At 37.4% G+C, this 132,613-nt stretch overlaps 2 protein-coding genes and 1 non-coding gene across 3 annotated transcripts; all 3 read right to left on the minus strand.

The window, feature by feature from the left end:
- Nucleotides 1–6,735: 6,735 nt before the first annotated feature.
- LOC133076030 (U6 spliceosomal RNA) lies at nucleotides 6,736–6,842 on the minus strand. Its single transcript, XR_009697452.1, has one exon. It is a non-coding gene; the product is annotated as a U6 spliceosomal RNA (small nuclear RNA).
- Nucleotides 6,843–17,462: 10,620 nt separating this feature from the next.
- Nucleotides 17,463–44,843, minus strand: DSG3 (desmoglein 3). Its single transcript, XM_061169094.1, has 16 exons — nucleotides 44,796–44,843; nucleotides 37,928–37,963; nucleotides 37,275–37,406; nucleotides 35,464–35,619; nucleotides 34,731–34,875; nucleotides 33,576–33,742; nucleotides 32,585–32,713; nucleotides 32,114–32,299; nucleotides 29,292–29,563; nucleotides 27,941–28,080; nucleotides 26,645–26,863; nucleotides 24,717–24,974; nucleotides 21,020–21,159; nucleotides 20,653–20,716; nucleotides 19,008–19,255; nucleotides 17,463–18,080 (listed from the first exon to the last, which is right to left on the minus strand). The coding sequence occupies exons 1-16, from the start codon at nucleotides 44,841–44,843 to the stop codon at nucleotides 17,463–17,465; spliced, it is 2,958 nt and encodes a 985-aa protein (XP_061025077.1).
- A 29,200-nt stretch (nucleotides 44,844–74,043) lies between these two features.
- DSG4 (desmoglein 4) lies at nucleotides 74,044–109,963 on the minus strand (the record flags this gene model as incomplete). The annotated part of the gene is given in 15 exon segments (XM_061169235.1): nucleotides 74,044–74,146; nucleotides 74,370–74,514; nucleotides 81,241–81,537; nucleotides 83,126–83,354; nucleotides 85,703–85,841; nucleotides 87,171–87,283; nucleotides 87,285–87,446; nucleotides 92,478–92,564; nucleotides 92,842–93,039; nucleotides 93,303–93,469; nucleotides 95,748–95,892; nucleotides 96,234–96,389; nucleotides 104,009–104,134; nucleotides 105,643–105,678; nucleotides 109,928–109,963. Coding segments are annotated over 15 exon segments (2,139 nt in total), but the record flags the coding sequence as incomplete, so codon positions are not given.
- Between the last annotated feature and the right edge of the window lie 22,650 nt (nucleotides 109,964–132,613).

Below are 132,613 nucleotides of genomic sequence, written 5' to 3' on the forward strand. Positions count from 1 at the left end.
TGCAGCCGAGGCCCGCGGCGGCCAGTGAGCCGGCCCGGCCGCCCGAGGCCGCCGGAAGGTCCAGCGCTTTGTAACTGTGCGCGAGGCCCAGGTGGCGCGGAGGAGAAAGACGAGTGACGCTCGGACCCGCGTCCTCACCGCGGCCGGGTGCGTGGGGCCCGCTCTCCGGGAGCGAAGGTTCTGGAGCAGGATTTCAGGTGGTTATCTCCGCGAAAGCTTCTCACCTCTTCCCCTGGCCCCTTCAGTGCTTCCCACAGGTTTGCCGCTTGTCTGGCTCAGGGAGAAGCGGTTATTAGAAGAATCACACATGATCCAAACGGACAGTTCTTCGACCCCTTGTTAACTAGCCTCGACTGGGAGAAAACTCTAGAGGGGTTCAGGGAAACATATACGCTTCGATATGATTTACAGAATCTCTTACACAAAGCGTCACTAGAGGTCAGAATCCTCTCTGCAATAGTTACTTAGCTGTGTGACCTGGACAACCTCTTTGTGCCTCAGTTTCCAGATCTGTCAAATGGGATTAATGGCATCCAACAAATAGGACTGTTGTGAAGATTAAATCAGAAAATCTATATGATGCGTTCTGTAGTGTCTAGCACATCCGGGTTCAACAAACGGTGGTGTTGTAATTATTTTTGCAAGTGTAAATATTAAGTTGGATTCTTCTTGAAAAAACAGAAACTCTAGAATCAGCAACAGATTAAGAAACTTCTAAGAAAGGCTAATTATTGACAATGAAGTATTGGAAGAGCCTATAAAAGTATAAAGGGTTGATTTGCTACTAGAACGAGACATTTGGCATCAGAGTTGGCCGAAATAGCAGAGTTCCTTTTGTGGTTAAAAGTGCCTTCCTCTCCCTCCCCCAGTATCTCCTACCCTTCTTTCCCCAGTTCTAATCTTGCCCCTTTTCCAGATCCAGTACAATGGCCATCTCTGCCTTAGTCCCTTTCTTCCTAAGCTGCCAGGGACCACTCCCTCTTTGAGTTGAGAACCACATCTTCCTCTCTTTAGGGAGTAAATGCAGAGTGACTTTTCTCATAGTGTTACTTAAGTATCAGTGGCTAAACTGAGGACTAAGTATCTAGGAGGAGTGTCTGCTTAGTTTCCCACTGTTTCCAGTGACTAGAACAGTGCTGAGTACCATCATGGACTCTCAATAAACGTTGGTTACGTAGCTGAGTCAGGAGGGAAGAATGTCTTCTAGTTTCCACTCCTTTCTCTTGAGTTAGGTGAGGGTGGTAGCACCCGTGGTGATAATTCTCATTCCCCATCACTGCTGGGAAAGTTACTAATTAAACAAGGCAGGCTTTACCAAAACACTCACAAATCATCCCTGGAAACTATACATAAGTCCTACCTAAAATTAGTGCTCTTGCAACTGACTCCTATAGGCAAGTATTTATGCCTCATTATCTAGCGTTTGATCTCTGTTTAGTAATGAAGATAATTGTAGCTTCCAGAATGAGAAAAGCTAATGCAAATTTTATTTCTGTTGGATTATTTACTCTCTCCTGGAGGCTGTCAAAGGCAGTTTCAGGAAAGTATTCCTCTATAAGATATTTATTGTAAGACTTTGAGAGATGTCAATACGTGTACAATCCAATGCCATAGTATGTCATTCTTGAATTAGTTCCTCTTTAAAAATTCTGAAACTTATGACTCAGTGAGTTGAAGGGACTTGTTGGAAGTCAGATCATACACAGCTAGTTCTCTAGCTCCTGACTTTTTTCTGCTGGCATGAGAGTCAATCTATTTCATAAATCTCTTTGCACAAGAACAAATGCCATTCCCAATGAAGTGCTGATTGCTTTAAAATAAACTGAAGTGTTAACAAGATGTGAAAGGTTTAACTTGCAGGTTTTCCCCTCTAAATTAGTTGAACATTATGGTAAATGTACTTTTAAGACACGTACTTATAATGCATCAGTTAAAAAACGTACTTTGTGCAAATAATTAGCTTTAACATCTAGATATATTCAAAATATCTATCTGGGTTTTGTTTCCCAGCATACTTTGTTTCACATGTACACACAGGTGATTAGCTTATTAGAATCATCTCTTAGTATTATCTAAAACAAAAATGTAAAAAAAAAAAAGGTTTCATAAAGACCAACAAAAACTGGTTATGATGGTCAAGAGGCTTTCTCATAGAATGTTGATTAATAAAGTGTATGTGGAACAGGGAATATAGCCAATATTTTATAATAACTATAAATGGAGCATAACCTTTAAAATTGTGAATCACTATATGGCACACCTGTAACTTGTATAATATTGTACATAAACTATATCTCAATTTAAAAAATGAAAAAAATAAAAGGTATGTGGATACAGGAAAAACTATGACATATATCTAGGTAAAGGGAGAAGGGCGAAAAGAGGAGGAGTTTATTTTCTGGTTTAGTTCCACTCATTTGTTCATTTATTCAACATTTAGTTTGTCTCTGTTCACCAAACATTTAATTTGCATTTTATTGTCAATACAAAGATAAGTAGTCCAAGAAACAAAAATAGATGCTTATGAAATAGTATAGCTATACCTAACATATAAACTGTTATAAGTGCAGTGGTAGAACTATTTGCATGGTATAAAGCAAACATAGGGAAGAGAGTACCTAACTCACGCTTTGGACCGTGATGTTGGGGTGGAGTGGTGTGGTGAGCTGATTCTTAAAGGATGAATAATTGTGAAGGAGACATTGAACCTGTCAGGACAGAGTAACTCAAAGCATAAAGGCTGTTGGTGAAGAGTCAGGGGTTTCAGATTTATCTGAGAAAAAAGCATTTTTTTTTCATAACGTTGACACAAACAGGAAAGTCAGAAGTACAGGCTATTTTGTGTGTGTGAAAATTGAATTTGAGATATTAGAGCAATATCCAATGAGAAAAGTCTAGCAAGTAGTTTGAAATGAGAATACATTTGCAGGTAGATTTAGGAGGCAGAAAGAGTCACCTAATTTTCTTTCTTTTCGACTATTCTTTCTCAATACATTTCTTATTGTCTGCCAACCTGTTAAGTGTTTATGCCTTTTGAGTTCTTTCCTTTCTATCTTTTCTTCTTACTTGGTACCTAGCATGACTCTGTAGCCACTCCCATTGTGCAGATCCATCACAACTTTCTCTTCTGAGCTTCGAACATGGGACATTACCATTTGGACATTTCATAGGGACATCAAACTACCATAATAATTTTGTAGGGATATCAAATTCAGCATACTGACAAAAAAGATTTCCCTATCCCTCTGTACCTCTCCAGCTCAAGCTTGCTACTTCCTCATATGCCTTGTCAACTTGGCCACCCAAGCCAGGAACCTGAGAGTCATCCTCAGTTCTCCTTTTTGCATTCTCTCCAATTACTGTACTTAACTTTCCTTTCATTCTCTGTGGCTGTGCTCAAAGTGACTCACACAACCTGCATAGCAGCAGTCACACTGTGGTTTATGGTTAGTTCATTCCTGTCTGCTGCTTCGATTGTTTTCCTTTCTCAAGATTGTTACTTCTTTAAGAGCAGAGGCCATATCATATTCATAGTGGGCACAGCCCCTCGTGTCCAGCACATATTAGATGATCAATAAAGATTTGTTAGACACATGCAGAGAACAAACGTACGGACACCAAGGGGGGAAAGTGGGGTGAGGTGGGGTGGTGGTGTGATGAATTGGGAGATTGGGATTGACATATATACACTAATATGTATAAAATAGATAACTAATAAGAACCTGCTGTATAAAAATAAATTAATTAAATTAAATTTTAAAAAAAGTTAAAACTACTTTACCTTAAGGGAAAAAAAAAAAAAAAAGATTTGTTGAACCAAGCCCACATGGAAGGAACTAATTACAAGTGGAAAAGGAGAGTTATAGGGGGAAGGTGTTTGAAATATCCACTCTGGATGGATTAATAGTGGATCTGGTCAGAAAATGTTGGTCTGGGATTGTGTGTGTGTGTGTGTGTGTGAGATGCACATGCATACATGTGCACATACACACACGCACGTGTGTTGGTGGGTGTTTGTTTGTTTCCCCCAATGATACTGCAGCCCAGGAGCTGGAGAGGAGTAGCGGATGGTGGGTGTGAGTCAGAGTTTCACAGTGGCCTGGCTGATAACTAAGAGGTCAAAGTGTCTGGGATATAGTATCTCCGGAGTTGAGTGTGGCAGGAAGGACATGGACAAGGCAAAGCTGGAGTTCAGGGTCAGGTTGAGAAGAGAGTGTATTACACTAGGGGTGGAGAAATGGGAGAGGATCGTCCTTCCCCTTTGCTCTGGAGAAGGAGTCATGGTCTTTTTCCACAGAGGCCAAGGCAAGAGGGACATCACAGACACTAGGTGTCAGGATGTTGAAATTTTCATGGATTCTCCAGTTAGCTGGACCAAAAGCTGCCTCTGCCTTAGGCAGTAAGAGAGGAGCACTGGCTGATTTGGGGGGTGGGGTCTCTAACAACAGGGTGGGAAAAGCTCTGCTGCCTTTCTGAGCTAGAACTTGCTGAGTAATAATCAAGCCCAGTAGACTGCCAGCCCCGTGGTCTAGCGCAAAGAAACCAGCTCATCCTTGGTGAACAGTCACCGCCAGCACCCTGCCTGATAAGAGAGCTGCACTCGGTGAGTCACAGGCTCTAGCTGAGCTGTTGCCCAGAGGCTCCTCCTCGTGAGTCAGTAGATGAGGACTGACTCCTCAGATGCAAGGTGCTGAACCAAAATGACTTAAGGAAATTGTCCACAGTGTTCACAGGCCAGAGAATTAGAGGAAGACACTACAGTTGCAAAATGAGATTTGGCTCAGCAAAGAAAACAAAATTGTCTATCCTTGGGTCTAAGTAGAGTGCTGAACCAACATCGTCAGAGATTTTTTTTCAAAATACGTCATACACTAGTTTTACAAGGTGATGAGACTATAATAATGCTGCACTGAGGTGTGTACAAAGCAACGATTGTCTAGAAAACCTCAGCAAGGTCTTCATGGCCCATCAGAATGCCTCTCCCTCCTACTGACTAAGGTCTGAAATCCTTTAGCTGAAGGTTCCCTTGGCTGATACATGCATATTCCTGGGAGGGTGGCATGCTAATCTCTTATCAGTTATTTACATCATAACATGACACCACAGATACACCAAGCATGCTCCACCTCAGAGCCCTTGTACTCTCTGTTCCTTTTCCTGAGAAGGTTCTGCTCCAGACATGTACAAGGTTTACTCACTCTTCACTTTTTTCCCCTCAAATATTACCTTATCAGTGAGATCTTCTCTGACCACCCATATAAAAATTATAATTGCTCCCACCCCCAGGGCTCCCCATCGCCCTTTCCTACTTCATTTTTCTTCTTGGCACATCACAATTTAAAAGACTGTGCATTTACCTATTTGTTATCTGTCACCATTCATTAGAATGTAAACTTCATGAGGGCTGGGGTTTTTCTCTATGAATTGCTATGTATTCAGCACCTAAACAGTGCCTGATCCATTGTAGGTCTTCAGTATATACTAGTGGAACATGTGAATGAAAGAATAGTGAATATATTGGGTTGGCCAAAAAGTGCCTTTGGTTTTTAAATAAAAATAAAACACGTTTTTCATTTTCACCAAGAACTTTATTGAACAATGTATTCACCCTTCTGCCATTTTTCAGGCAACTTCATAATTCCATCTTCCCAAAACTTCTTATCTTTTTGAGCAAAGAACTGTTCCAGGTGCTTTTTACAGCCTTCTAGGGAATTGAAATTTTTTCCATTAAGAGAATTTTGTAAAGGCTGAAATAAATGGAAATCCGAAGTTGCAATGTCTGGTGAATATGGCGGATGAATCAGAACTTCCCAGCCAAGCTGTAACAGTTTTTGCCTGGTCATCAAAGAAACATGCGGTCTTGAGTTACCCTGATGGAAGATTATGCGTTTTCTGTTGACTAATTCTAGACGCTTTTCATTGAGTGCTGCTTTCAGTTGGTGTAACTGGGAGCAGTACTTGTTGGAACTAATCTTTTGGTTTTCCGGAAGGAGCTCATAATAGAGGACTCCTTTCCAATCCCACCGTACACACAACATCACCTTCCTTGGATGAAGACCGGCCTTTGGTGTGGTTGGTGGTGGTTTATTTCACTTGCCCCACGATCTCTTCTGTTCCACATTATCGTGCAGTATCCACTTTTCCTTGCCCGTCACAATTTGTTTTAAAAATGGAATGTCTTCATCAGGTTTAAGTAGAGAATCACATGTGGAAATATGGTCGAGAAGGTTTTTTCGCTTAACTTACGTGGAACCCAAACATCAAAGCGATGAACATAACCAAGCTGGTGCAAATGATTTTCAGTGCTTGATTCGGATATTTTGAGTATGTTGGCTATCTCCCGCATGGTATAACGTTGATTTTCTCAATGTCTTGATTTGATCACTATCAACTTCAACTGGTCTACCCAACGGTAGAGCATCGTCCAGTGAGAAATCTCCAGCTCAAAACTTCGCAAAACACTTTTGACACATTCGATCAGTCACAGCACCTTCTCCATATACTGCACAAATCTTTTTTTGTGTTTTGATTGCGTTTTTACCTTTCTTGAAATAATAAAGCATAATATGCCAAAAATGTTGCTTTTTTTCTTCCACCTTCAATAATAAAATGGCTACACAAAAATTCACCAATTTTAATAAGTCTTTTTTTATTTTTTATTTTTTTAACGTCTTTATTGGAGTATAATTGCTTTACAATGGTGTGTTAGTTTCTGCCGTGTAACGAAGTGAATCAAAAAATATGGAACGCTTCACGAATTTGCGTGTCATCCTTGCGCAGGGGTCATGCTAATCTTCTCTGTATCGTTCCAATTTTAGTATATGTGCTGCCAAAGCGAGCACAAGTGTTTTTTTTAAATGCACGCTGATATGACAGCTGTCACATACAATCTAACAAAATTGTTTCAATGAAGTTAAAGACAACTAAGTGCTACTAGAGCCATCTTACGGAAAAAACCGAGCAAACCTTTTGGCCAACCCAATATTTTCAAGGTTATTTTGGAGGATAAGTGTGTGTATGTGTGTGTGTAAAATGAGGGTAAAGGGGAAAAGAGAAGAGAGCATTATATTCCTGGAAGGACATGAGTAAATTTCCCCAAACTGAGGTGTGGGTGTGCTGGGAGTCCTGCTTCACTGTGGACAAAATCCCCCTACCTCACAATTTTATCACAGATGGGCCTGCTAAGCCTTCCCAAACAGTGTAAAGTTTGAGGAGTTTAGAGGCCAGTGGAGAACATTTCTGTGTTCTTCCTCTTTTTCAAGACTCCCTTCCTTACAAGGGGAACAAAGTGCGAAACCAGAAACCATAAACAATATGGAAAATCCCTTTTCCCTCTGGAGGTGAACAAAGTTAGCATTCATTACAAGAGTGTGCCACTTGACAATGTTGATTTTATCTCTCCACCTACGTTTTCTGAAAAAAATTTCAGAATAAATCTCTAGCTTTGATTTCACCCTAGGGTTTGTTTATAGGAATTCTTGGAAAGATAAGGGAAGTAGCAGTGGCTGGGGAAGAGAGGAGGAGAGTTTGGTTGCTAATAGCAGCCCTGGACTGTGTGACAGGACTTGTGACAGGGCAGCACAAGAGTGTTTACTGAGAGTGTCAGACAGAAACCATCATGCTGACCCAAATGTGACTAATGAGCCTAGGGTGATCCACCAAAAAACCCCTCAGAAGACAGAAAAGAATACTGGTTTCTCGGCAGTTACTTCATTCATTTGCACGTAGACAAGTGACATTCTTGCATATCAAGAAAAAGTGAAATAGAAGCGATGCAATGGCTTTGGAGAGCAAAGGTGGAAGTAAAATACTGGCTTTAAAGACCTTTTCAAAATGATCTGATTGATCATTATAAATACTGTAGTAGAGAGAAGCAAAATTTCAAAAATAAATAACAATTTCCATGTTAAAGAAAAAACAAGGATTCAAAGAAATTAACTGATTTTAATTTACTTTCAAAACTAACGTTGGTGGTGGTTTTTAAAAAAACTTTTGTACCATGCAAGTCGATGCAGTAACTTATTAATTATCAAGTTCTGAAATTTGTGATTGATTTACTTGTTAAGATCATTAGAGCACATTTAAAGTTATTCAGTAATGATGTTACTTACTTGCATTTTTGACATCCCCCTTGGGTGGAGAAAGGGTTGATTCCAGCGGGGGAGGCAAACGGAGCCTGAGGGTGAACTTGTCCATGGGAGGGTGTGAGCTTGTGAATGTCATTTGTCACACATGTTACACAGAAGAAATATTGGGAACTATTACCCTGCTGAGAAAAGTTATGATATTGTTATTCTTGAATCCCAAATTTGATATTACGAATGCAAATTATTTCTATGTAACTTTGCTTTTATAGCATAAGCAATTGAAAATCTTTTAATATGATATATAATAATTTAATTAACTCAGTTACATCTGTACACACCCAGGAAATTGGAGAGTTGAAGCAGTCTTTCAGATATCATAAGAAAGAAAATCAAAATGTCCCTGGTATGTGAGCATTTCAGGAAAGTGTTCTTAAACCCGTTTTGCTTGAACTGTACTTTTTTTTTTTTTTTTTTTTTTTTTTTTGGCGGTGGACCTAGTTTGAGTTTCATCATCTCCTCTAGTTCCCATTCAGAGATTTTATTAGACAGAAATATGTTCAAACATTATCAAACCAGTTAAGCAAAACTTTGATACAAAAAAGGCAGTGGGAAAAAAATTGCTCCTGATATTTTTAGTTTTAACGATCATAGTAACACTTACCAGCTGGTCTGAGGACATTTGTGGTTAAAGATTTTTAAAAAATCATAGTGTTTATTATGAACATTACTATATGCCTTGAAAGCAGACCTCTTATTTTACAAGGGAATTGTCTGCTAATTTGCTATAACATTTTTTTAGGTGGACCTCTCTTAACTTCTACTGAAACAATGTCTGAATGATTCATACCTTTGGAGAGAGTCACACCCATTTCATGCAGAATCAGCTACAATAAAGGCAAGTCAGCCAACAAAGACTTCTTGTGACTAACTCTCCTGTGGGTATGAAAGAAGAAGAGAGTGTATCCTTATACTTCTTGCTTAACTTTAGGATTAGAACATTCATCTGAAGTAATCAGTAAATTTATGACAACTCAACAAGTTAAGCAGAGCAGTATTACAGGGAAAACCTGTTGAACAAAGAAAAATCCATGTGAAGGGTCATATGGAAGAATTGTTTTATGGTTCATAAAAGTGCCATTGTGAGTTTCCATTGTTTGGACCTTGGAATTTTCAGTAATTGGAATCTCAAGTCCATAGAGTATCGTTTATTGTTCTTTATAACTCGGATTTTCACTTTAGAAGTATGAATAAGCCATCTAAAACCAAAAAAAAATTTTTTAAATCAGAGGACAATTTTTATTCTAGGCTTCAGGAATAAAAAGATGATGGAATTTCTATGGAACATTTTATTTACTTTTATTTCTTAGAGACTAGATGCATTAGGTCAATTGGTCAGAATGTGAAACCTGAATCTCGGGTATGCTCCGTGGTCCTATATGGACAGATAGGTGCCACATATGTGATTTGACAGGAAAGTGTCTGTGCACTAAACACTCCACCTCCTGACCTATGACCTAATGATAATGAAATTTCGCTTTGTTTTTTGAGTCTGCAGATATTTAAGTATTAAAGGTATATACTCCAAGGAGGAGAATAAATCATTTTCTGTGATTTAGACTTTGCTGTGAATTAATTTATCAAACAATTAAAAAACTTATCAACTAGTTATGGTCAGATTTTTAAAGGAAGTAGGAAGTAGTGATTATGAAAACATTAAACATATCCTATTCTAGAAATAAGGTAATAAAATATGCAAAGGTAAAGACAATTTAACCTCCTTCTATTTTATGTTGGGTCAACTAGCTTTTGTAAATAAAACTTCTTTTCACCTGGCACCATAAATCCTATAGAAACTGGATGTAAAGTGTGGTCATTTTCTTGGTACAGTAATTACTGTTCTACCAGCATTCCCTAACATGCGTATCCTACTGGAGGTTGGGTCAGTAGCATCATTCCTTTTATGCTAATTTGGAAGTAACTATTTTTTTTGCCCAAAGCCACCTAGCTGCCCTATTTTACTTGGTGGAAATGACATAGTTAGAACTCTTAGGGTAAAAAAGCCTCCCATTCTGTCCTTTTCCAAGGGAGCTCAACTGAAATATTGCAGCCACCTGGTCAAATTCTCATTAGTTTGGCTACAAGTCACAGTTTGATTTGAATGAATTCATCTCTATTTGCTTGTGTATTCAGAGGAATTTCCAGTGCAGAGTAGAGTAGACAGGACAAGCTCTGTGGTTAAGGCAAAAAATCAGTGAAAAAGATATATTACAGTGGCAGTTTGGAATCACAAGAAGAGAATTGGCCTAGTTAATTCCTAACTCTACCTTTGATGGACAAGTTACTTTTCAAATTTTATTTATTTATTCATTTATTTTTGGCTGCATTGGGTCTTTGTTGCTGCACGCGGGCTTTCTCTAGTTGCGGTGAGTGGGTCTACTCTTCGTTGCGGTGCACAGGCTTCTCATTGCGGTGGCTTCTCCTGTTGCGGAGCACGGGCTCTAGGGCGCGCGGGCTTCAGTAGTTGTGGCCCACGGGCTTAGTTGCTCCGCGGCATGTGGGATCTTCCCGGACGAGGGCTCGAACCTGTGTCCCCTGCATTGGCAGGCGGATTCCTAACCACTGCGCCACCAGGGAAGCCCTGGACAAATTACTTTTCAGCCTGTTTGAGCATCCGTAAAACAGGACTTAGGATCAGATAATATAGATGTTTTGAGTTTGTATGGTTTCAGTAGTTTTGTATGTCACCACTCAACTTTTTGAGTTCATTTTAAAGATTGAAAAAATAGTAATAATTATTTTTATTTCAAATCTTTATGAGTGCTGTGTCCCAAGTGCATTCTTGTAACTTCTTTACAGAAACCTCATGAGGTAGGGAATGTTATTATCTCTATAACAATAGTCCAGAAAGGTGCAAAGAGGTGAAGTAACTTGCCAAAGACACACAGCTAGTAAGTGGTGAAGCTGGGATTTGAACTCAAGTACTTTGTCTCCAAAGCCTGAACTCTTAACCATTAACTTAAAACACACAATTGAAAAACAAAACAAAACAAAAATTTCAAGTTTATCTTTTGTTAGTCATTAAAATATAATATACAGTTATTTTTGATTGACTAACAGATGGAATGAAATTTAAAAATTTTCTCTTAGGTCCTCCAGTAGTAAGTTTTCATTTTATGCAAACTAGCAGGTTTTCTTTGCCTGACAGCTCACAGTTTCCTATCAAAATATTCAATAACACCTCCTGACTTGTTCTTTCAGCGGAGACATCCTTCCCTAGCTAGAGCTGGCAAAGGTGGCAATAGCATGCATTGGCTTGTTCTGGAGGCCCTGGGAGAGTGTTGCATAGAGAAGGTCTTGGATCATCCTGACAGCATATGCCTTTGTTGTTGGTTTGCAGTTCAAACGAATATTCAAAGACCAGCACAAAGAGGACAGTTCCAGGGTCCAAGAAAGTGTGTATAGAAAGAGTGGCTAGTTAGAAAATCAACTTAGATTTCAAACATTTGCAGCCATAAAATATCTTCTGAGGAAGAATCCATAGCAGTTTATAACAGTTGAGAGGAAAAGGGAAGATGAAGAAAAATATTGTCAAAATTTATTAGACTAAGGGTTTATTATACATTAAAATTTTTTTGACATACAAAAAGTTGTACATAATTAATGTATGCAACTTGATGAGTTTGGAGATAAGTATAAACCTATGAAACCATTACCACAATCTATACCATAAACCTATTTATCACCTTTAAAAGTTTCCTCCTACCCTTTTGTTTGTTACTATTATTTTGTGTGTGTGACAAGAACACTTGACATAAGACTTACCCTCTTAGCAAAATTTTAAGTATACAATACAGTATTTTTAAGTATAGGCTCTATGCTGTACATTAGTCTCTAGGACTTATTCATCAGTTACAACCGAAACTTTGTACCTTTGACTAATAGCTCCATTTCTTATTTCACATGTTTTTACTAATCAAAAGTTGTGGGTGTCAGCCCTGGATGAGAATAATTAAGAGTTTGGTCAAGCAAGGCCTCTTCATTGTGTCCTACCTAAAGAAATTTAGGTGGAAAATTTAGGTGATTCTTTTCTTTTTAATCATACATCTACAGAGTAGACTCCTTGTATTGTATATATATATATATATATATATATATATATATATATATATTTATAGAAACTTTGTTTCTGCAGTACCACTGAGCATCAGTGTCTGGTCCATGGGTTGGATGATGGAAAGACACTGCTTCAGCTATACCAAGCTACATAGTTACTGGAGGCAAATATGTATGCATATGTGTGCATATGTGTGTGTGTGTGTGTGTGTGTGTGTGTGTCTATGTTTCTCCTCCTAGTTAGGACCATACAATCTTATTATCAATACTAGTCAGTAGGACATGGGAAGCCATGACTAAGTTAATTTCACATTTTGTGTTTAAATACTCATTTTTGGCTTAGTAACAATGCCTCCTTGCAGGAGTTGAAACCATACCATTATGTCATTTAAATAAATCCAAGATTACCTGATTCTGTATTGCTTTATAATTAAGAAACTTCTTTGCAATCTTCTCTTGATTATGAAAGAATATAAATACTTCCTCTGACTTCTGAGGAAATGAGGACATGTTCTTTCAATATCAATGTTTGGCTTTTATCATAATTTGATGTTCTGTTTTCATACAAAATTTACTGTTGCTAATTTAATAAAAATTCAGCTCACAGAAAACATCAGAGATGTTCCGAGGCATAAAATTAAAAATACAGTGGTCCCATGTCTTTCGTGGGAATAAAACATTTGTTGTAGTTGTTAAAATGTGTTGTTTTTCACAAATCATGGAAACACTGAGGTGGAAGGAACCATTTAAAGTTATTATTTTAAAAAAACAAAACAAAAACCCAGTTCATAGATACAGAGAACAGACTGGTGGTTGCCAGAGGTAAGGGGTTGGGAGGTGGGCAAAATGGGTGAAGGGGATCAAAAGGTACAAACTTCCAGCTATAAAATACATAAGTCCTGGGGATGTAATGTACAGCAGGATCACTATAGTTAATAATATTGAACTGCATATTTGAAAGTTGCTAAAATCTTAAAAGTCCTCATTGGAAGAAAAGACATTTTTTTGTAACTATGTGTGGTGACAGATGTTAGCTAGACTTATTGTGGTGATCATTTTGCAATATATATAAATATCAAATAAAAAATTTTAAATATAAAGTTATTTTTTATATCTAGACACATGTCACATAACCTCTTCTAAATAGTGTGCTGTCAAAGTAAGTCTTCAGGAGCTTACCGGAAAAGAGATTCCATGACTTCCAGGTAGCTTGTTTCTGTTATTAAATGTGGAGGACAACTGCTCACTGTGGCCTGAAAAATAAACCCAAATATTTTTCAAAACAGCAGCAAATCATGTATTTGCATTCTTTCATCTATCCCTACCTTTTTATCTTTCTATCTCTATCTTTCAATTGTATATATGTATATGCCTACATTGTACTGCTTCTTTAATCTTTAGAATTATATCTAGATTTATAATCTTTTTATTGTATAATTTTCATTGTTTTCTTTCCAATTTTTCATGTTCTACTCAAGTCAGAGCTGAAAATAAACAGATTATTCCAAGAGAGTAATAAGTATTATTATTGCTGAATAATATAATTCAGCAATATAATAATATTATTATAATATAATAAATATTATATATTTATTATAATAAATATTTAAAAAGTATATTATAAATGCTATATATTTATGACTATAAATATATTGAAATATATTATAAATTATAATAATTATTATAATTAATAATTATAATAATACAATTAGATTTGTGTCACTTGCATGACTTTGAGGAAGTTACTTTGCTTCTCTGGGTCTCTGTTTTTGCGACTGTAATCTCAGGGCTACTGTAAGAAATAAATTAGAATATAACTCTCTTGGCCATCTGGTAGACCTCACCAATGTCATGTTTCTTCCTGCTCTGGTAACTGCATCCTTTGCACTTTTAGACCATCATTATCTTGAGTTTTAACTACAACTGCATTGTGCTTAGATTTTTTTTTTTTTTTTTTGCATTTGTAAAAAAGAAAAAAAGAGTCCATGTATAAAAGAAAAAGAAAGCAAAGACACCAACCTGGAATGGCCTATGTCTTGTCATGGAGGGAATTGTAGTGCACTCTGGATCAGGCAAAGCAGAAGAAATCTCAGTGTTCTTTGTGGAAAACGTGTTATTTCTGGCACCTGGAATTTAAATAATTGTCTTCTTTTCTCATCAGTTATCCCCCTTACATAAAAATGATCTCGGACTGTGCTGTTGAGCAAGTCTTAAATCATGTGATCACGGATTCAGAATTACTCTTTATAGACTCAGTAAAGGAGTTGAGAAAATACTGGATTGCTAATAACAAGAAGGAAAGATCCGTAATTTTTACTTAATTGCTAGTTGTTTCTTAATTGCTAGTTGCAGTGAAGCTAGTCAGTTGAATGTACTCCTTTACACTCTCACTTGGTTTCTGAAAATTAAGATAAGAGAAACTGATCTTGCTGTTTTTATTCGTTCAACTTTCTGTGAAGAAGAGGAACTGGTGATTTTTTTGGAATTTACCTGCATAGCTTTCATTTTCCTGAGATTGATTTGGAAGCCTGAGTTAAGCCATCCACTTTTCTTCACTCAACATTCACTCTAATCCAGTTTCTGTTCCCCATACCCCAGGTCCAGTTTGAATTGTCTGCATTTAAGAATGAGGAGGGTCAACCAAAGCAAGATCTGAGTTCTGAAGGGAGTTGTTTTGTGGCATCCCTTTAAAGGAAGACATAAAAATAATAGGTATTTACTGGGAGACAAACTCACCGCAGGGGCTGATGGCTGTCACCAAGGTCATGGTACATTTTTGTCACCATGTTAGGCTGGAAACCTTACCTTCTCTTTACTTCAACTTCTCTCTGAGTCTTCATAGAATGTCAGTTTTTTTTTGCCTGAGAGACCATTCCAAATTACCAAACAAATAATAAATGAGTTAAATCATCCAGTTAATAAGTCTGCACTGACCTCGTCCAGCACCTTATCCAGCACTATTTCTACCCCAAGAAGAGATCCTGAGTCCCCCAGTACTTCCTTCCTGCCTGGGAGGATGCAGAAAAAGTATCAGCTAGAAAAACAATGTAGAATACTGATAAAAATGCATGTGCAATCTCTTTTTTACATCATATTTCTTAACAGTTATTAACTGCAGAGAGTAGTTCAGCTTTTGCTAAATGGTTAAGGAAGTACTCATAAATTTGTTGCAAAACAGTTTTATTATAACAACGTTTGACTGTTAAAGTTTTAGTATATACTGTTTAAAAATTATAATACATTAAGTCAAAAGACAGTTTTTAAAAAGTTTTTCTGTTGAAAACAATTTTTATTTTTAGTGAAAAAATACAGATACATTTTTGCTTTGAATTTCATTTACATGGCAAATCAATTTTAGGTCCTTCTAGACAAGATTGATCTATTTTTATTTTAAAACTCCTTTAATTTCAATTTTTTCCCTTATTAGTCTTTACTACTATGGCATAGTTTCCTCTGCAGTTTGACAACGAAGCAAAATTCCCATTTCATAAGTTGGATTTTAAGAGGCAATGTTAAAATACTTTGAGGATTTTAATTTCAGGATCCTGAAAACACATTTGAACTTGGAACAAGGGTTATTCTGATTATTAATTTAATTCTCATGCATAAACAGGAGTCACAAGTCAACTCTGTGTTCTAGATCCCAGAGCAAGACCCCTCTGTTGAGAAGAGGCCCCAGTGGTAATAGCAAGGTGACTTCCTCAGGACCTGGCAGGCTGCTCCAAAGGGTCTAGCTCCCCTCACTTCAAGATGGGCACCGGGCAAACCTTGTTGCCACAGCTGCCTAGTCTTGGAAGAACAGATTGTCTGTGCTTCTCGGGCTGTCTTAGCACATGCCTTCCTGGTGGTCATGGCACCAGGGAGAGGGAAGAATGCTAGATGTAAGGATATTTAGGGGGTTTCTTCCCCCCCGCCCAGGAACCCTCAGGACTGTACCCTTCCGGGTTAAAAAACAAACACTTTATTACTTTGCATTCCGTCTAAAAAACAAATATAGGTTTTGAATATGGCAAAAACCAGAAAAGAGTATTTTATATACAATTAGAGATAATAGAGCATAGAACCAGACAATGACCTTGTAAAGACTCAGTTAAGGACAAAAATGTTGATAAGAGGTAGGGTGCTCTCTATGGGCTAAAGGCTGAAGACTTTGAATGATCAGAAATGATTTGAAGAACTGCATTGCCATCAGGATAATACCCCTGAAATGACATATTCTAAGCCGTCACTTACCTAACATTGTTATGCTCAAGAATTAAATTGCGGTAGCAGCTTAATTTAAAAGGAGTGAGGCTTAATAAAATAGAGTTACTGATAATTCCTTTCTGTATCCTTTTTTGACCAGAAACACTGTGTATAATACACATTCACAGATTTCACTATGTGTTATTCTAGTCAGAGGCCTCTTTTGCTTATGAGAAAAGCCATGTTTTGTATTCCCATGAAGTCTGTAGACACGGTTAACATGATAAACATCACTATAAGTGATATGTAAGTTACAGCTACCTACTGACATTTAAAAAATAAAGAGTAATTTTCAAAGACTATTAACACAGGATTACTGTTACTGAGAAGTGTGTAGGGAGGAGCTTAATGTAAAATATTTTCTTTAGGTAGATCCTTTCAAGGTGATTTAAAAAAACACAAAATATTTACACCATACTAAACTTTCCTAAGTTTTCTATGATACTTCTATTTCAAAATTGTCTTATTGTGAGAATATAAGGAATATAGATGCAGCGAGTTTAATGCATAAACCAATACCATTAGCTTGAGCAAAAGATGTACCCAGGGTCTCCCAGCACCAAGAAGATAGCAAAAATTCAATTGCAACTACTTCCTTTTTTCCCAAGCAGCTCAAAATGCTTTAGCAAAGACCTTATGACATATCATTATTAATGATATAAGAAAAGGTGAAAGATTCAACAACTGGGGCTCTTGACTCCAAGCACTTTATCCACTAAAACACATGGCATTTGAAGTTTAAAAATTATTAGGAAAATTTCCCACTGAATATGATCTCAAGATTTTTTGTAAAACATTAAGATTTACTAGGCCTTGAATAGTATTTGAGAAGTAAGAGTGACTACACATCCAGTTTGGGGATATAAACTAGACAATTTAGACTGTAATCATGATCAGTTTATGAGAGTAGCAAATAAGTGCCAAATCAGACCAGTACTGTGAGATTTGCTATGCTATTTTGAATAATTTGGTTCAAATATCCATATTTGGCCAGTATATAATTCCAGTTCATTCTGGTCACATCAGAAGGGAACAAGGATCTTCTGTACAGATTTTACTACCCGACCCTTGTAGCTCTGCCAGACCATGTAGGTTGCCAGGAACACTGGAAATGGGACAAATCACTCTTTCCCTCACTATTACATTTGGTGTGAGAAGTGGATCAAAGACTGCAGTGGAAGTCTGCACGTGGGAACCAGAAGCTGAGCAAGTCTCCGTTACCAAATAGCTACCATGCTGCAAAGGGTCACGGATGGAAATGGCTGGCTGGAGGACAGAGCCAGAAGCAGACAAAACAGATGCTCCCTGGCTGCCTGACAAAGTCTGGTACCTAACAGATTCTGACTGCTGGACTTGTACGGATTGGCCACGGGATTCAATCCCAGAACCGCTCTCTTTGGTGAGTAGCTGAGAGTTTTTGGCTTCATCATCCATCCCAAGGCTTATCTCTGCAAGTTTTTTAAATTTGGGACTGAGTGAGTCCAAGCAGCTGTCATCAAACTCATCAGCAATAAAACTGCAACAACCCAGGGAGCCGATGGGAGAACCAGGGGCACCCATTCCTTCGTTATCATAGATCAGCAAGCAATCGTTTGCTTCCTGGCCATCATCTTCCTCGGCACAGGCAAATGCTTTCTAAAGGTGGAGAAAAGTGGGAAAAAATGAATCATAAGAGACACTCAGTGGAAGAATGTAATATTATACCATTCTTAGAACTCAAGGTTTGATCAAGAACGCGTGATTTAGGTAATCCATAGAAGTAAGGGCATCCTCTGTATCAGCAATCTTGTGAGAGCCTGACCCGTAAATAGGGCCCATGCCACACCTCGGAATATTCCAAGAATCCTCATCCTAAACAAGCCCTTCCTGCCAGTCTCTCCTCACACGCAGTGTCAGCCTTCATCTGCTCTACCAGGCTAGATGCCAGCACTTGCCAGTCCTGATACCGAAACTGTAGGTGAGATCTGTTCTAAAGATGCACCAACCAAGGGGCAAGCAACCTGCCTCCCAAAGTCCTCTCTGTTCTTGCACCCTTGTCCCATTTTGATTCTATGCTTCCTGACACTTCACCTAATCTTGGACCACAGCCCTTGTTCCCCCTTTTATGTTTGGGTCATTAATTCAATGGTTCTTCAACATTTTTGGACATGGACTCCTTGACAATGTGAAGAATACTATAACCCTCTCAGAAAAATGTTTGCAGATGTATTCTGACATACTTCATGGTATTGGAAATAGAAAATAAGCTGCTTTGTATTCCTAAAGAGGATGCTGCTGATCTGAAAAGCAAAAGGTTTTGCTTTCTGTTGTCATTCCGGTTGGAGGAATGAGGTGTCATATTCTCTCATCTTATGTCTACCGGCCCCTTCTTCCTTTTGACCAGTAGCCGGATTTTGGCAGCCATCTTAGGTTATCTGTATTATTTTACAAGGAGCCTCTACTTTTTTTTCTTGTATTTCACCAAGCTGCAAACAAACGAACTGTAAAACTGAAGTAGAGTCAAGTAGAAAGATCTCTAATGTAAACAAGATAACAAAGCCACAAAGTTTTCCACCAAATTACCTGAGAAAGGTAGGAGTCTAGGAAGTTCATGTTTATTGCCCCTTCACCATAGTCCATGTTGGTTCCTTCCATGGAATGCCTTGTTCTCATTGTTCCGGACTGTCCTGTGGAATAGTTGCTAAGTCCAGCGGCTGTTCTGAATTCTGCAGCGGCTCCAGATCCTGCAGCTGCTCCAGGGTTGGTGGTCACTTCCATTCCCAAAGCTCCTTCCACCACCGTCCCTCCAGCGTATGTATTTGTACAAACTTCTAAAAACAGGAGAAAATTCGATAACATCTCATGCTGTGATTTGTTTTGTTTTGTTTTGTTTTGTTTTTTTCCTGGTCTTTGATATCCGTGAGCAGTTGCCAAGTAAAGCAAGTATGTGGGAGAAAATACAATTTTATGACTCGAGGTGATAAGAACATCCCGCAGTCTGTTATGTGAGAGTAACAGAGGAGGTGAGGACATAACAGAGGATATTAGCAGATGAAATAGTTCTGAAAACATGCTAATTGAAAAAATATACAAAGGAAATAGATTTTCAGTGACAACGGCCAGAAATGGAAAAGTAAAAACAGAATATTCAGCACACAGCAATGGAAAGCTTCTAATGCAATGCTTGTTTGTTTTCAGGAAAAAAGAAATTGTAATTAAGCTGTCATATTGGCTCAATATGGAAACCAAAGAGGAAACATACATAATGTAATCATGCAAATTAGCAGATGTTAATTTGGTGTCTTGGTGCTTAATGAAAATTTAATAAGCTGTGACTATTTTGCCTGTTACTTTTACATTACATTTTCATGGAAAGCTATTTTTTCTAGAAAATTCTGAATATAGTTTTTGCTATGTAATTATAATGGGAGAAGCAGGTAAGGATTAAGGATTAAGGTAGCTGATAAAGACAGTTACATTTTTGGGGGAGATCTTATGCGGATTTTTCAGGCTGGACATTTAAAAACAATCTATTGCTAAGCATGGAATTAAGAAAAAATTGAATATTAGGCATTAGGTCTTATGGTTCTAGTTTACACCTTAGTTGTAGCATTGAGATAAGATGAATAAAATAGTCATTTGGTAAACCAAAGAAATAAATAATTTCACCTATATGACAAATAAGCGATCCTTGTCCCATAATGATTAAATATAAGAATTGGTAATTGAACTCAAATCAGGATCCTGTTAGTTCTGGGGAAGGAAGAAGGGCAACAAGACCTAGGATGTGCACACATGAGGCTTTAACTGCAACTATTACTAATGTTGATAGGCAAAGTTGGCTGGTGAGTACATAGTGTTTGTTATATTTTCCTTTACATTTTTCTATATGTGTGAAATCTTTGCTTATTAAAAAATTAATAATTTAACCCCCTGAGAGCTCTACTTCAGTTTATTAAAGTTTGGAAAAGTATAACAAATCTTCAGCTAGTAAAAAATGGTGACATCAGTGGACAAATGAACTTATTGAAGCCAGAGCTAGGTCACAGAATTGACTGATATACTAACAGTAAACCATTTCATTGAAACCCTATTTCAGGGGTGACATCTCTCAGTATGTGCACAAATACGCAAATTATTAAGAAAAGAATTTAGAACATTTCTTATTTTTCAATATTTCTTATTTAACCCATTATTGCTTTCAAAAATAAATTTTATGTTCACTTACCAGAATTTTCCGTGAAATCAACTCCATTGGCAATTATAGGTGGCACATAGATATTTGCGATTTCCTACAAACCATATGCAAAAAATAAATACATTTAAAAATTATCCAGATTTCACCAATATAAGTAAGATATGCAAATGGAGACATTACAAGAATTCCAAATTCTTCCAGGAGTAACCATTTTTATGATTTGACATCTGAAGAGCTAAGATCCTAAAAGGCTCCATTCATTTTAGTACTGACTCTCATGAGTCCTTGAGGGTCAGGAGTATCATTTTTATACCCCATTACCTCTTTTTCTATATGAATATAAATCGAATTTTGTTCTGTATGATTGAAATAAATGTTTTACGAAGTGTATCCTCACCTTGTCTTCAGGTTGGGCTCCTTCAATTCCCCACGGACGAATTGTTCCTTCTGAACCATCAGGCACTGGGTTGAATCCACCGGTCACTCCCCCGATAGGACCGGTCCCACAGTAACAGGTCAGCAGCAGCAGGAGGGCCACTAGTATATAGGAAAACAAAATATCAGCACATTTGAATCACTTGGAAACAATTTGACATGGCAATTGTCAGAAACATTACAAAGAAAATACAATATTTTTTAACGCTTATGGATAATCTAATAGAAAGCAAAATTAGTTTCTACAAAATAAAATTTGGTAAATTAAGCATACTAAAATTTCGCATGATTATGAAACTAAAGGAGACAGATAAGATTATTCTTGAGACACGTATATTGTTTTCTTAAAATAGGCACTGTTTGATGAATGATAAAGGTGGCCATTCAGTTCCTCAATCATTTTCCGTCATATATATTTTTTTAATATTGCATTTATTTGTACATGTTGAGGCTATGTATATGGTGTCAAGTGAATACACACCTGAAGAGTCAAGATTTTAGGTAGGCATTATAGTGATTTGGTAATCTGGTCTCTAATGATCTCTTAGAAAATAGCCATTAACTTGCAAACTCCCTCAGCAACTAGAGTGATGATCTAATATCATTGCACTCTTAATTGTGACTTAGGAATTCTTAGCTTGGAGGGGCCTTCCTGCCTGGGTAATAACCATTCTTTCTGTGTGTATCAGTCACATCTTAGCAATAAAGATTAACATCATTCTCAGGCTAATGGGCCAAGAAAGAAAGGAGGCACTTCTCAGTCTAGGTAGTCAGTGACCACACCTCCACCTTTGGCCTGCTGAGGCCACCTGAATCCTAATGTTTGAATTCTGTTCACTTACTGGCAGCTTAGTGAGAGATTTAAGAGTATATAGCCTCTGGAGTCAGACTTCTAGGGTTTGAGTTTTGGTTCCACCATACACCAGCTGGACAAATTATGTCATCTTTTCTTGCCTGCATTAACTGATCCAAAGAATGGGAGAATATATAGTATCTACCTCATAGATTGCTGTGAGGATTAAATGAGATAATATAGATAAAGGATGGTACTGAGTGCCATGAGGACTTGCCAGTATTGTTTGGATGGGCTACATCAGTTGTACAAATTAGGTCAGTTTTATATATTTTATATATACATAAATGAAAAAAATTAGGCCAAGTATATAAAATAAAATAAGTTGGACGTAATACATTTTCTCAAAATTTAACATAATGTTCACATAAGTGATACTTCTAAAGGTTTTCTTTACTTATTGTCATTCTTAATTCTATGACTTTGTTAAATGTGTGGGAAGGGTTGAATATTATAAATGGACAAATTAGTTTTGAAAAGTGATGAATATATATCTGTATGGTCAGTATTTTTAGGTGGCCATAATAGTCTTTTAGAAATCTTGTTTATCATTGTGTGTGCAATATGTATTATGTTTTTACATATGCATCCAGAGAAAGTTCTGTCCTGCCCAAAATTCAAGATACGACATTTTGCAAATGGTGATATTTCACATGAAGCAAATGTGATTGTGGGAATAATGGAGTATATTACCTCTGACTGTCATCCTGAGCCACAGCTACTGTACAGCCATCCTGTACAGTAGCCTAGAGGATATATGCATACCTCAAAATTCAGCATTTCAAAATCAGACTTATCATTGCCACCCTACTTATCTGTGCTTCCTCTGATATTTTCAATTTCATTTAATGGTTTCAGTAGCAGCCAAATTCAGTGGTGCATCTGGACTTCTGTTCCACTCTTCCCATCCATTTGTCTCCAGATCCTCTCCATGTACCCGCATCGTGCCTTGCACATCAATTCTTTCCTTTCCAGTCTTATGCCATGGCTCAAAACCTGGCCTCCATCATCCCTTGTGAACTATTACAATAACCTCCTAACTGTTCTTTCCTTTTTAATTTACAGTACACACTGTGCCAATGTTATCTTTCTAAAATACAAATATGATCGTGTTAGTCTTTTATTCAAATACTCTCAGCAACTCTCCTTTCCATGTGTGTGTAAGCTCTTTCAAACTAGTCCCAAAGCGTTCTCCAGTTTCAACTCCTTCACTCTCCACAATTTCCCCTTGCTTTAGCCTCCCAAGGCTGTGTGCTTCCTAAAACCTGCCAAGCATTTTCTGGCTTTGGCTCATGCTGTTACCCTTTGGAAACACCTTTCCCTCTTTTTGTACTTGCTATATCCTACTCATTTTCCAAGGCTCAAATGGACGATTCCCCTGAGTCTGTGAAACCTCTGCAATATTCCTTAGTGTTCACTTTTATTTTATATTATATTATTAAATATATTACAGCTTTATCATGGTATATGTTTTCCATAGAGTTAGACATGCATAAATCTACTATTACATGAAAACCAGAATCAAGTTCCCTTTCTTGGAAGGTACCATAAAGACTCATATATAGGTACTTGAAAAATTTTTGGTTTTGAAATTGACTAATCATGACATTGGAAAACTGAAACTCTGAGTGTCAGTTTCAGCTATTAAATGAAATGATGCATGATAACTTTAGAATAGTAAACACTTAAGGGGAAAGAGGAAGGAGAATATATGGCATGTGTAGGAGGCCACTAAATGTATGGATAGCAATTTATTTCTTTTTTTAAAAGAGATCTGAATAAATATGGCAAATATTAATGTCTGTTAAGTCTGAGTGATGGTTATATGTTATATGATTATATGAGTGCAAATATTAATACCTGTTAAGTCTGAGTTGTGGTTATATTTGTGCTTGTCACGGCAATTTTCTGTTCTTCTTTGTGGCTTAAAAATATCTCATAGATTTAAAAAAATTAAATTAAGAGGTTGAATAATCTTTTTAACTCTAAAAGTCTATGGTTCTATAATAAATTAGGGAAGTGACTGTGAATTTATCAAGGATTTCTTTCATTTATACTATAAGAATTTGACATGAAGTTCTTTTAAATAGAGACTTGTTACATTCAAAATACTAATTGATTCACACGATTTTAAGTGTAACTTTTTGAAACCTACCTATTAAAAAAAATAAATTTTAGTTTTATTGAAAAATAATACATGTATGTAATTTCCCTCAATGTGTTCAATAAACTTAATATATTAAGTATGAGAGCCTTACAGGAGTATATTTTCAGGTAGAAAGCTATTCTGAGGAAATTCTAGATTAAGCAATAACTTCTCAGAGTCTGTGATATATTTATGTGCATTGTAAAGCTCAAGGCTTATGATATATATTTTCCCTAAATTTATTTGGTCAGGGTTCTATTTTATTTTAGAATTTCATGAGATTTGTATACGGAAAAGACATTGTAGAAAGTGCCACACTCATGGATAAAGTCATTATTTTGACCATGAACATCATGGCCAGTGTGTAGACTATTCATGCTTCATTTTTTTCCTTCTTGAATCTCTCATGCTGTTTTCTGTATGTCTAACATATACGACTTGCTTTTCCGTATTATAAATACAGATTGTTGGCAGGTGACGTGTTAGCTTTAAACATTTCTGATTTTTCCTGAAAATGCCATTTCTGATTCTTCCTGAAAATGCCATTTTCCCCCAGCTTTGCCTGTAAAACAACTGCGGAGATGCATTGTCCATGCAGCGGGAAGGCCTCTGCATGTGCTGACACCCAGTGCAAGCAGGATGATGCTGCGGCATACTCACACAGCAGCAGCAAAAGACCGAGGAGTAGCAGGCCGATGGCGGCAGACCCCAGCCTACCAGGCCTCTCTTCAGTAGGCTGCTCAGGGGTTTCGGTCGTGATCGGAACTCTACAGGTGCCACTGTTGTCACACTGACAGACTTCCAGAACCAAGCTCTTCGGGGTCTCGCACCACATGCCCTTGCTGTCCGTGATGACCGGGGAGATTCTGTACGTACCGGGAGATACCTGCTGTGTGCTTCGTAGGATTGCAGAGGTGGCTGAAGGGAAACAACCAAACAAATCAGCAGTAGGACAAGGCGTATCTTGCTCCTTGCTCTGAAAACTATGGTGTTTTTTTTTCTTTTTGGTGAACAGAACCAGAGTTGCCATAGACATCACTGTCACAAATAGCAGGGTGAGGCTTGAGCAGATATGAGGGCTATCGGAGATCAGTGGGTGTATGGGGTTATACTGCCTCCTTGTCCTCCTGTCTGCCCCAGGTGGGCCCATTATTCTCCCCCGTGAAAACTCAGTCCTATCTTGATTTTCCCCCAAAAGAGGAGGGGAGATGGGCATCATTTAAATCCCAGGCCTCCTTCTTCTGGGACTTAACCACTCTTCTGTACGTCTGCACCAACCCCTGGACCCTGGTGTAGACCTCTGAATGTATCCCTTCCGCCTCACTCCAGGCTTTTGTGCCTGACTTATCAAGACTGAGTTTCTGCTTTGGCTGCTGCTACTTCAGCTGCTCTTGTCGTTCCTCAACCCATGAGCCTAATGCCAGTTGTATGGGACTCCCTGTGGTGAAGGCCTGTTGCTTCTCTGACTCAAGAGCAATGATCGTTCTCCATTCTTCATTGCTATGCTCTCCCTTCTTAAGTGGGCTCCAGCAGCAGCTCTCATAAGCTGTAGGGTTGTATCCCTTGAATCATTCTTGACCCCATCATGCCCCTTGACATGGTGCCCGATCCACCTCGTCCAACCACTGCTACCTTGCCCACCCTCACCCACACAGGTGTGTCTAGTGCCAGGTCCTGTCTCTCTATGATGTTTCTTTTGTAGCCTTTTCGCTGGACATGTGTCTGGTAAACCCATTTGGCTACATGCACAATTTGGAGCTAGATCCCTACACCAGGATCAGTAAGACCCCACGAAAGAAGGCCACGGAGAACAAGATGCCTTTGGTGACTCTAGCAATGGCAGATCCCTATGACTAGGGTACCACAGAGTAAGCACATTCATGAAAGGAAGCAAGATTAGTTCAGAAAAGAGCTAGAGACAAGTGAGTTCATTTACAAAGGATTTGAAGTGGCCTGCTGGTCATTATAAAATCCTAAAAGGGAGAAGATTCTTATTGTCTAATGGCTTTTTCTGTGAGACTCCTGGAAAACAGAGGAAATGTGAAATTAGCATGATAAATGTTAGGAGAAAAGGAAGGATGGATTAGCTCTTGCCCATTGGCTAATAGGTTTACAAATTTCAGTCCACCATGCTCTCAAGATTCCTGACTAGTGACCGACTAGTGACAGCCTTGAGCAGGCTGACACCTCCAGTGCTTTATGTCTGTTGACAGCCTGCAGACATGAAGGCTGTATTTAGAAACCTAAACAGCTCTGCAATAAAATAGGTGCCTGACTATAATCTTATTTTTACTTTTTTGGGGTGCTGTGGAGGTACAGATAAAAAATTAAAAATATAAAGCTATCCAAAAATTGGAGTCCACATGAAAAGCAGAAAATATTAAATAGTGCTAATATTATATTATATCATCCCTTTTCTTTCCTGAAGAGAGAAGAAATTCATGCGGCTAGGACCTCATCTTCATTACAAAGGATTTTAAAAACTACTCTTGGAAAGGAACTGCTCCCAAATGAACTCTCTCTTAACCTTCTGGAAATATAAAGAAGTAGCAACTTTCATTTGTGGAAGCAGCTTTACAAGTACTCACCATCAAGTGTTGTGATCTCCCACAGTTCTGTAGTTTTCTCCTTCTGCAAAAATGTGTAGGGGCCAGTATATTCACCCTTGCCCATTAATATAATTTTGACAACCACGGAAGGTGATGAACTACAGATTGTTTCCTTTTCCAGGACAATTATTGGACAATCTTCATTAAAATAAGGTATTTGGACATGTATGGTGCCTGTAGAAGTTTTACCTGTTATTTCTATAAGAATAACATTTTAGAGTTAGAGAAATATACAGAACAAGTTGTACAAAAAATAACTAAATAAATAAACCTTTAAAATTTCTCTCACATGCAGCCAGATTAGTGTATCTACTCATGAGAAATTGTACTCGTTATTCCCACAAGTAAAAAGATGTCACCCAATTTCCACACCTTGTTGAGAGCAAATTTAAATTTATCAACTTGGCAGATGTCTTGATTAGAAGCATGGCTATTAATTTAATATGCTTGGAACCAAGACCTATAAGGTGATAAATTCACTGATTATGAATGAAATCAACATAAAAATAATAGTTTTCTTAAACGTATCCTACTGCACGAGCCCAGACTGTATGAAATATTTTTGCTTCTAAAGCTTGAGGCAGAGTATTTGGAATAAACTATGATTTATTTTTATTACCCAAAATATAAAGTTTATTGAAGAAAAATTTTTTAATGTTGACTGTCAAAAACAATAAAATAAAAATCTCTCAGTGGTGGGATTATGAATTATTTCTGTTGTTTCCCTTAGTGCTTTTTTCTGTTTTCCCAGATAATATGATTTTGGGTGTTTATTCTTTTGTTTTATTTTTATGTTTGCTGATCGCCTTGAGCATAAATTAATTTTACACTTAGGGAAACACACATAGTCAGTGAATATTATTTTTAAAACATTTCAAAAGATTTTTATTGTTCAATGATATAAGTGCTTGAGGTCTCTATAAGTAACTCACTCTGTGTGTAAGTAACTCACAAAGGCGCCTCACATTTGAGCTGAGCTTCCCTGATAGGCTTTCTGTCTCAATCTTTATCCACCTTCTCAAACCCAGAAATTCCTGCCCCAACAGCAAACAACAGGACCAAACACAGAATTCACTGGTCCAACAAACTCCAGTGAGAGGCTGGGATGCTCAGTCTTCTCCTGGATTTAGCCACCTCAAACTTGAGACCCAGAGTCCCTAAGATAATTAACTTCATCTAATGATAAAGGTAATATGTTAATAATCACAGTCATCTATTCATCAAGAAATGCCAGTTGGAGTAACATTTCTCTAAAAATGAAATATTTTTTCTTACCATCAATGGCCAGAACCTCAGCTGTGATTGTCTTGTTAACCATGAAAGTAGCATCCCAATTAATGCTTTTGACAAATTCGATTTGAGCAGTTTTTGAACCAATAATTAGCAAATCACCATAATTATATCCCAAGGTGTATCTGTTTTGTAATAGAAAACAAGAATAGGTTTTTTTTTCAAACATGGAATGTTACCTATTTAATGAAAATGACTCATTAGTATTTAATATATTTATACTTAATATAAGACTATGAAACATACTTTTATAAAAGCAGCAGAAGCTTAACATATTAGCACAGACAAGCAGTATTTCATAATCCTTAAGTATATGTTAGCCTGGTTTTTCAATTTTCTGCTCTGCTCAGTAAAATAACTGTGTCCTTGTTCTTTTTTTTAATGAAGATTATTATTACTGTTTTATTATTAAATTTCTTTTTGGCTGCGTTGTGTCTTTGTTGCTGCATGGGCTTTCTCTAGTTGCGGCGAGCGGGGGCTAATCTTTGTTGTGGTGCGTGGGCTTCTCATTGCGGTGGCTTCTCTTGTGGAGCACAGGCTCTAGGTGCGTGGGCTTCAGTAGTTGCAGCACGTGGGCTCAGTAATTGTGGCACATGGGCCCTAGGGCGTGCAGAATACAATAGTTGTGGTACATGGGCTCAGTATTTGTGGCGCATGGGCTTTGTTGCTCTGTGGCATGTGGGATCTTCCCCGACCAGGGATCGAACCCATGTCCTCTGCATTGGCAGGCAGATTCTTAACCACTGCCCCACCACGGAAGTCCCTGTGTCCTTGTTCTTTATACTGCAGCAGCTACTTTGCATGGTACTCTACTATTTTAGGCATATGTGTCTTGTATGTGCTGTTCTATCTGACTGCACCACGGTCTTCTGGTGAAATTCTACTCTTTTTTAAGGCTCAACTGAAAGTCTCCATGAAACTTTTTCCTGATCTCTCTAGACAGGCTAAGTCATTCTTTTCTTAGTTTCCACTTTAACTTATGCTTATGCTACCTTTGCTCATAGCATGCCTCTTCTTGAGTTATATGGTTCCTTGAGTTGGCTGCCTTTGTATCTCTTTGTATCCTTGGCTCAGAATAGTTTAAATGTTATTTTGTAATAGTTTATAAATTAAAACTAGTCAAGGTAAACAACAAGTTCCTACTGTATAGCACAGGGAATTATGTTCAATATCCTGTGATAAACCATTATGGAAAAGAATATGAAAAAGATTATATATGTATAACTGAGTCGCTTTGCTGTACAGCAGAAATTAATACAACATTGTAAATCAACTAAACTTCAATAAAATAAAAAAAAAATTCAAGGAATAATAAAATATTAAAATAAAATCTCACCTGACATTTAAGGCAGCTTTGCCAGTGTCTTCATCAATGGCTTGATATGATCCCACGGTATAACTGGTCAGGTTTATACTGCTTATGCCTTTTGGGATAATAAATGTCTTGAAAGGAGGACGGAATATAATTCCTTCCCTCACATTTATTACTTGGATTATGAGTTGGATTGGCTGGACTCCATGTTGAGAGATTATTGATTTGTGAAATTCAGCTTTGTTTGTGACGATGACATTAAGTTTCCAAGTTTGTAGTTGTTCATAATCTAGAGACTAGAGTAAAAATAAAATTAGAAGGAAAGAGGCATCACAAAAATATCTGGAAAGAGGACAAGAGAGCTCTATGCTACGTGCTATGAATGAATCCTTTATTTCTATACAGCGAAACGGTTTCACAGATCATTGCAATGCTGTGATGAGAATCCTTTAGAATTTGTAACTCATGAAACCTCAGTTTGGTAACAGATACTTACGAAGCAGAGTACTTCTTTTTAGACTAACAAAACACCTTTACAGTTTCTTCAGGCTGTGTGGTACAGTGGAAAGAATCACAAATCTTCTATGGTAACGTGGTTTGAACCCTGACTCTGCTACTTAATAGCTATGTGACTCAGGGCACAATATTTACTATCTCTGATCCTCAACTTTTTGCTTCTGGTAACCCTGACTCTGCTACTTAATAGCTATGTGACTCAGGGCACAATATTTACTATCTCTGATCCTCAACTTTTTGCTTCTGGTAAAACACTGTTACCTCATCAGATTGTTGTAAGGACTGAACTAATTAAGGCCCATAATACATTCCTGTAAATGGCAGCTACATCCATTCACAGAATAGTTATTGGATTCCTGTGCAATAATATCCTTTCTGGCTTTAAAAATTCCCTGTTGGCAAAGATAAATTACCTTAATAAACTTGGTTGGCAAATAGGCCTCTGCAAAGCGGTGAGTGGGTGGCCCACCAACTCTTCATAGAACCATTTTCAGATAGTCCTGTGTGTTACCTATTTGTTTGACCCTGTTATTGAGGTGGCCCAAATCAAGGCCTGAGGTATCCCAGGATAGCTTTTTCCATTCACTAGTCAATTTTTTAAGGGTGATGGGATACGGAAATGTTCATTTTGGTTACATTTGTGTATAACTGAAAATAATTAAGGTATGAGATCCAGATTTGAGTTTTAACTTTGCAATGACTGGTTTTGTGGGATCAAGTGTTTCCTAGTGGAGAAGAAGAGAACGATGCTTAAATAGGTCATTATAATATAAGGGGTAATTGACAAAAGAGATTACAGAGTCTATGTGTGAAAGCGAGTGAAGACTTGTACTTGAGAAAGTCAGGAAAGGTTTCCGAGAGGTTTTCATGTGAGCAGAGTGATTCAGGGTGAGGAGGAGTTATTCAGGCAGAGTGAAAGCACTTGCAAATGCCAGAGTTACAGAAGGTGATAGGGAGATGGCTGCTGAGAGGCCTTGGATGCAATTCTGACGGGGTTGAAGGTCATCTCAAAGGCCAGCAGGTGGTCATCACCCTGGCTGCATATTAAGAGTCCCCTGAGGAGCCTTTAAGAGCCGGTTGCTGCCTGGCCTTCCCTGCAGACCAACTGAACCAGTAGTTCCTAACTTGCCACAGGCTGGGAGAAGCTGCAGGTGATTCACATGGACAATCTTGATTGAGGGCCATTTTCACAGCCAATGGAGAACAAGGAAAGTTTTTAAAGAGGAGAGTAACTGGTCCAAATTGGCTTTAAGAAAAATGTGATTGAAGGAGAATGATGGGAAGTATACACAGGAGGTAGGTACGTCAATCAGGAGGGGAGGGGGCAAGGCTGAGAAGAGCACAGGCTGTGAGAAGGAAGACCAGGGCTAGACTTTAAGGACAGTTTCTAGGGCAGAATTTGATGTCTGGCTCTAGGTGGTGAGAAAATGCCACGATTGAAGGATAAGGCCCAGGTTTCTAGTTTGGGAGACTGGATGACACCAACACAGAAGACTGGGAATATCTCATTCCTAGGCATTGTTGGGAGTTTATAACAAAACCCTTGCAACTGAGGATGGCTGTAACCCACTCTGAAAAGCAGAGTAATAGCAACCGCTTATGTGGCTTCCAACAATCTAGAATTCCAGGGATCTCCCTGTTAAGGAATATTATGGATCTGTCATTCTACTGGAGTCACAGAATTAAAGAGAGAAGCTCCCATATAGTCCAATGTTCTATGGCAAGGAATGTCATAGAATAGTGGTAATATTCTTCTAGTCTATACAATATCCAGGCATAAATAGCCTTATGTTATTTCAGATGAAGGGTCTATTGTAGCCAAGCCTGTTAAATGGAAGTGTTAGTCAATTACTTATTTTTTATTTTGCAGATTTAGTTTTTACATTTCCATTTTCTAGAAAAAGTCGCATTTTTTTTCCCTCTGAGGACCGTAGCTAATCCATTTAAAGTAAGTTGACAAATTCACAAGCAACTATTCCATGTATTCTTGTCTGTTCCCGAGTTTAAGTCGGGCAGTGCGTTTTACTTTCTTGTGCATAAAACAGGCACGCCGATAAATATATGTATATTAGTGTGTTTGTGTTTCTATAGAAAGTGTGATAGCTTGGAAGGAAACAAATCAACATGTTAAGAGAATTTCCTTAGGTAATGGGGCTATGTGTGTCTTCAAAATTCTATCTACTTTTATGTGTTTTTTACGTTTTCTATAAAGAAGTGGTATTATTATTCATAAGTGAATAAAGTTTATTTATAACAGTTTTGGTTAAAATATAATAATAGTTTTGGTTATTACAGAACATTTTTCCCACTGAAGAGAAGTCAGACCTTACCTTAACCACCTTCAAGATGCCTTCGTTAGTTATGGGATCAGTTTGTATTTCAAACCAGTTCCCATCATTTCCAGAGGTAAAGGAATACACTGCAAACCAATTATCTGTGAACTCTTCGTCCAAATCTATTACTTGAAATCGAAGCAAGTCAGAACTTAAAGTGTTTTCCTCGATACTTGCTGAATACTAAAAAACAAACAAACAAACAAACAAAAAAACAAAATTTAAGACTCACTGGCAGGCTTTATCTAAATGAATCATATTCATTCTGAATGGCATTAGTCATTAATTCTCTAATTATGTATTGCCTCCTTGCTGTTTACTGAATTCTCATATTTTACAATAGCTTATTTTAAAAGAAAAGTGCAGAGAGCTCAAATAAAAGCCAGCAAGCAGGCAAATCCTGGATTAGGATGGCAAGGTATAACATAAAAAAATATATAATTATTTTTCAAGGAATGAAAGGCACACCTGCAATTTTCTGAACATTGGGATATTATCGTTGACATCTTTCACTTTAATGTTACATTCACATTGTGTTGCTAGTCCTTCTCCATCTCTGTCTGCACCATGCACAACCAGATTATAGCTGCTAACTTGCTAAATTTGGAGAAAAAATAAAGAAAAATGATTAATCTCTAGTGCCAGAGATACGAATGACAACTCCTTGCTTCCTATGGGAAGGAGGTGAAAATATTCAAGTTCATGGTTCATTCTCTAGAAGGACCACACGCACCGTTCATCGTCCATCATAGAGGAGGTATGTGGGGCTCTGGATGGTTGGGTGGAAGTCTTTATGAGGCTAGTACAGGTTTTCTCTGAGCTTCTTAGGGCAGGATAGTACACTTGGAGCAAAAATAGACAATGAGGATGGTGGGATGTTTATCAGAGGGAAACTCACTTACAGAGCTTCCCTGCTGGTCTGTTTGGAAAATCACTTGTATAAAAGTTATACAGAGTCTGATGGGGTAGCATGCATTGATGGAGATGTGGTGGTAGGACAATGGAGCAGAGAGAGGAAGGGGATTCTTTAGTATTCCGGAAGTAGGGGTAAATTTGAAAGAAGTCAGGAGAAAAAGCATGACACCAGAGAAGGCTTTACTCCAGATAGAAATTTCTCCCTCCATCTAAGAAATTTCCTTCTCCTCCATCATATGAGGGATTAACCCCAGTTCAGTCTCTGTCGTGCATGCAATGCCTTCCCTCACTCCCCCGCTTTAACTCCCACGGGTATGCTGACACTTGTTTCCTTAGGTACAATTGATTGCGCAGGTCACAAGTACACATCCCACCCCAGCAGAATCACACTAGGATGCAAGGAGTTTCCCTAGATTGGGCCAAGTGAGTCCTGGGAACCTCTATTCCTTCCTCCTTTTATTCTCAGGTAGAAAGGAGTCACCTCTCTTAGCATTCTTACAACCGAATCCTGAGTTATTGAACGCTCCCCAGTGCCTTGCTTTACCTCTCGATCAAGTGAATTGGTCAAAGTGTGGACTTCCCCGGTGTGTCTGCTTAGGAGGAACATGGGTGTGCCTGCAGGTTCCTGAGAGATAATTTTGAAGGCAATTTTAGAGTTCAAGTTGTTCGGTTCATCTGCATCTGTGGCATTCAGGGTCATCACCAGTGAGTCTAGGAATACGGAAGAAGTTTATTAAGGAATATGTAAAGATTGACACTATGTTCACATGAAATGTTCAGCACAATTTCAAACTGATCTTTGTCTTTTAAGATCTTAAAACTAGAGGGCTTCCCTGGTGGCACAGTGGTTGGGAATATGCCTGCCAATGCAGGGGACATGGGTTCGAGCCCTGGTCCGGGAAGATCCCACCTGCCGCGGTGCAACGAAGTCTGTGCGCCACAACTACTGAGCCTGCGCTCTAGAGCCCACACGCCACAACTACTGAAGCCCACGCTCCTAGAACCCGTGCTCCGCAAGAGAGAAGGCACCACAAGGAGAAGCCCACGCACTGCAAGCTGCTCTCCGCAACTAGAGAAAGCCAGTGCGCAGCAACAAAGACCCAACGCGGCCAAAATTAAATAAATAAATAAATAAAATAAATCTATTTAAAAAATTTAAAAAAAAATCTTAAAACTCTCTGTGTGCTAAAAAAAATTACATGTCACTTGCAATATCTCTTACTGTCTCAATCAGGTGAGCTGCGCTGCCTTCCGGTAAAAATCCTCCACTTCTCACTAAGCCTTGGTTGGTTGTGTTGAGGTTGGGACTATTTTCTCTTTATTTTTTCCGTTGCTGGATGGCCTTATAATTCTCCCTTCCCCCCCATTATCCAAGTAATGAGTATATCTCTGTCCCTTATAATCTAAAAAAGCCCAGCTGATGCATCCAGGTTGCCTAAAGCCACCTCCTTAGCTTTGTGACTAGGATAAGCTTTGACTTGATAACACAATCACAATTTGGAAATATAGTACACTGGCAGTGAACAAGTAGCTCAACCACAAATATTAGAAAGGAAGACTCAGGTTATCTTGACGAATTTTTCTTCAAAACTATTGATGAAACTAAGAGAATAAACTAGCTTGTAAAAATGATGTACTATAGTGACACTTGTATCTGAAAAAAAAAAATTAAAAATGGTAGTTACTGCAAAAGACTTACTCGAAGCACTCCTTTCTTCAATTTCACCCATGAACATACTTTTTGAGAACACTGGAACATTGTCATTTATATCTAAAATTTTGACTGTTAGTATAAGCGGTTTCTCTACATCTTCTCCCAGGACATTGAGAGCACGACAGGTAATCTAGAAAAGGAGGGGAAATGTTAATTAACATTCTACAAACTTTAGTTTGCCTACTATTAAAACTTGTAGAGATAAGGCCTCTCCTGGCATGTACAGTGCTTTTGTGCAAAGAGGAATAGTATTTCCCCAGAGAGGAGACAAAGCAGGAAAAAGTGCCGACTCTGGGCGTACCAGTTGGGCAAATTGCCCCTTCCTGCAGGCTGGTACGTGTCTCCTGGCAGCATGAAGCTCTTGGCAAGCAGCGTGCTGGAGTTGAGCGCTCATGCACCCTCCTGGGGTATTCCTTCAGGGGCACAACCATAAGGGGAGGCTCTTTGTTTTATTTTATTTTTTAATTTTTTGGCCATGCCGCGCGGCATGCAGGATCTTAGTTCCTCAACCAGGGATCGAACCTGTGCCCCCTGCAGAGGAAGCGCAGAGTCTTAACCGCTGGATTGCCAGGGAAGTCCAGGGGAGGCTCTTTGTAGAGGGACTAATATTGTTATTTGTTGGTGGATGGATTCATGCACTGATCTCTCTTCTAAATTAACCTTCTAAAGCCACTGTGCACGAGGGGAAGGGTGGCCGATATCGAGGACACAAACTTACCTGGAAGCTTGGGGTTTCCTCACGATCAACTATGGTTGTTATGTTAATTTCTCCAGTGTTTCTGTTAACAATGAAGATTCCAAAAGGGGGCTGATCAATTCCTATTCCAGAAATGTGGTAGGTAATATCCTGGTTTGCTTGGAAATCTGAAGTAATCTGTAGCCCAAAATACCCAAAATGTTAAGGCGATCATCACTCAGGCCTATTCCTTCCCCTCCTCTCCTCCATACTCTCAAGTCAATCTATTCATTTTATTCACTTTCTTGACACTGTGCTGTTTACTTTTTTGCCTTGATAGATAGTTGCAATGTGAAATAAATTCAAATTTTTGCTTCTGTTGACCACTATGGACCAATGTGTCGTTAATCATTCTGGCTTTAGAATATTTGCCCGGATTGTGGTCACCATGGTGATGTTAAAAGGTTGAGAGAAAGTCAAGGACACTTAATATTGACAAGGCTACTTCTGAATGCTCCTTTCCTTCGCAGCTAACATTAAAAAAACAAAAAAGACATTTATTTTAGTTTAAAAAGGAGGAGCTGAAGAAAAAAAGGGAAAGGGATTATGTAGTAAGTGTTAATATTAGAATGCATTGCTTTTATTATTATTTTTTAAACTTTTTAATAGGGAAAACTTCAAATATATTATAAAGTTAGAAGAGTATAATGAACCTGATATATCTCATCACCCAGCTTCAACAATTCTGAATACATGGCCAATCCAATGTTGACTCTCAACCATCTTTAATTATCTTATTGCTGTGTATTGGTATGGTATGATTTCAAATCCACTTTAAAAAAAAAATCTAAGAATAAAGTTGTTTTGTTCTAAGAGTGAAGTTGCTTACGTTGAGGAAGCTGTGTCAGGATGTCATCATGGACATCCGTGGCTGTCAATAAACATTCAGTAGCTCAGCTATTGGGGAGCAATGTTGGGAGCTTATTGATACGAACATGTGGAGCAGCCATTATGGCTGAGGGACATTTAAGCTTTAAATATCAGGAGATTATGAGGACCTCCTGAGAGCGTTCAGTCTGGGCAAGGCAACTCTTTGCTGATCTAAATAGCTCTCTTGAAGACCTTGGGGCATTATTAGCTCCTGCCCGGGCAAGGCAGCTCTTTGCCTGGCAGTGGTGAAAACCACGATCTTGCTTGCCAGTACCACCGCCTCTGTTCCCTAGTAACGTGCTCTAGTGATAAGGGACTTGTGCTTTTGCACTGGACATCAGCTTGCGGTTGACTAAACTGACTCTCCCAAGAACCAACTCGTAGAAAAGTACAACTCAACTACATTTGTACTCTATTCCTTTAACCTCTCCCTTGCCTGGAACAATAGTGTGATTAATCTACTTGTGGTTAGGAGTACGGTATTTACTGGTTTATTGGGAGACATTATCTTATATGTTATTGGCTTGTGAAATTATTATAACTCCTGCAGTGAACCCGTGTTAAATAAATTACTGGTAAAAATCTTATTCTCGGAGCATAATTTGCTGCCCCAAACAAAGCACTTTCCATATAATTTTTCTATTTGTTTGCTAGAATCTGAATCCAAAAAGATGTATCCATTGAAATTGATTGAAATGTCTCTTAATTATGTTTTATTACTCTAGAAGCTATAGCTCCTTCATCTTTCTCTCTTTTAAATTGTTATTACTATTATTACTGTGTTTTTTGTTTTGTTGAAGATACCAGGTTATTTGTTCTGTGGACTCCTCAGTCTGCATTTTGCTAATTGGAATTGCCATATTATTTTAATTTACATCTAGTACATTTATTCTGAAAACATTACTTCTGCTCATAATACTTACTGTGGCAATTGGATTTTTTTTCGAGTTGTCTTCTTCTTCTCTGCAGGGTCTTGCAAATTTCACCCATTCACGTTTGTATCTCCTTTTGCCTTGTTGTACCGCTGTCTCATATTCTCCATGTTGCCCTCTTGTCTTATGTAAAAAGGGATTCCATTTTATTATGCACATTGTTGGAAATTTTTGCTTTGAGTATTAATTATAGACACCTAGGTTGAGGAGCCTCCTATGTTTCAAGATCTCTAAGACTGTTAAATATCTAATTTTCTCTCCCTCACACTGTCAAGCAAAGAAGAAACATTAAATAACTAGAATAGCTACAGAGCTATATGATTTTTAATATTAGCATTTAATCATATTTTATATTTTCTATATATATTCCACAACATCTAACTATTCTGTGCATAAAAGACAGGTTTAATGAAAACCTGTTGATTTATTTAAGATAAGAAGAATGTATGAGATAAGTTACAATAATGACACTTATTCTTGCTAGTATTTAAATATTATTAGGTTAGCCATTAGAATTTTAATTATATTTTCACAATTAAATTATTAAATAATTTAAAACATTAAATATTTATTTTTCCTGAGTACAATTTTAATTTTTTAACTAAACTATTATTTTAATTACAAAAAACTTTTTCATACTTTACCTCTATTCTCAATTCTCCATGAACCAAAAGGACCACCTGTAGGCATTTAAATAAAGTCAAATTAAATGTGAATTCTTCAAATAAGTAATTACATAAGATAATAATCCTGGTTTTTACATTCTGCTGTTCATATTGTAGTTTGTTTCTATTTCAAAAGAAGTAGATTTGGAGACGCAGTATTCAAAGGGCAAAATCCTTCCAAAAAAAAGAAAATACTCTTCGTATAAACAAGTTCTTTCAGTTCTTTAATCTGACTACAGCATTTCAATGATACACAGGAGAATCTATTGGACTTTTCAAAATTCTAACAGTTGTTGCAGCAACCAGACTTTTCTTACCTGGCTGCTCTATAAACACTTCCCGGGAGCTATGGAAGCTATTGCTTTGGGAAACAATGGTGAGCATCATTGTGATAAGCTTCAGAAAGTGCCATAGGAGATTATTAAAAGCCATGACCTACGCTACTGACTTGTACAAAGGCAATGCTGTATTAGTTAGTTGCAATTGCAGGGTAAGGCATTTTCTTAGTCATATAAGAGTGGAGAGAGTGGAAAGGAACTAGTCTAATTTAGAGAATGAAACGTAAAAGATCGGGATATGCTATTTCAATCACTAGTGTTGTTTTCTGTGGGACATGGATCTGCGCATCTCTGCCTTACTACTTCAATTTAAATTTGAGCTTATTATTCATACTGATCTGAAAAAAACTAAAAATAAAGATAAAATGAAGCCAGGTGGGCCAGGGTCTTCACTTTCTCAAGAGCATACAGGACCTTCATCTGTGTCATTTTCCCCCTGGAATGCATTCTTCTTTCCCTTCACACACTTAAATATTACTCATCCTTTAAGATCATTTCAAGTTCCAACAGTCTCCATGAAACTGTCCTTACTGATGTCTCCTTTTCTGAGTTTGTACAACACATATTCTATAACATGCAGTTTTGCTCGTAATGGTTTACCATGATTCATCATTTCTTATGGCTTCATGTGCATTGTGATATCGAGCCAAGAGAATTGCAAACTTCCCAAATCATTGCTTCTGTATTATTTTTCTTCTTGCAATTCGTACAATACCTGTCCCTCAGCAGATGTTTAACCACTATTTTGTGACTCACTGATTACCTAATCTGAAGAGAATCTGGTAGGGAAAAGATTGTGAAAAATAAATCAGAAGAAAAAAATGATTATTTTTTTGTGTCAGTTGCTATTCATAGAGCTTTATGTTTACTATCTCACTTAGTATGGTAGTCATCTGAAGGAGATTCTTTTATTGTAATCCTTATTTCATGGATGAAGAAATGGAGACATGAGAGAATGAGTACTTTGCCTCAACTAACAGCCCCAGGAGAGCCAGGATTTGAACCCCTGCAGCCTGACTCTAAAGCGTGCACATCACCACTACACTAGATTCTAACCAAAGTCAATGTAAATAAATAGAAAAAAACTAGTCATAGAAAGAAAGTTATATGATAGTCAGTTTAGATTCTTCCGGGCAAAGGCTGCAGTTATTCCTGAAACAATGTAGATTTATTACATTGTTTATTTTGGAAGGTTATAATAAAGAGGCAGGTCCCAGTCTGAACCAAAGGAATAATCATACCAGACATAGAATGCCAGGACCCTTCCATTCTAAAAATTTCAGTAAAATCTTTATTTCAAAGGGTGTTTGTTAAAATTGTCATGAAAAAGAACCATTACTGTGGTTCTAACAGGTCTCAAAATGATTTTACAGCTTTGTTGCTCTTTATTAAACAATATCATGAGTTACTTGGGAGAAAAGACCAGAGCAATGTAGTCATTGTACTACTTTCTCAGTTCATAAGAACAACGCAGCCACATGTGAGAGGAGGGATGGACCAGGCACAATCTCTTTTACAGGAAAACCAGAAAGAGTCATCCAGAAAATATGAATCATGTTTGTACTAGCCCCATGGAGAATGATTCTTCTAGTAGACATTAAGACATGATTTCTGTTTTCCTGGGAAGCAAAGGCAGGACAAACCCTAAACTATGGAAAATGAGCATTGCAGACAGGTGTTTCTTATTTGTTCAATCATTCCATTGAATCAGAGCCCCTAGAGAAGTTACTCAGCCAAACCTTTACTGTTTCCCATCCTCTGTTTTAAAGTCAGACCAACAAGAATGTTCTCCAATTTTAGGGAATATTGTGAAAATGGGATTATTTTTGTATTTCTAGGAATATGGGGCACTTCTGAATAATGCAGTGTTCTTTATATATGTATCGAGACATATAATCATAGGCTTACATTATTTTGAATAGTGTTTTTAAAAAACTTTCCTATTTTAGTTAATTAATACTTTTATGTGGCTACTTAGATGTTTTAGTTACTTTGTTCATATACGTATTTTGAATATGTAATAAATATTTCAATAGTTTCTTGACAATGTAAATCAACTAAGTTTTCTTTTTTTGTGGCCTAGAGTCTAGGAAATACCAATGTGGAGAAAACACTCCGTATCTTGAGAATTTCTTTGCTTTTCTTTCTTCCCTTTGTTTCCTGGTTATTTTTATAATTTTGACTACATGATTTTTAAAGCATTGATATGGTCTAAATACCTTGGCATACGTAAGAATTAGAAATATTTTATTAAAAGCAAATGAGATTATTAAGTTAAAAAGCGTATGACATAAAGTGATTTGATATTCACATGCCCTATTTGCTAATTAAAATGTATGTAGTTATATCATTAAGATTCCTATTGAGTATGGTAGGTCCACAATAAATATATTTTGAGGATATGGGTGACTGGATTTTTAAATATCATATATAATAACAATTGCTTTTTACTGAGCTGGCCAAGGTTTTGTTTAGAGTAATCTGTTACTTTAGTGTGGGGAAGGACAGACTGTTAGACTGTGGATTGGATCCACGGAGCTAGTCCTAGCCAGGCTAGGGCATGGCCACTCTTCTCAGAATGGGATAAGAGTGGATCACAACCACTCCCCTCTGGGAAATTTGTAGAATGAATTGGGTAATTCAAAGAAATCATTACAAATTATAAACTTGATTTTTTTAAATTATTAATTATTTTTGGAAAAATTCATGAAATATATATACATAGGTTGGTGATATTTTTATAATTGGTTAAGTACAATGATTATTTATGTGTCAGATCATAGAGGTCATTCAATACATGTTTGAATAAATTTCATATGTACAATTCAGAAGAAATGAGTGATTTATATTTTATGATACCTCATAGCTTTATATATATATATAGACTTTTTAAAATTAAAATTTAAAAACCTGAAAGTATTTTAATAAGCTTTGTATCAATCAAGGCAAATTCTTTAATTTAAAAAAAATGATATATGTTTAATTACTTAAAAATTAATTTAGGACGGTTCAATTTTTAATAACTGATGTTTAGAGTAAGCTCAATTTAGAAAGTTAAGCCTTGTATCATGATAGAGGTGATAAGAAAAACAAATACCCATGGCTGTTTTCAAGAGCTCATTTTAAAGACTGTGTAGGATGCAGTCAAATGTAGCAATAGAAAATTGGACACTGGATCCTGAATCCCTGAATTAAAATCCCAGTCTCACCATGTATCAGCTGAATAACTTAGGAACATTACTTAATTTTTCAGTTTCCTCATCTGTAAAATAGAAATAATAATTCTACTTACTTTATAGGTTTGTTGTGAGGATTAAATGAATTAACACCTCTAAAGCATAGAGATGATCCCTAGCCTACAGTAACTGCTTAATAAGTGTTAATTACTTCTGTCTAGACTTTTAAAAAAAGGTGTAAAAGAGCCACTGTGATATTAAGTGACCTTTTATTATTATTATTCATGTCAAGGCACATAAGGACTTCCTCTTTCTTGAGCATCAGAAAAAGACAAGAACCAGCGCTCCACCGTACAATTGTGTAGGTTGCTCCTTTCACAACTCCAGGGGGCACTGTTCACATTGTAGTTTATGTGAATGAACTTCCTGGCATTGTGCAGTGTACAGCCTGGCCAACTGTGCAGTGGCCATGCAAGAAAAATGTGCATATTATACAAATTCAATTATTCATAGTATAATTATGGATAGTAGCCAATTGCCTATGTAATTCTTGTGATGAACTTCCCAAAGCAAGCCCTCACCTTAGGCTATCAGAATGACTCTTAACAGGAAAGGTAGAGACAAAGGCTAAGAGGTTTATGAGAAACGTCATGGACACTGAGTGTTCTAAGTGAAAACCGGTTTCGGGTATTAAGTAAGTGGGAGCGGTAATAGGTGGAAGTAATGACATCTTTCCTAAGTTTTGCTCAAGTCAGGCAGGGCTGGATGGAATTTCTTGGCAAGGTTATTCTGATTTTAGAATCTTAACTTTTGGAGAGGATCAGGAGGAAATTTATTTTCATATATTTATTAGTACTGGAAATTGGATTGCTTCATCAATCAAAATTCATCTTTATTACTAAAATATTACAAATAATAGGAATTAGAGTCTTACAAAGCACTTTATGTTTTCCACAGCACTTTCCTATGCACATAGCTCCTTTATTCTTACTGTGGTCACTCTCATTAGTCAGGGGGATATGATTATTCTTATTTGACAGCTGAGGAAGCAAGGCCTGGAGTGAGTCAGTGGTACAGGCATAGATTGAAGTCTGTGACTTAGCTTTCATATATTACCTCTCTAGGCAACACTTGTATGGTCATAGGTTGGTGGCATTAACTCAAAACCTCCAAACAGGTCTTCCAACTTTCAGACCCCACCCTTTAATAACAAAAGATGTGCGTTCCCACTCCACAGTGCTTTTAAAAGCATTGTTTTTTCCCATCACCAAGCTATTTCGAAACTCTGGGTGGCTCCCCACTTCTAAAAGGGTTTCATTACCCTTCACAGAACGCACTTTTCAGTCTGACCCTCATCTGCTTTTCTAACTTCATGTCCAGATTCTCCAATGTAGACTATCATTCCAGCCAAATCAGTGTGTCCATTGCATTTAGGCAAGTGCCGTAATTGCACCTGCCTTTGCATGTGCTGGGCTGACAACCGAAGATATCTCCCTGTGGCCCATCTATACTTACCAAAAAGCAGCTCAAATCTCATCTGGTCCATGGAGCCTTGTTTGCCTACCCCACCTCTGACTGACACTGCCTTCCACTAATAGCATTAAGAGTAGACCAGCACTATCCAGTTGAAATATAATAACCACAAATGTGAGCTGCATATATAACTTTAAATTTTCTATTATTCATATTAAAAAGGTGAAATTAATTTTATTAATATATTTTAAACTAATATATCCAAAATACTGCCATTTCAATATGTAATCAACATAAAAATTATTAATGATAAATTTTACATTTTTTTTTCATACTGAATCTTCAAAACATGGTGTATGCTTTATACTTAACAGCACATTTCAATACAGATCAACCACATTTCAAGTGGTTGATAGCCACATGTGGCTACTGGCTACCATATTGGAAAGAGCAGGTCCAGACCTCTCAGTTTAACAATTATGTATGAAGTTATATTGTTGCTTAAATAGCTTGTGTGTTTGTGTATGTGTGCCTGTAAAATTTTCCTGAGGGGAGCAAAATGTTCTAACCTCTCATAGCTTCTTCCATGACTAACATTATAGAGGCACCATGAGGGGAAGTTATAGTTGAGAGAGGCCGCATTCAATCATTCATTTATCCATTCTTCAAACAATTGTGCATTCACTGTAAGACAGATATTATGGTGGGCATTGGGGATACAAAGATGAATAAAACTGTCATAATAGAAACAGACTCAAACAGAAGGGTGCGATACCAATTTTTCTGCTTGACCATTGCCATGAGAGGGAAGGATGGGAAACTGGCTCACAGGCAGTCTATTCTAATTTTAAACATATTTAATTTTTAGAACGTTCTTCCTTGAGAACTATCTCCCTATAACTTCTTGAAGTTCAATTATCTCAGTTTTTTTAGATGAGGAAATGAGGTAAACTGATGTGTAGGCCAACCCAACTTATTATTGCTAAAATGAGGAATCAGTATTAGGAATTTAAAAAATATTCATTATGGCGTATTTCACTATTTTGATATCTTTGTGTAACTGATAATATTGTGACAAGTTTTCTTCTTTACTAAAATAACACATTTAAGGAAAAAACTAGTCTGTAATATCCAGGTTAGTGCTTTGCTCTCCAGATTCCACTTCTCTTTTATGTAATATTATATAAAACTTTCCCAATCCACAAAAGTATTACTCTTCTGAAAAACTGGCTTATAAAATATTCTGTCTTCTTTTGTACCCAAAGGTTGGCTGTCTTTTGCACATAAAGGCTAAACATAAAACACTGTTTTCTTAATAACCCTCCCAACTTCTCTAGAGTCAAACATTGCTTTGATTTTAATTCCATGGTCTTTGACTACTTAAAAACAGGTCAGGAATCAAGACCAGGCATGTACAATTCTTAGCCATATGCTTAAGAGATATAAAACCTTGGAAAATAGACCTCGTTCTCTTTTATGTGTTTTAGTTTGTGTATTAGAATAAAAGCATGAATAAAAAGATGAATAAAAGCATTACTTTGAAGAAAGTGAAGGTGTTGTGGAAAATAGACTTGAGACCAGGATTATTTAATTCTTTAGTTAATTATTTACCTAAAGAAATCCTAAATAGCAACTTTCAAATTCATTTCTATCTGGCTTATTTTCTTATGTGAAAATACAACCTTAAAAAAAACAACAAAAGGGGGAAATTGGTAATCTTTACAATTTCATTTTAAAATGTTTATTTCCACTGAACTCTTTTTAGAATTTATAATAGGGATTCAGCAGTCAAATATAGCATTCTCTAACAAGGAAGGAAACAGGGAAAGTTTGCAATTATTAGAAAAAAATAGGACTTACCATTAAAATGGTCAGAGCCCCTGTGGTTCTGAAAAGCAACCAAGCCATTGTCTCTGATTTCCTTGGTGAACGAATCCAAGGGAGCTGCTGCTTTAGTCCTTCCAACCGCCTGCATGCGACGTCTGAGGAAAGCCCTCTCAGCGTCTCTGCTGTCTTCAGGACAGCAGGAGTCTTCAGGAGTCTGCAGATGGCCTGTTCTGCAGCTCCTCCCCACCCTAAACCAGAAACGCTTGCATCACTTTTGCTCCCAGGTAAAAACTTAGACACACCTCAATTCCTGAAGCAATGAAATCCTCTGTTGGAAGCTGAAAGAAAAGTTCGCAGGCTAAAAACCAGTTTTAATAGGATGGTACCAGATGATAAATTAATCATGGTGTGGAAGTGAAAAAGTTAACCTTGACTACACTGAAAAAGGATCTAGTTGGCTGCTTCTCATGGTGCCAATTAAAACTGAAAAATAAAACAAAACCTACAAAATTCCCCCAAATCTAACTTGTGGAAGAGCATTTATTTTTAGCCTGAGTGTATGTGAGTAGATTTAAAGTTAAGCAAAATATATTTTAGGTGTTAAGCAATAATATATTTTATTGAAAGAAACTACAAATCTGAAGAAGAAAACCGTCACATCAAGCAGTTATTAATACAGGTTTTGAATGAAAACAACTGGAAATAAAATTGGACTAAACACCTATGGTGCCTTGGATATTTGAAATATATAAGCTGTGCATTGCAAAATCAGATCCCTGATAATACTCAGATGACATCTTTCTATTGTATTTCTTTTCATTTATAAGTTTTTTAAAAAAGTAATTTGCCTAGTGATGTAGGTTAACTCTGTGCACTTTTAATTACATTTCCTCTAGAGCAGATACCTTGCTCACTGCTGTTTACTTGTGCACTTCTAAACTCCTGGACTCCAACTAAAGTTATGGGATGGGGAAAAGCTACTAAAGCACCTTTTTAGTTTGCTTATAACACTAGAGTTAAGAGCACTCTTAGCATTCCAGAATATTTTTTAAAATGTTTGGTAGAAAAACAATATTATAAGTATTTGTGCATCAGGTTTTGGAAGCTTTTTAGTACCAGGGAAACCATTTAATCAGAGTATTTTAGACAGAAAGGATTTTATAGTCTAGGAGTTGGAAAAAAACACCTTATAGGTAAAAATCTTGTGGGATTTTTTTTTTTTTAATTGTGGTAAAATATACATAACAAAATTTACTCTTTTAATTATTTTTAAGTTTCAGATGAGTGGCATTAAGTATGTTCACTAGTCTGTGACTGGACTAGTTAACAAATGTAAGGGGATAGAAGCTGGGATGAGCTTTATTGAACTTATTAGTGATTTGTATAATGCAGAATTCAGCAATTGAAGTGTTGGTTGCTTCTCAATTTAGTATCTGAATTTGTTTAACATTGGTGAGAGTTTTGGGTTTATATGTATGTATACTGGGGCTTTTTTCTTATAGCATAATGAAAAATACATACATATGGGCAAAGACTAGAATGAACCACCTTAATATACTAGAACTTATTTTTTTTTTTTTTAAACTTTGGGTTTATTTATTTATGGCTGTGTTGGGTCTTCGTTTCTGTGCGAGTTGCGGCAAGCGGGGGCCACTCTTCATCGCGGTGCGCGGGCCTCTCACTATCGTGGCCTCTCTTGTGGCGGAGCACAAGCTCCAGACGCGCAGGCTCAGTAGTTGTGGCTCACGGGCCTAGTTGCTCCGCGGCATGTGGGATCTTCCCAGACCAGGGCTCGAACCCGTGTCCCCTGCATTGGCAGGCAGATTCTCAACCACTGCGTCACCAGGGAAGCCCGAACTTATTTTTTGAATGAAGTGATTATGGATGTATTTTATTTCTTCATTATGGTTGTATATATTTTCTTATTTCTGGTAATGAGAATATATTAGTTTTATCATTAAAAAAGAAACTTCTTTAAAAATAATGTGAGTACAGAAAGCTTTTATGAATAACATTCTAAATTTTGGGGCAGGGAAAAAGAGAAAAACATAATGAGCTTTCAATGCCTTCCTTCTCCATAATTTAATATCTTGCAATTTCTTCAAAGCATTATTGTGCTAAAGACAAAAGAAATTTAAAAAAATGATAGCAGTGAATTATGATAGTCCTAGGAATACCCATAAGTTGTATTGTGGACTAAATTCTAGATATGACTCAATTTTTTTTTCTGATTTACCTTTCCTAAAACTCCAGTTCTTTGACAATTATATAAATATTTATTTATTTATTTATTTGGCTGCACTGGGTCTTAGTTGTGGCACGTGGGATCTTTGTTGTTGCATGTGGGCTCTTAGTTGTGGCATGAGGAATCTAGTTCCCTGACCAGAGATCAAACTTGAGCCCCCTGCATTGGGAGCGGGGAGTATTAACCACTGGACCACCAGGGAAGTCCCTTCTTTGACAATTTTAATTAATTAGACTTAAAAATGTTGATTATCACTTCACTCTTTCCTCACCTGAACACAGGTTAAGGACTTAACTGGTATTTCATTTTTGTATTTTGAAATACCATCTAAGGATTCTTGGTTGGGTGGTGTAAATAGGGTATGGGCACCGTTATAGGAGAGTAATGTACCAGACTTGGCCTGATTCAGGCTAGCTCCATTTACTTGTCCCTGTTAAGGAAGGTTGTAGAAAGCAAGGATGGATCCCATTGTCCATTCTGTAGGCAGACAGGACTCCCCTAATCTTCTTTCTATGTGCTCTTGACAGTGTTTTAAGCCAACACTTCTTTTTCTTTGCAGGATTGGGAACCTCAGTAATAAAGGTAATAAAGGTAATAAAGGTAATAAAGCATCCTTGTGTTGGGGCCACATTTACATGGTGATAGGAAGGTGGCCTGGAGGTTACTCCTGATGGGGAGTGCATTTGCATTGTGCCTTCTGGACTAAGCAGTGTTTTCACTTGCTATTTTTGTTGATGTTTATGTTTGTGAAAAGGAAAGAAGGGAGGATTTTCCAATAGTTTTTGTTGAGTGGTTATGTTATTACTCTCCAGATAATGGCTTTGGAAACATAAGCCCAACTTGAAACTGGCTTTTACTCAAGAAGTTGAAATAAAAATGAGGATCATAACAATAATAATCATAATCATTAAAAAGGAGCTTCATTGTATGTGTGTATTGTGCTTCATTTGATGCATCATATTAAAAATATAAGAATTGGACAATAGATACAATACATCGTAGGTTTAAGAAGAGACCATTCTTCAATCTGCTGGAAACTGAACCATGGCATAAGAAGTGAAGCAATAAAAATGAGTGTTTATTTAAGAGGCAGTGGCTTCAGAGGTTTCCATGATGTTTCTAATGCTCATTGTCTACAGTAGTTCTATTATTCACCAAGTAGAGGATGTTAATAAGACTGCTTTCACTGGCAAGCCTTCACTGGTTTTTGTTTGTTCTGACTGGAAACATGTATATAATATATCTTATATGTCAGACATCACTACTTCTTGATATTTAATTGCTCTTGAATGTCCACAAATGCATTAATTAAGGTATGAGTTCCACAAATCATGCATTAACAAAATGATACATACATCCTGAAATGGCCTGCCAACGTAGTGATCCATCACTTTTTGTTATTCAAGATGATGGAAATCATACACTTCTTTCATTAGGATCATCACTTGAAGGCATCCAGAAATGTCAGAGAATGTAATAATTGTGCATTTGCAGAGAACAGTCTGCAACTTTAAAAATCAGTGAAAATAGAGCTATTGATCTAATTTTCTATTAGATAGTATGCAACGTGGTCACCATGGTTCTGTAATTCCTGGAATTCTTTCTTTCAAAAGATTTGTGCAATTTTTTTTATCATATATTGATTCAAGCCCAAATTTCGGAAGGGTAAATATGGGTGAATGCACATTTAAAAATTTTTTACTTATGCCGTGGATTAGGGTCAACATCTTTTGGCTTTGTTTAGTCTGATTAGGCAATTGCTTATTTGTGGGAATATTTTTATAGGGTAATAAAGAGTGTGAACAGAGGAATTTTCCAAATGAGCCTCATGTTCACTTCAACAATGTGCCTCTTTAGGAAACTTTTCTTTGGTTCTTGTGGTTGGTTGGAGATAAACTTGACCAGGTGGAATCTACTTACAAAATCTATTTTGAATCCATCTAGTTCCCTCCTTCTCTGGGCATCCACACTCACCAGATTCCTGGCATCTCTCAGGCAGCCTAGGCAATGGGCCTAGGACTGAGCTCCTGTTCCCTTCTCATCTCTCACCCAATCCTCCTCTCACTCAGCAACCTGACTGCTATTTTTGAAAGGATCGTGGCTTCCAACGTACTTGGAACAGAATCAAAACTGCCTGTTGTGGCTTCCAGGGAACTGCCTGGTCCATTACCTGTGTTCCTCTCCAGCCACTTCACACACTCCTTCCTTCTCACATGCACCTTCTGTTGTTCTTCAAAAACCACCAGCTCTTTCCTGCCTCGGGTCTTCACTCAGTTTCTCTCCTGCCTGGTTGGCTTCTTCTCATTCATCAGTTGGTAGCTTATGAGACCTTCTCAGAGGGATCCTTTCTTCCTACTCCCTAACGTGGGCACTCTCATCCCCATTATTTTATCTGTCATCCCAATTTGCTGTCTGTATAGGGCTTAGTACCATGTGTCCACTGTTATTTCTTAGTTGGAGTGCTTATATTGCCTTTCTCCACTTGACTGTGCACTCTATCCAGGAGGTATCATGTCTATTTCATTTAGTACCTTATTCCCAGCAATTTGCAGGGTGATTAAACGAACATATCTTTAAAAATTTTGTGCAAGTATATCTGCTGGATCAAAGGGCACATGTTGTACAGTTTTTAATAGGTCATCATCCCAGAAGGCTATACCAGTTTACATTCCCACTGATAGTGTAAGAAATTGTCCTTCCTCCCTCCCCTCCCCCAGGCATAATGTTTATTATAGGTAATTCTTTTCTGCTTCTTTTATGAGAAAATAGTACTTGTATAAAAAATATATTTTAGCTCTACCAAGAGATTTAAATGTGCATTTAAATGCTAATAATTTATCAGATTATAAGAAATGGAAATAAAGTTAAGATTCTGAGTATAGCAATCTAAGAAACTGGACCCAGACTAAGTAACTTCTGGATCGTGGTTAGATCCAAAAGACCTGGCATCCCTCCTGGATCTAACCTCATCCTGGCCTTTTCACCATCTCAGGTGATATAATAATAAGATTTGAGACAGAGGAACCAAGATGGCGGAGTAGAAGGAGGTGCTCTCACTCCCTCTTGCAAGCACACCAGAATCACAACTAGCTGCTGGACAATCATCGACAGGAAGACACCGGAACTCACCAAAAAAGATACCCCACATCCAAAGACAAAGGAGAAGCCACAATGAGATGGTAGGAGGGGCGCAATCACAGTAAAATCAAATCCCATAACTGCTGGGTGGGTGACGCACAGACTGGAGAACACTTATACCACAGAAGTCCACCCACTGGAGTGAAGGTTCTGAGCCCCACATCAGGCTTCCCAACCTGGGGGTCCGGCAACGGGAGGAGGAATTCCAAGAGAATCAGACTTGGAAGCCTAGAGGGAATTGATTGCAGGACTTCGACAGGACTTGGGGGAAACAGGCTCCACACTTGGAGGGCACACACAAAATAGTGTGCACATCAGGACCCATGGGAAGGAGCAGTGACCCCAGGGGAGACTGAACCAGACCTATCTGCTAGTGTTGGAGGGTCTCCTGCAGAGGTTGGCGGTGGCTGTGGCTCACCGTGGGGACAAGGACACTGGCAGCAGAAGTTCTGGGAAGTAGTCCTTGGCATGAGCCCTCCCAGAGTCTGTCATTAGCCCCAACAAAGAGCCCAGGTAGGCTCCAGTGTTGGGTTGCCTCAGGCCAAACAAACAACAGGGAGGGAACCCAGCCCCAACCATCAACAGTCAAGCAGATTAAAGTTTTACTGAGCTCTGCCCACTAAAGCAACAGTCAGCTCTACCCACCACCAGTCCCTCCCATCAGGAAACTTCCACAAGCCTCTTAGATATCCTCATGCACCAGAAGGCAGACAGCAGAAGCAAGAAGAACTACAATCCTGAAGGCTGTGGAACAAAAACCACATTCACAGAAAGATAGACAAGATGAAAAGGCAGAGGGCTATGTACCAGATGAAGGAACAAGATAAAACCCCAGAAAAACAACTAAATGAAGTGGAGATAGGCAACCTTCTAAAAAAAAATTCAGAATAATGATAGTGAAGATGATCCAGGATCTTGGAAAAAGAATGGAGGGAAAGATTGAGAAGATGTAAGAAATGTTTAACAAAGACCTAGAAGAATTAAAGAACAAACAAACAGAGATGAACAATACAATAACTGAAATGAAAAATACACTAGAAGGAATCAATAGCAGAATAACTGAGGCAGAAGAACGGATAAGTGACCTGGAAGACAGAATGGTGGAATTCACTGCTGTGGAACAGAATAAAGAAAAAAGAATGAAAAGAAATGAAGACAGCCTAAGAGACCTCTGGGACAACATTAAATGCAACAACATTCGCATTATAGGGGTCCCAGAAGAAGAGAGAGAGAAAGGACCAGAGAAAATATTTAAGAGATTATAGCTGAAAACTTCCCAAACATGGGAAAGGAAATAGCCACCCAAGTCCAGGAAGCGCAGCGAGTCCCATACAGGATAAACCCAAGGAGAAACATGCTGAGACACATAGTAATCAAATTGCGAAAAATTAAAGACAAAGAAAAATTATTGAAAGCAGCAAGGGAAAAACAACAAGTAACATACAAGGGAACTCCCATAAGGTTAACAGCTGATTTCTCAGCAGAAACTCTACAAGCCAGAAGGGAGTGGCATGATATACTTAAAATGATGGAAGGGAAGAACCTACAACCAAGAGTACTCTATCTGGCAAGGATCTCATTCAGATTCGATGGAGAAATCAAAAACTTTACAGACAAGCAAAGGCTAAGAGAATTCAGCACCACCAAACCAGCTCTACAACAAATGCTAAAGGAACTTCTCTAAGTGGGAAACACAAGAGAAGAAAAGGACCTACAAAAACAAACCCAAAACAATTAAGAAAATGGTTATAGGAACATACATATTGATAATTACCTTAAACGTGAATGGATTAAATGGTCCAACCAAAAGACACATGCTCGCTGAATGGATACAAAAAAAAAGACCCATATATATGCTGTCTACAGGAGACCTACTTCAGACCTAGGGACACATACAGACTGAAAGTGAGGGGATGGAAAAAGATATTCCATGCAAATGGAAATCAAAAGAAAGCTGGAGTAGCTATACTCATATCAGATAAAATAGACTTTAAAATAAAGAATGTTACAAGAGACAAGGAAGGACACTGCATAATGATCAAGGGATCAATCCAAGAAGAAGATATAACAATTATAAATATATATGCACCCAACATAGGAGTACCTCAACACATAAGGCCACTGCTAACAGCTATAAAATAGGAAATCGACAGTAACACAATAATAGTGGGGGACTTTAACACCTCACTTACACCAAGGGACAGATCATCCAAAATGAAAATAAATAAGGAAACAGAAGCTTTAAATGACACAATAGACCAGATAGATTTAATTGATATTTATGGGACATTCCATCCCAAAACAGCAGATTACACTTTCTCCTCAAGTGCGCACAGAACATTCTCCAGGATAGATCGCATCTTGGGTCACAAATCAAGCCTCAGTAAATTAAAAAAAATTGAAATCAGATCAAGCATCTTTTCTGACCACAACGCTATGAGATTAGAAATGAATTACAGGGAAAGAAAGTAAGAAACACAACACATGGAGGCTAAACAATACGTTACTAAATAACCAAGAGATCACTGAAGAAATCAAAGAGGAAATCAAAAAATACCTAGAGACAAATGACAATGAAAACACGATGATCCAAAACCTATGGGATGCAGTAAAAGCAGTTCTACCACCCTACCTCAAGTAACAAGAAAAATCTCAAATAAACAATCTAACCTTACACCTAAAGGAACGAGAGAAAGAAGAACAAACAAAACCCAAAGTTAGCAGAAGGAAAGAAATCATAAAGATCAGAGCAGAAGTAAATGAAATAGAAACAAAGAAAACAATAGCAAAGATCAATAAAACTAAAAGCTGGTTCTTTGAGAACATAAACAAAATTGATAAACCATTAGTCAGACTCATCAAGAAAAAGAGGGAGAGGACTCAAATCAATAAAATTAGAAATGAAACAGAAGTCTCAACAAACACTGCAGAAATACAAAGCATCTTAAGAGACTACTACAAGCAACTCTATGCCAATAAAATGGACAACCTGGAAGAAATGGACAAATTCTTAGAAAGGTATAACCTTCCAAGACTGAACCAGGAAGAAACAGAAAATATGAACAGACCAACCACAAGCACTGAAATTGAAACTGTGATTAAAAATCTTCCAACAAACAAAAGTCCAGGACCAGATGGCTTCACAGGTGAATTCTAGCAAACATTTAGAGAAGAGTTAACACCCATCCTTCTCAAACTCTTCTAAAAAATTGCAGAGGAAGGAACACTCCCAGACTCATTCTATGAGGCCACCATCACCCTGATACCAAAACCAGACAAAGATACTACAAAAAAAGAATTTGAAGAAGAAAAACCATATGATCGGACTTCCCTGTTGGCGCAGTGGTTAAGAATCCACCTGCCAATGCAGGGGACACGGGCTCGAGCCCTGGTCCGGGAAGATCCCACATGCCGCGTAGCAAAGAAGCCCGTGCGCCACAATGATTGAGCCTGTGCTCTAGAGCCCACGAGCCACAACTACTGAAGTCCGCGTGCCTAGAGCCCATGCTCTGCAACAAGAGAAGTCACAACAATGAGAAGTCCGTGCACCGCAACGAAAGAGTAGCCCCTGCTCGACGCAACCAGAGAAAACCCGCATGCAGCAATGAAGATCCAATGCAGCCAAAAAGAAATAAATAAACAGATTTATAAAAAAAAAAAAGAAAAAGAAAAACCATGTGATCATCTGAATAGATGCAGAAAAAGCTTTTGACAAAATTCAACACCCATTTATGATAAAAACTCCCCAGAGTGTGGGCATAGAGGGAACCTACCTCAACATAATAAAGGCCATATATGACAAACCCACAGCAAACATCAATCTCAATGGTGAAAAACAGAAAGCGTTTCCTCTAAGATCAGGAACAAGACAAGGATGTCCACTCTCACCACTATTATTCAACATAGTTTTGGAAGTCCTAGCCACGGCAATCAGAGAAGAAAAAGAAATAAAAGGAATACAAATTGGAAAAGAAGAAGTAAAACTGTCACTGTTTGCAGATGACATGATACTGTACATAGAGAATCCAAAAGATGCCACCAGAAAACTACTAGAGCTAATCAATGAATTTGGTAAAGTTGCAGGATACAAAATTAATGCACAGAAAGCTCTTGCATTCCTATACACTAATGATGCAAAATCTGAAAGAGAAATTAAGGAAACACTCCCATTTACCACTGCAACAAAAAGAATAAAATACCTAGGAATAAACCTACCTAGGGAGACAAAAGACCTTTATGCAGAAAACTATAAGACAGTAATGAAAGAAATTAAAGATGATACCAACAGATGGAGAGATATACCATGTTCTTGGATTGGAAGAATCAATATTGTGAAAATGACTATACTACACAAAGCAATCTACAGATTCAATGCAATCCCTATGAAATTGCCAATGGCATTTTTTACGGAACTAGAACAAAAAATCTTAAAATTTGTATGGAGACACAAAAGACCCCGAATAGCCAAGGCAGTCTTGAGGGAAAAAAACGGAGCTGGAGGAATCAGACTCCCTGACTTCAGACTATACTACAAAGCTACAGTAATCAAGACAATATGGTACTGGCACAAAAACAGAAACATAGATCAGTGGAAAAAGATAGAAAGCCCAGAGATAAACCCACGCACCTATGGTCAACTAATCTATGAAAAAGGAGGCAAGGATATACAATGGAGAAAAGACAGTCTCTTCAATAAGTGGTGCTGGGAAAACTGGACAGCTACATGTAAAAGAATGAAATTAGAACACTCCCTAACACCATACACAAAAATAAACTCAAAATGGATTCGAGACCTAAATGTAAGACCGGACACTATAAAACTCTTAGAGGAAACCATAGAAAGAACACTCTTTGACATAAATCACAGCAAGATCTTTTTTGATCCACCTCCTAGAGTAATGGAAATAAAAACCAAAATAATGAAATGAGACCTAATGAAACTTAAAAGTTTTTGCACAGCAAAGGAATCTTCAAACAAGACGAAAAGACAACCCTCAGAATGGGAGAAAATATTTGCAAACGAATCAATGGACAAAAGATTAATCTCCAAAATATATAAACAGCTCATGCAGCTCAATACTAAAAAAACGAACAACCTAATCCAAAAATGGGCAGAAGACCTAAATAGACATTTCTCCAAAGAAGACATACAGATGGCCAAGAAGCACATGAAAAGCTGCTCAACATCACTAATTATTAGAGAAATGCAAATCAAAAGTACAATGAGGTATCACCTCACACCAGTTAGAATGGGCATCATCAGAAAATGTACAAACAACAAATGCTGGAGAGGGTGTGGTGAAAAGGGAACCCTCTTGCACTGTTGGTGGGAATGTAAATTGATACAGCCACTATGGAGAACAGTATGGAGGTTCCTTAAAAAACTAAAAATAGAATTACCATATGACCCAGCAATCCCACTACTGGGCATATACCCAGAGAAAACCATAATTCAAAAAGACACATGCACCCCAATGTTCACTGCAGCACTATTTACAATAGCCAGGTCATGGAAGCAACCTAGGTGCCCATCGACAGACGAATGGATAAAGAAGATGTGGTACAATGGACTATTACTCAGCCATATAAAGGAACGAAATTGAATCATTTGTTGAAACGTGGATGGATCTAGAGACTGTCATACAGAGTGAAGTAAGTCAGAAAGAGAAAAACTAGTATTGTATATTAACACATGTATGTGGAACCTAGAAAAATGGTACAGATGAGCCGGTTTGCAAGGCAGAAGTTGAGACACAGATGTAGAGAACAAACGTATGGACACCAAGGGGGGAAAACCGCGGCGGGGTGGGGATGGTGGTGTGCTGAATTGGGCGATTGGGATTGACATGTATACACTGATGTGTATAAAATTTATGACTAATAAGAACCTGCTGTATAAAACAAAACAAAACAATACAAAACAAAAAAACCTAATACTAAACTTTCTTTGGGTTATTTGCCTGGAAATATGTTAATATAAATGTTTCAGACATTACATGAAATTCCTAAAAATCTTATATGTTCTGGTATAATGTTATAAGTCATAATTCTAGTTATTACTTTAAAATGTATATCTCAGAAATAACTAAATTTCCTTGTCAACTGCATTATTATGAACTTTCATCAAATCTTTAACCATGGTCATTTTTAAGTCTTTTGTCATTTACAGACAGTTCTGGGTGTACTCTAATGCTTTTGCAAAAATGTTCCTATAAAAGGGTTTCATCTTCAAGGAATTCATGGAAAAGACTCTGACAAGTACAGGTTTCTGGTAACTGACTGTACTGCTGAACTGAATGAATAAGCATTTTCAGAACGCTAATGGAAAACTGATGAATTCACAAAAGTGCTAACAAAAGATCAAGGTGAAAAAATAATTAATTACATGGGACTGAGTGAACTGATGAGGATGATTATAATTTTTGTGACTTTCTGTTTGAATAAAAAAAAATGTTAAAGAAAACAGACTCATTACGTTGGTTAGTAAATGACATGTCAAACTTGAAAACAGTGAAAAAAAAAAAGATTTGAAAAGATAAGACAATCAAATATGCAAAGTCAAATATTAATTTCCTATACTCTCTAGTTCTTTTTACATCCCTTTATTTGTATATATATATTCCTTTTGACGATAAAGAGCACATTTCACAGAAGTCCTTGAATATTTTTAAGTATTATGGGAGCCATGACTTATGTTTTCAAATTGTACCAGTATTATTATAGGTAATTCTTAAGGAAAGAAAACAAAACTTTTTTATAATTAAAAAAATTTAAATCTCAACCCACCACTCCACCCATGGGAAGAAAACCACATACCATGAGGCGTGGCTGCCAGTGGAATGGATACACTGCATCGTACACAACAGCATCTATGCTCCCTGGTCTGCCTTAGACGCCAATCTGTAGACGGGATCTGAAAACAGCATGGAACATTTTAAAAACTGATCTCCAAGGATTACAGGAGTATTTGTGGTTAAGAACTCCTAGCTCTAGCATGGAAAGGAAGGATGCTTCTGAAAAATGAGCCGTCTGTCATTCTTTATTCTGCTGGGTCAGAGACTGATGTGTTTAATCTTTTCTACCAAAGACTCATGTGTTACTGGCTTTTTACGTGAGGCATCATACGCTGATACTTTTATGATTAGTAAGTTGCAAGTAAGTCTCAAACCTGTAAAACTTGCACAACTTATTGTCCTGGGCATTTTACCATTGGGGTCCTAACTAGGAGCTACAAAGCCTCCTGAAAAGATTAATGAGAGGAAACAAATTTCAAGTGTATTTTGTTTCTTTTGTTTTTCAGGGGCACAGTAACTCCTGTATCATGTGGATCTGTTTTGTATTCACACAGTACTTAAGAAGGCACTGAACTTCCCGTTCAAACATATGAACCTGTTTCTTCTACAGTTTTGGACATGTCTAGTTGGCCTTCCTTTGAATAAACACCCTTATTCTATTTGCTGACATTAAGAAGATGATCAGAATCCATTACCTACCTGAATAGGGAATAAATCCATGTCTTACAGCAAAATGTTGTTTAGCTTATAGAATTTTGTTCTATATTATTTCACATTAACTTTTTTGAACATCATTTCAATTTACTTTTCTTTATTGAAACTTCTGAAGATCCCTATGGATTCATTTAGGCTGAACGTTTCTCAAAGCACATCTTTACAGTATGATTTTATTTTTTTTGATCCAGTGCCGGCACAGCTGCAACATATTTGGTCTTTTTCTGGAAGGATACACCTAAAGAGAGATGAAAGGTAGAGAAAACTCCACCTCTAGTCTCCCTTTTTCGCACAGCATGTTCATGAGTCAGTTTGGGCTTCATTTTTGATGCCTTAGACACACGACTAATTTTATGGATATTTGCGCATGTTGATTAACTTGTTCAACGTGCTGACTTAATGTTAATCTTCAATTCTCCATGTGAAGTCAGGATTGACAAATTCTCAAAACACCTTTTTATTCCTTTACACTTTGAAGTGATGCAGTTTATACTAATTTGGGTAAGTCAGCCTGCGTTTTAAGGAAGTGTTTTGAGCTTATGAAATTTATCTCCAGTTACTCCAAATTTCACTATATGGAGCTCCTCAGTGGTCAGTTGGTCTGTTGAGGTTTTCCATTTTGGGGGCTACATTTTGATAATTTATATTTGGCAAGGAAATTATCCATATCTTCTAGAGTTTTCAAATTTATTATCACACATTTGCATGTAGCACTTTTCTTAGAAATTTTAAGGTGGATTTTTATATAATAAATCAGTAACGTTTTTGCCTAGTAATAATAGTCTAGAAAGTGACATGAGAAAAAGAATTCATTCATAGTCTCAGGTAAAAACAGTAAAATATTTGGAAGTAATTTTCTTAAGCATGGTTAGAAGACTATTAATGAAGGACGTGAAATAAGATCTAAGAAAATAGAAAGATATTGTGTTCCTGGATGAAATGAATTACTATGTCAGTTCCTCAAAGACAAATTCTCAATGCAGTCTCAGACTTGATCCATAGCCTATGTGAAGGACGAAGGTGGAGGATAAAAATATTTTAAAGTCTGTTTGGAAGATAAATATGCCCCCAGCAGCTATAGTAAGTCACCTGCATACGAATGAGTTCCGTTCCGAGAGCACGTTCATAAGTCCAACAAAGTTAGCCTAGGTACCCAACTAACAGAATCAGCTATGTAGTACTGTACTGTAATAGGTTTATAATACTTCTCACATAAATAATACATTAAAAAACCACAAAAAATAAACATTTTTAATTTTACAGTACAGTACCTTGAAAAGTACAATAGTACAGGACAACAGCTGGCATACAGGGGCTGGCATCAAGTGAACAGGCAAGAAGAGTTACTGACTGGAGGAGGGAGAGGAGGTGGGAGACGGTAGAGCTGAAGGATCAACAGCAATAGGAGATGGAGGGCAAGCTGCAATTTCACTCATACCTGACGTGGATGGAATGCACGTTCACATCTTTGAAAGTTCACAACTTGAAGGTTCGCATGTATGGGGCTTACTGTAATTAAAAATGATTAAGAAGAATATTGTGGGGAAACTGGACAGCTACATGGAAAAGAATGAAATCAGAACATTTCCTCATACCATATACAAAAAAAAACCCAAAAAACTCAAAATGGATTAAAGACCTAAATGTAAGACCAGAAACTGTAAAGCTCCTAGAAGAAAACATAGGCAGAACACTCTTGGACATAAATCGTAGCAATATTTTTTTGGATCTGTCTCCTAAAGCAAAGGAAATAAAATAAAAAAATACACAAATGGGACCTAATTAGACTTAAAAGCTTTTGCACAGCAAAGAAAACCATTAATAAAACAAAAACACAACCTACTGAATGGGAGAAAATATTTGCTAATGATATGACTGATAAGGGGTTAATATCTAAAAAATATAACAGCTCATACAACTCAACATCAAAAAAGCAAACAACTCAATTGAAAAATGGGCAGAAGACCTGAACAGACATTTTTACAAAGAGAACAGGCAGATGGCCAACAGGCACATGAAAAGATGCTCAACATCACTAATAATCATGGAAATGCAAATCAAAACTATAACGAGATATTACCTCACAGCTGTCAGAATGGCTGTCATCAAAAAGAACACAAATAACAAATGTTGGCGAGGATGTGGAGAAAAGGGAACCTGCATACACTGTTGATGGGAATGTAAATTGGTACAGTCACTGTGGAAAACAGTGTGGAGGTTTCTCAAAAAACTAAAAATAGAACTACTATATGACCCAGAAATTCTACTCCTGGGTATTTGTCTGAAAAAACCCAAAAACACTACTTCAAAAAGATACATGCACCCTGATGGTCATAGCAGCATTATTTACAATTGCCAACATATGGAAGCAACCCAAGTGTCCATTAACAGATGAATGGACAAAGAAGAGTGGTATATATATATATATATATATATAATATATATTATATATATATATATATATATAATAGAATACTACTGAGCCATAAAAAAGAATGAAAATTTGCCATTTGCAACAACATGGATGGACTTGGGGGTATTTTTTTAAAATAAATTTATTTATTTTATTTATTTTTTATTTTTTTGGCTGTATTGGGTCTCTGTTGCTGCGTGCGGGCTTTCTCTAGTTGCGGCGAGTGGGAGCTACTCTTCCTTGCGGTGCCCAGGCTTCTCATTGCGGTGGCTTCTCTTATTGCAGAGCGTGGGCGCTAGGCGTGCAGGCTCAGTAGTTGTGGTACACGGGCTTAGTTGCTCCATAGCATGTGGCGTCTTCCTGGACCAGGGTTCCAACCCGTGTCCCCTGCATTGGTGGGCGAATTCTTAACCACTGCACCAGCAGGGAAGCCCGGGCTTGGGGTATCATGCGAAATGAAATAAGTCAGACAGAGAAGACAAATACTGTATGATATCACCTATATGTGGAATCTAGACACTACAACAAACTAGTGAATATAATGAAATAGACTCACACTTGTGGTTACCAGTGGGGAGAGGGAAGGGGGGAGGGGCAACATAGGGGTAGGGGATTAAGAGGTACGAACTACTAGGTTTAAAATAAGCTACAAGGATATATTGTACAACACGGGGAATAGAGCCAATGTTTTGTAATAACTATAAATGTAGTATAACCTTTAAAAATTGTGAATTACTACTGTACATTGGTAACATATAATATTGTACATCAACTATACTTCATTTAAAATATATATATATATTAGATATTAAACTGGCTAATTGGCAATACCCTTCAATGTCAAAAGACAAAGCAGTTGGCTTGTGAAGCTGCCTCCAGCTGTGCTCAGTTGGTCACAGACTGTCACAGGAGGAGGTGGGCTGGGAGGTGCAGAACCGAAAGCAGAATCAGCCCAATTCCTTCCCTTCAGCAAGGTTTACTCTCCACAAATTTAGCACCACAGAGGCACTGAAAAGACACATGTGAAATACAAGTCTGAGCGTTTGCTTTCCTTGCTTAAATCCTTCAGTGTCTCCTCAACTCCTGCAAGATAAACTGCCAGCCCTTTACCGTGGACACAAGGTTTTCCATGATTTGTTCCAATGGATATCTAGGTCTCATGGCCACCATTTCCCACATGTACGTGATGCTCTTTATGCCTGTGTCACACCAGGCTACACACTGCTGGTGGTTGCCCCACCCCCATTCCACCACCTTCTCCTCACCACCTTGCTACATGCTTCCCTAACAATGAGCTGAGGATTCATCTTCTCCAGATACCATCTCTGATCTCCCAAACTAGCCTGTGCTCTGGGTCTGCATGTCCAAACGTAGCACATAGGTAGAGATTTCTTAAAGATTATCCTGGAATGTTTGCTTAAGAGTTGATCCCTCTTACTAGTCTGTAGCATCCCCAAGGGTGGGACTGTGTCTTGTTCCTCTTTGTAGCCCCAGTGCCTCGCCTTTTCATGCCAGATACTCAATAAATATTTTTGAAATGAAATGAAGTCAGTGGATTGAAAGTGTGAACAAAATGTGGGTTAGGAATCATGCCGCTGAGTGGTCCACTGAAAGAACAGATCTGGGAATCCTGGAAGAAAGTCAAAGATCAGGGTCAGAGCTACCAGGTCAGACTGTAGGATGTGGGCATCTTTCAGTAACTGGAAAAGTTCTTGTTGTGCTAGCACTCAGAAATCCAACTCAGGTCTAAGGGAGAAGCAGTCAGAATAAAAGTCAAGAGTTTGGCATTTAGGACTCGTATGAGAAAAACAACAACGACAAAAATGGGAATGGAGTACAAATTAGGAACAAGAATCACAACAGGCAACTAGTCAGTTTAACAAGCTCCAAACCAGGGAATGACTGTCTATCCTAGAACAAGGATTATCTCTGCTCTGTCTTGTGCAGGCTTCCTGGTGGGGTCAGAGATCAGGTTGGGCCAGTGTGACTGGTTCCATAGTGTGGCAGCCTCCTTGGGGCTAGTGAGCACAGCACTGGCTCCTGTTTGCCTTTCAGGGTGCACCCCTCTTCCAGTCTGCTGTCTGGATGCAGCTTGCTCTCTCCATTCCTGATTCCTAGTCCCTCTCCCTCCCTCTCAACACTTTTCTTCCTGCTGCTTCAGGAGGAAAGCCGCCCTCACCACCTCCATCCATTCTGTCTTTTCTTTCTATTAGTTTTCCCTTTTCCACACTACCTCTGGGCAGAATGTAGATCTGAAATTTGTATTACTCTTTTTATCAGAGGAAATTTTACGTTCTGTATTTTCACTAGAAAATGTAAATGCCCCCTCTTCCAAAGTTTTTTTCACTCTTAAAGAAGATCCAACTAATAAAATTGCTTGGTATTCATTTAGACTTAATTAAAACCTATTCTGCTAGAACTTGAAGAAAAGCAAGCTACTGTGTGTATGGGGTGGGGAGGGGATTGAGCGTGTGGGAGTGGATGCACTAAGTCTGATGCCCCCTCTCGAGTCCCTTAAGAAGGGCAGCACACAGAAAGGGGTGGGGTAACACAAAATCTCAAGTAATTCTGAAGTTTCTTTCAGAAAACTTATCCCTCAGGGAACAACAGTTCATTTCTCTCCATGAAGCTTCATTCCTAATTTTCTCAGTTGATCATAAAATATCCTGGAAATTGCATACCTGGGGTTTTACTCCCAAAGGGGATCCTCCGAAACTGGTTTCTTCTTGAACAAAATGCCTGGAATGCCTCAGATCATTCTCATTTTAGGAAAGACTTGATATAGCAAGAGCAGATGAGATCTGGGCAATTTCATACACAGAGACATATGTTGTCCAAGAAACTCACATTTTGAAGGGGATGCTTGTGAAGCCCAGAGAAGTATGGGACTTGCCTATCACTGCATGGTTTGTCTATTGTGGAGACTGGGCACCAGTCCCATCCCCAGTGTCCAGGTTAGGATGACAAGTCACTACTGGGCAGGAATTATGGGCATATGTCTCGTCATCTACAAAGTGAAAGCTATTTCATACTCCAGAAGTTGAAGATCAAAGCAAAGAGAGTCAGAAGTGGGGTTTGCTACGTTCAATTTAAATGAATGAAGATAGGCTATACTTACAACCTACATGGAGCCTCCCTTTCCTCCATATACATAAACGGTCTTCCCTTAGTAACAATTATAATAGGCCTTTGGTAAATGAGGATCACTGCGTACTAATTTTTACAAACTCTTCTATAGTCCTCCAGGGATTTGATAACTTTCTTATTTTCCCAATGCTCTCCAGGAAGAGGTATTCTGTATAAAAGATTTACCTATTGCTTATCTTCATATGATGTGGATAATATTAAAGGCACTGAATTATCTCTTACCTGTACAGCTTTTGCTCTGCTCCAAGAGACACTGTCCTCTGTCACTCTAACTTCCCATTCCTATCACTAAAGGCCTTCCTATTCCTCTTTCAACTTATTCCTAAAATTCAAGCATTTGAGACTCTGAGGAAACTTAAGATGATCTAGTCTAGTGGTGTTCAAACTTTTTTAACCATGGTCAAAAATATAGTTATGTCAACAACCAATACACACATATACAAACGCATACTCTTACTATTTGTGATATACTCTGCTATTTCCTTTTCTTTTATGTTCTATCTAATTCCATTAAAAATATTTCCCTATATAGGCTTGCTAAATTGACTTCATGACTCATTACTGGGGGGTGTGACCCACAGTATAAAAACATTGATTTAATCCAATTCTCTAATTTCACAAATAAGCAAAGTACGGTGAAGAAACTTAAGTGACTTGTCCAAGAATTGAACCCAAATATGAATAGAATTCTCAGTCTAGTTATGCAGAGCTGCAAGCCTTGGAACGTAGACATTTAATAATATCTCTTCATGATTTTTCTTTTAGAAGCATAGATCCTCCCATAATCTACAGCTACTAGAAGAGACAATTTTGATAACAATGTTAAGAATTGATTGAATAAGGGTAATTCAATCAAGTATATTTTCCATGTATATGGAATATATTTATTTATTTATTTATTTATTTTTCAGATTATAGAAGTTAATTTTTTAAAATTTAATTTTATTTATTTATTTTTATACAGCAGGTTCTTATTAGTTATTTATTTAACACATATCAGTGTATATATGTCAATCCCAATCTCCCAGTTCATCCCTCCCCGACTTTCACCCCTTGATGTCCATAAGTTTGTTCTCTACATCTGTGTCTCTATTTCTGCCTTGCAAACTGGTTCATCTGTACCATTTTTCCAGATTCCACATATATGTGTTAATATGCAATACTTGTTTTTCTCTTTCTGGCTTACTTCACTCCGTATGACAATCTCTAGGTCCATCCGCATCTCTGCAAATGGCACAATTTCGTTCCTTTTTATGGCTGAGTAATATTCCATTGTATATATGTACCACATCTTCTTTATCTATTCCTCTGTCAACGGACATTTAGGTTGCTTCCATGTTCTGGCTATTGTAAATAGTGCTGCAATGAACATCGGGGTGCATTTCAAATTCTGGTTTTCTCCGGATATATGCCTAGGAGTGGGATTGCTGGGTCATATGGTAATTCTATTTTTAGTTTTTTACGGAACCTCCATACTGTTCTCCATAGTGGCTGTATCAATTTACATTCCCACCAACAGTGCAACAGGGTTCCCTTTTCTCCACACCCTCTCCGGCACTTATTGTTTGTAGATTTTCTGATGATGCCCATTCTAACTGGTGTGAGGTGATACCTCATTGTAGTTTTGATTTGCATTTCTCTAATAATTAGTGATGTTGCGCAGCTTTTCATGTGCCTTTTGGTGATCTTGAGACATGAAGATGAATGAGACAGTGGTAGAGTCTTGGATCAAGGTGTATCCATAGGCATGGAAAGAAATGAACTAATTCAATTCATGCTATGAAAGATTTTAGATGACTAACTGGTCATATGAGATTGACAGATATTTAATGGATGCCCATAAGGGTGACTGTATTTTCTAAAACTCAACTTAGTCTAACAAGAATGAGTACATAAGGGAATAACAGATAGATGATTTTAAGTTAAGACTGAAAGAGCTGGTGATCAGAGTGAACCCATCCTGGAAAACCAGGAGGTATGGTTACTACTAATTATTGTACCCGACACTTAAAATCAACAGTTGTTCCAGATTTCAAAACTCCTTATAAAGCAATTTTCATTTTGCGCAGATTTTCCAGTTGACAACGTGATGGATGTTTTCTAAGTAATCACTGTCTATCATGGAGTTTAGTGGTTTTAATTTCAGGTATCATTTCTCAGCCCTTTTTTCCTGCTAAGCTACATGTTTTTCTGTCTTAGCTGAGGATGCTTCACAAGTACTTTGCCAAAACATGCAGTGAGCTGCACACACCCTTACCTTCAGAAAAAGGACATCCCTTTCGATTCTAGGGAAACCATAATTGCTAAGCCAGTGGAATTTTCTGTGGTCTTTTCTCCCCTTCCTTCTTCTCTCTCTAGGGGAGGGAAAAGTGTAGAGGGAGGAGTCTGGTGTCCTCCTTACCTGCTGCTGGGTACTCCTTTCTGAGGTAGCCTGTGTTGCAGGGCAGAAAGGAACTGTTGACTTGGAGAGAGACTGGGAGAGGCCAGAGTTAATGGAGGGTAGGTGTCCTGTTCCCTCTTGTTCTGGTATAGAATAGCTCCTCTTTCAGATTCTCATCCTTGCTTCCTCTCAGCAGAAAATGAGGCTCCCCTGAGCCTCCCATCAGAAAATCTGAAGATTGAGAGAGGAAGGCATTAACTCCCTAAAATAGTTGATTACCAGAATATGGTAAAGGATTTAACTTTTTCTTTTTTCATTTCTTTAGGTAATCAGTTGTTTTTCACTGATAAATTTTATGAAATTGGAATGGGTGGAAAAGTGTTAAGGTTCTAGTTAACTGTTTTAGTGCTTGCTGTGTGATTTGGTCCAAAAGTACTAGTCGATGTTGGTAGTTAGTTGGAAGCATCTTGATTCTAACCATTCTGTGAAGATTATACTCTGTATGAATAGATAACAGCCATCAGCAGCAGTTAATGAATCTTGTTAGCTTGTGATATTTGTTTGGGGTTTGCACTCCAGCTTGTAATTGTTGTGAAAAGGATGAGTGTATAAGCCAAATTTCCCTCACGGGTCCAGGTCTTCCGTCCTCTCCATTCAAGAGTTGAACATTTAATCTTAATTTTTCAGTGTCATTTGTCACAGTATCTTCTCTCCTCCCACTATCTCAGTGCAGGTGAAGCAGAAGATGTAAATTCTCTAAATTAAGGGAGGCTGGGTGAGGGGTGGAAACATTGGTTTCAAACTGTGGAAATGTAAAATAACAAGGAACAGGCTAGAACTTGATTGAAATCCACCAATTGTGAAAGATTAGTCAGGGTTTAATGTATTCTGGACACTGTAAAAATCTCAAAGTTTTTGAAATTAAGACCGCATGTAAGTAATAAGTGCCATCCCAGGATGGGATTTACCATCATCATGTCAGACCATGTCCTATTTTTGCTGGGAATCATTTTTCCCTCTAAAGCACATATTTAAATCTAAGGATTCTTTCTGTTGGATGGTTAACCTAGTTCTATCAGTGACCCCACAGGTGGCACCTGGGTGTGCCAGTGTGGCATTGTGGTTCAGACTTTCTCATGACTTTTTGGGGGGAGAGATGCTTTTCAGGGCTTAAACTGTTAGATGATAATTTGGTATTTTAAAAGAAAATTATAGCTCAATACTTTGGTTCTAGGATTATACCTACATAGATCAGGGCTGAACACATTATACAAAGACAGCAGAGCCTGTATTGTCTTCAGTCTAAAAACTGAGTAAGTTTTAAGGCCATCAAAAGTAACCTGTGACAACTTAAGCCTTGATAGCATGGGATATCTATCTAAATATTCCTCTAGAGTGCTGGCATCCTTACAAATGAATATAAGCTTCATAGTAATAGGAAACATCTATTGGATACTCGGACTCAATCTCAGAACTGGAAGGGAAACTGGAACTCCAGAAATGTAAAAAATATAGCTATGATTATTGCACTGTAGTGTATAAGGTGTTTTCACTAACATCCTGGACTACCTTGTTAATAATGTGTTGTAATATACAGATTCTTAAATATGTGCATAGTCTTTGACCCAGAAATTTCAATTCAAAAGGAAATAATGCAAAGTGCATGCAAAGCTATACACACAAAGATATTAATCACGTCATTATTTACAATATAAAAGAAGTGGAAGAAACCTCAATGTTCATTCATGGAATGAAATATCCCCTAAAATACTTTTAAAGAATTTTAAATGTAAAAAGTAGGCACAAACTTTTGTATATAATAATCTCAACTTTAAAATTATATGCAATGAATAAGGTTGTAGAGAAAGGGTGTAGAGACTAAGTACTAACTACAGATTTGGTTTTCTTAGACATTACCTGTCAGCCAAAGGGTAGAGCTATGATAGCATTAACTGAAAGGAAAACTATCATGGTGTGAGCAGTAGATGTCTCTGGGTAATGGAACATGATTTCCATTTTCTTTTTATTTATTTATTTTTCAATTTTATTTAATTTATTTTTTTAAACAGCAGGTTCTTATTAGTCATCAATTTTATACACATCAGTGTATACATGTCAATCCCAATCGCCCAATTCATCACACCACCACCCCCACCACCCCCGCCATTTTCCACCCTTGGTGTCCATACGTTTGTTCTCTACATCTGTGTCTCAATTTCTACCCTGCAAACCGGTCATCTGTACCATTTTTCTAGGTTCCACATATATGCGTTAATATACAATATTTGTTTTTCTCTTTCTGACTTACTTCACTCTGTATGACAGTCTCTAGATCCATCCACGTCTCTACAAATGACCCAATTTCGTTCCTTTTTATGGCTGAGTAATATTCCATTGTATATATGTCCCACATCTTCTTTATCCATTCGTCTGTCGATGGGCATTTAGGTTGCTTCCATGACCTCGTTATTGTAAATAGTGCTGCAAGGAACATTGGGGTGCATGTCTTTATGAATTATGGTTTTCTCTGGGTATATGCCCAGTAGTGGGATTGCTGGATCATATGGTAATTCTAGTTTTAGTTTTTTAAGGAACTTCCATACTGTTCTGCATAGTGGCTGTATCAATTTACATTCCCACCAACAGTGCAAGAGGGTTCCCTTTTCACCACACCCTCTCCAGCATTTGTTGTTTGTAGATTTTCTGATGATGCCCATTTTAACTGGTGTGATGTGATACCTCATTACAGTTTTGATTTGCATTTCTCTAATAATTAGTGATGTTGAGCAGCTTTTCACGTGCTTCTTGGCCATCTGTATGCCTTCTTTGGACATTTGGAGAAATGTCTATTTAGGTCTTCAGTCCATTTTTGGATTGGGTTGTTTGTTTTTTTAATATTGAGCTGCATGAGCTGTTTATATATTTGGGAGATTAATTCTTTGTCTGTTGATTCGTTTGCAAATATTTTCTCCCATTCTGAGGGTTGTCTTTTAGTCTTGTTTGTAGTTTCCTATGCTGTGCAAAAGCTTTTAAGTTTCATTAAGTCCCATTTGTTTATTTTTGTTTTTATTTCCATTACCCTAGGAGGTGGATCAAAAAAGATCTTGCTGTGATTTATGTCAAAGAGTGTTCTTTCTATGTTTTCCTCTAAGAGTTTTATAGTATCTGGTCTTACATTTAAGTCTCAAATCCATTTTGAGTTTATTTTTGTGTATAGTGTTAGGGAGTGTTCTAATTTCATTCTTTTACATGTAGCTGTCCAGTTTTCCCAGCACCACTTATTGAAGAGACTATCTTTTCTCTATTGTATATCCTTGCCTCCTTTGTCATAGATTAGTTGACCATAGGTGTGTGGGTTTATCTCTGGGTTTCTATCCTGTTCCATTGATCTATATTTCTGTTTTTGTGCCAGTACCATATTGTCTTGATTACTTTAGCTTTGTAGTATATTCTGAAGTCAGGGAGTCTGATTCCTCCAGCTCTGTTTTTTTCCCTCAAGACTGCTTTGGCTATTCAGGGTCTTTTGTGTCTCCATACAAATTTTAAGGTTTTTTGTTCTAGTTCTGTAAAAAATGCCACTGGTAGTTTGATAGGGATTGCACTGAACCTGTAGATTGCTTTGTGTAGTATAGTCATTTTCACAATATTGATTCTTCCAATCCAAGAACATGGTATATCTCTCCAACTGTTAGTATCATCTTTAATTACTTTCATCAGTGTCTTATAGTTTTCTGCATACAGGTGTTTTGTCTCCCTAGGTGGGTTTATTGCTAGGTATTTTATTCTTTTTGTTGCAATGGTAAATGGGAGTGTTTCCTTAATTTCTGTTTCAGATTTTTCATCATTAGTGTATAGGAATGCAAAGAATTTCTGTGCATTAATTTTGTATCCTGCAACTTTACCAAATTCATTGATTAGCTCTAGTAGTTTTCCGGTGGCATCTTTAGGATTCTCCATGTAGAGTATCAGGTCATCCGCAAACAGTGACAGTTTTACTTCTTCTTTTCCAATTTGTATTCCTTTTATTTCTTTTTCTTCTCTGATTGCCGTGGCTAGGACTTCCAGAACTATGTTGAATAATAGTGGTGAGAGTGGGCATCCTTGTCTTGTTCCTGATCTTAGAGGAAATGCTTTCAGTTTTCTACCAGTGAGAATGATGTTTGCTGTGGATTTGTCGTATATGGCCTTTATTATGTTGAGGTAGTTTCCCTCTATGTCCACTCTCTGGAGAGTTTTTGTCATAAATCAGTGTTGAATTTTGTCAAAAGCTTTTTCTGCATCTATTCAGATGATCATATGGTTTTTATTCTTCAATTTGTTAATGTGGTGTATCACATTGACTGATTTGTGTATATTAAAGAATCCTTGCATCCCTGGGATAAACCCCACTTGATCATGGTGTATGATCCTTTTAATGTGTTGTTGGATTCTGTTTGCTAGTATTTGGTTGAGGATTTTTGCATCTATATTCACCAGTGATATTGGTCTGTAATTTTCTTTTTTTGTAGTGTCTTTGCCTGGTTTTGGTATCAGGGTGATGGTGGCCACATAGAATGAGTTTGGGAGTGTTCTTTCCTCTGCAATTTTTTGGAAGAGTTTGAGAAGGATGGATGTTAACTCTTCTCTAAATGTTTGCTAGAATTCACCTGTGAAGCCATCTGGTCCTGGACTTTTGTTTGTTGGAAGATTTTTAATCACAGTTTCAATTTCATTACTTGTGATTGGTCTGTTCCTATTTTCTGTTTCTTCCTGGTTCAGTCTTGGAAGGTTATACCTTTCTAAGAATTTGTCCATTTCTTCCAGGTTGTCCATTTTATTGGCATAGAGTTGCTTGTAGTAGTCTCTTAGGATGCTTTGTATTTCTGTGGTGTCTGTTGAAACTTCTCCTTTTTCATTTCTAATTTTATTGATTTGAGTCCTCTCCCTCTTTTTCTTGATGAGTCTGGCTAATGGTTTATCAATTTTATTTATCTTCTCAAAGAACCAGCTTTTAGTTTTATTGATCTTTGCTATTGTTTTCTTTGTTTCTATTTCATTTATTTCTGCTCTGATCTTTATGATTTCTTTCCTTCTGCTAACTTTGGGTTTTGTTTGTTCTTCTTCCTGTAGTTCCTTTAGGTGTAAGGTTAGATTGTTTATTTGAGATTTTTCTTGTTTCTTGAGGTAGGCTTGTATAGCTATAAACTTCCCTCTTAGAATTGCTTTTGCTTCATCCCATAGGTTTTGGATCGTCATGTTTTCATTGTCATTTGTCTCTAGGTATTTTTTGATTTCCTCTTTGATTTCTTCAGTGATCTCTTGGTTATTTAGTAACGTATTGTTTAGCCTCCATGTGTTTGTGTTTTTTACGTTTTTTCGCCTGTAATTCGTTTCTAATCTCATAGTGTTGTGGTCAGAAAAGATGCTTGACCTGATTTCAATTTTCTTAAATTTACTGAGGCTTGATTTGTGACCCAAGATGTGATCTATCCTGGAGAATGTTCTGTGCGCACTTGAGAAGAATGTGTAATCTGCTGTTTTTGGATGGAATGTCCTATAAATATCAGTTAAATCTGTCTGGTCTATTGTGTCATTTAAAGCTTGTGTTCCTTATCAATTTTCTGTTTGGATGATCTGTCAATTGGTGTAAGTGAGGTTTTAATGTCCCCAACTATTACTGTGTTACTGTCAATTTCCTCTTTTAGAGCTGTTAGCAGTTGCCTTAGGTATTGAGGTGTTTCTATGTTGGGTGCATCTTGGATTGACCCCTTGATCATTATGTAGTGTCCTTCCTTGTCTCTTGTAACATTCTTTATTTTAAAGCCTATTTTATCTGATATGAGTATTGCTACTCCAGCTTTCTTTTGATTTCCATTTGCATGGAATATTTTTTTCCATCCCCTCACTTTCAGTCTGTGTGTGTCTCTAGGTCTGAAGTGGGTCTCTTGTAGACAGCATATATATGGGTCTTGTTTTTGTATCCATTTAGTGAGCCTGTTTCTTTTGGTTGGAGCATTTAATCCATTCACGTTTAAGGTAATTATCAATATGGATGTTCCTATTACCATTTTCTTAATTGTTTTCAGTTTGCTTTTGTAGGTCTTTTCCTTCTCTTGTGTTTCCTGCCTAGAGAAGTTCCTTTAGCATTTGTTGTAGAGCTGGTTTTGTGGTGCTGAATTCTCTTAGCTTCTGCTTCTCGGTAAAGCTTTTGATTTCCCCATAGAATCTGAATGAGATCCTTGCCAGGTAGAGTACTCTTGGTTGTAGGTTCTTCCCTTTCATCACTTTAATTATGTTATGCCACTCCCTCTGGCTTGTAGAGTTTTTGCTGAGAAATCAGCTGTTAACCTGGCATAAAGGATCAACCTTAAGTACTGAAAAATTTTTATGTTATTTGTTATTTGTCGTTTTTCCTTTGTATGTTATTTGTCGTTTTTCCCTTGCTGCTTTCAATAATTTTTCTTTGTCTTTATTTTTTGGCAGTTTGATTACTATGTGTCTCAGCATGTTTCTCCTTGGGTTTATCTTGCATGGGACTCTCTGTGCTTCCTGCACTTGGGTGGCTATTTCCTTTCACGTTAGGGAAGTTTTTGACTACAATCTCTTCAAATATTTTCTCGGGTCCTTTCTCTCTCTCTTCTCCTTCTGGGACCCCAATAATGCAAATGTTGTTGCATTTAATGTTGTCCCAGAGGTCTCTTAGGCTGTCTTCATTTCTTTTCATTCTTTTTTCTTTGTTCTGTTCTGCAGAAGTGAATTCCACCATTCTATCTTCCAGGTCACTTATCCATTCTTCTGCCACAGTTATTATGCTATTGATTCCCTCTAGTGTATTTTTCATTTCAGTTATTGTATTATTCATCTCTGTTTGTTTGTTCTTTAATTCTTCTAGGTCTTTGTTAAACATTTCTTGCATCTTCTCGAGCTTTGCGTCCATTGTTTTTCCGAGGTCCTGGATCATCTTCACTAACATTATTCTGAATTCTTTTTCTGGAAGGTTGCCTATCTCCACTTCATTTCGTTGTTTTTCTGGCGTTTTATCTTGTTCCTTCATCTGGTACATAGCCCTCTGCCTTTTCTTCTTGTCTATCTTTCTGTGAATGTGGTTTTTGTTCCACAGGCTTCAAGATTGTAGTTCTTCTTGCTTCTGCTGTCTGTCCTCTGGTTAATGAGACTATCTAAGAGGCTTGTCTCTTTTTATGTTTTTATATTTTCTAAATTTTCTACAGTAAGCACACATTAATTTTATACTAGGAATATAATCAGTGGTGCACCAATAGCAAAAAAAGTCTTAAAATCCTAACACTGACTTTTTTGTTGATTTCATTTGTATTCCTTGTAAAAGTAGGAAGCATATTTTTCTTGCGGTGAAAGCCTGGGTCTTAGTGTCCATGTTCTGCTCTTTCAGCAGATGGTCTTCCAGGGAGGGTCATCCAGTTTTAAGGGCATTTACTGGCTTGGTGTTTTTAGGTTAGAGTGCCATCTTTGGGACATAGCTGGCATAACTGGTTGCCACTATTTGCTGATGATGTGAAATGCACAATTCAAATATGATTTTGTGACGTGGACAATTAAGTATTTAGTTAGCCCAGGGATCAGGACGTGTAGATGAAACTCAAAGCAGTCCCTCACTGCTTTGTTTCATTGAAAGAACTTCCTCTGATCTCCTCACCAACAGCCTCATCCTCCTCCTATCTACTCCAGAGCAAACTTCACAAGTGATTTTGAAGTCACTGTTCTCCTGGTTCTTTTTTTTTTTTTTTTTTTTTTGGTTACTGAGCTTATATATAAGAAATAGAGGAAATAGTTTTGAAAGAAAATAAAAACTATCAATCAGTCAATGGTTATAATGAAAAGTATTTACCAGCAGTCTCAAATTTCCAGAAGTTTTGACTTTTTTCTGAAGTATTTATCCTGTGTAAAATATCACACTAGAAAAAGCAAAGCATTAGATTAATGCTATTTTTGAAGGGCTCAAAGTTATTCATTTATACATTCAATTTAATTTTATTTTTAATCAAATTTCCATCAAGTTTGCTATTTTTTCTAAACTTGAGTGTATCAGAAGTGCCAAGATAATTTAAAAAAATAAAAGGTAATGGGTGGCGACTGCACTTAGCAGATATCAAAACATACCAAAAACAATGTAGTACATCTGTAACAATAGTCAGAATTATCAGCATACTTAATAATATGTTAGTGTAATAAAGGAGAGACTAGAAATGTATCTAAGCATATATGGTAATTTATAATAATCATTTAATGGTTCATTCTTTTATTCAATCAACATATTTATTGATTGTCAGAATCTGCATAAATGATGGGTATACATCAGGTAATCATAATTCTTACTAGATTGTTAAAAATTTAAGAATTGTTTAAATCAATTATTATTAAGTTTGTACTTAAGCAAGTCCTATCAAGAACTGTTGGTGGCAGGCGCTCGCCCGGCTAAGCCTGCGTGGGGCCGCCTAGGTAGCTCCCAGCTCCACAGGCGGCCTCCGGGTCCCGACCGCCGAGCCCACGGCCCTAGGCAAAGACAAGGGCTCAACCGAGGCTCGGCGGCTGGCACGGCTGTCGGGTTAGGTCACGGTGGAGTCTGATTTTTGCGATGCTTCCCTTCGCTGTTAGCTGTTGAGGAAGTGTCCATCCCTGTGTCCCAGATGAAGAGCCATTTGTGAGTACCAGCATCTGTGCTACCAATGTGAGACCTAGTTGGTCCATTCATTGATTGCTCAGTTGAGCACTCAATTCATTCATTTTGCCAATCAAGACTTCTGGACGGAATCTGCCTCACCTGTTTCTTTCCAAAGAAAGCACGGTAAAGGCTTCAGCCGTAAGTTGCCTCTTTCTCTGTGCCCGGAGACCACCCTCACCGTTTCCCTGTGCAGCCCTGCATGGTGTGGGGCCCTCTCCTCTCCAGAACTGCACAGAGCAAGGCACTGGAAATACAACAAACAAGCAGCCACTGACGGTGCCTTCACAGAGCTGATAATTTTGGTGGGAGAAAACTAAGGAAGAAGCAAAATTTGTGGCCCTGAACCAAGATGGTGGAGTAGAAGGACGTGCTCTCACTCCCTCTTGTGAGAGCACCAGAATCACAACTAGCTGCTGGACAATCATTGACAGGAAGACACTGGAACTCACCAAAAAAGATACCCCACAACCAAAGACAAAGGAGAAGCCACAATAAGACAGTAGGAGGGGCACAATCACAATAAAATCAAATCCCATAACTGTTGGGTGGGTGACTCAGAGACTGGAGAAAACATATAACACAAAAGTCCACCCACTGGAGTGAAGGTTCTGAGCCCCATGTCAGGCTTCCCAACCTGGGGGTCTAGCAACGGGAGGAGGAATTCCTAGAGAATCAGACTTTGAAGCCTAGTGTGAGTTGATTGCAAGACTTCAACAGGACTGGGGGAAACAGAGACTCCACTCTTGGAGGGCACACACAAGGTAGTGTGTGCATCGGGACCCAGGGGAAGGAGCAGTGACCCCAGGGGAGACTGAACCAGACTTACCTGCTAGTGTTGGAGGGTCCCCTGCAGAGGCGGGAGGTGGCTGTGGCTCACCGTGGGGACAAGGACACTGGCAGCAGAAGTTCTGGGAAGTAGTCCTTGGCATGAGCCCTCCCAGAGTCTGCCATTAGCCCCACCAAAGAGCCCAGGTAGGCTCCAGTGTTGGGTTGCCTCAGACCAAACAACCAACAGGGAGGGAACCCAGCCCCAACAATCAGCAGTCAAGCGGATTAAAGTTTACTGAGCTCTGTGCACCAAAGCAACAGTCAGCTCTACCCACCACCAGTCCCTCCCATCAGGAAACTTGCACAAGCCTCTTAGATAGCCTCGTCCACCAGAGGGCAGACAGCAGAAGCAAGAAGAACTACAATCCTGAAGCCTGTGGAACAAAAACCACATTCACAGAAAGACAGACAAGATGAAATGGCAGAGGGCTATGTACCAGATGAAGGAACAAGATAAAACCCCAGAAAAACAACTAAATGAAGTGGAGATAGGCAACCTTCCAGAAAAAGAATTCAGAATAATGATAGTGAAGATGATCCAGGACCTCGGAAAAACAATGGACACAAAGCTCGAGAAGATGCAAGAAATGTTTAAAAAAGACCTAGAAGAATTAAAGAATAAACAAACAGAGATGAATAGTACAATAACTGAAATGAAAACTACACTAGAAGGAATCAATAGCAGAATAACTGAGGCAGAAGAACGGATAAGTGACCTGGAAGATAGAATGGTGGAATTCACTGCTTCAGAACAGAATAAAGAAAAAAGAATGAAAAGAAATGAAGACAGCCTAAGAGACCTCCGGGACAACATTAAACACAACAACATTCGCATTATAGGGGTCCCAGAAGGAAAAGAGAGAGAGAAAGGACCTGAGAAAATATTTGAAGAGATTATAGTCAAAAACTTCCCTAACATGGGAAAGGAAATAGCCACCCAAGTCCAGGAAGCGCAGTGAGTCCCATACAAGATAAACCCAAGGAGAAACACGCTGAGACACACAGTAATTAAATTGCCAAAAATTAAAGACAAAGAAAAGTTATTGAAAGCAGCAAGGGAAAAACAACGAGTAACATACAAGGGAATTCCCATAAGGATAACAGCTGATTTCTCAGCAGAAACTCTACAAGCCAGAAGGCAGTGGCATGATATACTTAAAGTGATGAAAGGGAAGAAGCTACAACCAAGAGTACTCTACCCAGCAAGGATCTCATTCAGATTCGAAGCAGAAAACAAAAGCTTTACAGACAAGCAAAAGCTAAGAGAATTCAGCACCACCAAACTAGCTCTACAACAAATGCTTAAGGAACTTCCCTAAGTGGGAAACAAAAGAGAGGAAAAGGACCTACAAAAAAAACCCCAAAACAATTAAGAAAATGGTCATAGGAACATACATATCGATAATTACCTTAAACATGAATGGATTAAATGGTCCAACCAAAAGACACAGGCTTGCTGAATGCACACAAAAAGAAGACCCATATATATGCTGTCAACAAGAGACCCACTTCAGACCTAGGGACACATACAGACTGAAAGTGAGGGGATGGAAAAAGATACTCCATGCAAATGGAAATCAAAAGAAAGCTGGAGTAGTAATACTGATATCAGATAAAATGGACTTAAAGAATGTTACAAGAGACAAGGAAGGACACTACATAATGATCAAGGGATAAATCCAAGAAGAAGATATAACAATTATAGATATATATGCACCCAACATAGGAGCACCTCAATACATAAGGCAACTGCTAACAGCTATAAAAGAGGAAATCGACAGTAACACAATACTAGTGGGGGACCTTAACACCTCACGTACACCAATGGAGAGATCTTCCAAACAGAAAATTAATAAAGAAACACACGCTTTAAATGACGCAATAGACGAGATAGATTTAATTGATATTTAAAGGACATTCCATCCAAAAAGAGCAGATTACACTTTCTTCTCAAGTGCGCACGGAACATTCTCCAGGGTAGATCACATCTTGGGTCACAAATCAAGCCTCAGTAAATTTAAGAAAATTGAAATCAGATCAAGCGTCTTTTCTGACCACAATGCTATGAGATTAGAAATCAATTACAGCGAAAAAAACGTAAAAAACACAAACACATGAAGGCTAAACAATACGTTACTAAAAAACCAAGAGATCACTGAAGAAATCAAAGAGGAAATCAAAAAATACCTAGAGACAAATGACAATGAAAACATGACGATCCAAAACCTATGGGATGAAGCAAAAGCAATTCTAAGAGGGAAGTTTATAGCTATACAAGCCTACCTCAAGAAACAAGAAAAATCTCAAATAAACAATCTAACCTTACACCTAAAGGAACTACAGGAAGAAGAACAAACAAAACCCAAAGTTAGCAGAAGGAAAGAAATCATAAAGATCAGAGCAGAAATAAATGAAATAGAAACAAAGAAAACAATAGCAAATATCAAAAAAACTAAAAGCTGGTTCTTTGAGAAGATAAACAAAATTGATAAACCATTAGCCAGATTCATCAAGAAAAAGAGGGAGAGGACTCAAATCAATAAGATTAGATATGAAAAAGGAGAAGTTACAACAGACACCGCAGAAATACAAAGCATCCTAAGAGACTACTACAAGCAACTCTATGCCAATAAAATGGACAACCTGGAAGAAACGGACAAATTCTTAGAAAGGTATAACCTTCCAAGACTGAACCAGGAAGAAATAGAAAATATGAACAGACCAATCACAAGCACTGAAATTGAAACTGTGATTAAAAATCTTCCAACAAACAAAAGCCCAGGACCAGATGGCTTCACAGGCGAATTCTAGCAAACATTTAGAGAAGAGCTAACACCTATCCTTCTCAAAGTCTTCCAAAATATAGCAGAGAGAGGAACACTCCCAAACTCATTCCACGAGGCCACCATCACCCTGATACCAATACCAGACAAAGATGTCACAAAGAAAGAAAACTACAGGCCAATATCACTGATGAACATAGATGCAAAACTCCTCAACAAAATACTAGCAAACAGAATCCAACAGCACATTAAAAGGATCATACACCATGATCAAGTGGGGTTTATTCCAGGAATGCAAGGATTCTCCAACATACGCAAATCAGTCAATGTGATACACCATATTAACAAATTGAAGGAGAAAAACCATACGATCATCTCAGTAGATGCAGAGAAAGCTTTGGACAAAATTCAACACCCATTTATGATAAAAACCCTCCAGAAAGTAAGCATAGAGGGAACTTACCTCAACATAATAAAGGTCATATATGACAAACCCACAGCAAACATCATTCTCAATGGTGAAAAACTGAAACCGTTTCCCCTAAGATCAGGAACAAGACAAGGTTGCCCACTCTCACCACTATTATTCAACATAGTTTTGGAAGTTTTAGCCACAGCAATCAGAGAAGAAAACTAAATAAAAGGAATCCAAATTGGAAAAGAAGAAGTAAAGCTGTCACTGTTTGCAGATGACACGATACTCTACCTAGAGAATCCTAAAGATGCTACCAGAAAACTACTAGAGCTAATCAATGAATTTGGTAAAGTTGCAGGATACAAAATTAATGCACAGAAATCTCTTGCTTTCCTATACACTAATGATGAAAAATCTGAAAGTGAAATTAAGAAAACACTCCCATTTACCATTGCAACAAAAAGAATAAAATATCTAGGAATAAACCTACCTAAGGAGACAAAAGACCTGTATGCAGAAAATTATAAGACACTGATGAAAGAAATTAAAGATGATACAAACAGATGGAGTGATATACCATGTTCTTGGATTGGAAGAATCAACATTGTGGAAATGACTATACTACCCAAAGCAATCTACAGACTCAGTGCAATCCCTATCAAACTACCACTGGCATTTTTCACAGAACTAGAACAAAAAATTTCACAATTTGTATGGAAACACAAAAGACCCCGAATAGCCAAAGCAATCTTGAGAAAGAAAAACGGAGCTGGAAGAATCAGGCTCCCTGACTTCAGACTATACTACAAAGGTACAGTAATCACGACAGTACGCTACTGGCACAAAAACAGAAATATAGATCAATGGAGCAGGATAGAAAGCCCAGAGATAAACCCATGCACATATGGTCACCTTATCTTTGATAAAGGGGGCAAGAATATACAGTGGAGAAAAGACAGCCTCTTCAATAAATGGTGTTGGCAAAACTGGACAGCTACATATAAAAGAATGAAATTAGAACACTCCCTAACACCATACACAAAAATAAACCTGAAATGGATTAAAGACCTAAATGTAAGGCCAGACACTATCAAACTCTTAGAGGAAAACATAGGCAGAACACTGTATGACATAAATCACAGCAAGATCCTTTTTGGCCCACCTCCTAGAGAAATGGAAATAAAAACAAAAAAACAAATGGGACCTAATGAAACTTTAAAGCTTTTGCGCAGCAAAGGAAACCATAAACAAAACAAAAAGACAACCCTCAGAATGGGTGAAAGTATTTGCAAATGAAGCAACTGACAAAGGATTAATCTCCAAAATTTACAGGCAGCTCATGCAGGTCAATATCAAAAAAAACAAACAACCCAATCCAAAAATGGGCAGAAGACCTAAATAAACATTTCTCCAAAGAAGATATCCAGATTGCCAACAAACACATGAAAGAATGCTCAACATCATTAATCATTAGAGAAATGCAAATCAAAACTACAATGAGATATCATCTCACACTGGTCAGAAAGGCCATCATCAAAAAATCTACAAAGAATAAATGCTGGAGAGGGTGTGGAGAATAGGGGACCCTCTTGCACTGTTGGTGGGAATGTAAATTGATGCAGCCACTATGGAGAAGAGTATGGAGGTTCCTTAAAAAACTAAAAATAGAACTATCATACGACCCAGCAATCCCACTACTGGGCATATACCCTGAGAAAACCATAATTCAAAAAGAGTCATGTACCACAATGGTCATTGCAGCTCTATTTACAATAGCCAGGACCTGGAAGCAACCTAAGTGTCCATCAACAGATGAATGGATAAAGAAGATGTGGCACATATATACAATTGAATATTACTCAGCCATAAAAAGAAATGAAATTGAGTTATTTGTAGTGAGGTGATGGACCTAGAGTCAGTTATACAGAGTGAAGTAAGTCAGAAAGAGAAAAACAAATACCGTATGCTAACACATATATATGGAATCTAAAAAAAATAAAAAATAAAATGTCATGAAGGACCTAAGGGCAAGACGGGAATAAAGACACAGACTTACTAGAGAATGGACTTGAGGATACGGGGAGGGGGAAGGGTAAGCTGGGACAAAGTGAGAGGGTGGTATGGACATATATACACTACCAAATGTAAAATAGATAGCTAGTGGGAAGCAGCCACATAACACAGGGAAATCAGCTCGGTGCTTTGTGACCACCTAGAGGGGTGGGATAGGGAGGGTGGGGGGGAGGGAGACGCAAGAGGGAAGAGATATGGGGATATGTGTATATGTATAACTGATTCACTTTGTTATAAAGCAGAAACTAACACACCACTGTAAAGGAATTATAGTCCAATAAAGGTGCTAAAAAAAAACAAAAGAAAAGCATGCTAATGTACTTAGAGTCTGTCATACAGAGTGAAGTAAGTCAGAAAGAGAAAAACAAATACCATATGCTAACACATATATATGGAATCTAAAAAAGAAAAAAATGGTTCTGAAGAACTCAGGTGCAGGACAGGAATAAAGACGCAGATGTAGAGAATGGACTTGAGGACATGGGGAGGGGGAGGGGTAAGCTGTGACAAAGTGAGAGAGTGGCATGGACATATATACACTACCAAACGTAAAATAGATAGCTAGTGGGAAGCAGCCGCATAGCACAGGGAGATCAGCTCGGTGCTTTGTGACCACCTAGAGGGGTGGGATAGGGAGGGTGGGAGGGAGGGAGAGGCAAGAGGGAAGAGATATGGGAACATATGTATATGTATAACTGATTCACTTTGTTATAAAGCAGAAACTAACACACCATTGTAAAGCAATTATACTCCAATAAAGATGTTAAAAAAAATAAAGAAATGGCCAAACTGAACATAGCCATTCCAGTGAACCTGGTTACATTCTTATTTTGAAGAACTGCTGAAAAGAGGGATTTAATCCAGTACTTACGAAGCAGTAGTAAGAGGCCCAGTGCAATCATGCCAATCCCTGTTGGTCCGAGACCAACATTTGAACCCCCAGTTTGGTCATCAGTGACAGACACACTGGTAACGGAGCTGCCGTCCCCAGTGCTGATGCCCGTGGTACCCGGGTACAAGCACATGTGGTCGGTGTCACAGTCGCAAGCCTTTAACTCCACGATCTGCGGCAATTTGCATGCTCTGTTAAAACTGTCCTATAGTAGGATTGGGATCTCGTAATATAAGGGATATAAAGGCTGCTCAGCTGTCAGGATTGCAGAGGTAGCTGAGAAGGAAGAGAAGGGAGAGAAAATAAAAATTTCTTGTGGGTAACCCTTCCTAATACCCAAGACTAACTTAGGGCCTGATTTTTTTTCATGCTCCTTCAATCATAGAGTACATTGTATTTTTTTAAATTAATGCTTATGATGCTTATTTCCAGAGTATAATATTATATCCTATTATACTTTAGCATATAATATGCACTCAATGAATATTTGTCCAGTGAATGAAGAATATTGAGCTGAAAGGAAATATTGGAAGTCTTCTATTTGGGATTGTAGTTTACAAATACCTTTCTGAAGACTGTTGTTATCTCTTATTCAAAACTGTTGTCCTATTATTTAAAATTATTCCAATAACTATTATTTTCCTAATTCTTTGTGCTATGATTACCTATTGATTTTTATAGAAACTATTGCTTAAAACATAGGTTGAAATTTGCTTATCAACCCGAGGAGGGTTTAGAGGTGATTTACTCCTAAATCATGAATAGTAATTGATTAATCCTTAACAGTCAATTATTATTATTATTATTATTATTATTATTATTATTATGGGTTATTACTTTCAGTTAGTTATGTGATAAGCTGGCTAGGTCTACCAAAATGTGACCTGTGGTCAAAATAAGAGTCAAATAAGGCATGGCCACAACCTGTTAGGTGGGATTTTATTCTTTTTTTTTTTTGAATTTTATTTTATTTATTTTTTTATACAGCAGGTTCTTATTAGTTATCCATTTTATACATATTAGTGTATATATGTCAATCCCAATCTCCCAATTCAAGGTGGGATTTTATTCTGTTCTTCAACACCAACATGTAAATAGGACCTGAGAATATTCTTTCCAATGTGACTATATTTTTTACAGGCAAATGCATAATATCATTTAAATACCTTTACAAACCTTCGTGCTGAACATTTTTTCTTATGTTTTTACTCATAGTATCTAGGATCTGAATGAGGGAAAAGTGGTTAGCAATTATTTAGAATAGCATATTGGGCTTTGTAGGGAAAGGTGAATTCAGAGTTGTCTTGATTTTAATGGAATTACTTAGCTTTTTAAAATATTAAAGTGGTTTTGTGGGAAAGGGCTAGAAAACAGGTGACTTAATTTCCTCCAAGTCCTTAATGGTGGCATTTTTTTCTGGCATCATTTTAAGATGAATGGAGAAGCTTGGTGGCCTCAGAAAGGTGGGTTTTTCCACTTACCTTGGACTCTGTAGTCTGACCCCCATCTTACCACCCTACCTCCTGAAGTTTCCTGTTTCCCCAAATGAATATGTGATTAGGGAGCTATTGTAGCCCAAATGAGGTTCCCTCATAATGTTTCATTTTCTATTATACATTTAACATCTCAGGAAAAAGAACCCAAGGTATATAGTGTTATGTTGCCTGAAATTTATTCTCAATTTTTATCGATGTGAGGCCTTCATTTTAAAGTAGCAACAGTTGGTACAAACACACATACTATTATGGGCTCTTTACACTCTTGGTGGAAATAGAGTTAGAAAGTATTGTTACATGACTTGAATTATTTGGTAATTATTTTTGCTTTTGGTCTTAAAGTATGAGCAACTTTGCATTCTGCTTACCACTTATTGATCTGATATCCCAACTGTCCGCTGTCCCTGGGGGTTCATCAACAACACAGAAGGTAAAGGGAGACCCATAAGAGTGATCGTTAATGTCTGTTGCAGAGATAAGGATGGAGGGAGAGGCAAGGCAGATGGTTTCCGTCTCAGCAACAATGACTGGGCAGTAATCATTGATATCAGGAACTTCGATACATATGGTTCCCGTGGCTGTTTTCCCAGAGCCATCTGAAACAGCAAAACATATCGGGTGTTGGGATAAATGATGTCAGGGAGAAAATTCTTTCTCATATCCCATGATGATGCCACAGCATAGAGGAATAGTATGACTGATTGCTGAGATGGTGAGTGATAGGTTCCTGCCTGCTTCAATCTCCTGAAGATATTCTGCTTAGATGAATAAACAATGGCCCTTGTTTTTAGGCTTCTGTGGATCCATTTTGATGTATTTTTCTTTTTATTTACTTGAAATGACTAATTTTTTATTGTAGTTTTTGAAGATTTTCACATATGACCCGTGTACAAACACTGGCTCTGGTCAACCTGGCTAGAATTCATTTTAGGAACAGGCCCTCTAGAATACTGATAGTAAATAAGACTATAATATTTATATAACTCACCCAGATGTTAAAAGTGACACTCATAGGATGAAGATTAGAATGTATGGACTGTAATTGTTTGGGCATTACCATGGTTTCTCTTTCAATCTTATACTGCCCATTTATCTTTCTTTGTTTGGCTACTGTAAATCTCAGATATAAACTTAATGCAAACCTACAATATCTATCTTCTATTAGGTATGTATCTAGGACGTCTATTTTCTCCCTTCTTTCCTGGTTACTGATCTTTTTCTGTTGTTTTGTTATGTAGTAGCTGGTTTCCCAGACATTGCTCTGGAGAATCATTAACTATCACTAAATAAACAAATTCCTGTTGCTACTCACCAAGAGGAATGTTTAATAGATTTTCCCAGGTGAGAAGCAGCTCAATTACAAGTTAATTCAGTGCATCTGCACTTAACGACTTTTAATTTGGATCTTATATTTGGAATAACCTTGTGCTTTCTTGGTCTTTATTTAATTAATTAATTAATTAATTAATTAATTTTTTCCATATTTGAAAATAACATTTATTGCATAATTTACTAGCAGGTAATAAGGGCATAAGTACATTTGGGATATTAAGGTATTCCTTATGCTTGAATAAGTCTGATTATTGGTAAGTGAGCTACAAATAAAGTAGAGCATTATGTTTAAAGCTGTTGGAAATCGGAGCAAATTGAAACAAAAATAGATACAATCTTCCCATCACTCAGTTTTAAGGAAAACATGACCTATGATCGGCCTTTCCTTCTACAATTACATTACATAGCAGGAAACTCTCAATCTTTTGAATCATCCTTTTTTAGAGAAGCTTATGAACTCCTCCCTATCACAGATACTTCTGACCCCTATGTTCTTCCAAGATTTCTTTTTTTATGCACTCTTTTTTCTGCATTTGTTTTTGCCTTTTTTAGCAGCTTAAGGTGACTCAACTTACTTCACTTTCTGTCTCTGATCCATCCTCAAACATTATTCAATTTTTTATTTTTTAACATCTTTATTGGATATAATTGCTTAAGTGCTTATAACACAATGGTGTGTTAGTTTCTGCTTTATAACAAAGTGAATCAGCTATACATATACATATACCCCCATATCTCTTCCCTCTTGCATCTCCCTCCCTCCCACCCTCCCTATTCCACCCCTCTAGGTGGTCACAAAGCACCGAACTGATCTCCCTGTGCTATGCGGCTGCTTCCCACTAGCTATCGGTTTTACATTTGGTAGTGTATATATGTACATGCCACTCTCTCACTTTGTCCCAGCTTACCCTTCCCCCTCCCCGTGTCCTCAAGTCCATTCTCTAGTAGGTCTGCGTCTTAATTCCCGTCCTGCCCCTAGGTTCTTCATGACCTTTTTTTTTTTTTTTTTTTAGATTCCATATATATGTGTTAGCATGTGGTATTTGTTTTTCTCTTTCTGACTTACTTCACTCTGTATGACAGACTCTAGGTCCATCCTTTCTTGGTCTTTAACATCTTACTTTGGACAACAACACTCACACAGGCCTCTTATTGTAGCTCAGTTTTAGTGGCTCTAAAATACCTATACACTTCGGGACACTGCCTTTCCTGCAGGTCATCCCCAGGTGAATTTTGTGCACTCTTGTAGCACTTACTTTAAGTAAACATTTCTAACATACTCTACAAGCTGATCAACCATCTCAAGAGATGAGGTCGTAAGCAGAAACTGAATTTTATTTATATATTTTAACTTTTATGCTTTACACTGTTAAGTCACATACAATTCTTTTTTGGAAATAGGTGAAATAAATTATGACTTAAATGTAAATTATGGTTATAAGGATACTGAATTCAGTCCTTGACCTAAGGTATTTAGAGCTCTCTGTGAGTCTTACAGATACCAATAAACTATATGTTTTATCTGAGTCAATCTAATATCAACATTAGAATAATATTTGTATTGAACGTAATAGTAATAATTTTATTAAAATTTGAAAATAAATTTTCCTATCATCTATAGCCAGGATCTCTGCTGTGTATATCCCATTGGTAATATGTTTTTACTTCTTACCAAATTCCCTAGAAAATTGTATCTCACCAGTCCTTGAATCTACTTTTAACCAGTTGCCTGCATCATGTCCCATGATACACCTGTTTTTAAATAAAGTCATTCATCCATTCATCATTTGCTTATATGAAAGTTAATCATTTTAAGCCACACAATGTGCTGAACTTATATATGGTGTTTGCATTCTTTATGGTGATAATTGACTTGGTTTATAAAATGTAAATAGAATAAAATTCCAGTATGGAACATATTAGTGCACAGATTCACAACAGAATTTTATAATTTTATAATTATTACTCTTCTGGCTCTTAATATAATTGTTAATAAAATGTATGAATTTATTTCAGGTCTGTTCATGAAATCACAGCACTGTCTACTGAGGGAATATGCTTTATTCATTTTCACATGTGGTACACTTTGTTTTTCTTAGATTTTAAGGCATGTTGGTTTCAGAGCACCTCATTGCTGGCCTGTTAGGGGTTGTGGTGTCATCTAGCCAGCTTGTGTATATGGAGTTTTGTTACATGTAATGGATTCAAAGTTCTTGACCTTATTGAAAGAAAAGCTGGTCTCTGTACCAGGCATAAATTCAAATGTCCAAGGCATTTATCTGGCATATTCTTTCCCCTGATAGACTTCATCATTTTTGTTGTCTGTCAATTTATTAACTGATTAAGTAATCAAAACTGTTAATTTCAAAAGTAATTTATAGGTCAGTAGACTTTGTTCACTCCAAAAATATTGGGAGGAAGAAAATAAGAAAGACAAGGAAAAGACAGAGAGAATACTTATATATTTCACTATCGTTATTTCCCAGAATATCTTATATAGGTCTAATTCCTGTATAATCTGTGTATCTGGTGTCCATAATACCTACCTTTCTATTGTTCCAATTCTGACCTCTCTTTAGGCTCATCAAATTTCTGAGATACCTGTGTTTCAGCTTCTACCGTTACCATTTTTTTGTTTGTTTTAGGTCAAGCAGGAGATTGAAATTAGCTGCAAAGTCATTCGATAACACAGGTTTAAAGGAAAAAAATAGTGACTCATCTTTAATGATGTCTTACTGTTTATAAAATAGCTTAATCATCCTGGGTCCAGGGTAGTACAACAGGGCACAAAAGACCAAAGAGACTCATAGAGTAACTGTAGGTGGCTCTTTGATCTTACAATTGCTCCCTGGACACAATTACTCCTTTACCAGTTGGAGCCCTTACTGCCTCTAAAACACTATTAAAATTCTGAAAAAAATGGTAATACCACAATAGCCTTCTAAAACAAACAAACAACGACAAAAAACAAAGCAAAACTCCGAAAGTATTTCAACCCATATACACTAGCACATACTAGTGAATTAACATAGGACAGAACCATGCTTTATCTCTTAAACGCGAGCAAAATATTTGCACTACCTGACATTTTTTGCAGGATTTCCTGTATCCAAATCTATAGCTGTATATGTGCCAAGCACATAATTCAGTAAGGAATTTCCTTTTATTCCTTCGCGCACCCTGAAAGTCATAGATAGAATTTGGATGAAATGCAGGTCCTTCTCTCACATTAACAACCTGAATTCTCACAGGGGTTGAGTGCATTCGGAATTGAGAGGCAACTGAGTGGTGAAACTCAGCTTGGTTTTTAACTCTGATACTAAGATGAATATTAGGCACTTGTTCATAATCCAGCATCTGAAAAGACAGAAAGTAAAAAACTCTGAAACGGCAAAAGGACTCTCTTGATAGAATAAGAAGCCAAGATAAAAAAGCAACACACTAGAATAAAGGCCAGGAGCTATGCAATTCTGATCTTGAATTGATAATATTTTATTTATTACTGCATTAGGTATTTCAGACATGTTATTTCCTTTATCTTTTGGCGTAATCAGGTACATGGGTTCATTTAGGCCTGTGACTTTAAAGTGGACTCCAATTCTGGAGTTTTGAACTTCTTACGTTAAAAACCCTGAAATGAAAGATGATCCCTCTTTCTCAAATGAGGTGCTTATGAAAAATAAAAAGTAAAACTTAGAATGAAATAAAAATGTTCACAACTATTGAATGAATAAATAGTAGCCAGGTTTCCTTTGTAGAATGCCTATCTGAGAATATCTTGGAAGTATAATCAGAGAATCAAGAAGCCAATATGTATGATGTAATTGAATGTGTAATTTTAAAAAATTATGCAAACAACTTCTAAAGGAGAATTTGTGACTATTATAGTCAGCCCTAAACTATCATTTAATTGCGCTGAGTCTGGGGGACAAGAAGACTCCTTCATTGGGCACCTTCAAATAAGTAAATACGATGCCCAGAGAAAAGTCACCTTTGAGATGGGTTCTTTGGATAAAACATGAATAGAATCTTTTGATACAGAATGATTGATGTGGTGACATGAAAAGTCACCGCCAACGATTCAGCACAGAGCTGAATATGAATTGTGGACTCAAAAATCGATTTTCATTTGGAAGAGATCCATTTTCTATAACAAGTAAAAAAAAAAATTGTAAAAAAGGGAGTACTGGGCACTGTTTAGAAGTGCTCTGGAAGCTAATGTAAAACATCACTTGCAACACATTTACTAACAATAGAACGTAAGATATCAGTGCCATCAGCAAGACCCTTAGATAAATCTCTGCTTCTCAGGGACATTCCGTGACCTTATGAATGTTCTTTTAGATTATAGTTAAATTCTTCTGGGGCTTCCCTGGTGGCGCAGTAGTTAAGAATCTGTCTGCCAATGCAGGGGACGTGGGTTCGAGCCCTGGTCCGGGAGGATCCCACATGCTGCGGAGAGGCTAAGCCTATGCGCCACAACTACTGAGCCTGCACTCTAGAGCCCGTTAGCCACAACTACTGAGCCCGCGTGCCCCAGCTACTGAAGCCTACGTGCCTAGAGCCTGTGCTCTGCAGCAAGAGAGGCGACCGCAATGAGAAGCCCGTGCACCGCAATGAAGAGTAGCCCCCGCTCGCCGCAACTAGAGAGAGCCCGCGTGCAGCAATGAAGACCCAACGCAGCCAAAAATAAATAAATAAAATAAATAAATTAAAAAAAAATTTTTCACAAGAGCTAATAAGACAGAAATATTCACAGGAATTCACTTGGTTTCTTGTTTGGGGCTGGCTCAACACGCCTCACTTAAATTTCAGCTAAAACCCTTGAGATTTGGGACTTTAATTGCTGAAATTTACAGGAACTGGCATTTTCTGGTACAAGTATGTCTGGAAGAGGCAAGCAGGGCACACACACTCAGGAAGGAGCTTACAGAGGTGAACAGAGGGAAAAATCTCAAGGCACTAGTTCTTTCCTAAAACTTGGTTTACTGGCCCCAGATAACACGGTGAGGCATGGAGGTGGCAGTTAAGTATGACTTTGGAATCTGAGAGACTTTGGAATTTGTCTTTGTCGTTTGCCACCTGGGTGAACTTAGACAAGTTAGTTTTCCTCTTTGATTTTGTTTCACTTTCTTTAAAAAAGTAATCACAATATTTTCTTCCTTGAGTTGTGATGATTGAGATAATATGCACAAAGCTTCTATACACAGAATATAACCCAATAGCTGGTGTTCAGAGAGTGCTTAATAAACCTTAATAAGAATTATTATAAAAATAGAGAACCAATATTTCTTTGTTAGAATTCCAACTGGGTAGCATTTGCTTTTCTTCTCGATGTTGAAGTGAATGTGTACATACCCCCCCATATATTTATATTATTTGCTAGTAATCCATACACATGTATTGATAAATACCAAAAGGAAGTTATTATTGAAAAAGGGATTTTTTTTTTACTTTCTTAGAGATTTTTCTCTTGTTAAGCTGTGCTGCAGGGGCCAAACCTAAGGAGGGTAGAACTGCCAGGGTTCCATACCCAAGAAACAGTTTAATTAATTATGGGCAATACTGGGGAGTGGGTGAGGAAAAGGAGAAAAAGGTTTTCTAACCTAAGGATACCACAACCCTGAAAGGAGCAAGCCTTCTAGAACAAAGGTAAAATCACTCGGATGGATCTGTTAGGATTTTCTTTTCCCTCTTATAAGTGGGATGGTTCCTGGAGAACAGGGACCATTCATATCCTTGCCACCTTTCATTTCTCAAATTAGGGTTGAACTAATCATTTGTAATGTCCTCAGGCTAAGAAAAGGGTTATAGAAATCTTAGTCAAATGCCCATGACTTAGAGGTCAGTTCCCACAGGGTTAAGTGGCAGCTTGAGTGAAAATGGAGAGGGTCCAAGGGGACATTAGTGACCTTATTCCCCATGCCAAATCCTGGAAAATTACACATATGTTCTCTAAATACATAGTTCTTTTGGCTATGTGCTAGCACACATATTAAGGTTTTAAATTTTGTTAGCCTTTCTACATTATTGGTGTAGATGTTGATGATTTTGATGTTTTTAAAGCATGTTGTTTTCTGCTCTCTCTAAGAAACTTGGGAAGTTATCATCCAGAAAAAAAAAAAAAAATAGATACGTTGTCTACACAATGTCTAATACTACCTTGACCAATTTTTCATGAAATTGAATTTCCAATAGTTTTTTTGGCAATAAAGTAAGTATATCTTTAAAAAACTTTTAGCTCTCACAGAAGACACATTATATAAGTCATAGATAGTTCATTGCCTGAGTTATGAATGTGTTTTCTTTTTCATTTTTATAATTTTGTAGAAATGATGAATTCTGCTCAGTGACTCCCATTTGGGTAAGAGCTGCAGTTTTGGTAAATGTCACCATCAACACTATCCTTAAAGGTTTGTGAGTCACTACTATCTTCTGGAGACGGGGGCCAGGTGCTAAGGATGCAAAGATATTTAGGTCAAGTTATTTATGCTCAAGGATTTTTTTTGCTCTTAGTTTAGTAGTTTTGGAGGCAGATTAAAAGCAAAGAATAGTTACATATTGCAAGATAATATACAAAGTCAGTGATAAACATGGTAAGAAGATAGGTAAGAATTTCATGACATGTCTAGATCTTGATTTTTAACCAAGATGCAAGGTGGAACAAATTCTGATCCCTGGAAAGAAACTTGACTAAGTATTCAGAATTTGATAAGGTGATAGGTGACCTCTTGTCTCTTTCTATCCATGTTACATTTGGCAGTGGCTCTTATTCTTGTTCCCTCATTTGCATTTTGACTGCTATTGCTTTAGGTCAGGTTCCTAGCACCTCAAGACTGGATTAATATAAAAATTATTTTCTTTAATCTTTCTGGAGTTAAGCTCATAATGTTACTGCTAGTTAAAAATATACCCCAAAGCTTTCCTTGGTCTATAAGCAAGGCTTGGTAAATTTTTTTGGTTAAGGGCAGATAGTAAATATTTTAGGCTTTGGAGGTCAGATACAGTTTCCGTCTCAAGCATTCCGTTCAGCCAGTGGAGTGTGGAAACAACCATAGGAAATACACAAATGAATGAGTGCAGCTGTGTTACAATAAAACTTTATTTGTAAGAAGGTGGCAGGTCAGATTCGGCCTGTGAGTCATAATTTACTGATTTCTGGCCCAAAGCCATGTTTCTCAAACAGGAAGTTCATCACATATTCTTGGAGTCCTTGTGTTCTCTCAAGGAATTTTGAAATGTTGTGTGTTCATTTGAATGACAATTTTAAAAAGCACATATATATATATTTGCCATAATTTTAATGACCACCTCATAAATTAATACACTGCATGATTTCAATGGTAGTGGTTGTATTTTGTGGTAAGGTAGTAATACTTCAATTTCTTCAAACAGTTGCAAAAAGGACAGAGAAAAACTCAGTATATAAATAATATGTTTGCATTAGGTGAAGGCTAAGTTGCTTCCTAATTTACTGTCTGAAAAAAAGTTTCACAGTAACTGGAATAGAGAAAAGTAGGAACAATTGAATAATCGCAGTTCACACTGCGTGCTAAACTAAGCATAGGTCTGCTAGTATATATTTTCATAGCTATAAGTTCTATTTATGTTGTTAGTAGTAATTTTGTTTGAGAACAATTAATTTCGCTTATTGCATTAATACTAATTTGAATCTTATTGGTTTGTAGTTTTGTTTCTAATTTGCGTTTTTAGATTTTATTGTTGTCCATAAAGTAGTTTAAGAAAAATTAATCTATAAGAAAAAGTCAAACCCTGTAGTCCAGTACTCAAGGTTCTCAGCAGACTGACTCCAGCTCAATATCTATTCCTGCATCTGTTCTTCCCTCCATGAATACTCTGCAACAGCCCCACGGAACTGTTCATTATGCCTGAACATGCATTATGTTTCCTCACCTCAGTGTGTTTGTTTATTCCATTACCCACATTAGCAATCTCAGTTATAAGGTCTTGCTTAAACCTGATTCCATGATTGAAACCTTTTCAGCCACATCTAGCTCAGAAGGATCTCACCTCTTAGGCATTATTTCATATTTCACCCATCTGGCCATTAATTACGTTTAATACCATAACATCTATACTACTATTTATTTTGTTTTTAACTCATATTGTTATCTAGTTTGGGAGTACTTGCCTTATCTTCTCAACTAGGTGTTGGGCATTATGAGAACAAAACAGCCTTCTTATTTCTCTTGGTAATAAATACTGTGTTGCTGGGCTGGGAGTTTCAGACTGACACAGTCAGCTAACTAAGGGCACGTGTCCATACAGATAGTATTCAAGGTTGTAGAGTATTTGTTGCAGGGAGATTCTCTCTCTTAGTATTTTAACCTTTCTTCGGAAGAAAATATTGCAGATCCCATATTGCACCTTGACGACCTTCAAAATGCCTTCATTGGTTTGTGGGTCTGTTTGAATATCAAACCAATTCCCATCATTTCCAGAGAGAATTTGGGACTCTTATAGATTTAATTCAGCAAATCATCAGGCCTAGAAAGATACCTCAATGTTGTTACATGATTCCCAGAGTTATGTTAATAAATTTCCACATTTCCGTGAGTAGAGAGCATGGAGGAGATGGTCTGTTGCTTTCGCAGAAGAGATTTGCACAGAATAGTGACTCAAAGGCAAACATGTACTATTAAGGTATATGATTATACATAAGAAGTTCCAAGGTTTATACAGCAAGTAAGTTGAGTACATCTATACATGTAACACAACCAGGCTCACAAACTAGTGGGAAAGTAAATCTATTAGTGATACTTATGGAAAAAGGATTATAAGAGTAACAACTTACAGAAGTTTTCTCCAAAGTGGGGAAATTATCATTGACGTCTAAAATCTTGATTCTACAGTCATACTCTGAAGAGAATCCATCGGTAGCTCCGTCACGATCTGAGCCCCTCACAAGGAGGCTATACATACTGTGTTGCTTAAGATGAAAGAGAATTTTAAGACTTTGATCTTGTTTTGAATAAAATCCAACACATTCTGATTATTCCATTTTTCTTTTATAACGTTCTATAATCTTTTAATACAATTTTATCTTTTCATCATTTTCATTTAAAAATTATGGATGGATGCTTTTTACTTGTCTCCTTTACATTGGAGGAAAGGCACACATGAATCATTTCATCTTTGTCTCTTCAAAATTGAGTTCCTTATTTCTTAAAATTCATCCACAGAAGGCTTTACCTCTCTGTCGAGGAAATTGGACATCGTACGGACTTCTCCAGTGTACCTGTTCAGGATGAACATCGGGGCACCTGCCGGCTCCTGAGAGAGGATCTTATAGGCAATTTTAGAATTCAGATGATTGCCTTCGTCTGCATCTGTGGCGCTTAACTTTACTACCAGAGTGTCTAGAAATGAAGATGGAGGTGAAGAATGTTTGGGACTCTGTTAGAATCAAGTCAGCAAATCATCAGGCATAGGAAGAGTGGTCAGCCTTCTCCTGAATTCTCTTGTTCTAGTTTTCCATGAGAATATATTACCATAACTTTCAGCAACACCATTAATTACAAAAATAATGGTGGTTTGCTTCTATAAAATCCTTTACTGTTTATAAAGTACTTGCACTCCTTAAATGATTAAATGGTAAATTAGCAAAATATAGTAATCTTTTCTAAAAATCAATAATCTTTATTTAAAGTATGTACTTATCAATTTATTTAAAGTAACAGTAATAAACTCATTACGTGTTTACATAAGTCACATCTTTTTTATAAAAATGAACTATATCAAAACATAATTTAGTGAGAAGGCTGGCATTGTCTCACATTTTTGCAAACGTATTTTTAAAAAACTTTAAAAATTCTTTAATGCTGTTTTTAAAGGTTACTTTCCATTTACAGTTATTACAAAATATCAGCTATATTCCCTATGTTGTACAATACATTTCTGAGTCTATCTTATACTCAATAGTTTGTAAAGTAATTAATCTTTAATGTGTGAAAAAGTTCAACAGCCTTTATCAGAAAGCTGAAAAATTGACTTTATCAATTTGTTTTTGCCACAGTTTTGTGAAATTATTTTAAAATGCTTAATTAGGAAAGATTATAGCTTAATTAAATTCAACATTGCAATTATTTACAGAGAATTTATTTAAATTCATTATTTTCACTCATCCAGAAAGCAGAGAATTTTTATTGTTTGCCTTTAAAGATAATAGTACTTTACCAAACAGTCAAAAATACAGAATGATTGAAAAGAAGATTTGTCCACAGGAATATAAGAAGTCTTAGTTATTCATGGGGACAAAGCACAGACATCCTAGGCCAATCCCCAAGGACATCAGCCCACAGGACGATTTTCCAGAGTTGGTTGGTCCCTTATGTTTTTCTGCTTTCCAGCCAGGATTCATAGTGAAGAAGCCTAGTGCAGAGAACCAGGGACCCCTTGAAGAGAAATAGCCAGGTTTTGTGGAATTCTTAGTTGATGAAAGTATGCCCTGGCCCTGTGGGTAACTCTCCTCACCTGAGGGACATTAACAAGGCTACTGATCAGCAAGAGAGTGGACTTGGATGTGGACTTGGGTGTGGGTTTCACCCTCTCTTCCTTCACCAAGGTTGTGCTGAAGTGTGTTAGTGAGGAAACAATGATGGACTTTGGACCCCCCACCCCCATTTTGCCTCTTTTAGGCAGAACCCCTGCTTTACTTCTTTACGTACTCCCATCCTATGTTATAAAACATTTTGTTTTTCTTATTTTCAACAATACTTTTCTTAGGAGATCTGAGAAAGGAGTTCTCCTCACACCCCCTCTCGACCCCTGCCCCTTGTTATCTTTCATTCTCTCGTCCAGCATTCTTGTCTCTTTTCTTCCCCTACAGCCGGACTTCTCCATCCTTTCTTTGACTCTCCAACAGTACCTATAATTTGCTTTCTTATCTGTCTTTCTTATGAAATTTCTGTTTTCTATTCTTTTTTCCCCAAATTTATTTAGAGGTTTAAGAGCAAACATAGATGTGAAAGGAAAAGGAATATTAGAGGTTTGGGGGAAGAAAGAGGCAGAAGGCAAAAAGGGAGAGAAGAAAGGAAGTAGCAATATAGGAAAAGCATAAGCACAAAAAGGAAGGAAGTTCAGGAGAAGTGATAGAAAGAGGGAAAGAGAGAAGAGTACTAGAGCTGGAGAATTAATTAAGCAGGATGAGAAAATGAAAAAAAAAATGAGAGAATATAATGTAACTTGACTGTGTGGACTTTGAAGGCCAGTGAGTCCTTTGTGAGTGATCTGATGGGGGCAATTGCAGATGAACCCTTCACCACTCTCTATCTGGTGAGGTTCAGCCCAGAATTTGAGGAATAGACCAGAACAGAGCCCATTTTCACATGCATGGTTTCTTCCCCAGTTTACTCATTTAGATTAAGTTAATCATGAGCCCAGTGACAATCTCTGAGGAAGGCACTAGGCTTCTGGTAAATCATATATTTAAGAATCCTCCACAAACACGATGTTTAGCATTTTAGATATGATTTTTCTTCTAGGTAAATTTTAAGTTAGAATTTGTGATGTTTGTTCAAAATGCAGGTTCGACTTTTTCTGATATTGAAATTACCACCTGTATTTCAATCTCCTAAAGCTTTTGACCAAGAGAAGTAGAGATGGCGTAATGCAGAGAAAGAGTATCATTCTACTTACTTGCATCGCTGTTTTCTTCGATGCTGGCTGTGTACACATTTTGTGTAAAGACTGGGGGGTTATCATTTATGTCCATAACTTTGACTCTAAGCTCAAGAGGGCTTTCTAAATCTTCACCCCATGAATTCAGAGCCTGGCAATAGATCTGTGGAAAGTTGGAGAAAAAAATGTCTTTCTCTACCAAAGGAAATTAAATAACATGCCTAAAAATACACCAGGAAATGTGCAAAGAGATAATTTTCTCAGTGAATTCAGACTGTATTACAATCTGGTAACTTAAATATTGTCTAGACATTTGATCACATACATATACAATTCTGAACTATAAAATTATGTTTTCATACTCTTTTCATCTATTCAAGCCCTTCATTTGATTTCAGTCTACTGTGATTTATCAAAAGTAAGCATTAGTCCTGAGATGATATATTTTTTGAAAAAGAGTAGAAAAATAATATGCATAAATCAAAACATACTGCCGTGACTTACCAAGAAAAGTGGTGTTATCTCTCTGTCCACCACTGAGGTGATGTTAATTTCCCCAGTCCGAGGGTTAATGGTGAATACTCCATAGGGTGGTCGATCAATTCCTGCCCCAGAGATGCGGTATGTAATCTTCTGATTCACTTCACAGTCTTATCGAATCTGTGAGGAAAATGGCCAGGATTGTGATTTAATTTAGAGCAAATCATGATCTGCAGAGTGTAGTGGAGTGAGAAGGGAATGGGATTTGTAGCCTAGTGGGCTTTGGATTGAAACCTGGCACCTTGACTTATGCCTGCGTAACTTTGGAAAATTCACCTAGCTTTGCCAAGCACCAACCTATAATGGGATAATACCACCTATATCCTAGGTTTGTTGTGGGGATTGTATGAGGTAACATATAGTCACTTCACCCCAATTCCTGGCATATGGCACATATGTGCTTGACGCTAGACTTGTTATTATTAAGAGTACATTGTCACCCCCCTCAGCGCTGGGGCCTCTGAAGTGCCCGCCCGCGGCTGCAGCAGATCTGGGCCGCCGCTGGGGCTTCGTGATCCACTTCCTGGGTGCCAAGGGGCTGCTGCGCTGGGACCAAGGCGGGCAGCAGCCCTCGGAGACCGTGGCGCAGAGGTGTTTCTGCCAGTTAGCAGCGTTGGAGAGAAAACTGAGAATTGAGAAGAAGTACAGGGATTTCATATGAGAAAATCTTTGGGTTTTCAAGAGATACCACACGTTACATCATCATCATCATCATCATGGTTATTATTATTTACTGTGGATGAATCCAGTGAAGTATAAAAGAAAAGATACCCAGCATCCTCAGTGGAGAGTCTTTCAGTCAAGAGCAGGAAAGAACGTCTGCCAGTTTCTCAGTAGCATGATTTCATATCAGTTTCATGCCGTGTGGATGAAAGGCTCTTGGTGCCCCAGCCAGGCATCAGGGCTGTGCCTCTGAGGTGGGAGAGCCAACTTCAGGACACTGGTCCACAAGAGACCTCCCAGCTCCACGTAATACCAAATGGCAGAAATCTCTCAGAGAACTCCATCTCAACATCAAAACCCAGCTTCACTCAATGACCAGCAAGCTACAGTGCTGGACACCCTATGCCAAACAACTAGCAAGACAGGAACACAGCCCCATCCATTAACAGAGAGGCTGCCTAAAATCATAATAAGGCCACAGACACCCCAAAACACACCACCAGACGTGGACGTGCCCACCAGAAAGACAAGATCCAGCCTCATCCACCAGAACACAGGCACTAGTTCCCTCCACCAGGAAGCCTACACAACCCACTGAACCAACCTTAGCCACTGGGGACAGATACCAAAAACAACGGGAACTACGAACCTGCAGCCTGTGAAAAGGAGACCCCAAACACAGTAAGATAAGCAAAATGAGAAGACAGAAAAACACACAGCAGATGAAGGAGCAGGGTCAAAACACACCAGACCTAACAAATGAAGAGGAAATAGGTAGTCTACCTGAAAAAGAATTCAGAATAATGATAGTAAGGATGATCCAAAATCTTGGAAATAGAATAGACAAAATGCAAGAAACATTTAACAAGGACGTAGAAGAACTAAAGAGGAACCAAGCAATGATGAAAAACACAATAAATGAAATTAAAAATACTCTAGATGGGATCAATAGCAGAATAACTGAGGCAGAAGAACGGATAAGTGACCTGGAAGATAAAATGGTGGAAATAACTACTGCAGAGCAGAATAAAGAAAAAAGAATGAAAAGAACTGAGGATAGTCTCAGAGACCTCTGGGACAACATTAAACGCACCAACATTCGAATTATAGGGGTCCCAGAAGAAGAAGAGAAAAAGAAAGGGACTGAGAAAATATTTGAAGAGATTATAGTTGAAAACTTCCCTAATATGGGAAAGGAAATAGTTAATCAAGTCCTGGAAGCACAGAGAGTCCCATACAGGATAAATCCAAGAGAAACACGCCAAGACACATATTAATCAAACTATCAAAAATTAAATATAAAGAAAACATATTAAAAGCAGCAAGGGAAAAACAACAAATAACACACGAGGGAATCCCCATAAGGTTAACAGCTGATCTTTCAGCAGAAACTCTGCAAGCCAGAAGGGAGTGGCAGGATATACTTAAAGTGATGAAGGAGAAAAACCTACAACCAAGATTACTCTAAACAGCAAGGATCTCATTCAGATTTGATGGAGAAATTAAAACCTTTACAGACAAGCAAAAGCTGAAAGAGTGCAGCACCACCAAACCAGCTTTACAACAAATGCTAAAGGAACTTCTCTAGGCAAGAAACACAAGAGAAGGAGAACACCTACAATAACAAACCCAAGACATTTAAGAAAATGGGAATAGGAACATACATATCGATAATTACCTTAAATGTAAATGGATTAAATGCTCCCACCAAAAGACACAGACTGGCTGAATGGATACAAAAACAAGACCCATATATATGCTGTCTACAAGAGACCCACTTCAGACCTAGAGACACATACAGACTGAAAGTGAGGGGATGGAAAAAGATATTCCATGCAAATGGAAATCAAAAGAAAGCTGGAGGAGCAATTCTCATATCAGACAAAATAGACTTTAAAATAAAGACTATTACAAGAGACAAAGAAGGACACTATATAATGATCAAGGGATCGATCCAAGAGGAAGGTATAACAATTGTAAATATTTATGCACCCAACATAGGAGCACCTCAATACATAAGGCAAATACTGACAGCCATAAAAGAGGAAATCGACAGCAACACAATCATAGTAGGGGACTTTAACACCCCACTTTCACCAATGGACAGATCATCCAAAATGCAAATAAATAAGGAAACACAAGCTTTAAATGATACATTAAACAAGATGGACTTAATTGATATTTATAGGACATTCCACCCCAAAACAACAGAATACACATTTTTCTCAAGTGCTCATGGAACATTCTCCAGGATAGATCATATCTTGGGTCACAAATCAAGCCTTGGTAAATTTAAGAAAATTGAAATCATATCAAGTATCTTTTCTGACCACAACGCTATGAGACTAGATATCAATTACAGGAAAAGATCTGTAAAAAATACAAACACATGGAGGCTACACAATACACTACTTAATAACGAAGTGATCACTGAAGAAATCAAAGGGGAAGTCAAAAGATACCTAGAAACAAATGACAATGGAGACACAACGACCCAAAACCTATGGGATGCAGCAAAAGCAGTGCTAAGAGGGAAGTTTATAGCAATACAAGCCTACCTCAAGAAACAGGAAACATCTCGAATAAACAACCTAACCTTGCACCTAAAGCAATTAGAGAAAGAAGAACAAAAAAACCCCAAAGCTAGCAGAAGGAAAGAAATCATAAAGATCAGATCAGAAATAAATGAAAAAGAAATGAAGGAGACAATAGTGAAGATCAATAAAACTAAAAGCTGGTTCTTTGAGAAGATAAACAAAATTGATAAACCATTAGCCAGACTCATCAAGAGAAAAAGGGAGAAGACTCAAATCAATAGAATTAGAAATGAAAAAGGAGAAGTAACCACTGACACTGCAGAAATACAAACGATCATGAGCGATTACTACAAGCAACTCTATGCCAATAAAATGGACAACCTGGAAGAAATGGACAGATTCTTAGAAAGGTATAACCTTCCAACACTGAACTAGGAAGAAATAGAAAATATGAACAGACCAATCACAAGCACTGAAATTGAAACTGTGATTAAAAATCTTCCAACAAACAAAAGCCCAGGACCAGATGGCTTCACAGGCGAATTCTATCAAACATTTAGAGAAGAGCTAACACCTATCCTTCTCAAAATCTTCCAAAATATTGCAGAGGGAGGAACACTCCCAAACTCATTCTATGAGGCCACCATCACCCTGATACCAAAACCAGACAAGGATATCACAAAGAAAGAAAACTACAGGCCAATATCACTGATGAACATAGATGCAAAAATCCTCAACCAAATACTAGCAAACAGAATCCAACAGCACATTAAAAGGATCATACACCATGATCAAGTGGGGTTTATTCCAGGAATGCAAGGATTCTTCAATATACGCAAATCAATCAACGTGATACATCATATTAACTAATTGAAGGAGAAAAACCATATGATCATCTCAATAGATGCAGAAAAAGCTTTCGACAAAATTCAACACCCATTTATGATAAAAGCGCTGCAGAAAGTAGGCATAGAGGGAACTTTCCTCAACATAATAAAGGCCATATATGACAAACCCACAGCCAACATTGTCCTCAATGGTGAAAAACTGAAACCATTTCCACTAAGATCAGGAACAAGACAAGGTTGCCCACTCTCACCACTATTATTCAACATAGTTTTGGAAGTGTTAGCCACAGCAATCAGAGAAGAAAAAGAAATAAAAGGAATCCAAATCGGAAAAGAGAAGTAAAGCTGTCACTGTTTGCAGATGACATGATACTATACATAGAGAATCCTAACGATGCTACCAGAAAACTACTAGAGCTAATCAATGAATTTGGTAAAGTAGCAGGATACAAAATTAATGCACAGAAATCTCTTGCATTCCTATACACTAATGACGAAACATCTGAAAGTGAAATTAAGAAAACACTCCCGTTTACAATTGCAACAAAAAGAATAAAATACCTAGGAATAAACCTACCTAGGGAGACAAAAGACCTGTATGCAGAAAACTATAAGACACTGATGAAAGAAATTAGAGATGATACAAACAGATGGAGAGATATACCATGTTCTTGGATTGGAAGAATCAACATTGTGAAAATGACTCTACTACGCAAAGCAATCTACAGATTCAATGCAATCCCTATCAAACTACCACTGGCATTTTTCACAGAACTAGAACAAAAAATTTCACAATTTGTATGGAAACACAAAAGACCCCGAATAGCCAAAGCAATCTTGAGAACGAAAAATGGAGCTGGAGGAATCAGGCTCCCTGACTTCAGACTATATTACAAAGCTACAGTAATCAAGACAGTTTGGTACTGGCACAAAAACAGAAATATAGATCAATGGAACAGGATAGAAAGCCCAGAGATAAACCCATGCACATATGGTCACCTTATCTTTGATAAAGGAGGCAAGCATATACAGTGGAGAAAAGACAGCCTCTTCAATAAGTGGTGCTGGGAAAATTGGACAGATACATGTAAAAGTATGAAATTAGAACACTCCCTGACACCATACAGAAAAATAAACTCAAAATGGATTAAAGACCTAAGTGTAAGGCCAGACACTATCAAACTCTTAGAGGAAAACATAGGCAGAACACTTTATGACATAAATCACAGCAAGATCCTTTTTGACCCAGCTCCTAGAGAAATGGAAATAAAAACACAAATAAACAAATGGGACCTAATGAAACTTAAAAGCTTTTGCACAGCAAAGGAAACCATAAACAAGACCAAAAAACAACCCTCAGAATGGGAGAAAATATTTGCAAATGAAGCAACTGACAAAGGATTAATCTCCAAGATTTACAAGCAGCTCATGCAGCTCAATAACAAAATAACAAACAACCCAATCCAAAAATGGGCAGAAGACCTAAATAGACATTTCTCCAAAGAAGATATACAGATTGCCAACAGACACATGAAAGAATGCTCAACATCATTAATCATTAGAGAAATGCAAATCAAAACTACAATGAGATATCATCTCACACCAGTCAGAATGGCCATCATCAAAAAATCTAGAAACAATAAATGCTGGAGAGGGTGTGGAGAAAAGGGAACACTCTTGCACTGTTGGTGGGAATGTAAATTGATGCAGCCACTATAGAGAACAGTATGGAGGTTCCTTAAAAAACTAAAAATAGAACTACCATATGACCCAGCAATCCCACTACTGGGCATATACCCTGAGAAAACCATAATTCAAAAAGAGTCATGTACCAAAATGTTCATTGCAGCTCTATTTACAATAGCCAGGACATGGAAGCAACCTAAGTGTCCATCATCGGATGAATGGATAAAGAAGATGTGGCACATATATACAATGGAATATTACTCAGCCATAAAAAGAAATGAAATTGAGCTATTTGTAGTGAGGTGGATGGAGTTAGAGTCTGTCATACAGAGTGAAGTAAGTCAGAAAGAGAAAAACAAATACAGTATGCTAACATATATATGTGGAATCTAAGGGAAAATAAAGGTCATGAAGAACCTAGTGGCAAGACGGGAATAAAGACACAGACCTACTAGAGAATGGAGTTGAGGATATGGGGAGGGGGAGGGGTAAGATGTGACAGGGTGAGAGAGTGCCATAGACATTTATACACTACCAAATGTAAAATAGATAGCTAGTGGGAAGCAACCGCATAGCACAGGGAGATCAGCTCGGTGCTTTATGACCACCTAGAGGGGTGGGATGGGGAGGGTGGGAGGGAGGGAGATGCAAGAGGGAAGAGATATGGGAACATATGTATATCTATAACTGATTCACTTTGTTACAAAGCAGAAACTAACACACTATTGTAAAGCAATTATACTCCAATAAAGATGTTAAAAAAAAAAAAAAAAAGAAGAGTACATTGTCCAATTCTCTGGTTCTCTTTGCATCTAAAGAAAGTTTGACAGAAGAAATCACCATCCTTACTGTTTTTAAAATGTTGTTTCACATTAATATGTACACTGTCTAGACTTTAGTTAGAGATTTAATCAAAATTACAGATAAATTAAGAAAATTTATAGTTTTATATCTATTGCTCATAAATATAAACAAAGATATTTCAATTTTGAAATCTCACCTGTATACTAAAGATGAGAACACTCAGTAAAATACTAAGGTTTGTTGCCCAAATATCCACAGTTAAACAATGACAGCTGGAAATACAACTTGGATTAGCTCCCCTCTAATCTAAAAATCTTATTTATATAGATGAAAATCCAAGAAATCCCCCAAATGCAAATAAAAAGAAAAGAACATGCCATACAAGTGGGATAACATAAAGCTATAACTGTAAGCTGAATGGAAACAATAACAATTTGAAGCTTTCCAAAAATTTGAAAACTTCTGAGAGAGAATAATCTCTTTTCTTGAGCTGAGGTTATAGCTATAATATCACTGCTGATGCTTACTATATATGTGGAGATTTATATATACATTTAAGCTATCTATACATGTAACACTTTAAGGAGAGAATTCTGGTAGATCACTCTACTGTTGATTTCACCAGTGGGGCAGGGCCAAGATGCCCAAAAAGAGCTAGTGAGGTTGTTAATGTGGGTCCCATCCTTCATGAATCAATTTATTATACATTCTTTTCTTCACTCTCCTTCCTTATTGATGGCCATTATTAGGAGTACTCTTTAAGACTCTCCTAATTTCTGTAGGATGTAGGGATCTAGTGGGAACTTTTGACACTATCCTTACTCTTTTGGAGGGAATTAATCAATACTGTAAACTTTGATTTGGGGGAGGGATAGTCTGAAGACTATTACACCATGCATACCTTTCCTATAACATATACATGTGACAATACCCAGAACACAAACGAACAGATAAAGCCCAGCTGTGCTGGAGATCCAAATCTCTCAGTATCACTCAAGGACCCTCTGCTCTGTATCAGCTCCCAGAAGGTGATATTCAAAACGATGCCTCATCAGCGTGAGCACATTACTCCACGTCACCCATCTTCCTAAATCACTGTGGTGTCCTGAAGGCTGCAAGCCCTTGAAATGTCTGAGGGTTTCCTGCCTTGCAGAAGCCCTTGTTATCAGCACAGCCTACTCCTGTTTATTTCATCACTTACTCTGGCAATCGGATTCCTCTTGGAGTTATCTTCTCCTTCTCGACAGGCTGCAGCAATCCACTCCTGCTTTTGTCTTCTGACCGTTTGCCATTTTGCGGTGCCATTTTCCATGTCTACTTCTTTCACCTTAAGCAAAAAGCGTTCCCATTTTGTACAGCGTTAGAGCAGTTTTACTCAGTAAGGACATTTATTCAACACTGTAAGGTGCACCCAGAAGAAGTAACAGTATTGAGTTTGAGGAACAAAGAAAGTTTTTACTAGTTCTGAACTCTAGATAGATACAGCTTGGCCACCCTGACTAGCAACTTCTTTTGGAATTGTCCTTTTTCTAACTATAGGATTCTAGTGAAACAAATTTCATTAGAAATTGTGTGTGGAGCTCATAGTGTGTTCCATTGAGTAATATGTGTGGTTTTTCTTTCTTCAATCTATCCTCACCAGATGAGAGGTCCTGCCCACCTTACCCTTCATTGTGCTCTGACCAGGCTTTCTGGTCTCCAGAGTGTAAAAGATTTCAGTGCTCCATGTGTGTGCATCCCCTGCAAAAGGAGTTTTGTGCTGGTGAGTGTGCTCACCTAAAAAAGGGAAAGGATTTTTCTCTTCTCTTGATAAGGACACAACTCTGGCTAAGCATCCAAATATATTATCACAGGATTAGAAGAATATTTTAACTGAATTAATGGTACCTGCAGTAATCCCATGGATGTCTATATAGCTTCTTAGTGTTGTCCATTTGTATCTCTGCTTGCTATATGTTTTTCTCTTTGTAGTCTTATGCTGCTGCTGTTAGAAAATGTTTAAGAATTTTATAGTTAAAGAGTTTAAGAATGTCACTCCATGCGTAAACATATGTATATGCATAGACATATTTTAAAAAATAACTCCTAATGTACTTATTGAGACATAGAATGTTCTGCATTTATTTAAGCTAAGGCTTCATTTAATTACCACTTTGGGGGAAGGAAACGTTCCCTGTGAATAGAGCTTATCCTTTCAAGAACCAAAGTATTTGCATTTTTCCTCATTTTGATACAACCTCCTGAAATGTACCACATACTCCCTTGTTTGTCAACAGATATTAGAAAAGTAATTTTATTTCTTCAAAGGTTTAAGATCATCAAAATGAAAATTTAACTACTGAAATAAAATAAAGTCTTGCTTGTGATAGAGGACAGTAGCTTTATTTCCTGAGTCCTGCTCTAAATGGCACCAGATTCTCTGTTGTTTTATTTAGTTGTGATTACATTTTTTTTTAATTTTTGTATCTTTCTCTCATTAATTTACCATCAATTGTCTTTCTTGCTGATGTAACTGTCTACAAATCCTGTTCCCATTCTAAAATGTTACGTTGCTTCTTTTTCTTTGATTTGGGTTGGGAAATGTATAAATAAGCTAATAGGATAGTTTGATAAGTAGGAGTTACTACACTGAGCTGTCACAACCATGGCTAAATGCATGGCTATTTGGGAATATGGGTTTTGCCATTGTTATTTCAATTTGGAAGAGGTTCTCTCGCTTACCTTTTTTCTCAACAATTATGGTTTCAAATGTTCAGGTTTTTGATATGTGATGCATTACAAAATTCAGTTGTTCTTTCGATTTTAAATTGAGAAAATAGTTTTATTATACATTACCTAAACAATGAATTCACTGTTTACTTCTAGCACCACCTGTTATAGAAGGTAAAATACTAGCATAAATTTGCATAATTTAAAGGAAGCAGTATCATAAAACCATTGACAATGTTCTCTTATTAATTCATTTGTAAAATACACATTTTGTTAATAATATGGAATAAACATGGGTAATGCACAGTGAATAATACAGGTCTTTTGCCCTCTAAAGGCTTAACCTTTAGGGAAGACAAACACATAACTACAGCAAGGTGGGTTAGGATACATGCTTCAGCAAAGGCACCGATGTGCTCAGTGGAAGGGTAGAGTGGACAGCTCAAGTTATCAAGGTGATTCTGGGAAAGCCTCATAGGAGAGTAGAGATTTGAAAGGAGTCTGCAGGATGAATCTGCTTTGATCAGAGGAATTGACGGGGAAGAAAATTTCAGCCGGAGTAAAACGTGAGCACAGTTGTAAAGGCACCAAGTTTTAGAGGATGTTCCAGAAATGGTAAATCAACTAGCTGGAAGGTAGAGGAAATAGTGTGAGAAGACATGGGAGACAAGGTTTGGAATGTCAGCTTGGAGGCAGATCATGAAGTGCTTTATATGCCAGACTAAGGAGTCTGAACTTTATTGGATAAGAGACTTGGAGTGACAAAAGCATGATTTTTGAAACATGTCATTGATATGAAGAGAAGATTACAAGGGAAAAGCACTTGAAGTTGAGACCCTTAGGAATTAGCCATTGCTTAGGTAAGACATAGAACGTGAATATCGGTGCTGAAGTGGCGCTGGGAAGGGGAGAGGATGGAGGCATTACCAAAGAATGGATAGGGCTTGTGGACTTGTGAGGTAGGAGGGGAGGAAGAGTCAGGTGATTCTGGGGATGTGAGCTTGGCTTTCTGGGAGAATCGAAGTACTACTAATAGAAACAGAAAATTCAGCAGGAGATTATCACTGCAGGGAGATGGTGGCTGAAGTTTGTTTTATCTATTTTCAATGTGTTTCTAAAATTTGGGATAGATATAAAAGCTATGAAAGTAGAATTTATCCAAACAGGAGTGTTATTTAAAGTTGAAGGAAATGAGGCTATGACTTGAATCAGTTTAAGTTAAAGAGGTAGGCAGGGAACAGAATCTTATGGGAAATGCTTATATTTGTGCCGGGGGCAGAAGGAAGAAGTCTAAAACCAGAGGGCACCCAGAGACTAAGAGAAGAGAGAGGTCAAGGGACCAGGGCTGTACTGTGGGTGCACAGCAGATTCTGTTAGTGTGAGGATGCTAAGAAAGGGCAGGGCTTGTGGTGCTTGTGGTGGAGGGTTGGAGAGGAAGCTGAGTTCAGAAAGGAGAAGAGGTTGGATAAGTAGGTGGAGGAGAAGTAGCAAAAAAGCAGGCAGAATGAGTGGAGTGGAGTGATAAGAAGTTAGACAAAGAGGGAATATTTAATAGTTTATGTGCCATAACAAGGTCAAGGAGAATGGGAACTGAGGACATCATGGATCTAAAGTAAGCAGTCATTGTTAACTTTTCCCAGGGGCATAAGTCAAATTACAGGAGTCAAGGAATAAGTTATTGAGAAAATGGAAATAGCAACTATAGATTACGTTTTCAAGTTAAGAGATTTAAAAAATGTGAGATAACAGTTGAGGATTTAATTAGATCAAATCATATTTTTAAGGCTGGGAATCCATGACCAAGTATACAGTCTACAGGGAGAGGAAATGGGTTGTGGAGAAACAGTGATAGAAAGAGAAGGGGAAAGTCGAGGGGGGGAAGGAGGAAGAAATCAAGGAGTAGTTACAATTGTGATTAAGAGAGAATAGGATGGCTGAATCAGAACTGTGGGTAAAAGAGACCTGATAGTGAGGAAGACTATTTCTTCCTTTGAAACAGAAGATTAGAGGAACACAATGAAGAGAGAAAATCATTTGGAGGTATAACTGGAGGAAAATTACGCACACACCTCTTCCATAGTTTTGCAGGGTTGGAGTGAGCAGGCATGGGAAGGGGCTAGAGAAGACTGTCAAAGACCTCTAGAATCTGCCAGAGGGAAGGTGACAGGAAGCCAGCCCAACAGCACAAATCAGAGAAGAGCTGTAGGCCTACCTAGCATTCTTGAGTTAGGGAACACTTGAGCACAGAAAATTAGAGACCGAAAATAAATGATTATTCCATAGTTGGTGAAGAGTGTGATGACCAGCTGAGATTAGGAAACAAGAATATGATGTGTAGCCCGTTCGTTTTGTGCCTTTTCTAGTAGAACGTGACAACCTGGGAGTGGGAGGAGAAGGAATATGAGGGCTGTCCCAGCACTGGGGATTGTCGTCAAGGCAGAGTGGAGACTCAGGGAGATGATAAGACACTATTGTGAATTCCAGTGAGTCAGGGCGCTCCAGTGAACTGAGGCTAGAGAGAGCCTGGGACAGGTGAAATGGGGGCAGAGCAGATTTTGCAGGTGTGAGGGGCCGTAGGAGGGAGTGCAGGGTGTGGGTGGGGATTTGGAATGACAGCTGAGTCCTGAAGGGGGTAAGATACAGACTAGAAATTGGGCAGTAGAATACAAGGTTTTCTTTTAACTCACTTTCTCCCTCACGTGTAAGTTTATTAGACATTAGTAAAATATCTAGGCCTGGGAAAAAGCTTCATATTTAATAGAAGATGGCTGCATAAGATATTTTATTTTATAATAAATACTGCCTTTTCGGGGGTTAGATATTCTTTGTGTTAGAAAAGTAGATGATTCTAGAAGGTATCAGAAAAAGTAAAAATCACCCAAAATCCCCCTACTTGGAGATCACCATGGTTAATATTTGGAGAAATTCTTTTAGACTTTTTTTTTTCAAAAACACATACTTACGCAAGTTGTATTTTTTTTTTTAACCCAAAAGAAATCATATTATAACACGCCATTCGGTAATTTGGTTTTTGCACTTGATTATTGGGGTAAAGTTCATTGTCAGTGAATGCATAGAGACATCATACATTTTGAAGGTTGCCTTATGTATCACGTTAATAGATGTCTTCCATTCAGGGCATCGTATAGATTCTGCAGTTTAGAGCTGGAGACTAAACTCTGACGTGCGATTCCCAGGCGCTGTCCTACAGTGGGAGGTTCAGGGCTGTCTTGGTGGATGTCAGAAGGTTGGTGAGCTCAGCACATGAGCCTGCGGTTAATAAGAAGCTCTCCCTCCTCATCTTCCGCTTCCCACTTGTCTCTCTTCTCTCCTTCTCCTCTGCTTCTCCTTTTCTCTTTTTTTCTCCCTCCTCTTTGATATTCTCTTCCACCTGTTCCTCTCGCCCTTCCTGACATTGTCTCAGGCTTGACGGAGAATCACGCTAGCCTCATTATGCTGCTTCCTTTCAGAGCTATAATCAACCCAGTAACCTAATTTTAACTGAGAGGTAGTGGGAGTGAGTCTTAGCTGGGGTTCTGCTCATAATTCAATCAGTGGTGTGGCAGGTATTTTCCAATGTATCCTCACCCTGGTTTCTGCCTGTTTACAAGCCTGCAAGGTTAATATTGGATCTGCACAGTGTGAAAACACCCGCTGGAGGATGGGCCCAAATCACTGATTCTTTTTGTTAAATTAATTAAACAAGGAGGCTATTAGACTGGGGTGGCTTTGATGCCGTGGTGCCGAGGCAAGCAGACCAAAATCTAAGCTTGTGAATGCCTCAAAGTGACAAAAGTTGAAACTTAAGGACAGCTGTTCACGAAGAGTCATCTAGGCTTTAGGCTGTAGCCGACCAATAATTTCCTTACTTTGCTTTTGCTTTTTCTCTATAAAAGTTTTTCCCCAGCTTCTGTTGGTGGAGCATTTCTAACCACTTCCGGTTTGGCGATGGCTGATTTGAATTGATTTTCGTTCAAATAAATTCTTAAAAGTTTAATATGTTTCAGTTTATCTTTTAACAATTCATTTACTCAACTCCTGAAGCTTCTATTGAATCACCTGATATTATTTTACCAAGTTGCTCTGGTTTTGCTTAAACTTTGCTGTCATATAATTGTGGCCCCTGACTTTGGGAAAATATTGGTGTTTGTGTTGACTATTCCTAATACTGTCTTGCAGAAACCTTCAGAAATTTTTGTTTATGTAGCCCGAAAATTTTTTTGGAAAATGACGTGCTTCTTCAAAATTTTCTATAGTGACATCTAAAAAATTTTGTTATACGTTTAAATAGCTGTAAAGAATGGAATTTAAGAATATTATAAATGTTGATATTATAAAATAAACTGTTACACTACTTTTTAAATGTAGCCAATAGAATCCAAAAGTTGTAGTCATTTGATGCCAAGGAAACCATCAACAAAATGAAAAGACAACATACTGAATGGAAGAAAATATTTGTAAATGGAAGAAAATATTTGTAAGTGTTATGACTGATAAGGAGTCAGTATCCAAAATATATAAACAGCTCATACAACTGAACATGAAAAAAAAATGATTAAAAAATGGGCAAAAGACTTGAATAGACACTTACCCAAAGAGGACATTCATATGGCCAAAAGGCACTTGAAAAGATGCTCAATATCATTAATCATGAGAGAAATGAAAATTAAAACCATGATAAAATACCACCTCACACCTGTCAGAATGGCTATCATCAAAAAGGCCTCAAATAACAAATGTTGGCGAGAGTGTGGAGAAAAGGGACCCCTCCTACGCTGTTAGTAGTTATGTAAATCGGTTCAGCCACTGTGGAAAACACTATGGAGGTTTCTCAGAAAAGTAAAAATATGACCCAGCAATGCCACTCCCAGTCTCTGTGGCCTAGTTGCTGAGAGAGTTTCTTGTCTTCCTTTTTTCTTTGGATGTCCTTACAATAAATTGCATTAACTGAAGGAACCTGAACAGGACCTTTTCTAGCAATGTAAAAGTGCCTAAGAAACTAAAATGTATGTTTCTGTGTTAATCTCCAAGAATACAATAAAGACTAAGATGGGGTACCTGCCCAGAAAGAGCTCGTAGGTTAAAAGAGGGAGGAAAACAGATGAGAAAAGATAATGGAATATTATACACATTGTAAAAGAAGCATGTATAGGATACAGCATTGGCCCAAGTGGGGCAACGAGTCAATTCTGGAACAGTAGATAGAGTTTGGGACATGTGATATTGGTTCAAATTCCACTGTACCACTTATGTACATTTATGAATCATTTATGCCCCCAAAGTTTCTTTATTTGTAAAATGAAGATACCTCTATTTACCTTTCAGGATTTTTGTTACGTGTGGGAAATAACTTTGTTAACTGTAAAATATTTTGCTCGTGGAAGGTGGTGAAATGGGACAGCAGTGACAGACCAAATTCCAGACAACCAACCCCTTGGTTGTCTCAATTTTTAACCTCAATCTCACTTTGAATCTCACAACCCCATTGAAGTTGCCTATTAGCATATAGGTGGGAACTACTGTAAAGGGCCTTGGTAAGAAAGATAAATTAGAAACCAAATCCATTCATTCATTCAAAAATTTTTATCGATAAAATATTTTGTGACAGGCACTGTCTTTTGTGTACAAGTTCCAACCTTTTATGATGTATACATTCCACGGAGAGTAATAGGATATACAATATTCTGTAGCCATCTAACTTTTGGCAAATTGCTGAAGTTTTTCTGGGTCTAGTTTTCTTTCTCAGTACTTTCTTCTAGAGGGAATATGATGATTTTATGTAAGATTTGTGGAATCTAAGTCATTACCTGTGCTTATTGCAGTGTTGAAATACATATTTTTCTATTACATACTGAGTGTATTTAAAGTAATAGCTATAGAACAAGGCTATTTTTCACCTCCATAACTTACCTTTTTGAAGTTAGTCATTTGTACACCTAGGACCAACTTTTTTTTTTTTTTAACATTTTTATTGGAGTATAATTGCTTTACAATGGTGTGTTAGTTTCTGCTTTATAACAAAGTGAGTCAGTTATACATATACGTATGTTCCCGTATCTCTTCCCTCTTGCGTCTCCCTCCCTCCCACCCTCCCTATCCCACCCCTCTAGGTGGTCACAAAGCACCGAGCTGATCTCCCTGTGCTATGCGGCTGCTTCCCACTAGCTATCTATTTTACGTTTGGTAGTGTATAATAAGCAGTTCTCTCCTGAATAATACTTATAAAAATAATTGAGTAAGGCAATTGCTGTTCTCACAGGGAGATGGTGGAGATGCCAAGTTCAAGCCTAATTATACCACTCTGGTTTATAATTGAAGGTATATTAAGTAGTGGCATTTTAGTTTGGAAGCTATGTAATTTTCTGTGTAGAAGGAAAGGCCAAACATTTCTCATGCAGATAATATCTGAAAGTTTCACTCCAGTCCCTCCTCTAACAGCCCTGTCAACAGAGCTGCTCTCTGTGAGTGAATTCCAACTTCGATCCCATGTGGGAAAGAAAAGGAAACATCACTGCAGCTCAAACAACAGTTTCATTGCTTTACAAGGACTCCTCCCTGGATACTTAAGGATAGAAAGCAGTCATAAGACAATGTACTCAGGATCGATCAAGAAGTTCTCTAAAAAAGAGAAATATCTTTGAAAAGCATCATAGAATCTCAAGAGCCATGAAATATTTTTAGAGCAGGATTTTTATGCTACAACTCTACAAGGAGATATTATTTAGAAGACTATTAAAATTGTAGGTCAGACTATGGTAATAATGCTAGATATATCTTGGAATATAACATTTATTTTTTTAGTTTACCATGAACTCTGCAGGAACTTGAAGGCAAAAATATAATTTTTCCCACTGGTTTAAAATTTATAATTCCTTAGCCATTTATATCAACAAAAAAATAATAGAGGTGAGATTTGCTTCCATGTAACTTTTGGGGTGATGAGGACATTAATGCTTCTATAACAAGCAGAACTGAAACCAACCATTTAAGGCTGTCTAGGGTATTCTGTTTAATACAAATAAAAAACCAAATCAGATAAGGGTTTTTTCCCACTAGTCTATACTTCTAGACATTGGCCTGACAATAAAATAAATAAGAACAAAATTCTGTTCCACGTATCAGAATCACATTGTTTTATGTGAGAACTAAATTGATAGGTTAGTTCTAAATACGTTTTAAAATTTTGATGCCTGTTTTCAACTTACAGTGAGATAATATCTATATGCTTTGCCACCTACCTTATTTACTTTCCAAGAACCAGAATATTTCACTGTAATGTTTACATCTTATATGTAACATGAATGATCACCATATGTGCACAAAAATTCTTATCTGATAAAAAGCTATGTGGTGTTTTTAATGATCTTATCAACTTGATAAAATATATCCTCTCACAGCTAATAACTGCTCTGCCTTAAGTGATTCCTTCCTAGTAAAACTTATATAATCCATAGCACGATTTACATCTTTAGATTCTCTAGCCAAAGTTATGAAAATAATATTCAGGAGCCAGTTCTGCACTTCTACTACATAACTATTCAGTTGAGATAATTATAGAATTGCAGAGTTTCTGCATTGGAAGAAACTTGGTGACATCATGTCTGTGCGTCCAGACGTGGGGCACGGTGAGGCCCTGCGAGGTTGGGTGCCTTGGTCAAAGTTATGCAGCCCCTTTGAGGGGAAGCTGGGACTCAGCCCTGCGGCTTCTGAGTCTCGGTTCAGTGTTGACTGCACCTTCCCACCCTAATTCGTTTTATAGCAGAGGTACCTGATGAACATCCTTAGGAAGAAGATGCCGAAGGACTCATGTCGTATAATGAAACGCCTTCTTGTAGCTTAGAGTTTTGGGGTATCTTTTATAGATCAAGTCAGTCAAAATCTTGTTTAAAGTACTCTTTGTGGTTGGGAGATAGATGACACAAAGTACCGTCTCTGAGAGGCTGTGACACCCATTAGTGTAAGCTGCAATGATGCTCCAGAGAGCCTTTGATTTAGTTAATGAAAAAGGGGCAGAGTTCAAGTTCAGGAAATGAAAGACAAGCAGGCATGCCTATTTTCCACAACATCTATAATAATTATATTGATTCTACTTAAACATTTCTTGCATTTGTTCCAATGTTGATAAGTTTCTACTTCCCAGTTCCAAAAGTTATTACCTGCTATCTTAAGTGATCTATTAGAAATGCAAAAAGAACTTGTCTGTCACAATTACCAAAGAAATGTAAAACACGGATACTTTAGTATCAAAAACACTAAAATTACTAAGGATAATAAATCAATACTACCAAACAGAGATCTTGAGAATCTGAAATATAATACTCTTTCAAGATCAAGGAGAACAATTAACTCTTCAGTTAAATAATATTGTCATAAGGCGTGCCTGTGCAGAGAGGAATAGGAGGTGAAATTTAGCGCTCAGAAGTTGCCTCTAAAATCTTGATGCATGCAATCAGTCTTCCTTACAGAAACAAAAGGCTTATCTGAGTGCAAATATGCAGGTGGCCCACAGAAGTGTAACAAGAGGTCTATACTGATGATTCTTGATTTCTATTAAAGCTTGAGTCAGAGTGTTCCCCCTTCCTTTAGTAGTGTGAATAAACAGTGATCATTGTAACAGGGCATTGCAATTTTATTTGGAGTTTTTCAGTTACAAATATTTTTCAAAAATTGTCATCTTGTACTGTCTCCCAAGCTCAGAGAATGGAATGTTCCAACACTGTTCCCTTCCAGGCTTGGGCTGTGTGCCCTTTGGCAGTGTCAGGCTCCTGCACTGCTTTTGAAGTTCATAGAAACGTGAACTCCAGAAGAACGGCGCCTGCCAGGCCAACTGTACAACGATGTGTTCCCTTATCTCCCCAGCTTGGCTGCCCTCTGCACTTTAGAGCTGATGTTCACATGAGTCCTGTATAACGCTGCTGCCTGAGAGTAGGGCGGAAATCATTTTCCAAGCTTATGTTGTAGCACCACTGCTGACATTCCTGGGAGACTGAGGTGCAGCCAACTATAGGTATTTGGCTTTATTTGCTTGGAAAAAAATACGTAAAATTTCCTAACAATCCTCTTCTATCTTTCCACTTATTTTTTCGTAACTGTTTTGACTGAATTGTTCTGTCACTTGGCCATTGATGGATTAAAGTCTAGTCTAATCTAACCTATCTTACTTTATTCTTTAAATAGACTTTTCTAATTGAATTGGCAGTAGTTTGGTGAATTGACTAACCTAATCTTTATTCCTCTAAGGATCCGGCATTAGGAGCTGCCTTACCTCTTTCAAGGGTAGGACACTCGCTATGCATGATGCTTATCTGGAAAGCACTTCACGCCTTGGGCACTGAAGAGTTGGAGGAAAGTAATATAATATCCAAAATGCCGTGTTTACTTTAAAGAAATAGGTCACCTAGCATGGACCTAGAGTCTGTCATACAGAGTGAAGTAAGTCAGAAAGAGAAAAACAAATACCGTATGCTAACATATATATATGGAATCTAAAAAAAAAAAATGGTTCTGAAGAACCTAGGGGCAGGACAGGAATAAAGACGCAGACGTAGAGAATGGACTTGAGGACACGGGGAGGGGGAAGGGTAAGCTGGAAAGAAGTGAGAGAGTGGCATGGACATACATACACTACCAAATGTAAAATAGATAGCTAGTGGGAAGCAGCCGCATAGCACAGGGAGATCAGCTCTGTGCTTTGTGACCACCTAGAGGGGTGGGATAGGGAGAGTGGGAGGGAGACGCAAGAGGGAGGGGATATGGGGATATGTGTATACGTATAGCTGATTCACTTTGTTATACAGCAGCAACTAACACAACAATGTAAACAATTATACTCCAATAAAGATGTTAAAAAAAACCAAAAAAAAAATAGGTCACCTAAATGTTCCCTTCCTGGACTGTAGGAATGCCTTGATAATTCCAGAAAGGGTTTGTCGTAATGGCTTGGTTTTCTTCATTTTTCTTTAGCCATTTCTTACTGGAAAAAATTCTTATAATTTAAATATTTTATAATTAGTTGCAGTGTAATCTTGACATAGCTAACATTCCTCCACCTTGAAACAAACTCGCAAGGAAATAGAAAGAAATAAATGAAATGGGCTTGATCAACTTTACTTCCCTACAAATGTAGAACCCATTTGGGAATTTGGGTTCCCCAAAATTCCCCACTGGGAATTTTGACAGCAATCTGCCTGATTTAAGTACAAGTAAAAGAAAATAGAAAAATAATTTTATTTCTGATTATACATTTTAGAATTATTCCAGCATTTTTTCTGAATTAGATTATGTCTCTGATGTCATTTAAGTTTAATTCAACCAGATGACACCCTGCTTCTCTATGGCATTTGTTCCCTCAAGCATGGAGAGTCCTTTGAAGTCACCAGAGGCTGTACTCATAGAACTGCCTTTGTTGGAAGGGGTTTAAAAATGGAGTGAATCCCCTGTAGAAAGTCCAACAACTGACATAGGAGGCAAGGCTTCAAGTTTGTATTTCTTTCCCAGGCCTTTAAATTCTACTTACCATTAAAATGATCAAAAGGCAAATATTCCTGAAAAGGAGCCAATCCATTCCTCCAGTTCTCTCTTGCACAGGAACCCCAGTGAGATTTGATTTTAGTATTGGTCCTCTGGGTCCCGAATTTGGCTCTTCAGCAAGATGTGCTTCGAGATGCCCTTCTAGGAGGGCCTGGGCGATAACACTGCTGCTGTCTGGGCAGAGGAACGAAGATGTTCTATAATGGCTCTGTTTCCCCACCCCGACCTCCTGGGCTGGTCTGGAAGGCTGGCATTGCTTGGGCTCTGGGTCAGAGCATAGACAGACCTTGATTCTTATTGCAATGAAACCCTTTGTTGGACACCAAAGAAAAATCTTACAGAGTGAGGACAAGATTTACAGGGAAGATACCCAATGAATAATAAATTACTCACGACATGAAAAATAATTAAAATGTTAGGGACTGTCATCATGCTGAATAAAATTAGTAGGCGTCTTACTGCCAACATTGTAAAAGCAAAATTACATATACTGACACACACACACATGTCCACTACAGAAGCAACTTCAAGGACTTGACACTTTGAGCAGAGGATATTGTGAAAAGGCACCAGGCCTAAGTATGGTGTAGGGAGAAAGACAGAATAATGAAACTCTCATCTCTTAATTCTGGTGATTCCTGCTTCCCTCCTTAAGAAGTCCTATAGTTGAGCTGCATTCTTCAATTTTAAAGATCTTCTAAAAATAAGGTTAAGACAAAGAAACTCTGATTTCACTAGTATTTGTTTCCACATTTTAGCAACTTTTTTCCTCAATATACAGTCAAACCAGTGTGGTATAACATTAACTAAATTGTTTTAAGGTAACCACAATACAGAGTGTGTTCACTCCTCATGGCATTTCCACTGATAAAAAAGTACATAATATGGGTGAGGAACATCTTTAAACCCTCATAAATATATTTATTGAGAAGAAGCTGAGATTGGAAACCTGAGAATTTAAGGGGAAAAGACCAGAGCAGCATCTGGATATTTCTGAAAATCATTTTCCCTTTTTCATTTTTCTCTTCTCCTTTGTTTGTCTGGGTTTAGTATACGCATAGTTTTCTCATGAAAAAAATTTCAGGCTGGCAGCAACACTCACAAACATAAAAAAGAAAATGTAGTTAAATGTTCTCTAATTGCTAATAGGTGTTGGTTGGAGAATTTTAAAGGGAGACTGCATCTTGCCTTCACTACCCCATCCCTGCAATTCAGAAACAAGGCAGGTATATCCCTAGTCAGGGAATGTATTCCAAATAACACTTAGTTCCTCTAGAACCTTAGTTTAGCATTTTTGCAAGCATAGGAAAGAATCTAGGCAATTGGAGGGCTGGTATAGTATTCTAAAATGAAGAGAAATGAATTATATGTTAAAGATATTTATGGGACAGAGAGCAAGAAATTATACTTAAGCAATGGGAAAAAATGAATTGTTATGAAGAGGCAGTATTTGGATATATCTGCCTAAGCCAAACCGTATATTTGGGGATATGTGCCTAATTCAAAAATGTATAAGCCGACCTGATAAATCATGTATATGGTTCACGTTTTAAAATGCATCTTTGGGTGGTCCTCCAGATTGTCTATAACTAATACACATACATTCATGGGGTGGATATTAACCCACTATTTCATTGTATGCTAGATTAGTCTTTAAACCAAGAGTTATGGAAACCTATGCTTGAGTAAATAAGCATTTAAAACATTCCCTTGTAACTGTTTATATCCAACTGAGCTTCCATCCTTCTTTGTTTTCATGAATTTTTGTCCAGAGGTTTGAAATGTGACAACTGTATCTACCATAAAAATTTTCTTTTATAGCTAGGTCAGAGCAGCATTAAATTATTTTTACTCTTCGAGATATATCCTCTATCAATGGTGCCAGTGAGCTTTGGGCAAAGATATTATGAAAATGGTGTCAGGACAAAGTTTTACATCAAATTATCACAGTTTAGGGTTACTGGTAGATATTCTTTAAGTATCTAAGGGCAGCTTAATCTCTTGAAAACAGGTGTTAGAGGAAAGAAAATTTAAAAAATATTTATGGTCCCAAACTATGTCAAATGCTACAGGCAAGGAGGTTCTAGAGTTGACTCAAGCAAAAGTGTTTTCATTAGCATGGGCCTGGAGGGATGGATAAAAGGTAAACAAAGCTGCCTCGGTTTTGACCTGGAGTAGTTACTGTGAATACATGTCTGTTCACCTTGAGATAATGGCATTGAAGATAAACAACCTGTCTCCTCATTAAATCCAGTTTATGTATGGCAACAAGGGTGCTGGCAAACCAGGTTATTTAGTGGGTGTTAGAAATCATGGAATTAAACATCAGTTTCCTAAAGAGTTATGCTAATGACATAAGGATGATATTGGTTTACACCCTAAAATCATACTTATCCACAGACAGAAGCGCCTTGTTGGTTCTCTGTGACTTCATGCCCTTCGTGTGGGATGTATTCCAAATAAGGGCAGAATGAGTATCGTGGCTTCTAGCTCTGTATTAATTAAAGTGCATTACTTACATACTTACTGCATACTTACTACATACTCATTCCCCAAAATGTCACTGTAGTTCACCCCCGACTCCTGATCATGACAGCAGTGGCAGCGGTTCCACAATATGGTAATTACTTAGATGTCACTCTGGCTACTTTGATGACACTAGCAGTGTCCTTCTCTGGCAAAGTTGTAATGTATATATATATATATATATATAGTATATATATAGTTTGCTTTTGGTGTAGTTATGCATCTAGCAGACTCTGAATGGGATCTGGGCTCAGGTTGTTTTGGAAGAAATCCAGATATAGGAAGGTCAAAAGCTAGGCAGTATTTTTAGAAATATATTTCTTGGGCCACTTGCAAAATCGTATGGTCCAGTGCATAACAAGAGCAGATTTCTCGGCCCCAGATTTACTGAATCAGAATCTCTGGAGGCGGGAACTAGAATTATTTATTCTTAACAAGCTTTCTAGGTAATTCTGGAGTTGCAGGCTGAAGTTTAAGAGCTACTGAGCCAGGGTAATTAACCTGGACCTATGGGTAACCCGAAACGGCAGCAGGTAAACATGGACATTTTTCTAACATGATAAGATTAGCACCTCTTCATGGGAGGGAAGCGGTACTGGCTATTAGTGTTTCTTTTTATGTGAAAAGCTTGCTTCCTTTTTCCTTTTTCCCATTGTGTTACTGAGGTCTTAATTATAGATTCATAAACACTCTTCTTATGTAAGGGAAATTAACCTCTGTCATATGCGTTGCAATTATTTTTACTTATTTTTTTCTCTTTTAAGTTTGTTTTGGATTTTTAAAAAATTTTGCAATTGAGAATGATTATATTTTTACATAGAATAGGCTGTTATAAACAATCCTGCTATCTCTTAGTACCCTATTGCTGGTCTAATAAGTTATCACAAACAGTGACTGAAAACTACACCAATTCATAATCTTACATCTCTGATGGTCAGAAGTCCAAAATAAGTCTCATGGGGCTAAAATAAAGGTGTCAGCAGGGCTGCAATTCTAGCCGCTCTGGAGAAGAATTGTTTCCTTGCCTTTTCCAGCTTCTAGTGGATGCCTTCAATTCTTTGGTTCATGGCCCCCTTCCAGCAATCCTATCATCTTTGCCTCTTTTCTCACATCTCCTTTATATCAGTACATGTACCCAGTTTCCCTGGGACGTATACAAGGAGCAGAATTTCTGGGTCATAAGTTAATATTCTTTAACTTGTTTTCCCAAGTGGCTATACTGACCTGGGCTGAGTTCCCATCATCAGTTTCGGAGAGTTTGCTTTGCTCACCCACACAGAAAGCAAAAGCATTGTCAGACTTCTAAACTTTATCCAATTTGCAGGGTGGGTACCTGTATCTCCTATGCATTTCTCTGATTGTTGTTGAGTTTAATATCTTTGAATATGTTTATTGTGCATTTGGATTTTTTTCTTTTGTTAAAGGCATATTGAAGGTTTTTTCCCCCATTTTTAATCAGATTGTGCCTCTTAAAAAATTGATTTGTTGTTCTTTACATTACACATCTTGTGTGTCATTGTTGGATACATGCATTGCAAATATTTTTCACTCATTCTGTGGCTTGGCTTTTTACTTTTTAAGATGATACAATGTATAGAAATTTTTATTTTTGAAATTGTCAAGTTTATCAGTCTTTTCTTTCATGGTTAGTGTTCTTGTGTCTTAAGAAAGCTTTTCACACACTTATAAAATATTGCCTTTCAAAGTTAAGTTCCTAAATCATCTGGAGATGACTTTTGTAAATGGTATGGGATCGATTTCATCTTTATTTTTTATATGTGTACCTTAATGTCCAGGCACATTCATTAAAAAGAGCCTGCTTTCTGCACTGCTTTCTGTAGTACCAATTATAATAAATCTGAGAGTGTACATAAAATATATAATATACAAATAAAAATTTAAATAAATAAAATATTGAAAAATAATAGTGTGCATAAAAGTGTGTATCTGTTTTTAAGCTCTGTCTCTCCCTCTTTTTCCTTTTGCCTATTCATCTATTCTTATGTTAGCGCTAAGCTGTTTTAATTGCATAGCTTTGTTCTGTTCAACAGTGTTTTGGCTGTTCTTGGCCAATAGCATTTCCTGTACATTTTAGAACCAAGTGTTTCACAAACAAGCTGCAATTTTGATTAGGATTGTATAATATTTTAACAGAAATTAGAAAGAATTGTCAAAATTTCAATTTTGAGTCATGTATCGGAATATACAAACAAGGAGATTTCTTTATATTTTTAGGTTTTATTTAATGAAGTTTTATTTTTTCATTGTTAAGGTCTTACAGAGACCTTTTAAAGGTTATTCCTTGGTAGTAGTATAATAATATAATGATATATTTTCTTTAATTACAATTTCTAACACATTTTCTCACATATAGAAGTACAATTGATTTTGGCCTTCTGATATTTGTATCCAGCAATTTTGATAAACCCTTATTTTTAATTTGAATGATATATCTGAAGAGTCTTTTGGATTTTTAACTACACAATCATTTAATCTGACAGTAATGATAGTTTTGTTTCTTTTTTTCCAATCCCCATAACCTTTCCCCCCTACTTTTGTACCATCAGCAAAATATTAAACAAAACTTTGATAGTGAACATCACTATTTTATTTCTCTATTTCATAGAGAAAGCTTTTAATATTGTACCATTAAGTATGATATTTATTTTGGGGATTTTATAGATAGTCTGTATAAAGTTAAGAAAGTCTCCTCTACTCATAATTTACTACGAGCATATGTTTTACTAAACATGCCCTATATATTGGGAAGATTATATAATTTTTCTCACTTAATTTGTTTCTGTGGTGTATTACATGGATTGAATTTTCTAATGTTAACCCAGCCTTGTGTTTTCAGTTATAAACCCAGATTTGGTCATCATCATTTTGATATAGTACTAGATTCAGTTTGTGAATATTCTGTTTAGGAATTTTCTACCTATGTTCATGAGTGAAATTGGCATATAGTTTTCCTGTCTTACGCTAATCTTGTTGAATTTTTTGGTCAAAGTTATGCTAGCCTTCTTAAATGAGTTGAGGATTGTGATGTTTTATTCTCTTATCTAGAAGAGTTGTATTAGATTGAAATTATTTCCTCCTTGAGTGTTTGGTTCTTAAGACAGTTTGAGTAAATTGTATTTTTTACTATGAATTTCTCCATTTTATTTAAATCTTCTAATTGATTGGCAACGTGTTGTTTATAATAGCCTCTTATTATTTTCCTAATATCTGTGGAATCTATAGTTAAGTCCTATTTTAAAGAATTCTTTATATTTTAAATTTGTGTGTTCTCTTTTGTTTTGATCTAGTATAGTATACTAGGTATATGAATTTTATTGGATTTTTATTTGATAGTACATGCCTGATGATTTCAATATATGAAGTGTTTTAAGGTGCTTTTCTGCATTCTGTTGTTTCTGCTGGTTTTTACTCATGAAGTTTAGTTGGATTGGTCCCTGGGTTACCTTGAATGTGCTATAGTATTCTCTTTCTTCCTTCCTCATGTCTATGGGGTCAGGAAGTAAAGATGACATCTTTAAGGAGTCTGTCTTTCAGCTTTGACTCACCTGCTGACCAGTGATATGGAACGGGTTTCCTATAAGAATGTTCTCTGATAATTCTATAACTTGCCTACATCACTGAATCTTGAAAGACTGTGTCATTTACTTTTAGAGAAATATGCACTCCACAGGAGATCTGGAGGAATATTAACTACCTCTAGAACTTCCTAGTTTTGGTCCACATTTCAGTGTACTTAGCAGACATTGTGTGGGTGTGTGTGTTTGCTTTTTGAAGGTGGTTTGTTATGTTCAACTATTATTTTATTTATTGTTATTTTATTTCATAAAGTTGAGTAGAGTAAAAATATCTTGACTCAACTATCATTAATTGGAAATCTTCATTGTCTTCATTTTTAACACTTTTGTTAGTTTTTATTGTATAGAAGTTAAAATATATTTTTATTTTATTTATTTAAGGTGTCTTATCTCTAATTAGAGCATCTTGCTTGTCAAGCATGTAGAATTATCTATTTACAGTTAAGATCAATGTGCTATGCCAGTGTGGCATATTGAAATGGATAAAGATTTAGATATGGCTCAAATTCCAGGAATTTCACTAACTGGGTTTGTTTCCATGAGTGAGTTAATTTATCTCTGTAAATAGCAAATTCCTTATCTATTTTCTTCCCTGGAAGATTTTGGGACATTAAATTAGATGCATTTTAATAGAAAAAACTAGCACACAGTGCATTCTCTTTGAGTAGTATTCTTTCTTTCATAATTTATAGAATGTATATATTTTTAACAGACTTGCCATTTATTAAAACCTCTGGCATTAGGTGTAGATATAAGTTATTTTTTCTATATACTAGTATTCAGTTTTTACTGTTAGTCATTAAATATGATTTTCTTATTGTTTGCTACTCTAGTTTATAACACATGAATTTCTGACAATTTTGTATCTGTGTTTAAAATTTTATTCTATTTAATTGATTTTTAATCCTCATTTTGGTTTTAATAATTTTTAAAATACATTATATATCTTAAAAAATATGGCTTATTATCCTTACTTTGCAAATAAGAATGTTTTAGAAGGAAAGCTTTTGGGTTGTTAGTGATGAGTGTTGCAAAGAGAAGTCCAGCCAGTTAGTCACCCAAATGGGACCTATTAATTACTTAACTTGGCCTGAGTTCCCCATTGCATGGTTTACATCTGAGTTTTCTAGGCTCACATTTATTTTTGTCTTTATATTGAAAACAGATCAGTTTTCCTGGTGACTGATGCTCAATAATCATGTTATAGATGACTTATAAAGTAGAATATTAATTTATGAGTTTGCAGTGGGGGGGATTTTTCCATGGTGGGATAACTGTAAAGTTAATATTTTCTCTCCAGATGCCCTCTACTTGCCCTAGCCACAAGGTACAACCCCCAAATTGTTTATTGATCATGAATAGAGAGCAAAGATGGATAGATATTTTGACATGCCCTTCATCTAACCTGCAGGGGTGTCTAGTAAAATATTCTTCCCCTGTGAGAAGGAATATCTTTATTTACTCTCCCAGAGAACAGCATGTGAAAAGGTCTGAACTTACATATATTTGATTTCATCTATCAGGTGATAGTTGATATGATTTGTTAATCTCATAGGGTCCTGGAAGCACTTTTCTATTGCTACCATGATCGTTGTCATTTGAAGAAAGCTACATTCTCATTCCAATATTTTTGGACTCATTTTTCAAATATTTGAAAAATATTTAGTTATATTTGGAAGTAAACTATTTTTCTTTAGGTAACCGTTTAATTCTAACTACATACTAGTAAGGTCTAAATTTTTATATATCTAGTCTTTTATAAGACATTTGGTAAAGATACATTTTACAATCTAAGAAAATTAAATTATATTGTTCCTCATTTTAAAGAGGCATCATTATGCCAAAGAATAACTTCGAAAGAGAAGTTCTATTCGGAACGGCGGGAATTTGAGAAGCACTATGATGTAATCTAGGGGCTCAGTTCTCACATAGAACGCCAAGGCAAGAATGGATTTTAGAAGAACTGAGGCATGAATGGATTGCATTTATTCATGTATCCAGCAAATAAGTTTTCAGTTTCTGCTTGTCACTATGTTGACCTCTCTGCATCATACACTAATTCAAAATTTTTTATTTAATTGCTTCCATATTCAAATAATGACAATAGAATTTTTGAGGTACGTTTTTCAATTTTTGCAATAATATGTCTTAGAAACAGAGTGAACTGTATTGTTGTTGTTAGAAATAAGCTATTAAAGTGTTTGGGCTATGTATACAAAAAATAATGACTTTGACTCATAGCCCTTGTTTTTTGGCAGTAAATAGACATCAAACCCAATTATCTATCAAGGTCACTCCTAAATGTGTAACAGTAAAGCTAAGTCATGTGTTATAGGAGAATGATTATATGTCTGAACACTTTACAGGGAGAAGCATCTAATTAACATAAATGATATAATATCATAAAGGTACAAATTAATGACAAGGGGAACCCGAAGACGTTCTTATTTTATACCATTGGGTTTCGTTATCCAATCTATCGATCCATTCTTATTTACAGTGGAATGTTCAAGAAAGGCCTGTCAAATCAGAAAATTCTGAGGTTCTATGTCACATATTTCATCAGAGAATGCTCTGTAGAGCATACCAGTGGTTGTAGCAAATCCTTTCGGTACCATCTCCATATTTTGCCCTTATCACTTCAGTGTCCACGTGCCCGATTTCTAACTGCCAGCTCCTGTGTTTCTTCATTTCGTTGGCGCCATAGTCACTTTACCCACTTGTGCAGCAAGCACAGGGAATTCTGTGCCCAGAGGCGGTTCTTAATTACCAACTGATGGTAGCCGTTGTCTGAATACAGAATCACCTTCATTTCTGGGACGATTTAGCTCTATGGTGCAAGTACCATACCAGCTGCTAGGAAGGGTTTTCCCTTCCCAGGAGCGCTGAGCTTCAGTTGTCCATGGTGGTCACTGGCTTTTAATGGCTGCTTCCCCTTCCCTTTTTCATCTCCCCATTTACTACCAGTGGTTTCTTCACCTCCATCCCTTCCCCCCAGATTGTGCTCACATCCTGTCTCAGGGTCTATTTCTGGGTGAATCCAACTGAACATGCGATCAAAACCAACTGAAAAGCCTGGGTCAGTAATTTATCAAGCAGAAACTAGCATACATTTTGAAAGAGATATCTATTAATTTGAATGCAGCAAAGTATTTTCCTTTGAAAAATGTGACCAGTTACATTCTGGGTCCAACCAGATATGAACTTTGATAAGAATTGGAGCCTGATATTTTGAGCAATTGCGGAGAAGTTCTTGAGGCAGGGGCTTTCCTCCCTAGGTTTTATATAAGGAGGATGGCTGGGACCACACAGGCACAGAGCAGACCGGGATATCCCAAGTTTGGCATAATTAAGCTTTGTTTGTAAAATTAGGAAAAGTAGGTCTCCCAGAGTCAGCTGGAGTTTGTCTTATTTGAACACAATCACCAAGTACATGCCGAGAAACTGGCATCTGTTTCAAACTTTTTAACGTCAATTTAATATTCTCCATTTGTATTTATTATGCTTGAGTTCTTTCAAGTGAGATTTTTATATATTATAAAAAGAATGAGATCTTTTATGTTTTATTTTTTGGCCACAGCATGTGGCATGTGGGATCTTAGTTCCCCCGACCAGGGATCGAACCCACGACCCCTGCATTGGAAGGCGAAGTCTTAACCACTGGACCGCCAGGGAAGTCCCTATAGTAAGATTTTAATTTAATCTATTGCTCAGTGCCCTTTTTCCAATTTCTTTTTGCATGTTGCTATTAAACTATCTAGGGCTTTTGGTTTATTTTTGTTACTTGTTTTGCTACCAAATTGTATGGTCAAACCAGGTAATAGGTCTCTCTCATAAGAGAGCTAGCAACCGGTGATCTTTTAAAAATACAATTCTGAGCAGAGCACTCCTCTGCCCAAGCTTTCCAGTGGCTCTCCATTTCACTGAGAATGTCAGAATTCTTACAGTGACTTGCAAGGTCGAACTCCATCTCATCCCTTGTTACTTCTCGGACTTCATTTCTTATTGCTTTCCTTCTTTCACTGCCACATGTAGGTCTCCTTCTTCTTCCTTGAATACCCCAAGCACATGCCTACCTCAGAATTTTTGCAGTTTTGTAGTCCCCTCTGCCTGAAGTGCCCTGTACCCAGATAGCCACATGGCTTGTTCCTGAATGTTCTTCAGGTGTCTGCTCAAATATTGCCTTATAACTAACTCTGCCTCAATTACCTTATATAAAAGAGTATCCCTCCCATCCTGCACTCCCTAGCCTAAGTTGCCCTGCTTTTTCTCTTGACCATTTATTGCCATCTAACATACTATACACTTACTTGTTCATTGTCAGAACGCCCGTCCCATCTTGAACATAAACTCCATGAGGAGCTTTGTTCACTACCATATCATCACTGCTTGACAAAACTATTAGGCATTTAATAACCATCTGTGGAATGAATCAATGAATGAATCAATGAATGAACAATTTGGACAAGGAAAGAATTTATGAGGAAATGATACTTAAATTGCTACCTAAATGATGAAAGGATGCAACCATATGAAAATGAGGAGGGAAATGTTCCATGCAGAGTGAATACCAGTTGCAAAGGCCAAAGTAGTTCCTCAATCCATTTCCTCTCATGTTCTCTATTATAACTATTATAGTCCAAGCCACCATCGTCTTCCCACCACCATCCTTTATGCCAGATCAGGCAGGTCCCTGTAGGCTGTTCTAAGACATGCAATGAAAATCCATTGAAATTCTTAAAATAGGGGATTGATTTAATCTAACTTATATTTTAGAAGGCCACATAGGCTCATCTGTAGAAAATTGTTTAAATGAGTCCAGTATGGAAGTAGAGCGACTACTTAAGAGGTAGTTCTGGTAGGGTGGCAGATGGGGTTGGAAACTATTTGATAGCTTGAGATATATTCTGGTTATAAAATCAACAGGGCTTACTAATGGATTAAATGTGAGGGGTGAGGGAAAGGATAAAAATCAAAGGACTACTTAGATTCTGTGTTGAGCACTGGGTCAATGTAGTCATATTTACTGGGATGAAGGATATTAGAGGATAAATTATAAGCTTTAATCCCGAACAGTTGAAAAGGGGTTTGGATGAGTTATCATAGAGATAATGTAGAGTGTTAACAGGAGAGGTCTTGGGACAAACTTTAGGGGAATATTACCATTTAAAGATTGGGTAGTTGGGGAATAAACAAAAAATAATGAGAGAGAGTGGCCAATGAAATATAATCAATATCCCTAGAGGATGGTGTTATAAAAGCCACGAAAGAAGAATGTTTCAAGGAAGAGAGAACAGTTACTGTTTTCAGATTCTTTACAACAAATAAGAAAGGCCAGAACAGAAAAGTAGGCCTTGTATTTGGCGTTGTATAGGTCTTAGACAAATTTGACAAGGGCCATTCTAATGGGCTGATGGGTGAATGTTGTAGTCTCATGGGACATGGTAAAGAAAGGAAAGCACGTGTACATGAGTCTTAAGAAATTTGGTGAAATAAACAAAGAAAAAATGAGACAGTAGCCACAGGGAAGGGTGCTGATGGAAGTGTTCTGGGGTGGGGGAGAGAGCAAGAGAGGGAGATACAGAGAGATAGGCAGAGGGAGAGGGAGAGAGAGAGAGAGAGAGAGAATAGGAAAGAGAGTGTTAAGGAAGGAGCGAAGTCCTTGAGCTTAAATGGGGAATTGTCTTTTTATATGAGTAGGACACTAACTCCATTGCAATTCGGTGGGGGGATAATATGGGTGTCAAGGGTGGCTGTGCAGGTTTGGCAGAAGAAGATGAGTGGATTCGAGATTGATGACTTTTATTTTCTCAGTGAACAATAGGGTTAGGTCATCAACTGAGAATAAGGAGGGAAGAGGAGGTGTGGGAGGGTTGAGGACAGAGACAGTATGGAATAGTAATCTAGTGTAATGAGATGAGAAACCTCTCACAGAATCAGCTAGGATTAGGGAAGCATTTGATGTTAACCTGAGATCTGAAATCGATTATTTAAAATGAAAAAAGTCAACTCACTTGAATCATTTGTTTAGCTGTTGGTGTGCAGACACAAATGCGGGGGTAAAAGATTTGGGATATGAAAGGGGGCTCAGGGCAAGGAGGTAGAAGGTATGCTCCAAGAGGTGACAGTAGTTGGACTCATGAAGTTTGATTAGACAAGGAGGGAAGTGAAGCTGACAGATACTGAGAAAGCGGTGGGAGTCCAAAGAATGGAAGCTTTGATGAAGTGGAGGAATTGCAACAATCGGCATTCATAAGCAAGTGAGCTGGAAGGATAGGAGGAAGTGAAACGGAGGCATCCAAGGTCCTGCCATGCTGGGTTATGAAGAAGAAGCAAGTGACTGCGGTGGCTGGGGGAATGGAGGCGCAAGAGCTGAGAATATGGGATGCTGAGTGCCTCGTCCACGGAGTTGGAGAAGCCACAGAAGACTGTGAGCCAGAATACAAGAGTCTTTAGTAAAAGTGGGGACATTATTAAGAGGTCAGGAAATGGCACAAGGAGAAGAGTGGGAGGGGGATATAAGCAGATCGCATGTGTCTGAAAAGGGGAAGGTTTTGTGCACGACGAAGATGATAATGTTCTGAAGGTGACATTGGAGAGCAAACAGGAGATGCACCCCAATAAAGAGGAAAGTGTTTGATTCTAAAAGCAAATAAGAAGAAAAGCCATTTAAAAGAAATAAAATGCTGGTGTAAACAAAAAAATTAGAAATGAAAGAGAAAAATGTGAAAGCATAAAGATGCTAAAAGTATCAAATAAAAGCTTAAAATGCACGTTATTGATCATTTACTTATTTGCATGAGGCTGCTTAAGGCTGTATTCTGACATTACCAAGCAGCACTCTGGAGAGCAGCTTCCCCGGTAAACATGAGAAAAAACAATTTAGGAAACAGAAAATGAAAAATCTTAACAGTGTGAAAATAAAATAGCGATTTCTATGGTCTGAAAATAATAACTAGATTTGATAATCTCTAATTATTCCTTATATTCTAAGACCCATCCCCACCTTGCAATTCAGAGAAGATAATGAAGGCATATTAAGCATTTTATTGCTGTAAACATAACTCTTTAGAAATTACAGACCAACTTAAAATAGCCAACAGATGACCAAGCAAGGAGCTAGCACCCAAATAATCCAAGAGTTTGTATAGTGAAACTTGAAGGAAAGCACCTTGTCGTAAACATCACCCACGATGAATATTAAAGTCTAAAAATAGCGAAAGAAAAATAGGTTAGACTAAGTACAGCTTGTTGACAGTGTTTAGTAATTCAAATATAACTAAATGGAGGAATATAGACACCTAAACAATAGATTATTCATTGTTTTAAAATTATTTGATGGAGAACAGGTTGATCCATTTATGCTTTTGTCCTAACATGAATTGAATAATCTGGAACTGGAAGACAGATTCTGTTTCATGGATACTAATAATCTATATGGACCGGTGTATTCTAGTGCAATGTAAAATAGGTCTTACAAACACCAGAAGTCCCCTCAAAGGTTGGAATTGATTAAATAGGCATGGGGAAATGTGGCAATACTTTCACAAGTTTGTTTTGGGCTTCAAATGTCTTTCTGAAAAAGCCAGGGCCATTTTAGCCAAGATTATAACACCTTTAAACTCCTGCTAAAGTCAAAGACTGTCATATGTGTTATACACTGGCTGACATTCAAATGTTGGTATAAATTCAGAAATGAATTGTGTCTATAACTAGAAACATCCAGTCAGAGTGAATATGTAATTTTTGAAGCTATATAATTAAAATTCTGTCAGAACATTATACATTGAATGAACATTATAAGGCTAAAAACTTTATATACAAATGTAGAACAGATGTCCAGATGAAGCCCTAGAAATAACCTGAAATAGATACTTTTTCCGTAAATTTTTCAGAGCAAATACATTTACATCAGGCAACATACAGAGAGGCTAATAATATGTAGCAGATGTATTTGGAATTCAATGTCAAAATTAGCTCAAGATGGTATTTTGGTTGATATTAAACAATAAAGTATTTATAATACACTAATTTTTGCCTCTAAGGACTACCTCTTTGGAAAGTGAGATGTTTTACAAATATTAAACGCTTTGTTTTCAAACTATATACACATAACAATTAAATCACTCTTTTTCCCTTCTCTTTTGTTAGGATCAAGTTGATCTGAGACTCAGCTTGCATTCTGGGTTTGAATTATAACTATTCACTTATAAAATAATTTTCATATCTTTACATCTATGGAATGACATAAAGTATGTGAGTTAGAGTAAAGCATCTAAAGAGAAGGATTAAATTCTTCCTAAAGGCTGTTCATTAAAAAAAATTACATGCCTTTAAATGACTGTTAGAATGGTTGCTGTCTTAAAAAGGTAATTTTAAAATTTAGGGATAAAGAGTTAGAACATCAATGTGTAAACATGAAAAAAGAAGTCTGATTTGAAAGTATCTTCCTAGAAAGATTGATGACTAATACTACCATTTTTTTTTCTTGTATCTCCCATGGTTTTATGTAACTAATGGATCTTAATAACAATAGTTATTAAGGATGGTTGCTCTGGCATTTGTCAGACAATCTAAAAACCATTTCTGGAAGATATCAGGAGTCTTAAGAAAACACTTCTGATGATATGTCATATCAAAGTGACAAATACTAACAAATTAATTAATAATTAGTTTTATTTCTTCAAACTCCTGGACCCAGGCATACTCAAGTATATTTCAATAAGTGGCTTTTGACTTTATTTCTGGAAAGATTACCCATTATTAATGGAACCTCCAAATGGGAGAAAGAAATAAAAGAAAGACTCCTTGTGAATGATTCTATTTACACCTCTGCATTTTGGCATGCTACAGACTATCAAAATTTTACATAGTCTACAGAGTTAAAATAAGATGTGTATTGTGGCTTTGAGAATATTGACATCATCTGCTATAACATAGAGTGAAATAGCTCTGGGTAAAATAATTCACTCGCCATCCCCCTTTGACAAGTGTTGGAAGTCCAATAACTATTCTTTGATCTTGTAACACTCTGGGAAATTTGAGTAACTGGGGGGACTAATCCTTAAGATATTTTTGCCATATCCAGTTTCACATTAGTAAGCAAATATTAACATTGAATTTAGAAAAGAGAAAAAAAATTCCTCTACCATACAATAGTAAATTTACCTCTAAGAACGCTTTGATTCTATTTAGAGATTTTAACCAGGTAACAGTATGTAGCAAATTCACAGAAATGACATCATAAATAGGACATTATTAAATTTTGAAGTTAGAAAAGTATACTATATAATTTAGAAACTATCTGTAAATTGGAGCATATATAATCCAAGAGCTTATTGACAAATCAAATCAGGAATGTAAAATTTAGGCTAGTGAGAAAATTCAGTTAGGAGGTGGGATAGAGTAAGGAAATTGGATTGTCTAGTACAATTTCATTCCCATTAACACAATGTCATAAACTCTGTTAAAAGTTCCTAGTTGATCTCTTCAAAATAGCAGCAGAGGGTTATTTAAAAAAGTACTAAACTCAATTAAAACTAATAGTACGGTATTATTTACTGAACAATTCTAACTTCCCCTATTAAATATTTTACATGTGCTAAAAACTTTTTTTTATATCCCCTTAAAATATTTCCCCAAAGCGTAACTATACTGCAGGCTTTTTTTCACAGCTCAGTCTAAGTCAATTATTTTATCTTAGGAGATGTGTAATAAAGAGCTGGATATAAATGAGTAACACTTACTAAAAACACAATCTGAAAATACAATGCGATTCCCATCTACTTCTTTGGAAGGTAATTTACCATGTCAGGTGTTACTTGCTTCAGCCTGAGAAGTATATTTGGCAGGTTCTCCTTCATTAAGTCAGAGTCACACTGGTAAAGGGAAAAATGCGTGTGATATCCTGCAACTTTACCAGTATGCAATATACGTCAATATTGCATCTACCACTAAACTCAAACTAGAATCAGAGAAGTCCTTGACTCCACAGGAATTATAGCTGACGCCCCATCTCAAGATCTAGACTCAGACGATGCCAGTTCACTCCCAGTCAATCTCACTATGTTCACCCTCTTATGGAATTTCCCTCCCAGGAAACATTTCCTAATTTGAAGTTTGTTTCATCTAGTGCAGTTATTAAGGTGGGAGTGCCTGGTGGCTTGTGGACTTGGCTGAGTAGCCATTTTTTTTTCTTTAATGGTTAACCCTGGTCTAAATATGTGATTGGATTTTTATTTATATTATCTGTGAAATTAACAAGGCATTTGGGGCATATTTCAAATTCTTCCCACATACTTGAGCGCATATTGCACGTTTAGTTTTATTTAAATATTGCCTGAGCCACATGGCAATTCAAAACAGAGCAAGGAGAATGATGCCAATTGCCATCTTAAGGCCAGTGCTTTTATATGACCAGGTTTTATTTATTCCATGTGCTGGAG

Source organism: Eubalaena glacialis, chromosome 15, assembly GCF_028564815.1.
Source record: "Eubalaena glacialis isolate mEubGla1 chromosome 15, mEubGla1.1.hap2.+ XY, whole genome shotgun sequence".
NCBI classification, from domain to species: domain Eukaryota; kingdom Metazoa; phylum Chordata; class Mammalia; order Artiodactyla; family Balaenidae; genus Eubalaena; species Eubalaena glacialis.

What these genes read in the sequence shown, in the direction of transcription:
- DSG3 (XM_061169094.1), bottom strand. Translation starts at nt 44,843, where the DNA reads ATGGCTTGGTTGCTTTTCAGAACCACAGGGGCTCTGACCATTTTAATG. An exon ending in CCAATTCACTTGATCGAGAG is followed by an intron (nt 32,714 to 33,575) that starts GTAAAGCAAGGC and finishes CTCCAAATTTAG; the next exon opens with CAAGTTAGCAGCTATAATCT. An exon ending in TGAGGTTCTGGCCATTGATG is followed by an intron (nt 26,864 to 27,940) that starts GTAAGAAAAAAT and finishes TTATTCTTATAG; the next exon opens with AAATAACAGGTAAAACTTCT.